This window comes from Saccoglossus kowalevskii, chromosome 9, assembly GCF_978046115.1.
Source record: "Saccoglossus kowalevskii chromosome 9, keSacKowa6.1, whole genome shotgun sequence".
Classification (NCBI taxonomy): domain Eukaryota; kingdom Metazoa; phylum Hemichordata; class Enteropneusta; family Harrimaniidae; genus Saccoglossus; species Saccoglossus kowalevskii.
Window position 1 is genome coordinate 35888784 of NC_140649.1, and position 144179 is coordinate 36032962.

The window sequence follows — 144179 nt, forward strand, 5'->3', positions numbered from 1 at the left end:
CATATTTATATGAACGTGGTCCTTCGCTTATATTTATAACGTACTCATGGTCCTTCGCTCATATTTATAATATAAACGTAGTTCCTTCGCTCATATTTATAATATAAACGTGGTCCTTCGCTCATATTTGTCACGTAATCATGGTCCTTCTCTCATATTTATAATATAAACGTGGTCCTTCGCTCATATGTATAATACAAACGTGGTCCTTCGTTCATATTTATAAGATAAACGTAGTTCTTCGCTCATATTTATCACGTACTCATGGTCCTTCGCTCATATTTATAATATAAACGTGGTCCTTCGCTCATATTTATAATATAAACCTGGTCCTTCGCTCTTATTTATAATATAAACGTGGTCCTTCGCTCATATTTATCACGTAATCGCTGTCCTTCGCTTATATGTATAATACAAACGTGGCCCGTCGCTCATATTTATAATATAAACATGGTCCTTCGTTCATATTTATAACGTACTCATGGTCCTTCGCTCATATTTATCACTACTCATGGTCCTTCGCTAATATTTATCACGTAATCATGGTCCTTCGCTCATATTTGTCACGTAATCATGGTCCTTCGCTCATATTTGTCACGTAATCATGGTCCTTCGCTCATATTTATAATATAATCGTGGTCCTTCGCTCATATTAGCCACGTAATCACGGTCATTCGCTCATATTTCCAATAAAAACGATGTTCTTCGTTCATATTTATAATATAATTGTGGTCCTTCGCTTTTGTATTTTTCATGTAATGTATTTATCATGGTATTTTTGTAAATTTAATCGCTACTGCATAATTTGTGTACAATTGCAACGTATAACAACGTAATTTGTATCAGGTTTTATAGTCATTACACCCGTTTAAGTCCTTCGGTCCTTCGGTTAGGTCCTTCGGTCCTTCGCGGTCCTTCCTTTTAGTGAGTTCCCGGATCGGTAACCGTGGTGGCACAGGCAGTGTTAGAAGCTCTATGGACTTGATGTGGATGGTAGCTGAAGTATCGTCGATGCCAAGATTTGAGGAGCGTGACAGAACACTGCAGGACTACAATAGGACACTGATACTGTAAACTTTATCACAGTTTTGCTTTGGTTTAATTCCCTGGCCTGAAGGTATTGTATAGCCCAACTCTCAGTTTACGTAACTACATATTAAGCACAGTAGATGGATAATATATTGAAGTCGTTGATTTCCTTGATTTGTTAATTAGCGTGATTTATTAGTGATAAGTTCTTGTGCACAAGTTTCATGTTAATTTCTGAGTATGAATATCTGTTAATGAGGTTTAGAGAATAAAATAGCTTAGTTAACTGTATGCACATTGTCATCACAATTCATTGTATGCTCCCGTGTGCGTGGCCACTCCTCTGATCTGTGACACTATCTAGTGGTCGTTTTTGTAGAACACATTTGTATCGCATGTTATTTCATTCCTGGGATAATTTAATTTTCACATTCTCGGTAGCTAATAATTTCGAATATTCGTAATTTGAATCTTACATGTCTTCTTTATGTTACTTTTGCTCTTGCAGCCCATATACTGAATACTCCAACATTTAATATTAAACAAAATAGTTTCTGGTCAGTGGATTACTTAAAATGTGATCCACATTTAATGCATCTGTTTGCATCTGTTTAAGGGTATTTGTTTATTTCACCATACTCCCTGGTTACGTAAATGTGGTACAAGAACTGATTCTATTATTATGTATATCGGAGTGAAAGTGTGACATTGCGTCAAGAGAGAATATTTGTTGGCATTTCGAGAGATTAAATTCGCAATTGTGTTACCAAAACACACATTTTTTGCAGTGTAAATGTGAATGCCCAAACCCAGAATTTCAAATGGTCTACCCCTAGTCGGCAAAGAACTGGAAAACGGTATCGATTATCCGGTGCCCGAGTTTGGCACAAAGTTCGGTGGTGACAACAACTCTATTAGGCGTTCTGCAGATGTCGGAAATCGGTATACTTTCAGAAGTATGTATGTCTGTTTTGTTATACAGCCATGGTTTTGAGAACAGGGATGCGCTCGTTCGAGCGATTTTTAAGCTCGACAAAACGCACAACACAAATGAGCTGAGCCAACCAGATACACTAAGAGTATTATACCTTGTATAGAAGTTAGATGCAGCATTATATCTTTCTAATAGTATTGTAGCTTGTCTATATGTATTGTCTATGGAGCTATATTTATCTAAATGTGATAAACACAGATATATTGGGATATTTAGACAATCTAAATATCATCTAGAGCTAGAATTGGCGGCTAAACATGGACGGGGGTCTTGCTTAATATATTTCGGAACGATATTGCCGCAATATATTCCGACATACCTATGTTCCGACAGTCCTATGTTCCGACACCCCTATGTTCCGACACCCCTATGTTCTGACATCCCTATATCCCGACACCCCTATATATGACACCCATATATTCCGACACCCCTATATTCCGACATCCCTATATTCAGACACTCCTATATATGTTCCGACACCCCTATTTTCCGACACCCCTATATTCCGACATCCCTATATCCCGACATCCCTATATATGACACCCATATATTCCGACACCCCTATATTCCGACATCCCTATAGTCCGACACCCCTATGTTCCGACATCCCCATGTTTCGACACCTCTATGTTCCGACATCCCTATGTTCCGACATCCCCACATTCCGACACCCCTATGTTCTGACATCCCTATATTCTGACAACCCTATGTTGAGATGCTAATAGGTTCTGACACCTACAAAATTTTAGAAACGTTTTTGATATTTCACTGCATTTTTATCTGTTTACTATATTTAATATATTTCGGAACGATATTGCCGCAATATATTCCGACATACCTATGTTCCGACAGTCCTATGTTCCGACACCCCTATGTTCCGACACCCCTATGTTCTGACATCCCTATATCCCGACACCCCTATATATGACACCCATATATTCCGACACCCCTATATTCCGACATCCCTATATTCAGACACTCCTATATATGTTCCGACACCCCTATTTTCCGACACCCCTATATTCCGACATCCCTATATCCCGACATCCCTATATATGACACCCATATATTCCGACACCCCTATATTCCGACATCCCTATAGTCCGACACCCCTATGTTCCGACATCCCCATGTTTCGACACCTCTATGTTCCGACATCCCTATGTTCCGACATCCCCACATTCCGACACCCCTATGTTCTGACATCCCTATATTCTGACAACCCTATGTTGAGATGCTAATAGGTTCTGACACCTACAAAATTTTAGAAACGTTTTTGATATTTCACTGCATTTTTATATGTTTACTATAAGAACAAATATCACCCTACGCTCACCTTTTGTAACACAATGTTACATTTCTTTACATTAAAAATAAAATAAGTATGCCTGATTATAATACTGGCTATTGCCTTTCGTGGAGGTGTTTTGTGATCATCGTCGGCAATTATACAATCAGATTTACAATGTAATTACATTGTTCAGTACTTTTATGGTCGACGATCATCCAATAAATCATGCGCCGACCAGAATGTGCCATATTGTCAATGAAAATATGGTTATTACATCGCATATTACTTATTGACATTCATTAACCTTATTATACATTTTGTATTCAACCCCAAGTAGTGAAGTACTTAACATAACAGTAAACTCTCAATTATACTAAACAAAAGACCTTTAAAGTCTATGACATCATCCGTTGTCTCGAATAATTTTGCATGTAATTATAGTCACTGCAATGGGATAGACAGGAAATCCCTACTTGACCAGATTCTATTATCCATTTCTGACAATGCAATGGTTGAAAACTTACCTATTGAAATGCATGCTGACCGAGAGAGACACATTTGAACTTCTTCACCGAATAATCGTCAACAATTATTATATTTTCTGTAAACCTCACCTTTCTCCATCAAAGGTCGTAAGCATTAGATATTACATAAATTAATATAGTAGCAACCATGTAAATCATAATATCATTTATTTTTTCAAAGAGGCAAATTTATGGGAGTCTCAATTTTAATAATTTGCATTGTTGTTTTCTGCCATTTTAATGGAACAAAAGAAAAATAATTACAAACATATTTCCAAGAGACAGTTTAATCCTTCATTGTGCTAAATCGCAGTGAAAACAATGCAGTAACTGAGCTTCGTAAATATTCATCGGGACCCAAGCTAACAGGATTCTGTTTCATAATTAATGACGTCACTGATTGCCCTTAGGGCTAGTTTCAATGATCTGTACCATTAGGTCGAAATGCAGTTTGTTCCATGTATTTACCTTGTTTGGTTATCAAGACATGGTTTTCCAAATACATAATGAGCCATGTGCTTATGCATATTAATGAGATTATATAATCATTTACAGTAATCTTTTATGTTAGTTACATCCTTTGTTTGATGTCTTCATTATGACCCTGGTTACATGTCCTGTTCTGCAAAGTGTTTCAGATATGACAGTTATGCATATTAATGAGTTCACATGACCATATATGGCCATCTGTTGTTTTAATCAAATCTCTTGTTCAACATCAGCATAATACTACAGGTGTCAACTTCCCAACTTCAACCGTGACAGTACTTGAGATATAACAGTTATGCATATTAATGAGGTTAGAAGCCCCCACCCCATGGGCGCCCGACCACGTGGTCTAGCAGTGTCCTATTTGGGCAAAATGATGTATCTAAAGACACAAATGCACGTACAAAATTTGAGAGTAATCGGACTGATACAAAACATGTAATTGCATAATTTCTATTTTCAACAAATCCAAGATGGCGGCCAAACTACTTGACTAATCAAAATTATATTATTTTTCTCATATGAAGCTATGGCCAGGCATGTTATATATAAAAACATCCAGTAGATCTTTTGAAGCACCATTAAGAAATAAACGCCTAAACGTTTGGTAAATTTTGCCTAAAATCCAAGATGGCGACCAAACCACGTGACTGATCTGATTTTTTAAAAACATTTTGAAAGAGTTCAGCATAGAGATGCAATATAGCAAATGAAAAAAAAAATCACGCAATTGTAGAATAAGTAAAAAACTACTTCCTGTTTGTAAGAAAACCAAAATGGCGGCCAAACCATGTGACCAATCAAAATCATTTTTTTCAAACTGAAATGCGTGTCATGTATTGATGATAAAACACCGTATTGGAGAGCATTTTGCCAAGTGGTTCTGAAAAAGAAGATTGTGTTTTTTTACCGTTTTTTGAGAACAATCATGGCGGAAAAAGTCACGTGACCGCTAAAGTTGTTATTACTGATATCTATTACACATGAGTTGTTCTATATACCATAAAAAATCTGAACGCCTAGACCCTCAGAAAGTGGTCAAAAAGCCACTTCCGGTTTTATTCCAATCTAATACGGTTGCCAAAAGAATTGACCAATCACATTGTGAAAGTCAGGTACACCAGTTAACATTAGGGACTGGGGTTTTCCCAAACGGCTTGACGAAAAAAGTTACGGAAGAAAGAAGAAAGAGGAAAAAACCGAACGATAATAGTAGGGGCCTAGCCCTACGGGCTTGGGCCCCTAAATATCGAAATGGAAATGGTAAAGAAAATGCCCGGATGTATCAGACTTCTTGATTTTCTGTATTGAAAATGTTATTATGTCAAACTGTTTGTTTTTTGAATTGTTTTGCAATAGACATAATTTTTGACCTTGAACATTTCCATGTGATGTTTCTATATGTCGTTGAAAATTATGCTGTTAAGAAATTATTTCATATGTTCATGAAACGGTTCTTGTCGCTTTGAAGATTGGCTACGGACGACTGACTTCGAAACGTTCCACCCAAATCGGACGTCGCTGTCGGATGTGGATGGAACGTCTAACGTCAGTCTTCCGTACGCCATCTTAAAAGCAATAACCCCTTTTAAGAATATATGGAATCATTTCAGCGACTTTTTTACAGAATAATTTGTGTATTTTGCAAAACACTCCAAGCAACAACTTGTTTGGCGCTACTAGTTTCTTGTTGGAGTGATATATTGCGTTCAAAATCATGTGATTACTCGAAATGCACACTAATTAAGTAATTTGTTGCTGTAACAGTTATTGAAAACTAAATGTGTAAGTGTGGCCAATAGTTATACTAGAGTGAAATATAAACGTGCTTCTGCATTCTCCATGAATTTCGTAACTTTCTATGATCACGTTAAAGAAAAAACCTGTTTTAGATTACATCAGTTTTTCGATTATTTTTTCAGCTCGTAACAATAGAATCATTCAATGTAGAACTATCATGCATGCTATCAGAAAGCATTTTTGGCACAATTTACTGAAAAGACGAGTTTTGCATTGCTCATGAATATTATTTTTTGCAAATTAGATGATTATTTCAACCAATCGTGCAGCTCCCTCTCGAAATACAAAACCCGCGCTTTATGTGTTTCGCGCATTGCATCACGGGACAAATACAGATATAGTATACATTTGTATAACACAAATGAAGGACTGATCGACATACTACACAGTGACTATTATCAGTTATAAACTTGTTAGTAGTTCCAAAATATGTTGAAATGTTCAAACATCATTTATTGAGTGCAAATGCTAATCTTATTATTAGACTTAGCCGCTAAAAACGTGAAAAAATAGGCTCACCATAAGACATACTAAAGTTGCATAATGAGTTAACGGACTGCAAGAAGACAGAAAAATAAATGGCCATGATCTGAACTTAGTCCCACAACTGAACTGACACAGCAAAAAATAAAAACTGAATTAAAAAAAAAAAATATTTCCTCGGGAAAATAAAAGTTTATATATTTCCTGTTTTGGATTCTAAGTCGAATGAGGGTTGTAACAATTGTATTTCTAACATTACTGTTATGTTTTGGGATTTAATACACTTGACAACCAATATTCCTTACATGAGTTGATGTGTTCCAGTGACGTGGTGTGAAAATGGACAACATTATTCTGAATAGAGATGACAAATTTAACATAAAAAGACGTTGAAAACAGCATTTGTATAATTTTATTCGGTGAACTCAAAGAGTAGCGGTAAGTGACTTGAATATATGTTGGATTTCGTCTTTTATACCAAAACACTGTGGTCTAATAGCTGTTCAATTATCTATATCAGGTTACGTCCTTGAACGTGTTAAAGCCGTAGGTAAAACCGGTACTTGGGGATCATTAATTAGCCTACGGTGTATGCATTTAATTATTTATTACTTAATGGAGCATAAATGTTATTTTAAATTAACTAATCCATCATAATGTAAAAGTTATTTATATATCATACCCAACATATAACGGATTTAAAAGCACTGCTCTTAAACCCCATACGATCGTCCGGCATCTGTGTCTTTCTTCGAAGAGTTCTTATTTTATTCAGAAGCCTTACTTTGTCAAATCACGGTTACTAGTAACCGCGGTCAAATATAAGATCATATTCTGACATTGGCACAGAGTTCGTACACAAGCAACATCCTGATTTAAACATAATAGTATTTCCACTTATTTTTTTCTTTGAAATAGAATGTGTTTATTATTGTAATGATTGTTATAACATACTGTATTGATAAAATCACTTTTTCTGTCAATTTGATTGATAATTGAGTGCTGTCTCCAATAGATATTGATTTTCTTTTTTCAATTTGTAAACATTCATAGTATACAAAGAGATTATTGTGTCATTCTAATTCTTACAAAAGTACACAGCTTTACTTTTGACTCTTGGGGGTTTATTCGAGTGATAGTGTAATTTGTATAAAAATATTGTTACATCATTTTCATTGAAACTCTTGAAGCTTGCTTTCAACTATAACTAGAAAGACATCTAATAAAAACAAATCGACTCCTCTTTCATAATCTTGGAAACTTGGGGGGGGGGTATGAAGTATTTGGAAGTCATGTCTTTACTGTACAATTCACAATTATTCAGAGAGAAAAATTAGTCATCTTTAATAATGTCAAATATAATTAGTCTTTATAATACTGCCCGTGATCAAATAATATAGCCTTTAGTAATGTAGTCATACTCAACCTGGGAATCTTTTTTAGAATATTCATTTTTTTCCTTTTAGTGGGATTATTAGCTAGATTAATGACTAATGTTGGATAAGTTTATATCTAGACAACTTAGATATTCAAATGATTCATGCAATTTAAGCCGGGGGCGTTATTCAGGTTTGAACATGAATTTTAAACTGTTCTATTTTAGTAATTCTATTCTAAATCTGGACGCTTTTTATTTTCATTTTCATCAGCCATAGACCTTACAGTAAAAGGTCACGGAAATAACAAAGATAGTGTTGAATATCTTGTTGCTGTTCAACATTACAAAAATATTCGTACCACGTCACACCCTCAATTAAGAGTGTCACACACATCTCAACCTTGTACAATATTAGAAATAATAATTAAAAAAATCTAAATTTACATAAAAGTATTCAACTATCAATAAATTCAACCAATTAACACAATATAAAAACATACGGTATTTAAAATGTTATACTTTAAAATACTTTATTTTCGTTTGGAATTATTTTTTTTCTATTTTTGTTGAAGGAATGATTCAGTTAAAATAAATTCCAGTGAATATGCCCCTTTTCCTATATTTTACATTCAACTCGTCCAAAATCAGTAAAAATAAATTCCATACAGGGAAAGTTTAATAAAATGGAGGATAAAATTCAAACTAAAAACAATAATAAATTAACTTCTGTTGGAAATATACTAACCAATCAACAGATAAAAAAAATAAAATAAAAAAAAAGTAAAAGAATGATATAAATTTACTTATGTTATTACTTCTGAAAAAATAAGCAGGATATCACCATAAAGCAGTAACAAATAGAAAGAGTTTAATGAATAATATCAGATTTATCATCATTTTAGCAAGTTGACTGCTGTGGCGTTCAATACAGTATCTGCAATCATAATTCTAGCAGTTACCATTATATATATCTCAGTTACCATTATATATATCTCAATACAACTATTATCATAAAAGTTATCAAATAGTTACGAGACAATCTGTCAATTGTTAACCTCTCATTCTCAGGTTCATTTTCTGTAAGGTTTGTGATAAGTTAACCACAAGTAAAAAGTTAAAAATAACCAAGAATGTTTATAGGGGCAATTTAATTACATCTATATGAAAATAACAAAATACACAGTGTGTCACACTACGAGTTATAGGAAGGTGGCCATCCGGGTTCTGTTCGATGTGAGACTCACAATGGCATATAGAACGTGAAATTTCACAAAAAGACACAGAGGACAGACAAGTTTAAAACATAATTAAAACTTACTTTATTACAATAAAAAAATAATACACTGAGTTTCATGTGAACTGAAAAAAAAAACAAAAAAAAATTGGCATAACTTACCTCCCAGCCTGGGATAAAAACAAACAACTAATAAAATTTAGGTTCTTGAGCAGGACTACAATAAGTTCAGGCTTCAGAAAATACAATAACTGGAGATTAATCTTGGTGAAAATATTCAGAATAATTATTAAAATCCACTAAATGCAATGTATAATATATCTGGGTAAACCAAGCAGGTGTGTAAAAAAAGAAGGTAAAACTTTCTCAGTGCAACCAAAATATACAGAAAAATGTTTGCATAGTAATTATTTATTAACTTTCAAATATAAAACAGGAGAAATTCAAATAAATAAAAGTATTTACAATTCTAAGCAGGACTTGAGAACAAAATTTAAGGCGCTAATCTTGTCAATTATTATTAATTAAAGCATATTTCATAAATATAAATGAATTCAATACTACAGTATAATAAATTATATTTAATACTCATGTATGTACTTTACTCATGTCAATTTCACTCCATGTTGATTTCTAACTGTTTAGATGTATAATCAACAATTTACAATTCAGCGGATGTTATGTTCCTTGTATTGACAATTTGACAACAAATATTTTGAATAGATCACAAACTGTATGTTCACAGATAAAATTTGAAAACAGTAACGGTAAAAATCTAGAATTTAAAAAGCATCTCAAGAAATACAGTTCCCAAATACACTGTATAGTTTCCGGACACTTCTATGTGAGAATCGAAATGCTTTTGAACATAATTGCAAAACACACATCTAGAAATAAGTACTGTTAGATACTGTTGACTGATTTGTTTTCACTTAAGTGATACAAAAGATACAAATTGCATACAAATCAAATTATTTTCTCCTTCTTGCCTGCACATAAAAAAACACTGTATAAAATTTAAAATATTTTTTTACTGACATACATGTATACTGTATAAAAATTACAAACCACTGGTTGCCATGACAATGATATAAATCACAGCAAACAAAATTATAATAAATTGACTGAAAATTTATTTCTTAATTGAATTTACCGCCACTACCAGAATATCGTGACTCAAAAAAACCTGTCTACTTTTTCCAACTCTTGATCAAAATACCTGTATACATGTATGAGAATACTGTCTATATTAGTGAAAGTAATCTGAGTACCTGAGAACAGCAATATGATTGGACGAAATTAGGAATATACCATAACCAATCAGAGGAAGTGTTATAAAAACAATATAATACAAATTCATAATGCACTGTTTAACTGCCCAGTATAAAATTCCCTGATTGGTCAAAATTCGTCCAAATCCACTATGCTGCTGATTAATATTCAATCAGGGCAGATGTTACAACTCTCATCTATAGCGGACAGTTGATGATACCAGCGCCACCAACAGCCTGACGTTGAAAATCAATCTGTGATGATATTCCAGTGGAGCTCTGAGAAGTCAGGAATTGAGAGTAACATCCTATGAATCCAGTCGTATATCGGCCTGCACTCAGCTGAGAAATGTCACCTTTGTAGCCACCTATCGATGATAACGAGAAAAAAAATCAAATTTCTAGTAACATGATGAAGTTTATTTTCATTGTTATAATATATAGGAGTATGTGTGTCAAATGATATGTATTTATTACAGAATGTCAATGCATCTGCCAATTTACGGAATCTGGCAGATAAGAAAATTTCAAATCTTCTTCGTAAGTATCAAGTTTGAACAATATCTATCTTGCATTGGACACTGAAACGAATGCATGTACACTCAGATGACATAATGTACATTTGGTGTTATGTCTACACACATTTTATATTGCAATCAGCCTAGGCATGTAACAGATTTGGTTCTGGAACAATATTTTTGAAAACAAAATGACAAACATCAGAATTCCACAAGGTTCTGCGTACAAACTATATTTGCATGGAGGAATTGCAGAAATGTCTGATTTAGATGCTTGAGGATAGACACTGATTTTGTATGTGAACGTACCAAGGTACAGATAGGTATCGTCTGTATTGAGACCAGTCTGGGTGCCAGGACTCTGTGAACTATATGTGAACATAGTTCCTGTCATATCAAGTACATTCAACGTCGCTGACAATAGAGTTCTGCAAAGAATGATATTATTCAATTAATCAATTTAATTTTCTTGACCAATTAATTTACATACTGTATAGTAAACCATTGGTAGAGCTGAATATGCAAATTAGGAGGTTGAATAACCATAGAAAAACAAAAGAATTTTACATATAAACACTTGAGGGCTTAATGTGAAGATCCATCATTCATGGATTAAATACAATCTCAATAGCAGTGTTCTCACTAGAATTGTGTTTTAAAAGAAACAAAAATTAGGAATTTATTTGATGATCCTTGTAGTATGGAGGATATACATAAAACTCTAAGTAGTGATAGGAAGTTTAGCAATTGTGCCTGATACTTTTGTAATTTTGTTTATGGTTTCAGCAGAATTACTTGTAGACTACTGTGTTGTAATTGAAAATAAAAAAAAGATTGAATTTATTATTTATAACCACAAAATCCAAAATTGCAAATTCACTTGAAATCTGTTATGAAATGATCATTGCTATAATAGAAAGTGCATCCCCATTAAATGTATTTACACTTAAATAATAGTCTAAGGAAAAACACAGTACACTGGTAGTAGTGTATGTGTAAATATCAGACGTGTTCCTATGGTTAAAATAAGTCATATTTTATTTGATTCAGCAAACATCAAATAATTGATTTTATTTTCACTTCTATTGAAGTTAAGCTTCTAATAAAGAAGGTAGTACAATACTGATAACATTTATTTTGCATCTGAAAAGTCTATAAGCTTACCTTTGTACTATAACATTATACCAAGAATTATCCACCATGGGAACTGTGTCTGCCACAACCTGACCAATGCCACTACCAAGGTTGTATCGGAACTCCAACGTTCCATTGTAGATCCCAAGAGAGATGAAATCGGTTGTTGATGATTTGCCATTCCACAGTAATAGAGCATTGGGAGATGAATCATCAACTCGAAGTACTAGGTTAAAAGAATTCACCGTTGGATCGCCGTCACTAGAGGAAATTGATGAAAATAAGAGCAATGTTGAATATATAATGATTCTGCGAAGTGTGAATGTACAGTGATTAAAATATGCCCACAGGTAGTATGGTAATCGTTTTAATCAACATCCAACAGTGGTCAATGCAATTCTGGTTCTGTATTCTTGTGATATTTTATTATTATTATTATTATCATTATTACTTGGAATTTATTTTCACTGAAAGAATGAGTCAGTGAAAACAAAATCTAGCAAATAACTTTTTTCCTATATTTTACATTCAACTTTTACAGTAATACATTATTACCTCATTGCAAATAGCAGTAAAAAACAGTTAATTTGAATCTGAACAGTTAGTGAATGTCAGAGATATAGCTTCAGAACTGCATTCACTAAAACAAAGAAAAGTGTTCAAATGCGATGTACCGGTAAATAAATGGTAACCTGTTCAAATGTTGGTCGTATAGGAGTATGAATATGAAATTGTAAATTCTATTGATAACTGATATATAATATAAATACCTGACAATGATTTCTTTAGGATATTCTAAGTAGCTCAAACCAGAGAATGAAGGTAGAGTAAATATCAACTCTGTAAGTTAAAAAAAAACAGTCAACATTATGTGCAAGTGTAACAAGTCTGTTGGTGCTACAACTAAGTTAAAATAAGACAGACATGGAATGAATTACAGTGATGCCTTGAGACAAACACTTACCATTTGAGCATGTTGGACCACTGTATAAGTAAGTACATAGGCATAGTGACTGTCCTGTTGCATCGGTGTAGCACGTTCCTCCATTGTCACATTGTATGTCTCCTAAACTTCCGCATGTTGTCAAATCACAATCCGTTCCTGAAACATCAACCGTCAGAAGTAGTTTTAAAAAATGATGATACTGAATATAGAATAGATTTTGTTTTCACTCCAGTGGTGTGTGTCATGAGAAAAAGTACTGAAATAAAGTTGGTAGACTGCATTGCATATAGCCCTGGTTCTATATCTATGATAAAAATGCTCCCTGACAAGATTAATATTGAGGTACTAAACTCACCTGTGTAGCCAATGGGACACTGACATCGATATCCATTGGGCTCAGTCTCATCTTCAACACATTGTGCTATATCAGGGCATGTAGATGGGATACTACATATAGATGGTGCACAGTCTTCAACAGCTTTCCCCTCACTGGCTGCCGATAAATTTATCAAGCTTCCTTGAATCTGAACATCACGAATGCAGCCAATGTAGCCTGTGATAAAATAATATACATGTTCATGTGTAATCTCCCAGGGAAAAAACAATACATGTTATAATTATGTATAGTGTATTCATTGTTATGCTAAGCAAGCTGTATTGTCTATCCCCTACTCTAAATTACTCTGGAGAGAACCCATTATGTATATTACACTATTGCCAACAAAATGATTTAGTTTACCTGCGTGTGGAGCAAATCTTAGGTATGTATAAATGAGTGTACCTATGACAGGTAAGTAATATAATTTTGAATGTTATTATTTAAAACATTTTTAAAAACGTTTATCATGTTACATATTTAAACAACATATTTTAATAAATAATTAAAGTTACTTGATTTCCCCTGCTTCATGCTCAGACTGAAAAGGAACAAAACAAGGAATTGAAACAGGCACTAGTTTTGACACGAGAAACTACATATTTTATAAATAGTTTTTTTACCTCTGTTAACTCTGGCAGATGCGGGTATATCTATAGAAGCAGGTACTCCACCAATGTAAGTAACCTCACCTACATCCAGCTCCTGGGCTCCCCCAACAGCTTGCGAGGATATCATGTCACCGTCATCGATCATTAATGTCCCATCCTTTCCAGTACGTGTCGCTTGTATAGTGTGCCACTCATTTAGGGAGATTACATTGTTGCTTACAGCAACTGCTGCTCCTGTTAACAGAACAAGTATTCAAGTTATATGGGAATGGTTGTCCAAAAACAGGCATGCAAATATATAGCAACATCTAAACATCATAAATCTAACATCCGCAGTGAGAGCAAACAAACTGACAGGAACACCAATATTTCACTTCCAACATTGTAATATTTTCAGAATATTGTCTTCAGTTTTTTGCTATTGCTTCAACATTTTCAATACCAACAAGCTGAGGCTCCTAGACACAATCATCTCATGTGGGATATGCATAACTAAAGTGAAGTAAAAACGCTCAGATTCAAACACTGAATAAATGAAATTATTTTCAAATGGTATTTGTGGATTTGGATAAAATATATTTAAATATGGCTTGAAAAAATTGTCTGAAATATAAAAACGTTAAATAATTGAATCTTAAGAGTATTCTACATTTGAACACACTGAATTTAATTTAGTATTTGTCTACAAATATAGAATTTCATTTCAAATTTGAGAACTCTCGTTAAACATTGACATTTGATATGCAAACAAGTGTGTTTACTTTCCAACAGTTGTAGGCAAAGACAACAAAAAACACTGATGGCAATCTTTTAAGAAATATTACAATGTTGCGAGGAAAACTGATAGAGAGATAGCAGCTTTTGTGATCATTTTATTTCGGCACTTTCTGTCAATGTAGATTGTTATCACTAGATACTATTTACCCAATCTCTTGATTTTTATAAAAATTCATAAATTTCAACGGCAGTCACCAATCAATGAGTGCAGCGTGTATTAACACTATTTGGAAATGTTATTCCATCAGCCAAGAGAAAGTCCCTCATTTCAGTTTGATTTGTGAAATTCATAAATATTGAGAGAATGATTTGTGGTGTTGATATTTTTTTCCGCTGATAAGACATTGTTAATTTTTTTTTACACTTTTCAACAAATGAATTTGAACTAATTGATCAAAAAAAAAAAAAACTTACCTGAGCCGAGGTCAAAGACAAAGTACAGCTTGCCTCCAGCCAATCCGATAGTGATAAAATCATTAAATAAACTGTTCCATAACAGGATACCATCAGCATTGACCGCTTTGAATTCAAGTTGAATGTCAATCACTGTCATTCTCATCAGAATAGATTGGAAACCCAGATAAGAGTTTCCATTAAAGGAAGGTGTGGAGATAGTGACAACTGTAACAAAACAGAAATGATTCGATTGTGATGTCCTGAGTTACAGTTTGTGATATGTAAATTCAATAATTATGTGTCTACTACTTTGAGCCATTTGTATGCAGAGTTCTCTAAATTATCATCATTTTTGTTTGCACATTTTAAATCCAAGTTCAGTGGATGAATGTCATGACAACTTTTCTAATTTCAATGGCATCTTTTTTAGACATGTTTTGTTTTGAATATGGACTTATGCAGAACTAGCACCAAAACCTATCAGGGATGCATGGCTCTAAGGCATAATCTTGACTTCATATAACATTCTGATACCCAGTATGTACTATACCCAGTGATGTTTTAATCTTATGCTAATAGCCCACCTTCTGTACATAGTGTTCCAGTCCAGCCAACTTGACACACGCACTGAAATGTGTCATCAGTAAGTGTAACACATTCACCTTCATTCTGACAAGGGCCAGAAGAGCAAGGAGTTGTAGAGCAGTATCCTACATCGGTCCCTTCTAATGAATCCTGCCATTTGACAGTATCCATGAGACTAGTACCACCAATCTAGAAATATAAATATGCAGGATAATTGGAGAGAAACAAATAAAAACACAAAAAAAGTTGAATATAAACAGTGAATCACCACTCTAAATGAAGTACCCTTGGTACATTTAACCTTGATACATTTACATCAATCACATGCAATCAATACTACATGTATTATCTAGCATTTTAAGGTGGATGCCAGAAATCACAGTATGATATATATTTGCACACATGTGCAAGATAATATGCAGTCATTTCAAAACTGAACTACCGGTAGTAAACGTTTTGCCAGCAAAAGCAAGTTCCAGAGGGCTCTCCTACAGCCCTCTGAAAAAAGTGATTCATGATACCTATTTAGAATCAATCTTACAATCAATTCTATGCACTGTTGTGTTTAGAATGCTTATAATGTCAGTCTAGATTCTGTATGATCAGCAAACATACATCTCCATGTTGTATATAACCTTTGAGCCCTCATCATGTTTTCAAAGTAGACATCTTGTCTTGTCTACTTGTTCCAAACCAAAATCATTACAACTATGAATGGTATAATTGTTCATGCCCAAATTTTGCAAATTTTAATGTAATTTTCCATGTTGAACATGATTATCATTTACTAAATTTTGTGAATGGTGACTTAAATAGATTATGTTGTTCAAAGAATTCATATCTGCTTGGTGATACTCAGAATTTAATATTTACCTGTAAATCTTGAATGCAGCCTTGAAACCCTGTGAAAAATCCCATATCATTATTTACTGCACTAAAATCAGGCACACCACCAATGTACATAGTATTCACTGAGAGTCCAACTGATATACCTTCTGCTTGACCTGAGAATGACTGTCCATCAACTTCTAATGTTACAAACTTTCCAATACGGATTACTGTAATGGTGTGCCACTCATTGAGAGTTGTTTCGTAGCTGGTTATCCTGCCTGTGTATGAACCTATAGATAAATAGTGATGATACAAATATAAATCAAACTACCATTTTGTTTAATCAGTTCCTGCTAAAATGTTTGTGCAGCATTTTCTTAACTTAAGTTTTAATAGGCAATACAGCTGTCTCAAAATCATGTTTCTACAAATCTAGTCAAATATAAATGAAAATAAATCCTTTTAGAGGCTTGATGTAATCCCAGAACAGAGTAATGGTCTAAAAAACATCCACTGTCAAAGACCACTATCATTCTGATGCCATTTTAATTTGAACAAATTTGCTAATCCTGTGACAAAAAACGTATTCTTCACTAGATCTAAAGCCATATTACTACTGTGTGGAGCAGCATAGATGACATGACATACAACATGCGTATGAATTATGTGAAAACAAATATGCATCAAGATAGCTTGACAAATGCAAACTAATTGGAATTTTTCGACATTTTTTTAAAGTTCAATTTGTTTTTGTGCTGAGTTTGACAATGCAGGCTCCCACACTTTAAAGAACAGTGGCCATTTTGATTTATTATATACATGCAGAGTCCTAATCTATTTTGTTATCCCTGTTCAACAAGAATGTGGCAACACATGATGCTGAACACTGGATATTTAGTAAATTACCTGAAGACAAAGTCAAAGAAAAAATACAAATCATGATATATCCAATTAACAATGGCCACACTTATTGCTTCTTCAGTTTTTAAAAAATTTGTGAAAAAAAAAAGAAATTGAAAATATTGAAACAAAAGTTCAACAAAGATGAGGCAATAAGCCTCAGTGTAAAATGGCAGTTAAGATCATGTTGAGAGTAAGAGATAGTTTCCCTCAAATGGTGTTTCATTTCCTTCAAATCATGGTGTCCTCTGCTTCAATTATCATGGTTACATATTTCAGTTGAACAGTGAACATGATGACGAGAGAAAATGAAGCAGTATTCAAAAAAATTCTTGTGGCTCTCTCACTCCCAACAAGATCTAAAAAGTCTTTTGCATCCAAGGTCTAAACCCAGTATTGCACAGTGGAATCATGGGAAACCATTACATTACATGCAGCTAACAATGTAACTAACATGAAGCATTTAACCATACGACTGCCAGTCTGGGGGGGAAAAAAGCTTTTTTTTTGAAAAACGTTTTTTTTTTTAATCACAAATCTTACTTTATGACATCTGGTAAATTTTTAAATTGATACAACAAAAATAACCCTTACCAAGATCTAGCCGAACTTGGAATCTGGTTTCTAAGTAACCAAGTGAGAAGAAATCTGGGATAGTTGGGTCTGTCTCTGTCAAGTACAATATCAAACCATTGGCATCAACAGGTCTGACGCGAACCATTATATACAGCTCATCATTGATATTAGGTGGTGGTGCGAACATCAAATACGAATCACCATAAAATTCCGGAATGATATCAGATAGATCTGCATATTAGAAAGTCAACATGATGAGAAGAATAGACTTTAAATACAAATAGCTGTCGATATGATTTTTAAAACAGAGCCCATGATATTTGTTTTAGTTCATCAAATATTGTTTTTTCTCCTATCATTATGTGCAGTTTTCCTAATACAATGATTACAAACAGTTGAATGGTGACGAGTTTGAATAAGTGATATCGGACCAAACCTTGACACTATCTACGGACAATTTTGAAAGAATATCATTATACGCCTGGCTGTGAAAACAATAGAATTTATCTGCCAAACATGTACCGATATGTTTGAAAGTGTTCAGGGCATATTCAACTGTGTCTTGTAAAATGGGCGTCATATTATATTTACGTCACATTCGAATACTTTCTTTTGTTTAAATCAGACTTGGCAATAGTGCAGCATGTGATGAAAATACAACTGACTGAAAGCTAACCACGGTTCACCTATACTATGTGTTGGCAGAGGGCACAATGGCTGTATTGCTTTCATGTATACTTGTATAATCTCACCTTGATCTAGTTCACAGTATTGTCCAGTCTTATCTGAAGGACAAACGCACATAAATCCATCCATCGTAGAGACACACGTTGATCCATCTGCACACTGAGTATTACCCGCACAGTTATCTGAAGTCATTGCACAATCATTTCCAATGTATCCAATGGGACACTGACATGAATACGAATAAGCCTCGGACACACACGTGCCGCCATTTAGACAGGGTTCAGCGTCACACAAACTGGTGTCGCATTGGCCTACGTTGGCACCACTAATGGCATCTAAGGTTCTAGTAGAAACAGAATAAAAAGAAAAAAGTTTAAGCTTGCTTGAATTTTGTCTACACTAATGGAGTGCTGTGTTAAAATGAACCTTATCAAAACGATTCAATTTATTTTTGTGTAGAAAGTGGTTTGGTAACAGATCCTATTATATCATTCTGTGTTTTATTTACACTGGTCAGAATTGCGGAAAACAAAATCCTGTTGACATCTTGACAAATTTGGTCAAATTTTCAGAGTAAAAATCAGTGATCAACACCATAGAAAAGATTTAAGTTACCATTATGAAAGCTGTAAAAACTATTTCAATACCTATTGTTTTAAAAGTGAAGTTTACATAAATAACTGTATCATGTCTGGATAATACGCAATGGTTTTAGAACTATGCAAATTTAGTTATTTTTCATGTGTATGTCAGTCTAGATGAATATTTATTGATTCTTCCATTGGTGTAACACTGAATACTGTCCCTAAATGGTGTTTTTATATAACCATAGGTCCAAGAAAAAAATTCTAAGATCGACAAAAAGTTTGAAGAACCAAAAAAATACAATTTTGTGATTAGTCAGAATTTTAGAAAATTTTACAAAAATCTGCCAAAATAATTACATGGTCAAACTTTTACGAGTGAAAGTTTTTACAGTTAATACTTAATGATGCATTACTCACCCATATAGATATCCCTGTATTGTCAATGTTAGTATACATCCATAAAAACCACTTGATATACCAGCTCTGACTGAGGGCGCTGTCATGTCATCACTACCACCCATGTACACCTCTGGATTAACATTGAGTGATGTCAGTAACCCGGAAGACGTACCAACTTTAGGACTGTGACAATAGATACAATAGATTAAGGAATACAATGGTTCAACTTCATTAGTGTAGTGGAATGTTATGACGCAATGTATAATATATAGAAATGATGTAATTGATCATTCCACCCAGACAAAACATTATTCCATTTTTATTTTATATAATTTTTTTTATCAGAACTGGGAATGGAAAAATTGTGTCCATTTAGGCCATTTTATTTTAGAAATTATCAAAAAATATATAGAAATGTGCAAAATCTTGTACAAAATCTTTGGTTGGACTATAAAGTTTAAAGAGTTAATACTCTCTTTTGTGGATGGACAATATAAACCACAATTTATCATCAATTACAAATTATTGTTGTATTGATTCAAAATTTATCAAACAACTGTGAATAATAACTAAAGTTATTTTCTTTAGACTGGCAGTAGAAGAAAATATAAGTATCATTAGCTGCATCCATCAGCTTTGTAAAGCAATACGAGTAATGGTTTCCTATAATTCCACTGTACAACACTGAGTTTAGACCCTGGATGCAAAAAAGGCCTCTGATTGAGATAGGTATTACTATAAAGAGCATGCAGAGACAATTTACTTCACCACTGAGATCTCATACCTACTACTGTTAAATCTCTATTAGAAGCTGCATCCCTAATAGAAGTTGCACTCATACTTTTTGAACAATTGAGACCCAAACATTCATCATTTACCCCATATGAGTAGATGCTCTAATAGAAGCTGCATCCCTTCTGTTGCATTGTACCATTTTAATAGAAGTTGCGACTTCTAATACAGATTTTACAGTAGTATCTATCCTCAATGCAACAAGATTATAATTATTTACCTTTGTCCCTGCACTGTTAAAGTAGCTGAATTTCCATTCCTATCAACTGTGACATCTATCCATACATTCAACGGTACTGGATCACTGGTAACACGACCAGTACCACCACCTATAGTATATATGTATACAGAAAAGGAAAAAATAATTGCATGATGAACACAGTTCATAACGTATGCACTAAATATTTTAGCTTCATAAAAAATAATCTGTGCATAACATGCATCATCAAAAACTTAGGTCAAAGTGAAGAAGCCGAAGCTTTTATGCAAAATATCAATCTTCACCAGCTACTCTCCCCTAATAACATTTCATACCATCTCAGACAAAAAAAAAGTTTTCATATTTGTTCTATTGGTTCCTATATTTATCTCCAAAAAAATAAAAATAAAAAGCTTGTTTTGCTTGTCATTACAGGTCTACCATTCTGAGTTAATCATCTCTCCAAGTAACCAATACTGACAAGTCATTTTAATCATAAAACACAAGCAATTATGATAAAGCAAACACAACGCCAGCATTCATGTAGGTTATGAAAGCTCACGATGATCTACATACCAAGATTGAATTCAAACTCCACTTGACTGTCCACCAACGACAAAGCAAAGAAATCTCCCGCTATGTTATCTTGTATGCTGAACAACAACAAACCATCAGGTTGCTCTGCACGGAACTTTATGGATATCGATAATGTATCTAAGACTGGGTTATCAGGTGGCAATGGATACTTAATAAAGGAGTTACCATTGAAAGAAGGAATACTGAATGATGTCACTGAAAATAAAAAATTGAAATGTTGTAAACTACTATGCAGTGAGAATTGCTGGTTAACTTTTACTGTATAAAACCTTCACACAAATTGTTTTTTTCTCTGTGAATCGTTTGCAAAACACAGATAAAATGATAATATCCATCATGATATTTATCACACCATGTCAGTGACATTCCATGCTAAACTTTGAATGATATGCACTATGTAAATGAGCTCTAATTTTCAGTTTTCACTCAAAATATTTTAACCATTTTTGTCCCAATCTCTTAAAGTAAAGGGCAGACTATAAATGGCAGTATTTTCTGAAAATGTGCTGAAAAGGGAGAAATGGTGGTGAAAAAATAAAACACGATGCTAGGTTTCCTTGAAATCTACACACACCAACCAATGCATATATTTAGCCCAATGTTTTGTTGCTACCTAATGATTGGATTGATTTAGTCACATGACCATAATATTAATCTTGCAGGAAGAGGTCGACATTGACATGAATGTGTTATAGGATTTTTGCATCTCATTATTGAGTTGGTATGTGGCTGATTTTGTTCTAAAAACATTTGGTTTCAGTTGTGATTATAAGAGATATACAAAGTCCCTCAGACATGGATAAGTTATAGTGAGATTATATATAGTGTAATACCCTACAAACTGTCGCAGTCAATATTCTGGAAAATAAAACAATTATTTGACTTAATTCACTATTTATACCTATTTCACACTGAGGTCCTGCGTATCCTAATGGACATCGACACTGCACATCTCCTGTATTCTCAGTACATGTACCGCCATGTTGACAGGGATTGCTCTGACATATTGATACTTCACACTCAGGACCAGAGAAACCATCAAAGCATTCACAATTGTATCCAGTACCATCCTGAAATATTTCATTCAGACATTAGTTCATCAGAAAGTTGTTTTTAATCTGAGAAAGTAACTACCAGTACCGTAAAATTAGAAGCCGCATCCCTAATAGAAGTCACACCCATTCTTTTTAAACAATTGGAATCAAAAATTCACCATTTCTCATATGTGTAGATGCCGCATCCCCTCTGTTGCATTGTGCCATTTAATTATAAACCACTGCTTCTAATACAAATTTTACAGAAGTAAAATCAGAAATTTTTAAAGCATTACAAATTCTTGATGATAGATTAAGTTCCAACAAATGAATGACGAAGTGCAAATAAAAATGTGGATTTCCAGGTTTCAATGGAAATAATGATATATTATTCACAATGCACCCTGCTTTGATGGCCATTTTATAAATTGGACAATGACAAAATAATAATTCAAAAATTCTTCGCAATTAAAAATAACAATTTAGCAAATCTCCAGGAACTTCCAGTCTAGAAAATGTGTTAGCCACAGCTACAATGTATCTTTTACTTTCTAATTGTCTAGGTTTTTGCTCCAGCAACAGCTCATTTGAACTGTAATACCTGGAAGAAGATGACTTACCAGTTCAATGCATTGTCCATTGTAGTTACAAGTGACTAATTCACAGACACTGACATAACAGTTATCGATATTCACACCATACAGGTATTCAGTGAGAAGATCGACTGACTGTCCTGCAATCTGCAAGTCATTTATACATCCAGTGAAGGCACTGTCAATACTAATGCCACTGACACCCTGTAAATAAAAATAAGGAAATGAATAATCCACTCCAAAGTTTTGTACTAAGTATTTGTATTTTTAAGACAGACACAATGACTTTGGCAAACATTTCGTCCTCACAATTGCGAAAAATTAATAGCGATGAAAATAAAATGTTTACAGAAAGTTACATGTATCTGAAATCATAACTTGAGTACCCAGGGGGTACTGAGGGGATGATTACACTGATATAGGTTATTGGTGTAACATTGTACAGGTATTAGGTGTATATATGCGCAATTATAAAATTGGGGTCACAAGAAACCACAAGCGATTTTCAAAAAACACCATATATGTCTCAGAATGATTTGTTTTGTTTTTGAATACATTTTATATTTAGTGGTTGTGGAGAACTAAATGCAGAGACATTATTTGGTTTACACAGTTAAACTGTAAGGGAAAGTTATGTTACATTATATAGTTAACATTTTTTAAATTTTCAGACACAAAGTAACATTTGAAGCTTTTATGAAAACTTTGCCTACTAATTGAGCCTTTGAGTGTCAAATGTTTCTCCTGTTCACAATAAACTATAGATTTCTTCTATACAAAGAACGTTTGGTCGTGTGGAACAAATATGTATTTGCATGACTGTCAAGTTCACAATGAATCAATTTATTTAACTCACATCTGGCAAACCTCCCAAGTACACAGTACTTAAACCTGCAATAACAGAACCAGTGTATGGAGCTATCGTATTATCACTACTTCCAATATTCATAAAAATATTGCCGCTTCCTTGTTCTATGTTAATTAGATGGAAAGCATTGTCGTTATAACTCTGCTGACTGATCAGCTGTACAGATTCCTGGTTGGTGACCTGCATCATGAAAGTGACACGACCATCTTGGAGATATATAGCAATGTAATCAGCTGAAAAAAAGGTGGAAAAAATGTACAGTTGAAACCAGGACATAAACTTTCACAACTTGAAAGTTAAATCAATTGAGTGCCATGAAATACTACATTGTATATTTCAACTGAAACTCATTTTTGCTCAATAAACTTTTTGGGTGTTTTGTATGGAATTTATATTCACTGATATTTGACGAGTTGAATGTAAAATAAATGAAAAAATGCATTTTCACAAGATTTTATTTTCACCTATATCGGCCGTTTAACGAAAATAGCCAAAATAAATTCCAAGCGAAAATAAAATATTTTAAAAATACATCTGCAATGTGTTACCAAAACTATAACAGAGGCTAGACAAATTTAATCTTTAAAAAAAAAAGAAGATAAAATTCCAAATCAGTTTATCATACCTGTTGGGGTCTGAGTGACGGCATAGAGAAGCATTCCATTGGTCGATGTGGATTTAAACGACAGAAGAACATTGAGCTGCCCGAAGAAAGCCTGGTTATATTGGAGATAGCTGGATGGTTGAAATGCTGGAATCTGAATATTGATAGCTGTGGAAAAAAAGACAGTCATTAAAATATGACATATTTTGACCATAGACTCATTTTAATCAAGTATATGCACTTCTACTAGAAGAAATACTGGATACAAATACATGAATAGTTATTTAATAGTATCAGTGAGTTTTTTAAAAATTATTTATTACTAAAATCAATAGATCAATGTACAGATCTGAAACCTGTTCTGTGATTGCGAACAAATATTTTTATTAAACCTTTGAATGTCATTAATTTATCAATAACACTTTTATGTATGTGACGATACAGGTATTTTAGTAGGCATAGAATCCCATTGGCTACAGTTGATGACGAGCATGGAAATGAGTATGCAAATTTAACTGAGTAGTGAAAAAAGTTGATCTCTGAGTTTACAGAATTAACAAACACTGTAAATAGGAACAGTCACTATTTCTCATACAGATTTACTAATTTATGTATTTAATAATAGTAATTTGTGCTTCTGAGTAGACAATCAGCCAGGAAGATCAAACTGGCAACCTCCCCGGTGCAAACATGATAATCACTGTACCATGCCTTAATTATTATCTGGTGCCTCTGTCAATCTTTAACTAATTTAAATTTAGGTTTAAGACAGAATGATATACAAAAATAAATTCCTCCTGAACTCAAATATTTTTCAAGGTATAGATTCCTCTATAAACTCACAAGGGTAATGATAAATACTAAACTTTTTTAGTAGTGAAATTAAAATTTATTAAAATATTACCATGGGCTAGGGTTGAATGTTTCAAGATACTAGTAGTTTACTAGCTGTTTATAAAAAAATGCTTACAGTTTACTACCAATTTCCTTAAAGGTTGTTAATTACACATGGTATAATTGTTCAGGTGTACCTTAATGCAAAGAATATAATATATATTATCACTGCAATGAATGCATGAGACCACTCACTACTGATTATATGCTTTCCAATTTGTTATCTTCCATTCATATTAATAATTTCCTTTGGAAACAATAGCCTGACATGTAGGCATGAGTAGGCCATCGCCGGCTGAACGGCATCAGACCCCACTTACGTCTGACAGTATAGTGTACTGTAGAATACTTTATTTTAGCTGGATTAAATTTTTGCTGAAAAGACTTATTGGGTGTTTTGTATGAAATTTATTTTCACTGATTATTGACAATGTAAACTATAAGAAAAAATGCATATTCACTGGATTTTATTTTTACTGAATCTTTCCTTCAGCGAAAATTAACTCCAAGCGAAAATAAAGTATTTTACAGTACGTCTTGTTGGCTAAATCATTACTGCGAATTCGTAAAGTTCACGCTTTCTTGCAATGAATATTCATCATGGTAACACCGTCAATCAAAGCCAAGTTTGCATTGTCGGCAAAAATCACAGACTGTGTTCAACAAGATGATAAACATTGGGCAGAAATGTGCCAGCACCTTATCACACAATATGTCAACAAACAAATAAACCCTGCAGTAAATGGTTACTTTTTGATGGCTGTCACTAACTGACATTCCTGCAATTTGATTGGTGCCGAAAAAAAATAGTCGGGGGAAGTGAAAAACTACATTGTTCTGTCAGACGTGTGTCGGGTTTGGAGCACCGTGGAGGGCGCAACTCACACGACCTCGTCAGGCTATTCGAACAATTTATATTTTTGTTTTTCTGTGATAAATAAGTAATTACGCAAGATGGATTGTATAATGTGTGACAGTACTTACTCTGTTTACAGTGAACTCCAGTCAGTCCAACAGGACAAAGACATTGATAATTGAACATATCAGTTGGTACACACTGTGCATTGTTACTGCATTCATTACTGCTACATGGATTGTATTGACATCGGTCACCAGAGTACGGAGATACACACTCACAAGTATAGCCATTTACCTATAGTGATACAAAATATTTACAAGATGAATCAAATCAAATCAGATCCAATCAAAAGTAAAGTGATTTGCGAGAAATACATACATTTCTTAAAATAATAAAGCATGTGAATATGTGAAAAAAAAATGTTTAGTGTTGTCCCAGTTTGTTCCGTTTTCTTGCATGTTTCTTTCCTTTTTGAATAACTTTGTTCATTTTCAAGCATCTATTGGTTCTGTGAAGTCTTTGGTCAAAACAAGTTCAACATGAATGAGAATGGAATACATATACATGGATATCAAAGTTGTATCCCTGTAATTTATAAATTCTTCAGTGAAAACAAGGTAAGTGTTCATAAAATATATGCACATGCGAGTATTTTGAAAGGGTTACGAATGTCATTTTTCCTGAGACAACCAATATATAATTTTCTTATGCTTTATTGAAATCTGAATCAGCAACAATATTGCATGCAAAATGAAATCAAAGAAAGCTTAGAAAGAACTCCCGTGAACTCCGAGTATTGAAGACACATTAAAAATTAATTCAAAATTACTTGTACTTGAGATATTGATGGAATAGCTGAAAACCAATTTTGTAAATCAGGTAACTGATATGAACTGATTTGAGTGTAAAACTAATAAGGCCTGCGTAATGTAATATCTATGTACCAAGTTTCATTGAAATGTGATGACTACTACTTGAAATATCAAAAGCTGAAAATTAATTAATTATGTAAATTAGGTAATTAATACGTGCTGATATTTCACTAAAAACTATCAAGTCTGTGCAGTGTCCTATGGCATCTATGTACCAAGTTTTATTGAAATGTGATGATTAGTACTTGAAATATCAAAAGCTGAAAATTAATTAATTATGCAAATTAGGCAGTTAATATGTACCCTAAAAACTATCAGGTCTGTGCAGTGTCCTATGATATCTATGTACCAAGTTTTATTGAAATATGATGATTAGTACTTGAGATATCAGTGGAAAAGCCAAAAATTTATTAATCATTATGCAAATTAGGTAATTAATATTGCACAGATTTTTATCCAAAACTAATCAAATCTGCGCTTTAGTTCAGAGCATCTATTTACCAAGTTTCATTAAAATCCAATGAGTGGTTCTTTAGATATCAGTGGAACAATCATAGAACAGCTAAAAATCATGCAAATTAGGTAATTATTATATGCATGGATTTTTACCAAAACCTAATCAAATCTGTGCAATGGCCCAGAGCATCTATGCACCAAGTTTCATCAAAAATCAATGTATGGTTCTTGAGATATCAGTGGAACAGACACACACACACACACACACAGACAGACACAGACACACAGACACACTAACTGCAAAGACTCATCGCACACGGGAGTCAAAAAAAATAACATGAATAGCAAACATTCTCACAAAACCTGATATGTAGTTAAAAAAAACTGACTTACTGCATCAATACAGACTCCATTATTGAAACATGGGCCAGAGAGGCATTCGTTAAAGTCAATCTCACAGTCGTCACCGATGAAACCAGCCATACAGGAGCATGTGTATCCAGATGTGGTCAAGATATCTACTTCACAAGTGCCACCATTATTACAAGGATTAACTACAAAATACAATGATAACATTTTGAATTATACCAGCAATTCTCCTTGAAATATCACTATGAAGGATACAGAACATTCCCAGGTAATGCGTAATCATTCAAATTCGCATTTCCTAATATGGTAGGATGAAAATACCCCATAAAATACCGCAAAATAACGGCAAGCTGTAACTTATGGCGTTACGGTGACAGATGTATAATAATATATTATATTTGCATAATATGTTACAATTACATAACTTCAATTTAAGACATGCAAAATATTAAAACTACTACCCGGTACTTGTTTTGCTTATTTCTGAAAATTAGACTTAAAATTGTCTTAACCTTTTGATTAATACAGTAAGTTACATGAAGACATGACTGGAAATGCTACATTCAAATTCAAAAAATATGCTTTCATTGGCTATTCATGTAGCCACTTGGTAAATGTTCATTACCCAACAGTTTTTGTGGGTTTCCTTCAATCATTGGTCGATTTACCGTTATGCATCCGTGAACATGTTTTGATTTTAAAACAATAACACATTTAGAAATATTTGATAAAAAAATATTCATGCCTTCATCAAATTCACTGTACAATTTTTTCTGATGAGATTTTGTGTAATTTGAGTATTTCTTTCATATTATTATTTTTATCAGCTATAATACTCATCATGATTCTTAAAGGTCCTAAAATGACATTTTTTCAAATTATTTGAATTGTGAAAGGTGACACAATGAAATGGCTAGACTAGTCTGTGATACGCATGGTGTTTAAATTGACATTGATGAGTGGTTAGTGTAAGTAGCACTAACACGAAATGCTATTAGATCTAGTGGTTAAATGAAACTTGGCCCAGTGCTGAAATATCAGCCATTGTAGTGGCAAAATGTACATAATCTGAGAGGGCTGGGATGTTATTGTTAGACAGTAAGCTAGTAAATACATGTACTAATTGGCAAAAAAAATTAGTCCTCATATTATTGAAAAATGTATAAATTGTGAAGTGTTGAAATATCTCATACATGTAACTCATTTCATCCCAGGGATGTCATGCAATCAAGAACAAATATTGTAACTGTTGTGAAACATATCTGTTTGGGATACGTTGGCACTTAAAAAAAGTATGATAACAAATTGTGTGGTTTTATTTTGTGTAAGGTGATGAAAATTTACTTTGGTTAATAACTCATATCAATACACTAGTTTCACATCAGATTGTCACTTCCACTAATAATAATAATGAGGGGTATCTGTATTGCACCTATTATTATAAATAAAGCTCTAGATCATGCATAACATAACAAGAGTAAACAAAAACAAATAATATTCACATACAACAATTGGTTTGAAAGTCAAAAACTGCATATTACAAACTATAACCTGCTTAATATAAATCACTAAAAAAAATGTGACAATTTAAAACTTACCAAAGCAGTAATCGCAGAAATAGGAACTGTCTAAATTTTGACAATAAACTGCGGATGGACATGGATTTGTTGAGCAGTAATTCACCTGTTCACAGTTTGCACCAATAAACATGTCTGCACAAACACATGTGTATTGGGTATTGAATTCGACATTAGGTGTGGGCACACACTGCGCACCATTCAGACAGGGATTGTCAAAGCATGTGTAGGGATTCTCACAAAGCTGACCAATAAATCCAGGAGCACAGACGCATCTGAAACAGTGACAATAATAATTATGAATGTACATTTCACATCATTCTGTATTTGCTCTATCAGTAGTGGTCACTGCTATTGAAAAAAATAATAGACTAGAAAAGGCAACTCATTTTTGTTTTTCTCTCACCATTTCGAAAAATTTGCATTGTGGTGAGAATCCTTGCATCAGCAAATAATCTAAATTCCTACAAATAAAAGTCAATTTCACAATTTTAGTCTGAAACTTATTTTTAAGAGTGTACATAAAAGACAGAGATAACTCGTATTTGAATGTTGCAGTATAATAATTCTTGGATCGTGTGCACTCTATTATAAAGCAAATACATAATATATTCAAAACTGTAATAACTCCCTGGTTTACCGGTAATATAAATCTAACACAAGTGTCAACTGCCAACAGGAAATAATAATAAACATGACATGTTGAACAAAACAAATTATGGTAGCATTAAAACTCCACAGATGTTGAATCTCAAGAAATGTTTGATATGGTTCCATGCAACATGCCTAACACTGAACATTGAAAAATAACAATAACATAACTTTATTTACATGTACACATGAAGCTAAAAAGTTATAATTAAAAATGCTGTATTGATTAAAAAACAGTTTTAATATTACAAACAACTGAACAACAATTTGTTGCATCATTGTGTATTATACAATACATTCTGCATTTAGTAGCATAGATATCTGGATATGAAAAGATCTGGCAGATTTGATTATATATGATATGTTGGTTGGTGTTGGCAATGTATCAGAATGTTGACAGTGTGTTGGTGAGTACTAAATGTGTCTACTAAACATAAAAAGATGCAGACAACATGATGGAGCATGACCAGCAGGACAGATGTTGGTCAGAATAGAAGTGATAAATAGTAAGAACATGTTGGATGATTAAAGCAGCTAATGCATTGGAAGATGTTGAATAATGTAGGCAACATATTGCTGAATGTTGATACAACCAGGTAACAATTGGTAGATGTTGATCAAAGCTGGTAATCTATTCGAAGATGTTGATCAATGCAGGCATTATGTTGGTGGATGTTGAACCATGGACAGTATAGTTTGAACAAGGCAGACAACCGGTTTGTGGATGTTTATCAAAGCAGGCAAAATGTTGGTGGATTTTGATCAAAGCAGACATGTTGGTGGATGTTGATCAAAGCAGGGAACATGTTGGTGGATGTTGATCGAAACATGTAATACATATATTGGTAAAGGAAGTGATATAAGCAGCAATTAGATAAATGATTATGACAGCCAAGTTTAGCAATGTAATAAGATTGAACTCAATTTTCTTATACTATGAAGGTTACAGCATGGATAGTGGAATTCACTGCGTACCAAATATACTTACAATCCAGGGCAGATCAGATGCCACTATACTGCACTCAGCTAAAAGGAAGGCACAACAGAGGGTGTTCAAGAATTGAGGAAGACATAACTACGAGAGGAAGAGAAATATAAATCAACTGGAAACACCAAGGAATGTTACACCAGGAAAGAAAGATAGTGTTATAACTACAAAGTTTGTAACCTGACATTTTCAGAAAAAATATACCTCTTCTTTATATACATGTAGCTGGATGTACTTGTTTATGTTTTGCTGGTATATTTAATTTTTTACATCTAAAATACAATAGTGGAATTGTTCATGGCTTACATGTCACATGGCTTACATGTCACAGCAAATTGCAAGCTAGTAATGAAAGGTACACATCGTTTTTTGTGAGACTCACAAACAAATGCCGTGACAGGCACTACCTTTAGCTGCATCCTGCTATATAATGTATACAAGTTAGTGAATACTGTAAATGACATTATTTAATTAATTAATGCAATTTTTGAGTAATTTCTAGTGCAGTAAAAATGTCATTAGAGTAAAATATGGATAGGGAGTCACAGTGGATTTTGAGAATTTAGTCTAAATAACCACAACATACATAGCGACAATAATTCATAGTGTACACATGTATAATTTGAAGTCAATAAATATTCATATTCAAACAAATATTGGATATAAGTTTTGTTTAGGTGTATATTAGTTTAAACTGGTGTGTACAAAAATATTAAGGTAGAAAGATCTTTGGGTCTTTCTGGGTTGTCGAGAATATTAGTTTCCAAGTAATATTTTCAAACTTTTCAATCACAAACTAGAAGCAATTAAAACTGAATTCAGTGAGAATTACAGAAAATGTGAATAAAATTACAAGAATTTTGAGCATAAAAGAGATTTGACACTCATGTGCAAATTGGGATGATACTGTTTTATAATGGACCACAAGGATATTGAAATGTGATGGAGTACATCTTACCTGTAACTGTTGGTCTGATCGATACAAGTTGCTCCATTTTGACAGTTATGGTTCTCACAGTCATCAACTTCCAAGTCACAATTTACACCAGTATATCCTGATTATGATGAAAAGCAATTAATAGAAAAACATTTACAAAATAAAACAGTTATAACCGCATTTCCTGTTGTTGTTTTCATGTGTATGACATGCTTTCCATTTTTTTGAATATGACAATAAAACCACTAATTTCAGTTTACATAAATAAAATTTAATAATAAATTACGGAAACATCCTCTGAGTGAAACATGAGCAATGTCAATTTCCCTTTCCCCTGGCATTGGAAATAACTCACCTGCCACACAGGTACATGCATACTGATCAGGACCAGTATCATAACATTCACCATTAACACATGGATTACCAGCGCAAGCTGGTAATGTACTATCACAAAACTCCCCTTCATATCCATCAAAACAAAGACATGTGAAGTCAGTAAGTGTTGATATGCACACACCACCATTCAGACAGGGACTACTGATACATGGGTCATTATATTGACATCGATCTCCAGTTAGACCAGGAGGACATCTAAAAACAGTAATAAGAAATAAACTATCACAATGACATGTACTCACAAAACCTACATGTATGTGTTTCAGATATTTATTACAAGATAACTGATGTGTTATCAATTTCTGTTTCTAGATTTAACCGACACTCAGAAATAGTTAAGGACAAATAAAAATAAAACCAATATTGTCATCGGTTAAATTCACAAAAAATCCAAAAATAACTGTAGTGAATGCACAAAACATTACGTCACATAAACAGACAGATGGAATCCAACAGACAAGTCCTCAATTTGAATAAGCTGAAATTATCAATGACAATGATTCTCACTGTAAAAAGTTGACATTCTCCCAGTAAAGATGTTGTCCTGCATGTCTCAACTCATCAAATATAGAAAAATGCATAAATATGACGCCATAACTTTTCAAAGACATTGAAAACTTGACTGGTTTTATACTACATTATGCTAGCAAAATTATTGACCTATAAACTACTGTGGAATACTTTATTTTCGCTGGAATTAATTTTCACTGAAAAGGCTTTTTGGGCGTTTTGTATGGAATTTATTTTCACCGATTTTTGATGAGTTTAATGTGAAATATCAGAGAAAAAAAAAGTTTATTCACTGGATTTTATTTTCATGGAATCATCCTTTCAGCGAAAATAAATTCCAAGCGAAAATAAAGTATTCTACAGTAATGCACCAAGAGTTTAGATTTTATATGAGTCTAATGTATGCTGAGATCAGCTTTAATTTGTACAAAGAAATAATGTCCATGAGTTTCACAAGTAAAGAAATATTGCTAAGAATGAGTAAACTGCATTTCCTAGTTGATAATGTAAGGCACAATTAAGTGATAATATGATGTCACATACTTGAGGATTACCGGTAAGCTTGGAGAAAAAACAACTGAAACTAGACTTTTGCCACAGAGGGAGTTTTACTTGTGATGTCACTTCCTGAAGAGGCGAAGTAATTTGGTGACATTTAGTCTTTTCAAACACCCCTGCAAATCTCCCTGCAACATTTCAGTAGTTACACATTGCTTACCTGCAGACAACAGATCCCAATGAATCTTCTAAACAGTCTCCACCATTGCAAGGGTTTGGAAAACAACCAACAGATTGGATTATTTCTGTCTCGCAAAGCAATCCAGTGTATCCACTGACACACTCACAGAACACCTGGTAGACAAAGTAAGAAATCAGATGTTACTCCAGCTGTCAAATTTCACCATTTATATTGTACAAACACTTTATAATAACAAGGTAACAAACACTGCTGTGCTAATAGAGATGGAATCTTATCTGACAACCAAATCTCAAAGCGCATACATTTCTACCTCATCTATTCTAACATACCATATACAAGTTAAACCAAGACATTTCCCTGACAACTGCAGGGAAAGGGGGGAAGTACATGTAAGTAATTTATCAATTGATGAATAGATGCCGCACTAGGTTACAAAATAACAGAGCAGTTTGTGATGTACAGTTGTATGATTAAATAAGATGGCAGACCTGTCAATTTATCCATTGATATTACTCCAGTGTAACATAAGTATATATCCAACAAGCAGATAGCATTTGGCCACAGAAACCACATACAATGAGACATGTCTGATTATTATCCTATCATAATGACTTTATGACAATTTCCTGCTATATTCCAGTATCAACCATGCATTTTCAAATGCAATGTTGCATATAATTTTTGATGTGTGCCACTTGTTCTTGTGAACTTGAAGTATGGTCTGCATCCAGGGGTGTACAGTAGTTTTTCATTTATTCTGTTCATTCAATACAATGTAGGGTATATGCTTTTATTTTAATCAGAACCAACACTCCTATAAGTAACTGTCTGTCCATATCACATGCTAAATTTTGTCCGAATGCATGGTTCGGAAAAATTGATGTATATTGCACAATTAGTCCAGTCATTCTAGTAAAAAAAGGGGGCCAACCCGTCACAAATTGCAACAGAAATAATTTCTTCACCGTGCTTTTCGAAAAGGTATCTAGATTGACATACTAAAAGTCTAGGAAAATCTAGGCTTCCGAAATATACCTAATTTGCATATATTCAAAATGGCCGTTTTGCACATTTTTACAAAAACTATTTGAACATATCTTTAATTCTAGATGAGGTATTATAAAAATTCATGATGCCATGATACTGTTTTGAGTCGGAGAAGGTACAAGAGTGCCAAATGTGTTGGTTGGGTAGATGAAAATTTGTATAAGTCCAATATGGCCGCGATAATATAATTATTTAATTAACTTCTCTTCCGGCTTCTCTTCTATGTGACATAAGTAATAAGTTTAAGATATAGAATACAATTTTAAACAGAATCGTGCAGTACAGAAAAGATGTAAATAAATGGTTTCCTGGGTAGACGGATGCTTCATCTGCATAAATCCAACATGGCCGTCACATCTAAAAATGAAACACCTGCTATACTATATACATAATAGACCATTTAAACATAAATTTTCAACTCTATAAACTATATTTTTGATTTAACAAACTGTATTATATAGTTATATTTCTGTCCAAAATTTATTGTTTGATTAATGTAATTGCTAATCGTCATCGCTATCTTCATCAGATATCTGAACTACATTTGTGCAATAGATCCTCGACATTGACCACAAACTGCAGAACATTCAAGGTTGTGCTTTCTGCACGCACATCTGACTGCAACAATCTGTGGAGCAGTTGTATCTACAGGAATTACGATTGTTGTAGATTGCGTGCTGGGATTTGCTTCCTGTTGAGAAACCCGATTTGTGTCTTTATCACTACTTGATTGTTCATAAAGGTGACACACCCGTCAGAGAAGGACAGGGCCTCTAATTCAGCCCAACGCTTACCTGAGGCGAGGGCAGGAAGACTGTCTTCCACGTCAAAAGTGGTGCTGATCGGAAAGGCTCAGTCTGCTTAGAGCAGCCAACACAACTGATAATTTCAAATTGGTTGGTTCCCTCGTTCGGGGTCTAGGCCTCTGATTAAACAGTAAACAGTCTCCTAATAATAGGACAACCGGCTAGTCTCGTCCCCAAAGAATCCCAATGGTGGGTTACAAGGCTGACCTATAGCCAACAATTGCTGAAAGGATGATGGACAAAAAGTCAGCTGTCTGGCCAACAAAGGATGACATGGATCTCTCTTCCACCACACCAATCAGTGTATGCACGTAATTTTGAGGCGTAGGCTGTGTTGGTGGGATCCCTGTTTGCCCTGGACGTTAGCAGCCCACTGAGTGAGTCAACTGAGAGCCTTGATGCGTGTAAGTGGTAAACCATTGGCCTCAAAGGCAGTGCGCCTTCCGGTTGGGACAGCAGATCTGGAAGTACCCATGGTGTTTCGACTAACATTTCCAACAGTAGTGGAAACCAGACCTTGCTTGGCCCTTTTGGCATTCCGGGGTGTAGTGAATAGGTCTAACCTTGGACCGTCCCACCGCCGAAACAGTCTGGAGGTTACCCATTGGGGTATCCACAACTCCGCATTCTGGAGACGCCGCCGCCACGAGAGGGTGTCCGCTTGACTGTTTCTCAGCTCCACATTGTATTTCAGGTACCAAAGTAGAATTTGCTCTGCTAGGACTGACAATGATGGGGGATCTGGCCCCCCTCCTTGTAGCTATAGAAGACCACTGCTATGTTGTCCGTGCGAAGCAGCTATGGGTAGAAAGTGAAGTAGTGCTAAGCACACTTCTTTCAGTTTGAGCCAGTTGATATGGCAGTCGTGAATCTAACACAGGGGCCATATTTTCCATTGGGCTTGTTCGTCCAATAGGTGCACTCCCCAACATGTGAGGGAGGCATCCGTTTCCAGAGTAATAACTGTGGCAAGTGGGTCCAAAAAAAAAAACCCTGCCTGTTGGCACATCCACATTCTATCAGATTGCTCCCGCTTTGCGGGGCTCCCCTGGCAGTGCCTCAAACAGGGATCTGTTACACGCTGCCTCCGAACTGGAATATACCGACACAATCAGTGCGACAGAGATGTGTGGGTTCGGCAGTTCCACATTGAGGTGATCTTTCCTCCGCCGAGGGGAGACCCCGCGTGGCCTGTAGAAGTTGATAGGTTTGATACCTCCCGCCGGACATATTCCCATCCCCCTTCTTCCTGGTGGCGCGTCGCCACTCTTCCCTCCCCCAGAAGAGGCAGGACGCTTGCCTCCTGGCTACTTCTGGCCAGTAGATGCCGACTTTGGTCGTTACGTTTTCTCAGCTTGGTGTCCTTACTGCTTGCCTTTGGCAGAAGCCAAACTGGCTCGCAGGTCTCACCTGTACCAACTGGTCAGTGGGATCCCAAGGCACCGAGACTGCTCCTTCCATTCTCAAAAAAGAAGAGGGTGGGGGAGGTCCAGTCTGCGTAACTGAGGCGGTGGTGTACCCAGTGAAAACAGTCAAAACTGCATTCCGCTGTACAGAGGCAGCCCCTGCCATGAGAGCCAGATGACACTGCAGGATATCCCGCTTAGCCGTGTGGTGTCCCATCAATGGCTGTGTCTGCTGGTCTAGGAAGCTGGTGTGTTCTGTCATTGAGACTTCAGAGTGCTGGCGGCGCAAAACAATGCGTTCCATTTGGCTGGCCACAACTCAAAGGTTAAGGGTCGCCACTCTGCTCTCAGTGCGTGGATTGTTTCCGAATAACCGGTCGAAATATTCCATTAACACGCCCCCCTTCCCACCGAACCAAAAAAAAATTGTGGTACCGGGGTCAGGAGGAGAACCAAAGGATCGGATCTGGGCGTGATATTTGACTACAGACTCCGGGTGGGGGTGGGTGGGGGTTGAACATCGGCTCACGGAGTCATTATGAGGAACATACTTTGAGGAGCTTCCCGAGGTTGCACATTTAAATGATACTATTTTGACGGCCATATTGGATTTATGCAAATGGATTGTTATTCAATCAAATGTCTCACAATCACATACATACACACAGACCAAACCATATTGCAGCAACTTGAATATCTAAAAAATGTCATCTAGAATTAAAGATATGTCCTAATAGTTATATTTTCCATAAAAAAATGCACCAAACAGCCATTTTGAATATATGCAAATTAGGTATATTTCGGAAGCCTAGATTTTCCTAGACTTTTAGTATGTCAATCTAGGCACCTCCCTGGAATGTATTGTGAAGAAATTATTTCTGTTGCAATTTGTGATGGGTCAAACCATAAATTGACTGGACTAAATTGTACCATGCACTATTTTATAATTAAAGATTCTTAGTATTTGATTTTGATCAGATTGGAAGCATTGGCGAAAATACATAGCTCAATCAGATTTAATACAGTATATAGTGAAATAAATAAAACAAGAATAACATGATGTTCAATTGCCAAAAGAGGCTGTCTCACTGAACAGAATTGGTTAAGCTATAATGTAATGACTGAATAAATGGAAATGGCTTGTAATATCATGCTAACTGTACCTGATCATTGATTTCCCAGCAGATTCCATCATTAGCACACGGATTGGGCAAACACACACCAAGTTGTAGTTCACAAAAATTACCAGCATACCCCTCTGCACAACTACAGAAAGGACCTACAGACAATAAAAACAAAAGATATCATACAAGGTACCCATAGAGGGAGTCACTCATGCAGTTTCATTTTCTGAAGTGTACATACAAGTGATTGCCACTGTGAGCTGACATACCTGAAGCTTTTGTCCCACTAAATTACAAAGAAGGGCCAACTTCTATGATTTATTTGGGGTGTGAAAATTAATTACTGCTGCTGCCATAATGTTTTATACACCAAAACAGCAACATTTCCAGCTAATGGCCATGTGTGAAAATCTTTATCTAATATTAGCTTGAGACATGTAAAATTTCTTTCAGCAAGTTAACTGCATGGTTACTGTAAAACTAATGAGATGATGACAGTAGTATTTGCCTATGAGACTTGACACTGCAATTTTTGGAAATTTAACATTTTTGTCACCGGGAATTCAACGTTGCTGATTATAAAATGATGATACACACTTGGGAAAAAAAAACACATATATAATTTGTCAGAGTTATGCTCACCTAATGCATCAGTGAAACACATTCCTCCATTTTGACATGGCTGTGGAGTGCATGATGATACACTAGTTTCACAGCGGTCACCGATAAACCCAGCATAACACTGACACTCATAGCCACCATCTATATCAATACATAAGCCACTATTATAGCAAGGGTTACTATCACATGGATCAGACACAATATCCTCACAGTTTTCTCCAGTGAATGGTGGGGTACAAATACACACGTAGGAAGTATATCCCTGATCCACACACTCTCCAGAATTCTGGCACGGGTTAGAGCTGCAGGGAAGAGGTGGCAGTATTTCATCACAGTTGGTTCCGGTGTATCCACTGAAGCAGGTGCAGAAATAAGCATCCCCGCTGATCTGACACTCGCCATTAACGCATGGTTCCAAATCACAAGCAGTAATTTGCCTTTCACAGTCCCGTCCAGTGTATCCAGCAGCACACGTGCATGTATAGTCATTGACTAAATTGTTACAAATCGCACCATTCTGACATGGATCGGTGTCGCAGGGTAGAATTAAAATATCGCATATAGACCCAGTATACCCTGTAAAGCAGGTGCATGTGAAAGTATCAACAGTGTATTCACACAGCCCAAACACGCATGGGTTATTGTCACATGGCGTGACTAACGTCTCGCAGTTGTTCCCAATATAGTTAACCTGACATGTACACTTGTAGCTTGAACTGTTGATGACTTCGCAAACTCCATTATTCAAACACGGCTGAGTATCGCATGGCGTGACTTCCAGATCACAATTTGTACCACGGTAACCAGCATCACAAACACAAACATATGAACTTCCAACTTGCTGGCAGATTCCATGAACGCATGGATCAGGGTTACATGGGATATCAACCTCGCACCGTTCGCCGGTATATCCGGGATTGCATTCACAGGTGTAGGAAGCGACACCGTCAATACAACGGCCATTGTTAAAGCAAGGCGCGACCTGCGAGGCCAAGCATTCATCAATATCATTCTCACAGTTGTCGCCAGTATATCCGTTCACGCAGAAACATGAATACTCTCCTTCATTAAGGTTACCAGGGCATCCAGGTACCCCTTTCTGGCAACAATATCCATAGTTTTTACATGGATTTGGATCACAGGAGTCTACTACCTCTGTACAATACTGTCCAGTAAAGCCAACACTGCAGCTACAGGTATAGCCATTGACTTCATCTATGCATGTGCCTAAAAATCAAAAACAAAATATTAGTATCTGAATTAAAATACCGGGGTAATATGTCTAATTTCTAATTAAACCTGTCACTTTTCATGAAATAAACCAGCACAATTTGTTTCATAATATTTAAAATGTTTATAAATTTCTTAAAAATATACATAATTTTGCAGTAAATTTTAGGCAAGAAGAATTATGGTAGTTGAAGTGATGAGAATAAAGGAGAGTTTTAAAATAGAAGAGGTAAAGTGTAAAATGTAAGACCACTTTTTATGTACAATACCCATGAAATAGACAATACCGGGTAGTGACAATTTTTATGACATTTTATTATTTTCTCCACATAAACTTTGATATTACAATGCTTTACAAAAAACATTAATGTATTTAATGACAAAATGTATTTTCATTGTTGCTGTGGAAACTGTTTGCATATTATAAAAAACTGTTTGACCAAACCTTTTTCAACAGAATAAATTCAATTTGATTTGTGCATATGCTACAGTTAGAAATTTTTTTGCTAATATGAGAAGTTCATTTTATAGTTCATACATGTATGCTTCTGTTAAAACTGTAATATGTTGACCCCCTAACTAAGTTTTAATTTTAAACTTATGTGAGTAGTCTGCACAATTCCTGAGTAATAAATAAGAAGACTAGATATTCTCATCTTCTGTTTCTACTTGGACCAGCATTTTAAATTTACTCACCTTGTGGTCCACACAGATTTGAAACACAGTCATCAATGTCATCTTCACAGTATCTACCAGTGTACCCAGTCAGACACAAGCATGATGGCTCAATCTGACCTATAGGGGGCGGTTGGCATATCCCACCATTGAAGCAAGGATTGGTGTTGCAAGGCGCAGGCAATTCACAGTTGACACCGGCTCTGTTATCGGGACAAAGACAGACGTAGGAATTGATGCCATCTACACATGTGCCACCAAATATGCAAGGAGCTGAAGCGCAGTCGTTAATGTTGGATTCACAATTGACACCTGGATGATAATAATAATGACAATGAAGAACACATAGACTTACATAGCAACAACATATCATTTAATTACAATATGTCAGAAAAAAAAAGGGTCATCAATTTAGTACTCATAGCATCAAGGAAGAATAATGCACATATATTTGGTAAGAAAACAAAATTCTATACCAAAAAGTTCAATGTTTCAACAAATAATTTGAACATTTTTGTTGGAGTCATGATTTGTTTTTCACATACATTCCTGTACCAATGAGATTTAAAAGAATATTATAAGCCCATAGCAATAACAGATTTTGCAGAAATAGGTTGGACGCTGTCTGAAGATCAGATGTGCTTCTAATGGAACAAATGAGTTAGTGAGATCATCATCAATATATTAAATATTTTAAATTCATTCACTATTGTTGTATACATTACCTGCAAATCCCACTAAGCAGGCACAGAAATAACGATTCACTTCATCCTGACATTGACCACCATTTTGACACGGCTGACTTGAACATTCGTTGATCTCCACTTCACAAAGTAAGCTGGTATAACCCGGTGCACATGCACAGATAAAACTACCAATGTTTACTGGGTCATTCTGACAAACTGCATTGTTTTCACAGGGATTGGAATTGCAGGCATTGATCAGTGTTTCACAGTTGGTTCCCCCATGTGTAGATAGACATTCACATGTATAAGCATTTATCAAGTTATTACATGTGCCTGAAAATGGAAATAGACTGAGGATCAAAACATAACAAGAATGAATACATATAATTTTATTATGTCAAATATTGCAAATCAATTTTTAAAGTTTACTGAAATGTGCATCAAGCTCTGTAGCCAATGTGAAACTCAGGGATCTCACCAGCCCAACGTACTGAAATGTGCATCAAGCTCTGTAGCCAATGTGAAACTCAGGGATCTCACCAGCCCAATGAGAGTGCTGGTTATTAAGCTTGGTCACACATGCACATATTAAAGTCAAAATATAATATGTTTATTTTTCAGATTTCAAACTACCGGGGGTATATCAATTTACTTCAAAATAAACATATTCATATAACATAAATCCCTGGAAACATTGCAGGAAACTTTTGGCGGGAAAATATGATGATGGTCTAAGAAGTAATGCTTTCACTCCCACACACCATATGACCATTGTGTGCCATATACACCCTGTGGCCAATACATACAAAATCTCATACTAGTATACCTATATCTATAGACATAATATTACAATATTTGAAATTATTTCTACTTTTACATGTATAAAATACATTTCACAGTGAAAATATCTACAAATTATATAACTAATGGAAAAGTTAATTCTCTAAATATTAAATACTATTTCATTTGCATATACCCGGTAGTCATGCGATCAAATATGGCCACCACTTTCACTGTGCATTATGTCTAAAAAGTTATAAATATGAAATAAAACAAAATATTATTTCCTTTCATATATGTTGTTTATTTGAAAGAGAAACTGATAACTGCCATATATGCATAAGATATGACATTTACATGTTTTGTCAAAAATGAAAAAAAAATAATATTTTGCCATTAGGTTGTTAGCAGTGCAAAAATTCACCACAAAACTCGGCATTATGGGAGCAACAGGGTTAGGGATATAGTTAAAGTTTTGGGATTCAAAAGAAGAAGATAAATATTAAATAAATCATTTTTATACATTCAACATAATTTATGCACAGGGATTAGAACTATACCCAGATAGAGTACCGCGATAATGTGTGAGCACTGAAAGCACAGCTCTGAATGATAGACCTATAGAATGTCAGAAATAATAAAATAATACACTAATACCATGAAGAGAAGACTTTTATGAAAGCATTTTTTCGGGGTCCAATAAATCTGAAATGGTTTTAATTAATATTACCAGATGACTATGGATAACCATTACGTTATTTCATTGGATGGTTAAAAAACATGTTTGTTGAAATTAAAACTTCTATAAGCTTACCTCCATTTTGACAAGGTCCACTGCTGCATTCGTCTATGTTGATCTCACAGAAAATACCTGTGTATCCCGGATTACAATCACATACATATGCATTGATCAGGTCTACACAGTTTCCATTATTCTGACATGGATTACTGGCACATTCGTGAGTTTCAGTCTCACAGTGTAACCCATAGTAACCAGCAGCGCACTCACACTGGTAACCTCCAACAAGGTCAGTGCATGTACCAGCGTGATAACATGGATTACTGGCGCATTCATTGATTTGGTTCTCACATTGGGTACCGAGGAATCCACTAGCGCACTGACATATGAACAAATCCAGCAAGTTTGTGCATGTCCCACCGTTCATACATGGGTTACTTGCACACTCATCAATTTCAACATCACAGTTGACACCCTGATACCCTACGCTACACGTACAAGTATAACCATTGACAAGGTCTACACAGGTAGATCCAGCGCTACACGGATTGCTGGCACACTCATTGACGTCAATTTGGCATTCAGTACCAACATACCCCACAACACACTGGCACAGGTATCCGTTAATTCCATCTAAACACTGGCCATTATTTTGGCAGGGATTACTACCACATTCATTGATATTAAATTCACACACTAGTCCCAGAAATCCATCGGGACAGATGCACGAAAAGTGGTTGATTTCATCCTGACAAACACCACCATTTTGACAGGGATTACTGGAACACTCGTACAGTTCAGAACCGCAGTTTTCACCAGTGTAACCAGACGGGCAGATACAACCATAACCGTTGATCTGATCCATGCATTCACCACCATTTAAGCAAGCATTGGTAGCGCAATCATCTATATCAGTTTCACAGTTCGTCCCTGCATGGAAACAAACCAATAACAACTTTAATATTTTTGTTATTAAATATACAACAAATATTGATTTTGATGAAAATATGCAGATGGACGACCATATATAACAAATGAAAGGCAAATGAGATACCATATATGAACATACTGCAACTATTACAACCTTGCTGATTGTGAATCTAGATTATTAAGATAAGAAATGAGTGAATGGATACAAACTAACAATGACAATCTTGTTATTGCACTGCTCTCGACTGATAAAGCTTCGCTGTTAGCAATGCACATTTCAATTAATTAGAAGTCTACCTGTAGTACCTATATGTATAATATCAAATCAATCAAACTTGCGGTTTTAACAAGACTTCAACAATATTACACCAAGTATTAAGGCAATCAGGCTTGTAGTTTCCAAGAAGCTATGAAAAAGTCGACAACGGAGCTGAGCATAAATGTTGACAACCCATAAGCTTTATTTATTGCGTACAATGGATGCAACTATTTTTTCTGAAACCATTTTGTTCGTCGACAAAATATCGTTATGTTCTAAAAATTGTGAACCCTTGAAATTAAGTAGCAAGCTATATAATTTATAAATAGTTGATACCGGTATACCTATATACTTAGTTAAGATGAACAAGTCTGTCAATAGTATTGTCTTTAAAAATGGGACAAATTAAGCTTTTTATCATATACATTTCCCTGAACCAAAACATAAGTGGAAAAAGTGTGTCAAGAATACAATCGACTGTCTAGTTTTCGAGACGTCATACAGAATTTTGTCAACACCGGCAGATTTTCTATTCTTTGCCTTGAAAATACCCTTAATTTCATGCTTTGTTTAAATCATACTCATATACTGTGAAATACTTTATTTCAGCTGAAATTAATTTTCGCTGAAAAGACTTTTTGTGTGGATTTTATTTTCACTGATTTTTGACAAGTTGAATGTAAATTACATGTATAGAAAAAAAAGTATATTCGCTGGATTTCATTTTCACTGAATCATTCCTTCAGTGAAAATAGCGAAAATAAATTCCAAGCGAAAATAAAGTATTGTACAGTATATTATAATACCAATGCTCACACCTGTAATAGAATGCATAGCAATGGACATCTTCTCATCCAATACAACCAAAATGTGCATCTACTCAATTTCCAATTTCCAATTAAAAGTTTTCTGACAATTGATTAACCTTTGCATTGTACTTGTTATTATATCATAATTTAACTTATGGACCTTGTTGTCAATTGTCTGTTCAATAGTTTCCTGACCCTTATATAACTCTTTCAAAATTGCCTTGACCGCCATATCTAGTTAACCCATTTCAAAGTTCTTTGAGTTAGGCCTCAAGCATTTTTCTCTTCAATAGACAGGGTATATTCACTGGTAGCAACACTGATAGAAAGTTCTTACTTAGACAGAAACTTAAAATGTACTTGTATAAATGCAGGAGATTCAAATCAACTACCATATATGGCACATTATAAATAAAATGCAAATGAGCTACTATATATGGCACATTATAAATAAAATGCAAATGAGCTACCATATATGGCACATTATGAATAAAATGCAAATGAGTTACCATATACGGCACATTATAAATAAAATGCAAATGAGCTACCATATATAGCACATTATGAATAAAATGCAAATGAGCTACCATATATAGCACATTATGAATAAAATGCAAATGAGCTACCATATATAGCACATTATGAATAAAATGCAAATGAGCTACCATATACGGCACATTATAAATAAAATGCAAATGAGCTACCATATATGGCACATTATAAATAAAACACAAATGAGCTACCATATATGGCATGTCATAAATATAACACAAATGAGTTACCATATATGGCATGTCATAAATAGAACACAAATGAGCTACCATATATGGCATGTCATAAATAAAACACAAATGAGCTACCATATATGGCATGTCATAAATATAACACAAATGAGTTACCATATATGGCATGTCATAAATAGAACACAAATGAGCTACCATATATGGCATGTCATAAATAAAACACAAATGAGCTACCATATATGGCATGTCATAAATATAACACAAATGAGTTACCATATATGGCATGTCATAAATAAAACACAAATGAGCTACCATATATGGCATGTCATAAATAAAACACAAATGAGCTACCATATATGGCATGTCATAAATAAAACACAAATGAGCTACCATATATGGCATGTCATAAATAAAACACAAATGAGCTACCATATATGGGATGTCATAAATAAAACACAAATGAGCTACCATATATGGCATGTCATAAATAAAACACAAATGAGCTACCATATATGGCATGTCATAAATAAAACACAAATGAGCTACCATATATGGCATGTCATAAATAAAACACAAATGAGCTACCATATATGGGATGTCATAAATAAAACACAAATGAGCTACCATATATGGCATGTCATAAATAAAACACAAATGAGCTACCATATATGGCATGTCATAAATAAAACACAAATGAGCTACCATATATGGCATGTCATAAATAAAACACAAATGAGCTACCATATATGGCATGTCATAAATAAAACACAAATGAGCTACCATATATGGCATGTCATAAATAAAACACAAATGAGCTACCATATATGGCATGTCATAAATATAACACAAATGAGTTACCATATATGGCATGTCATAAATAGAACACAAATGAGCTACCATATATGGCATGTTATAAATAAAATACAAATGAGCTACCATATATGGCATGTCATAAATATAACACAAACGAGTCACCATATATGGCATGTCATAAATAAAATACAAATGAGTTACCATGTGTGGTACATCATAAAATGCAAAACAGCTATCATGTATGGCACATCGTAAAACACAAATGAGTTACCATATATGGCATGTCATAAATAAAACACAAATGAGTTACCATATATGGCATGTCATAAATAAAACACAAATGAGTCACCATATATGGTATGTTATAAATAAAACACAAATGAGCTACCATATATGGCATGACATAAATAAAACACAAATGAGCTACCATATATGGCATGTTATAAATAAAACACAAATGAGTTACCATGTATGGCATGTCATAAATAAAACACAAATGAGTTACCATATATGGCATGTTATAAATAAAACACAAATGAGTCACCATATATGGTATGTTATAAATAAAACACAAATGAGCTACCATATATGGCATGTTATAAATAAAACACAAATGAGCTACCATATATGGCATGTCATAAATAGAACACAAATGAGTTACCATGTATGGCATGTCATAAATAAAACACAAATGAGCTACCATATATGGCATGTCATAAATAAAACACAAATGAGCTACCATATATGGCATGTCATAAATATAACACAAATGTGTAACCATATATGGCATGTCATAAATAAAACACAAATGAGCTACCATATATGGCATGTTATAAATATAACACAAATGTGTAACCATATATGGCATGTCATAAATAAAACACAAATGAGCTACCATATATGGCATGTTATAAATAGAACACAAATGAGCTACCATATATGGCATGTCATAAATAGAACACAAATGAGTTACCATGTATGGCATGTCATAAATATAACACAAATGAGCTACCATATATGGCATGTCATAAATAGAACACAAATGAGCTACCATATATGGCGTGTCATAAATATAACACAAATGAGCTACCATATATGGCATGTCATAAATATAACACAAATGAGTTACCATATATGGCATGTCATAAATAGAACACAAATGAGTTACCATATATGGCATGTCATAAATAGAACACAAATGAGCTACCATATATGGCATGTTATAAATAAAACACAAATGAGCTACCATATATGGCATGTCATAAATATAACACAAATGAGTTACCATATTTGGCATGTTATAAATAAAACACAAATGAGTTACCATATATGGCATGTCATAAATAGAACACAAATGAGCTACCATATATGGCATATCATAAATAAAAAACAAATGAGCTACCATCCATAATTAGTACTTACCTGTGTAACCATCTAAACAAATACACATATATGTACCAATACCATCCACACATTCAGCACCATTCAGACACGGTTCACTTTCACATTGGTCTCCATCATTCTCACAATTAACTCCAAACCAACCTGTTTGGCAATCACATCGATAGCTACCAACTAGGTTTCTACAGTATCCTATGAAGAACAAGAACACAGATTTGTTAAATCTCAATACCATATCAAAGAATGCAGACATATTGATTGATTTGGATATAACTTATAATATGGGTGAACCACTGATGTTGTCAAGATATTAAAAAAACAAAAACATCATGAAGAGTCAGTTTTCACATCATATTTGGTACAGAAACTGCTTGATAAAATTCACTTTTTACTGTAAAATTAATTTTTACTGTTTTACAAAGTTGAATGTAGGAAAATATAGGAAAAACAGTAAATTAGCTGGACTTTGTTTTCACTGAATCATCCCTTCAGCGAAAATAGCGTAAATAAAATATTTTACTGTAGTATTGTGCTTTCAAACTGATTTTCAAGACAAAGGGGTATAATAACTTAAACATTTCTGTCATAATTGGAAGTGATCAGATTTATGAGTAGTATAATCACCTGGGTTTGTATCAAAATGTAACAAATATATTGGCTGAAGGCGTTATATTTAGCTTTTTTAACCCTAGACAATGGAATAGCATAGACTCAAAGATGGTCACAGTAAACAGAAATTCCTTTTACTATACTAGTACATGTATGCCTTAACTTATAAACACAAATCAGATACATGGTTTAAAAAAAATGAATAGAGAATTCTGCGGTTCAGTAAAGCTTATACTGTGACCTGTAAAGATGGATACATATGCAGATAATTATTATTCAAGATGACATAGCTTATAAACACAAATCAGATACATGGTTTAAAAAAAATGAATAGAGAATTCTGCAGTTCAGTAAAGCTTATACTGTGACCTGTAAAGATGGATACATATGCAGCTAATTATTATTCAAGATGGCATAGCTTATAAACACAAATCAGATACATGGTTTAAAAAAAATGAATAGAGAATTCTGCAGTTCAGTAAAGCTTATACTGTGACCTGTAAAGATGGATACATATGCAGCTAATTATTATTCAAGATGACATAGCTTATAAACACAAATCAGATACATGGTTTAAAAAAAATGAATAGAGAATTCTGCGGTTCAGTAAAGCTTATACTGTGACCTGTAAAGATGGATACATATGCAGCTAATTATTATTCAAGATGACATAGCTTATAAACACAAATCAGATACATGGTTTAAAAAAAAATGAATAGAGAATTCTGTGGTTCAGTAAAGCTTATACTGTGACCTGTAAAGATGGATACATATGCAGCTAATTATTATTCAAGATGACATAGCTTATAAACACAAATCAGATACATGGTTTAAAAAAAAATGAATAGAGAATTCTGTGGTTCAGTAAAGCTTATACTGTGACCTGTAAAGATGGATACATATGCAGATAATTATTATTCAAGATGACATAGCTTATAAACACAAATCAGATACATGGTTTAAAAAAAAATGAATAGAGAATTCTGTGGTTCAGTAAAGCTTATACTGTGACCTGTAAAGATGGATACATATGCAGCTAATTATTATTCAAGATGACATAGCTTATAAACACAAATCAGATACATGGTTTAAAAAAAAATGAATAGAGAATTCTGTGGTTCAGTAAAGCTTATACTGTGACCTGTAAAGATGGATACATATGCAGCTAATTATTATTCAAGATGACATAGCTTATAAACACAAATCAGATACATGGTTTAAAAAAAAATGAATAGAGAATTCTGTGGTTCAGTAAAGCTTATACTGTGACCTGTAAAGATGGATACATATGCAGATAATTATTATTCAAGATGACATAGCTTATAAACACAAATCAGATACATGGTTTAAAAAAAAATGAATAGAGAATTCTGTGGTTCAGTAAAGCTTATACTGTGACTTGTAAAGATGGATACATATGCAGATAATTATTATTCAAGATGACATAGCTTATAAACACAAATCAGATACATGGTTTAAAAAAAAATGAATAGAGAATTCTGTGGTTCAGTAAAGCTTATACTGTGACCTGTAAAGATGGATACATATGCAGCTAATTATTATTCAAGATGGCAGCAGATGATGTCGTTATTAAACCACTGATGAAAAGTTTTACACATCATGTGTAGCAGCAAACAAGTCATAATTATAATATTACAGCCTGAATATGGATATTTGGACAGCAGACTAATGAAAATTGGCTAATTATTATGCAAATTAGGTAATTAATATACACAGTATTAACCCCATAACTATTCAGGAATGTATGTTATCTTAGTGCATCAAGGTACCAATTTTTCGATTGAAATTTGATCTGAGTGGTTCTTAAGTTGAACATACACAGACAGAGTAACCACAAAGACTTCCATTATATGCTTGGCATGCAGGAATCAACTCACCTCCATTTAAGCAAGGACTACTGCTGCATTCATTGATGTTATCAATTTGACAGTTGGGTCCAGTGAAACCGCTAGCACATCTACAAGTGTAGTACTTGATACCATCGCTGCAAGTACCGCCGTTTAAACAGGGATTGCTTGCACACTGATCACCATCCAACTCACAGTTCAACCCATCAAAACCATCAGGGCAGTCACAGCGATATGCACCAAGCAAATCAGTACATATACCTGAGTGAGAGGGACAAACAAATGCATATAGGTACCAAGCCATGAATAAAAGCTCATATAAACCAAAAATTGTGTTTTAAACTAGAACAATGAAATATGACGTATTTCCCCCATTACACACTTGTAATGTACATGTAAGTGTATACTATTCATGTATGTACTTCAAATAAAGCAAATACAGTAGATATCTAATCTGAACATCAATTGGACTGTGAAAAATTGTTCAGTTTGTAGAAGTACTCCTCCGATTGTACAAGTGTGATTTTTACAACTGATTTATAGAAATCGAATGGACTGGAACGTAAGTGGAGGTTCCAGTTTCACACAGGTTTTTTCTATACATAGGCAAACACCAAGCATGTATGAGATAACTAGCTCTTTATATGCGACGAACATTCCTATTGAAGTTATGTGAATTGCAAAACAAACCAGCACTAATGCAAATGAGTGGGGCTGTGAAAGAACTGGTTACCCAGTAGTATTCAGTCTGGTTTTGCTAATGTCCCTGCATATTTGCGAAGCATGTATGTTTTTTCAATGGGGTGATGACTGTATTCTGTGTTGTCATTGGACAGAAATAGATTAGATTGATGTATAAATAGAATTAAACTTGTGTGAAATGGGATTTTTATTGCATATTGTTAGACATAGATATTTGCACATATATATTGCACACTATTATATATAGTCGTGTACAGTGCACACTGAATGTAATTATTTAAAAGTTCCTTTCATCCCCACAACTCATTAACTTCTCAGTACCAGTAGCTGACAGTACCATTAACTTCTCAGTACCAGTAGCTGATATCAAATGATATTGCCAACCTCTCAAGAAACTTCAGCTGAGTAGACTTTCAAACATGTAGTTATTTTAAAGTGTCTTTAATTGAACAAAGGTTGCATGACAATGTTCACTGGTTCATGTATGATGACAGAACTACATGGTAACATGAAGCAGTATTCTTTAGTGTGTTACAGTGTCATTGTAACAATATTTCAATATTTGATCTTGTAGAAATGTACTTTTGAGTTTATACAAATTTATTCACTATTCATTGTTCTTAAGTTTGTCTGATTTGCATATTCAATGACAGTTTGAGCCATATTATGATATTCACTACACTTAGAAAGTATAAATAAAGCAGTCATGTGGTTTGAAGTTCAGTACTGTGGTAGATTTTGCTTTGAACAGCAGCTGGGTGGTTTGGGCCTGGTCTGACGGTTACACGTAGTCGGGCACTTCGTGGTGAGTGATTGCACCCGTTTCAAGATACTTTCACAGCTTTGCCTTCTGCCTTTCCGAAAGTCAACCGGTTTTGTTCACCAGCATCTACGAATGCACCAACAGGTTGTGAATTGGTCGCTTAAACTACATGAAAATTACAGCCACCTTGACTAGTGTACGCCACTTCTAAGTTACCAAGTCTACGCTAAGAAGTTCTACAGCCTACTTCGTTTCCAGTGTGAACAATGAACTGACTGTAGTTAAGAAATTCACGTATAGCAAATAACATTTATGCCCACCATTTTACGTTAACTACCACAGTGCTCAGCGAATTTGTATTTGTGTATTTAGCGCTTATTATGTAATTAATTTTTGGGTATATTATTATAGTTCATTGATGTTCTGTAGATGAGAACCATACGCCCTCTGGTATTGCATATATATATATTCTATCGAACTTCAATAAACGAGTACGTTCTATTCACGCATATACGCAACTCTGGTTTGTTTTGTCGATTGTTTGCGCCACTCTGATTGACTACACTTGATCGAGCTACACTTGCCTCTTCCCCACGTGACGGTAGCATGTGACAATCATATTTTGAGTAAAGTGGCCAAATATATTTATTTTTAGAAGGGTTTCATAGAACGGTACATTTCATAAAATGATACGGCAGCAAAATAGCATTGTTTATCACTTTACAAAACAATGATTTTTGATCTAATCAGATATTAATTTTCCCCCCATTTTCAACAATTTGAGATATGACATAATACCCTCATCATGGCAACCAATAGTAAATCATTCTAATACTGAAAAAAATGGTCACCATTCACTCGAAAAATAGCAAAGTTCATTGCAAAATGAATGTACATTGTGTATTTTGAGTATTTGCATTTATGAGTATGTTTACCTTAAGTACTACATCCACGTACATAAGCTCAGACAGCGCTACATGTCAATAATTTTAACTTACCTCCATTGAGACAAGGCCCACTGCTGCATTCATCAGTATCCACAGAGCAGTCAACACCACTGAAACCAGTGTAACATTCACATAAATAGCTACCATAGTTATCAATGCAGGTTCCTCCATTCTTACATGGCCTTGTCAAACATTCATTGATGTTCATTTCACAATGGGTTCCTATAAATACATCAAATGTTATCATCAGTCGTATAGCATAGCATGATTCCTAGAATTGTCTGGTAATTACTGTACTGGTAAATTATTAAATTTCCATAGCTAGAGTTCATAATTTGCTGACAAGTACAGGATAAAAATAACTTTCTAAATCTGGCTGTGTTCTACTGAGGTGACAAAAATTACATATTTATTTAGAGAAGTGTACCTCAAACTACAGGAATAAACATACCTTCAAATCCATTAGTACACACACACTGGTAACTGGCTATACCATCAATACAGGTACCACCATTTTGACATGGCTCACTGAGACATTCCACAGATTCCATCTCACAGTTGCCACCACTATATCCAGATAAGCACTCGCATTCATATCCATTATCATTATCCAAGCATGTACCGCCATTAGCACATGGAATGCTGGCACACTCATTTATATTAACTGAGCAATCAATACCTGTAGAAATATACAACAATGTTATCATGGTTGTTAATAACAGAAATGAGAACATTCATCATTTTATGCATTTATTCATTTACATATTAATGCCATGATCAAAATAATTTGTAAAATACCATGATCAAGGTAATTTGCATAATGCCATGATCAAAGTAATTTGCATAATACCATGATCAAAGTAATTTGCATAATGCCATGATCAAAGTAATTTGCATAAAACCATGATCAAAGTAATGTGCATTATGCCATGATCAAGGTAATTTGCATAATGCCAAGATCAAAGTAATTTGCATAATGCCATGATCAAAGTAATTTGCATAATACCATGATCAAAGTAATTTACATAATGCCATGATTAAAGTAATTTGCATCATGCCATGATCAAAGTAATTTGTAAAATGCCATGATCAAAGTAATTTGCATAATGCCATGATCAAAGTAATTTGCATAATGCCATGATCAAAGTAATTTGCATAATGCCACGATCAAAGTAATTTGTATTAAGCCATGATCAAAGTAATTTGCATAATGCCACGATCAAAGTAATTTGTATTAAGCCATGATCAAAGTAATTTGCATAATGCTATGATCAAAGTAATTTGCATAATGCCATAATCAAAGTTAATTTGCAAGCTATGATGTGAATATTAATCAGGTGTTAAGTACTGGTATTTTTCAGTTTTACTTCTGACACCATATTCTGCCATGAGTGTATTGTACCTATAGGTCAAAGTTATTTCTGAACAGCATAGTTCTGGATGTTGTAATGTCCCATCATTAAGCACTTGACTACTCTATTGGAGGGTGGAATTTCCTAATATAGGCTATACAATGTTTTGGACAAGTTTTGTCTACAATAGATGTGGTTGTGCAAATTTATATGAACTCAGTGATCAAACAGTCAACTGACATCGCATTTCACAAAATAAACCAACATATTTTTTTTTTACTTTTTTTCTCCAAGATATTTTGATGGAGACCTGTAGCCAAATAGAAATTACAACCATTTTGCTGAAACTAACAAAGACATTTCTAGAAAATTCATAGAAAATAACCAACAAATTTGAAAGGAAAAATGATGGCAAGCATAGCAAGTATTACCTTCAAACCCAGCAAGACAATTACAGGTATATCTATTGATGCCATCAATACAATCACCATTATTCTGACATGGGGTACTCGCACACTCGTCTATATTTGTTTCACAGGATAAACCTAAAATAAAAACATGGCAATCTGATCATTTTATGCACATGTACATGGTGGTCCTGTTATGTTTAACCTTACCTGAGGTTTATCACAATTATCATATTCTTAAAATTTGTCCATGTCCATTCAGTAAAGATGATGCTGAAGATATCCTCATTTAGAATTCAGAATTTCAGCCTCAGGTTAACAGATTGGTTTTTTGGTGAATATCCTTTTGAACAATCTTCCCATAACTCCATTGTAGTGTATGACAAGGTTCTCGCTAATTCCACACAGAAATGATTCCATGTGTGTAGATATTTAAATCTGAATCTGAAACTAACTTCAGCAACCAGTGTTTTGTAAGAAAGATTGTATTACTTGTATATCTAAAAAAATCCAAGAGAAAGACACTGTATAGAACAAAAGGTTGAGAGCACTGTTATCATAAATCTGACCTGTGTTTCGTCTTACCCATAAATCCACTGAGACAGTTACAAACATAAGCACCAATGAAATCCTGACATATTCCACCATTCTGACATGGGTTACTCAGACACTCATCTATCTCACTGCCACAGAGTACACCTACAAAAAACAGGACGAGGTTTAAAGACAAATCCAGAGTGTATTCAACATAGATAATGGAGATTACATTATTGCTAGGAAGTATTTAACACATGTAATACGCATTATCTTGTCGTCAGGGAGTAATCAACACAGCTAATGGGTTTTAACTTGTTGCCATGGTCACAGGGCACATGAAATAATGCCTTCACATTTTTTTCTTGTTTTGGTTTTGACTTCAACAACAGTATTTCTTTTGAGAATAATGAATTACAGTATTTGTTCTATTAGTAGCACATGTGCTAATGTAAATGACACGAGGTATGTCAAAGGGCAAAATAAGTCATATTTTTAATGATCCAGTATACAATACATGCAATTCTTGGTTTACATTTACTTCTATACTGTAAATATGGTAGGCATAATTATTTATACCATTTTGTACTTTAACTTGAACTTAGACTTAAAAAAATCACTGCAGTGCTCTGTCTTACCTTCAAAACCAGGTGCACAAAGGCATTCAAAACCACTAGACGGTACAAGTACACATGTTCCATCATTTTCACATACAGTAAACTGGCATAGTGACAAAGTCGTTAGCTGAGGAGCTGCCGTTGTTGGTAGAAGTGAAACCTGACATAGAGCACCTAAGAATGAAAAACAAATGTTAAGTGAAGCATTATTTAGTGGCCAAGGTAACAACATTATTATATGTTGATATAGACAAGCAGCCTGTTTGCTGAGATAGCTCCGCTGTTAGCAATGCACATTTCAATTAAAGAACAGAAGATATCATTAGAAAATGAACAATATGTATAGTATTGGTTGGACTTGCGGTTTTTAACAAAAGTCGAAAATATCACTTTTTACCAAAAATGACAAAAATACTCACCAAAATTAGAAAATTGAAAATATCATCATGAAATGAACAAATCTTATAGAGGTCTACCCAAGGTATATATACACCAATTATCAAAGCATTCAGGCTTGTAGTTTTCAAGAAGTCGAAAAAGTAAAACATTGACACGAACGATGGACGAAGACGACAATCACTCATATGATAAGCTCCGCTCGACAAAGTCGACAGTGGAGCTAAAAATGATCAGCTATCAATCGTCGCACTTTACGTTTTTACGTTTGCGTTTTGTGCATGCACATGAGCAGAGACTGGTTGGCAAAAAAATACTGTTCGCAGCCAAAGATAGAATAACACTGTTGTTGATATTGAATATACATGTATGTTTCGGTTAATAACGCAACTCACCACAGCAGATCGCGAGCTATCGCTGATCGGTAAGCAATATTTGTTATCTGACATTCACATGCTGGTTGGCAAAAATGTAAACATATGATGTCATGGTGTGAAAACCTTTAATATCTCACTTGATCAAACCTCGCTGAAATTATGCTTTTCTAAGTCATAGATCACACTGGATATAGTAAGCTGGATGGTCAAAAAATCAGTATACAAATTAAATCTATTGTTTTCAGTCCATCAATCAACCTGGTACATAAATGTTTGAAGAACATGTTTACCCAATGTTGGGTTTATGAAAACAAGCAGAAATTACTTACCAAATACATGGAGCACAGTAAATTTTGACCAACGATTTAGAAAGTATTAAATATAATGTTTAAGAATCTAAAAAATTTTGTTTTTTTGTTTTCCCCTCTCACTACCTCAAGTTTATACATTTAAACAGTAATATTGAATAACTCTTTTTAAACCTCTTTATCAATTTATGATTTAAGAAAATGCCAAAAAATTGACACCAGGATGGGAAGAGGATTTGGTAGTTGCTTGCAGAAATTTTAGGACTTCAATGCATATTAATGAATGGAAAATATTTTATCAACTTTCCAAATTTCAAATGAAATGTGGTTGTTTACAATAAAGAATCAACACACTCAGGATATACAATGTATGTGGGAATTCAATCTGCATGGCACCAGGACAAAAAGAGAGTTTATAATGATAAGTAATTAGTTATTGGCACTGTGCCTTACCTTCAAAACCTGGTGGACAGCGGCACTCAAAACCTCCAGTCGGTAAAATTACACATGTTCCATCATTTTCACATATGGTGAATGAACACAGTGACAAAGTGGTTGGCTGAGGTGCTCGTGTTGTTGGTGCAACGAATTGACACAAATCACCTGAAAAATGCGAAGCAACCATTCATAGTACAACCTTAAAATAACACTTTGAATGCATATACAACATATAATCTGTTAATATATGGTAACCAACGCGTGTCGTTTTGAAAACGGCATTTTACCCGCATCTTGCAAGATAATGGAATAATTGCAATTGTGGGCGTGCCAATACAACGGCGCCATCAAGTCTAGATTGGAAAAGACCCAAGTGTTTTGCAAAGTTTCAAGATATATTGCTAACTGACTGTCTGAATAATTCTCAGAACGGCTGTATAGTACCCGGTATCAGCTTTATGTGCAACGATGTGTTCTGTGAAGCTCCTTATTCAGATCAGGTTTTACAGTCAACCAAAACAAACAATCACTGTGTTCGCCTTGAATTCAAAACAGGCGAGCACAATTGTGTCCTCGCCTTGAGTCACACACCATAGATCATCAACATTCCTTGTTCTATAACTAACCTATATCAACAATGCTGTTTGCAGATACATTACATTACAAGTCAAGTGGATAAAGGATTAAAAATGGCCGCCGTAATAAAACACATTTTTGATTTTTTGTTTTTCCTTTTGTTTTGAGCATTTTATATAAAACTGAATATCCTTACAAAAAGAACTGTAAAGGCAAACCGGGAATAATATCAATGACTTTTGCAAAAATTATTGTGAGTAAATTTTAAACCGAATTTGTGACGCATGAAAAAACTGAAAGAGTTCTACATTACAACAGTCAGCATGGTTTAACTCTGGCCAGTATAAAGTATATAGAGTTGTTTGCACATGCCCAAATATTGCTTATCGTAATCTGTTGTAATCCGCAAACCACTAAGTTGATTCACAAACAGTACAATCAAGTCAATAGATTCTGGAACATATCACATGTTTTTTCATCATATTTCTCCAACTTCTAAAGGTAATTTCATTCTGTAACTTACACTATTATTTAAATATTTTGATATCGACTCAGAAAAAAAAAAAAAGAGAATTAGCCATGAACCTGAGTTGCTATCTTAAGTAGATATAATTAGGGTGTTCAGGCTGACACTTGAGTGATGTGTGGAGACATTGAACTCTCGTTGTCATATGTAGGGGTAGCTAAGTATGTGGTAGCTTACAATTGGTGCTGAATCCCAGAAAGAAAATTTGCATACAATTAAAATAGCAATGATTCATATTATTTTACATGTAAACCTAAACAATCTATGACAAGAGAGGTGGAAACCTCAAAAATGTTGATGGGTGGGATACCTGACTGTGTTTGCGTCTTACCTATAAATCCGGCCGGACAACTACAAAAGTAAGCACCAGTTAAATCCTGACATGTACCGCCATTCTGACATGGGTAACTCAGACACTCGTTTATTTCAATGTCACATAGTTCACCTACAGGAAATGCCAAATTCACTGTTAGTAATGACTATGATTTCAAAGTCAGGAAAAGAATTTAAAATAAAATAAAACTGTTCATCTTGAATTATAATTTGGTTTGATTACAGAAGTTTCCTTATAAAGCAATTCAAGCATAAGTCATTGTTTACTGTGAATTCATTTCATTTCAATTTGGTCATTGTTGACATATTTTTTTTCCCAGATCTTTTCTCAAAAACTATGCAATACATTAATTTTATAGGTTGTCATGGCAGCCAGGGAGGACTTCTGATTACAAAGATGATAGATGGACAAATAATCATCCATACTATATGCTCTGAGTCCATTGTGAAACAGTGCAACTAAAATGATAATTTCAGACATAGAAAAGATTGTTTTACATGCATGCAAAGATACAAGGAAGGAACCACAAAAAGGTTAAAGGTCACCTTCCCCCTTGGTGGGAAACACTGGTATTAAGAATCTGATTTTACCTTCAAATCCAGTCACGCAGGTACAAACAAAAGCACCAATCAAATTCTGACAAATACCACCATTTTGACACGGGTCACTCAGACATTCGTCTATTTCAATGCCACAGAGTACACCTACAAAAACCAAGGTTTAGGATGAGATTTAAAGACAAATCCAGGGATTACACAGATAATAGAGAATACATTATCGCCTGGGAGTATTCAACACATTTAATAGGTATTATCTTGTCGTCAGGGAGTACTCAACACAGCTGATGGGTGTTATCTTGTTGCCATGGTCACATGACACAAGAAATCAGGCATTCACATTCTTGTCTTGTTTCTGACTGCAACAACAACAGTAATTCTTTTTTTTTCACTTAGACGGAATAAAGAATTGCAGTATTTGTTCTATTAGTGGCACATGGTATACAATACATGCAATTGTTGGTTGTTGGAGATGCGCTTCTAATAGAGCAAATATAGTTTGCATTATTATTAATCTAGTTTGGTAATTAAAATTGAAAAATATTTTGCAGTGCTCTGTCTTACCTTCAAAACCAGGTGCACAAAGGCATTCAAAGTCACCAGATGGTATAAGTACGCAAGTCCCATCATTTTCACATACAGTAACTTGACATGGAGACAAAGTTGTTAGTTGAGGAGCTGGCGTTGTTGGTAGAAGTGAAACCTGACATAGAGCACCTAAGAATGTAAAACAAATGTTAAAAGCCTAGGTATACAAATGTACTACCAATATGCTATAGAAGTTCTTTGGAAATCACTGAAGTAAACAGCTCATGACAAGTTCCGGTAAAGTCATGTTTTCTTCAAATTACAGGTCGATTTTGTCATACCAAAGTGGATGTACGCACTATGAATATCACAGCAGTGATCATATGTTATACAAATGTATTTTTAACGTTAAATAGTGTATGAATTGAGATTTTGAGGAATAAAAGTAAATAAAACTGATTAAAAAACATGCTACTAAGCTTGAATAATTAATAGCTGTCAATCAATGTCAAATGACATTGAACCGCTGAAACAAAGTGCGTCATCTAATCTTCACAAACATTTACATTAGTTCCTAATGTGTTTTTCATTACCATATCACATAGTGGATTCAACAAAGAATGAAAATTGTATTTGCAAATTTGAAAAGTCGCCACAGAGAGTAAACACCCCTAGTTGTTTTTAAAGAAATACTGTTTAGTATTGTTGATTGTTATGTTCGAAGTGTGTATACATAGTGATCTAACGATGCATTGTTGTTCAAGTGATGTTTCGTTTTGATTTTTTTTTTGTGCATGTTGACTGAAACATGTAGAGGACCAAAATGAGGCTTCTATTCTTACCTTCAAAACCTGGTGGACAGCGACACTCAAAGCTACCAGTTGGAAGAATTACACATGTCCCATCATTTTCGCATATGGTGAATGTACACAGTGACAAAGTGGTTGGCTGAGGGGCTTGTGTTGTTGCCGCCATGAATTGACACAAATCACCTGAAAAATATGAAACAATCATTCATAGTAAAGCCTCTACTTTGTATATGTTTGTTAGCTATTTGTGAAAGAACTTTACAAATATATATCTTTGGTAGTGAATGTCTCATTTAATAATTAATTGGTTATCAAATCTCTGTAAATGATCACTGGCAGTTATGTAAAAATTATTGGTAGTTATACATGTAAGGTGAAAAATTAATTTCTCAAGTAGAGAGTTGAAGTGCTCAGACTGATACTTGAGTGATGTGTGGAGACACTGCACTCTCATTGTCATAGAAAAGCCAAGGTATGAGGTAGTTTACAAGGCATGAGGTAGTTTACAAGGCATGAGGTAGTTTACAAGGCATGAGGTAGTTTACAAGGCATGAGGTAGTTTACAAGGCATGAGGTAGTTTACAAGGTATGAGGTAGTTTACAAGGCATGAGGTAGTTTACAAGGTATGAGGTAGTTTACAAGGCATGAGGTAGTTTACAAGGTATGAGGTAGTTTACAAGGCATGAGGTAGTTTACAAGGCATGAGGTAGTTTACAAGGCATGAGGTAGTTTACAAGGCATGAGGTAGTTTACAAGGCATGAGGTAGTTTACAAGGCATGAGGTAGTTTACAAGGTATGAGGTAGTTTACAAGGTATGAGGTAGTTTACAAGGCATGAGGTAGTTTACAAGGCATGAGGTAGTTTACAAGGCATGAGGTAGTTTACAAGGCATGAGGTAGTTTACAAGGCATGAGGTAGTTTACAAGGCATGAGGTAGTTTACAAGGCATGAGGTAGTTTACAAGGCATGAGGTAGTTTACAAGGCATGAGGTAGTTTACAAGGCATGAGGTAGTTTACAAGGCATGAGGTAGTTTACAAGGCATGAGGTAGTTTACAAGGCATGAGGTAGTTTACAAGGCATGAGGTAGTTTACAAGGCATGAGGTAGTTTACAAGGCATGAGGTAGTTTACAAGGCATGAGGTAGTTTGGTATATGCTTTGCATCAGTTAGCAGTGCTAAACTAAATACTAATTATAGACGTAGAAAAGCTTGTGTTACGGTGACTAACACATTGTCTTGCAAGCGAGAGGCAAAGTGCATATCATCTGCACATGTGATGGAATATAATTGCTATTGTAGGTAATTTGCATACAATCTGCATAAATTTGTTATTATATCGGTACTTACAAATACATGTATGCAAAGGTATAAGGTAGACACCACAATAAGGTTAAAGGGTTCCCCTTCTAGTAGGAAACATTGGTAATATAAATTTTACCTTCAAATCCAGTCACACAGGAACAAACAAAAGCACCAATCAAATCGTGACAAGTACCGCCATTCTGACACGGGTTACTCAGACATTCATCTATCTCAATGTCACACAGTACACCTGCAAAAAACAGGATTTTAAAATTTTTAAAGTCAGGGAGTAAGTTTGACTATCATGAAATCACACCCTTGAACAGTTAAATTACAATCATTTTTGATTAAAGCACAAAGCAGTACTGTGTAATCTGTATTAGAAGCCACGGCTTCTATTAAAATGGTACAATGAAACAGAGGGGATGCGGCTTCTATTGGAGCATCTACACATATGAGAAATGATGAATTTTGGGTTCTCAGTTATTTAAAAAGAATTAGTGCGACTTCTATTAGGGATGGGGCTTCTAATGCAGATTTTACGGTACTTGATAGTATCTAAAATGAACAAGTCATTGAAAATGACACAGTCCCCATTAAATTTTTGAAAGTTCTCTTCGTGCTCGTCATATTAAAGTGGAGGGGTTGTCGTGAGTGTGTCCTTGAAACTTGAGTCCCAAGTGGCATATACAACAGATTGTTTATTTACATCAAATTCGAACATGTGTTGCGTGATGACCCCTCAAGTTAAAGACATAGCAAAGAAAAACATAGATCACAAGTGAAAGCATGTTCAAGTTATCATATTTTAAACAAACAAGATGGCTGCCAGTTGGCCATATTTGATCAAATTGCAAATTGAATTGACATGTACATGTATCCATTTATGACATGCTAAATATCAATGAAAATGATACATGGGTGACAGAGATATAGTAATATGGCCAAAAATAAAAACGCCATTATTCAGCCATTTTGATCTGATTATGAAACACACTGATATGTATGATGTATGTGCCAAATACGAATGAAAATGGTACGTAAATTGTGGAAATATAAGAGTAAGGCCAACAAGTCAGATGGCTGTCAATCGGCCATCCTTGACCAGATTTTGAAACAAATTGTCATGGACATGCATTCTAACATGTATATAAAGTACATGTATGTGCCAAATTTGAATGAAAACTGACAGAGCACATCCAAGAAACCGCATAAAAAAAAAAAAAAATGCCTGCCAGTCGACCATCTTTGATACAATTGCAAAATAAATTGTCATGGACATGTATCCTAACATGTATAATCTATGTACCAAGTTTGAATGACAACTGACAAAGCATGTCCAAAATACAACATTTTCAAAAAACAAGATGGCTGCCAGTCGACCATTTTTAATTGAATCGCCAAACCACTGCATGTGCATATGTCCCACATAAGGTACTGGGCACATGCAAAGAATGAACAGAATCTGTCTACAGGATTCTGAAATATGACTCTGAAATTCTTACTTAATTTTGTCATTTTGGCCAATACAGATAGTTTCAGATGTTGCTTTTAGTTTTTGACCAAAAGGTTTGTCAATTTTTATCAACATTTCATTTGGAGAGAAGCAGACTGTAACACAATTATTTCGTTGATGGTGCCAAAAGTTGACATTTGCATTCAAATAGGTAAAGAAATCTATTTATAAAATTTCTCTACTGACATGAGGTATGAGTGGATGCATAGTAATTTTCTTGTAAAGACAAGCTGCCAAATCCCTCCACTGACATGTGGGCATATGTATGAAGACTCAAGGGCCATATGATCATTTTAGAAGAAGCATGGCAAATGTAATTTTCACAACAATTAATATTTTGTTTTGTGATTTTCAAATTCAAAGAAGCAGTGGAATGGCACATGTACATGGGCATTGTCATATCAACTGGTGGGAACTCACCTTTTTTTTTGACATTGGAAGGGTTAAGATAACATTGATGCCAGGAAACTATAAAGTGGTGTGACTAGAATCAGTGTTGATAACAGTGTTTAATAACATTTCTGGGGTGAGCACATACCAGGTGGTGACAAAAATTACATGTGTAACATAAGCAACAACAATCATACCTTGAAATCCATCAGTGCACACACATTGGTAACTGGCTATACCATCAATACAGGTACCACCATTTTGACATGGCTCACTGAGACATTCCACAGATTCCATCTCACAGTTGTCACCACTATACCCAGATAAGCACTGGCATTCATATCCATTATCCTTATCCAAGCATGTACCACCATTGGCACATGGAATGCTGGCACACTCATTTATATTAACTGAGCAATCACTACCTGTAGAAATATACAACAATGTTATCCTGGTTGTTAATAACAGAAATGAGAACTTTCATCATTTTATGCATTCCATATTCACAGCTTGCAATACAAAGCCATGAAAGTCAAATTTACATAATGCCATGATCAAAGTAATTTACATAATGCCATGAAAGTCAAAGTAATTTACATAATGCCATGAAAGTTAAAGTAATTTACATAATGCCATGATCAAAGTAATTTGCATAATGCCATGAAAGTCAAAGTAATTTACATAATGCCATGATCAAAGTAATTTGCATAATGCCATGAAAGTCAAAGTAATTTACATAATGCCATGATCAAAGTAATTTGCATAATGCTATGATCAAAGTAATTTACATAATGCAATGAAAGTCAAAGTAATTTACATAATGCCATGATCAAAGTAATTTGCATAATGCCATGAAAGTCAAAGTAATTTGCATAATGCCATGATCAAAGTAATTTGCATAATGCCATGATCAAAGTAATTTGCATAATGCCATGATCAAAGTAATTTACAGAATGCCATGAAAGTCAAAGTAATTTGCATAATGCTATGATCAAAGTAATTTGCATAATGCATTGGTCAAAGTTATTTCTTTGCAATATAATTGTGCATACTCATCTGATTATTAATGTCAAATTCTTTTATTGGGAATCTACTTTATTGGAAAGTGGAATTTCCTAATATAATTTCTAAAGTTTTGTCTATAATGTGTGGTTGTGCAAATGTCTATGAATTTCAACTCAGTGATTAAACAGTCAACTGATGTTTGATGTAATTGTATCCAAAAAGAAATTACAACTATTTGGCAAAAACTAGCAAAGAAATTCGTAGAAAAATTCATAAAAATAATTAAAACATTCATCAAAGTATGGCAAGCATAGCAAGTATTACCTTCAAAGCCAGCAAGACAATTACAGGTATATCTATTGATGCCATCAATACAATCACCATTATTCTGACATGGGGTACTTGCACACTCATCTATATTTGTTTCACAGGATAAACCTAAAATAAAAACATGGCAATCTGATCATTTATGCACATGTACATGGTGATCCTGTTATGTTTAACCTTACCTGAGGTTTATCACAATTAACATATTCATAACAAATAAATAAATAAAACAAATAAAGGCTACAAAAATACTACATTTTTATTTTATTAATACATGTATTATATTTTTTCAGTTTCCAAGAAGGTGTTTTCTCTCAGGTCAGTATTAGAACAGTATCATGAATACAGATAAGAAAAATCTAAGATAGTTTCCATGATAAGTTTACTTCACAGAAATGAATGCAAAATGTTCACTTTACAAAAAGAAGCAAGTGAAATCAAAAATAGCAACAATGGTGGAATGATCATGGCTACCTGGTAATTTTCATAAAAATACATAATATTCAGCTTATTTGTATAAAATAAACGTTTTATTTTCCCCCAAAATATGGGTAGGTAGGGTTACTGAAAACACAAGATTTATTTTATTTGGCCCTTCAGAAAAACTTGATGCTCATATTGATTTTTGATTATTTGAAAGAATAATTCAGTGAAAATGAAATCCAGCGAATATGTACCGTTGTTCCAATATTTTACATTCAACTCTGCAAAAATCAATGAAACTAAATTCCATACAAAACACCCAAATAGTCTATTCAGCGAAAATTAATTCCAGCAAAAATAAAGTATTTTACAGGAGTCCTAGAGATGCCTCCACTCTGTATCAGCAGCAGCAAATTATAGTCAGTTGAACTAAAATGAATACATATTCAAGTTTGAATCTGAGACTAATTTCAGCCACCAATGTTCCCTATGAGATTGACACCCTATTTTGCATAAAATTACCATAACAATTGATTCCCTGATGTGTTATTTTAATACCAGAAGAATCAATAAGAAGGTCAGTGTTAGTGGATGGCACAATAGTTGGTTGAGAACAAGGATGTAGTCAAATCTGTGTTTGTGACCATCTCTATACAAAAACCACCAACCTATAAATAAACACTGTTTTGTGTCTCTTGGGTGGTCCCTATAAACATATTTGACTGTATTGTGAACTGAAATGTATATGCATCTTACCTACAAATCCACTGAGACAGTTACAAACATAAGCACCAATGAAATCCTGACATGTACCGGCATTCTGACATGGGTTACTCAGACACTCATTTATCTCAATGTCACAATATAGACCTACAAAAAAACAGAATTTTACTGTTAATTTTCAAAGAAATTAAAAACAAAAATTAACAAAAGAACATTGTCATTATTTTCCATCATCATGACGTAATATTATTTATAAACATGATCAAAGTCGACAAGAGATATCAATTTCTCTCTATCATCAGTCATCATAATTCATCTCTGTATTTTTTATTTTGAAATTATCAATAATTGTTTCATATTCCCCATCCAATTTTGCTACTGAGATAGATTTTGCAAAGAACTTGGCAATGCACTGTCTTACCTTCAAAACCAGGTGCACAAAGGCATTCAAAGTCACCAGACGGTATAAGTACGCAAGTTCCATCATTTTCACATACAGTAAACTGGCATAGTGACAAAGTGGTTGGCTGAGGAGCTGGCGTCGTTGGCCGCAGTGAAATCTGACATAGAGCACCTAAAAATGAGAAATAAATATTCACTGTGAATTCTTGATCTCCAAGGTATCTTTACGGAAGTAATAGAGTTTTCCTGGTAGTAAAATACATAATAAATATATTCCCAGAAAAGTTGTTCATTTCAACCTATATATTTTATGAAAGCTCAGACTTTAATCAGGTTATATCAGGCCTTGGTTTGTCACATAATCATAAGTAAATAAATCCATTATTGAGACCATGAATCAGTATTGTGTAGAAATTAAAAAGGATATTGAAAATGTGTGAAGCAACATTTTGTAGCTGCTTGCAGAAATTTTAGGACTTAATGAATGAAAAATATTTTATAAACTTTTCAAATTTCAAATAAAATTTGGATGTTTACAATAAACAATGAACACACTCAGGATTTACATGTATGTTTTCCACAATCTGCACGGCACCAGGTCAGAGAGTTTATAATAATAAGTAATTCGTTATTGACACTGTGTCTTACCTTCAAAGTCTGGTGGACAGCGGCATTCAAAGCTTCCAGTTGGTAAAATTACACATGTTCCATCATTTTCACATATGGTAAATGTACAAAGTGACAAAGTGGTTGGCTGTGGGACCGACGTCGTCTGTTTCTGCAGTTGAGTGGTTTTTTCAGGTGATTGTGTTGTAGGTTGAATTGTCTGTAGTGGAGGCTGTGTTGTCTGTTGTGGGGGCTGCGTTGTCTGTTGTGAGGGCTGCGTAGTTTCTTGTTGTGGTAACGTTGTCTGCTCTGATGGGAATGTTTGAGGTTGCATAGTGACTGTTGTAATTACGAGCGGAATGGTGGGCTGTGTTGTAAATCCTGGAGAATTGTTGCACGTTCTACCCACATTAGGTGGCACACAGTCACATGTAAATGAAGCCACATGATCACCATCTCTCGCATATGCAGTACATGTCCCGCCATTATTGCATGGGTTAGGAAGACACGGATTTGCTAGTGAGAAAAATTGTAACAGATTTTCAATTATTTTTCCCCCCAGATGCCACTTACATGCAAATAGGTACAAAGTCAGGTCAGCACTGTAACCTAACCTATCCTGATAAGAGACAACAATGCTCAGCTAGCCTAACATGGACAAACTGTGGACACTCAATCAATTTACTTTAATACCTGCTTCTCATCATTAATGAAAATGACTTTGGGAAAACCATGGTTAGGGGATTACCGTCCACACCCTGGTTGACAACATTGTGATAGTGAGGTACAAGTATGTTGACACAATGAAAGTAGATACACAGACTCATGAAATGACTTTGGGAAAACCATGGATAGGGGATTACCATCCACACCCTGGTTGACAACATTGTGATAGTGAGGTACAAGTATGTTGACACAATGAAAGTGGATACACAGACTCATGAAATGACTTTGGGAAAACCATGGTTAGGGGATTACCGTCCACACCCTGGTTGACAACATTGTGATAGTGAGGTACAAGTATGTTGACACAATGAAAGTAGATACACAGACTCATGGAATGACTTTGGGAAAACCATGGTTAGGGGATTACCGTCCACACCCTGGTTGACAACATTGTGATAGTGAGGTACAAGTATGTTGACACAATGAAAGTAGATACACAGACTCATGAAATGACTTTGGGAAAACCATGGTTAGGGGATTACCGTCCACACCCTGGTTGACAACATTGTGATAGTGAGGTACAAGTATGTTGACACAATGAAAGTAGATACACAGACTCATGAAATGACTTTGGGAAAACCATGGATAGGGATTACCGTCCACACCCTGGTTGACAACATTGTGATAGTGAGGTACAAGTATGTTGACACAATGAAAGTAGATACACAGACTCATGGAATGACTTTGGGAAAACCATGGTTAGGGGATTACCGTCCACACCCTGGTTGACAACATTGTGATAGTGAGGTACAAGTATGTTGACACAATGAAAGTAGATACACAGACTCATGGAATGACTTTGGGAAAACCATGGTTAGGGGATTACCGTCCACACCCTGGTTGACAACATTGTGATAGTGAGGTACAAGTATGTTGACACAATGAAAGTAGATACACAGACTCATGGAATGACTTTGGGAAAACCATGGTTAGGGGATTACCGTCCACACCCTGGTTGACAACATTGTGATAGTGAGGTACAAGTATGTTGACACAATGAAAGTAGATACACAGACTCATGGAATGACTTTGGGAAAACCATGGTTAGGGGATTACCGTCCACACCCTGGTTGACAACATTGCGATAGTGAGGTACAAGTATGTTGACACAATGAAAGTGGATACACAGACTCATGAAATGACTTTGGGAAAACCATGGATAGGGGATTACCATCCACACCCTGGTTGACAACATTGTGATAGTGAGGTACAAGTATGTTGACACAATGAAAGTGGATACACAGACTCATGAAATGACTTTGGGAAAACCATGGTTAGGGGATTACCGTCCACACCCTGGTTGACAACATTGTGATAGTGAGGTACAAGTATGTTGACACAATGAAAGTAGATACACAGACTCATGGAATGACTTTGGGAAAACCATGGTTAGGGGATTACCGTCCACACCCTGGTTGACAACATTGTGATAGTGAGGTACAAGTATGTTGACACAATGAAAGTAGATACACAGACTCATGAAATGACTTTGGGAAAACCATGGTTAGGGGATTACCGTCCACACCCTGGTTGACAACATTGTGATAGTGAGGTACAAGTATGTTGACACAATGAAAGTAGATACACAGACTCATGAAATGACTTTGGGAAAACCATGGATAGGGATTACCGTCCACACCCTGGTTGACAACATTGTGATAGTGAGGTACAAGTATGTTGACACAATGAAAGTAGATACACAGACTCATGGAATGACTTTGGGAAAACCATGGTTAGGGGATTACCGTCCACACCCTGGTTGACAACATTGTGATAGTGAGGTACAAGTATGTTGACACAATGAAAGTAGATACACAGACTCATGGAATGACTTTGGGAAAACCATGGTTAGGGGATTACCGTCCACACCCTGGTTGACAACATTAGTTGCGTTCACGCACAGCTCCTTAGCACGGGCTAAGAGGTCAAATTCCTTAACCCGTGCTAAGAAAACGTGCGTGAACGCTTAGCACGGGCTAAGGAATGCTAAGTACGGGTTAAATCTGATCCGAATTTAAGACGCGGTCTAGATCTTAGCACGGGCTAACGAAGTATGCGCGAACGCTTAGCCCAGGGCTAAGCGCCCTCTGCGGCGACCTTTGGGTGTGAAAATTGTCCCATGTTCGTATAACGACACTATTCCACCAGTCATTACTCCGCGCTCGCTTCCACACTAATCGGATCACTGTAGTAGTAGAGCGTACAGCAGCTCCAATCGTAGACAAAATAATTTTGGTTTGCTGTCTACGACATGCATTAATAAAACTCTGTATTCTGTCACGACCGTTGTATACTGTTTATGTGCATCCAAATAAGTTGGGTCCGTCTTCTCTCGCGTTCCTGTGCACGTCGTTTCAAATTTAGAACGAAACATGCCAGCAGCAGAAATAGAACCTTGCGCGTGTCATCCATTTTTCGTTCGTAAATAGCGGCTTACCAAAGGTCACCGACTAATGGCACCCCTTAGCCCGTGCTAACGACTGGCCCTCCCTGTGCGTGGACGCAATTGGGTCTAGCCAAAATGCAAATATGCTAGATAAGCCTAAATCAGCTTAAATCTTAGCCCGTACTTCGTGTAACGTGAACACAACTAATGTGATAGTGAGGTACAAGTATGTTGACACAATGAAAGTGGATACACAGACTCATGGAATGTGCTTTTGATAGAAAATCTGCATTATACATGTACTAGTCACCTTGTCACTAGCACTGCACCATAACTGGGAATGTTAATTAAATGGCCTGCACATCTTGTGTATATTACGGTACATGTATACAAATGTTACTAAATTGATTAATGGAGTAATCAAAGCATCCAAGCAAATCTAAAAAAACAATTAATCCTCAGTACATATAGGAAAACTTGTATTTAGGCTGAAAATAATCAATTGTCTATTAATTTGTATTATCACTTTATTTTTAATTTAAATCAACGAATGACTGACAGTCATTTTCACAACTCAAATGGATGTTTAAAACTGCCTCTTCATCAACTTTTAGATGAGAATTATAATTAAACTATATTAAATTAATCATATTCTACAAATATTCATGATTATTTACATATATGTATGTATCAACTGAGAAATGTTAACAGTATACCAAGTAATTATCAAATGCATGATTCCACAAGGCACTTCTATCAGATGCATCACCATAAAATGTCAATTGCATAATGAAATCTAGTCTTTCCTTTTCTTATACACCCGTAAATGCGGTTTAAAAAATATACAGGAGAGACAACTGTAACGAAGTCTTGGAAATTGATGCTTAGTACAAAACGATTTGTCAAACTAAAAAAAGAAAAAGTCACCTCCATCACAAGTTGCGGCGGATTCATCTTCTCCATTTTCACAGTCTATTCTTCCATCACAAGCCCATGTGACTAATATACATGTACATGACTCATCACCACATGTTAGGAATTTAATGTTGCCTGACCCAGGACATGGATCACAGGGAAACTGAGCTGAAACAGAAACAGAAGGTAACTGTTAAATATATGTAAAAGTAACCATATAGATATAGCAGTAACATGGCAAATATACGAAATATACCACTAATAACACTCAGGTAGTATGCAAATGACATGTATACATGTATGAGAACATGCAATGAGAACAGTGAGAATAGTAAATATGACTTGTTGTTATGGTAATAACTGAAAAAGTAGACTAGGTCAAATTTTGTTTTTCCTGTATCAAATATCATTTTCTTTGTTCTTGCTTACAATACTAATATTTAATTTTTTTTAGCGTCTTCCTACTTTGTACCAAATTCTTGATAACCAGTTAAAATTCATTCAGCTAGTATCACTGAAATCTTGTGTGATTTTTCAGGATTGTTCATGTTTGGTGAACCAATATTACATGTAGGTGAGGCTGAAGGATATCGGGACCACTGTCAGATTTTTGTATTTTGTCTAATTATCTTTTCATATATTAACCATTAGGGGTGCTAAAGTCAACTACTAGCACTATCCACAAAATAGTTCCATTCATAGTCTGCTCTTTTCTACATAAAATGAATTTTTAATTTTGTGATCAAAAACTAGAAGCAATGCTACATTTGGTCCAAAATCAAGATTGAATTAAGTGGAAAATTACAGATAAAGGGAACAAGTTTACCCAAGTAGGAAAAAAATTGTAGCTCAAAGGCTTAATAAATGGAAGCTGTCATCAATTATTGCCATATAACATTCCAAGAATAATTAATATGTTAAAGGATAATTATTTTACACAGCTGGCCTAACTTTTTATTAAAAATTATATTCATGACTGTTTTTCCCCCTGAAGTACACACATGTATTTGCCATCAATGATGCCATACATTATTATTTTTTTTATAAACTGCGCAACTTTTTGCCACCAAAATATGTCCGAAAATTGTTTTCATGCATCCATTTCAAAAAACGTTCATATTCCTGAACACAGTTCATTGACCTGGGGTTCACTTTTAATGTCACTGTGGTTGGTGCTTTGATGACATCTGAAGACTATGAGAATACGGTCGCAGAAAATGAAAACTGATAATACTGCATGATCTGATGAAGATTACTTCCAATATATGGTGCAATCTGAAATTGCATACAAAGATCAATCAAGTTGTCATCTTGTACTGTAATTTCTGAAAATAGCTTGCAATGATTTATTGGTTATCAGCAATTTGCTGGTATTTTTTTCAAATTACATTTTGTATAATACTAATTTCATTCAATCATTTCAGACAAAGGGCCTAAGTGTTTCAGTTAAATTTACTGTTTTACACCCAAAATACGACAAATAACCAAAAAGGTCACATGACGCTAGTTACCACTATGACAAAATGTCCTAAGCTATTTTTGAGACAACTGCGGTGTTGGATTTTTTGGAGTGGGATATTGAAATTAATAGTATTCACTTGGACGTACAGAATTATTCAGCTATTAAAAGAACATTGTCACATTTGTATGCTCAAAAAATATAAAAAACAAATGAATAGAACATTCATTTTTTATAAACCAAACAATATGTATCTGGAAGAGGGGTTTCCTTGTTGCTAGGAAACAGACTGGCAGTGGAAAAGTATCCCACATAAGGAATTTACCAATTAGGGCATTATCAGGAAGTTTTTTGCATTAATATTCAAAACCTCAAGGTCTACATCATATACAGTTGTATAAACTCTAACAATATTTCATCAAAGATAAAGATTAGATTACTCCAAAAACGAGGGCACACTCATTCAAAATGAGGAAATCGGGAGACCATTCATCACTACAAATGTGTAACCTCTGAGTGGTGTACACTAACAAACTATTTACTTTTCTAAGGTGTTCATTTACTTGTCACATTTCTGACAGGAAGCTGACATCAACATTATACGCATGGCTTTCAATGCCAGAATAATGGTGCGCTAAACAACCAAATCTCGTCTAGGAAATAATAGCTTTTGTATTACGGAACAAAATGATGTCACAAACAATATAGGTCAGTAAGGTCAAAAGTAGTAAGTCTTTTGTTGACTGAACACAACAATATGCAAGTACCATGTACATGTATAAACAAGTCTGCTAGAATGATAACTATGAGCGAGTTATAGTAAGTCTTACCAGTATTTAAAGTGCCTGTGAAATGGCTGCTATTTTCACGCCTAAAATTATCAATTGGTACATAAATATTATTAATTTTTATGTTTCTAAGCATGAATTATTTTTTTTAAGTGAAAAAATGTGTTTTAAACTCAGTCTATGGCAACTTTATTTTTGTGTATTTTAAAACGAAGCTCCTCATTAGCTTCTCATTTGCATACATAAATTCCCCTTGTGACGTCAGAAGGGGAAGTCGCATGGCAGCTTGCATTGCCGATACGTGTAAATAAGGCAAATTTCTTTTGCAGTTTTCTCGTCTTTGACTATATTGTCACTTATGTACTTGTTCGTCGAGGAAGAATGGACCATAATGAACACATAGTATCAATTGTTGTTGCATGAGGTTGAGTTAGATGTCCGTTCTGGTGTAGCTGGTCACCATGATCGTCACCGACACCGGCGCACGTTTGTACACTGTTGCTGGACAAAATAGGATTTGACGTCGGAATTATCTCGTTATTTAGCAGGTTACTAGGCACGTCACTACACTGTTTTATTTCATCGATCGTCTGAGTAAAACTTTCAAAATTAAAATAAAAGAGAACATATTTTGACATTCTAAACATTAGACTATAGTGATCACTATAAAATAATTAAAAAAACGACAAATCACAGTTACTAAATAAATGACAGCCGCGTAGAAATAAATTGACATTTTGTTGAAATAGGTGAACGCTTCGGGTCACGGTGAGGGCAAGTGCGTTAAAAGCAGCGTTTAATTGGATAACAAAAATAATCGAGATCGACACACATACAGATAAATTCAGAGTGGATTCGAGTTAGCGTGATCCATGGCGTGATTGTCGTAATTATAACATCGTATTAAAACTTTATTTGGTGAAATACATTGACCAAGCCCGGATTCTTATTTCATAAATTATTACGCAGATCAAGCTGCAAGCATGGAGGTATAAAAGAACAGAGGTGTGAATTTGACATTCAACACCAATCACCAAACAATTCAGAAACTTTTAGCCTCCGAAAATGTTTGTCTGACGCTTCGTTTTCGTGTCACTGTCAAAATTATTGCTACCTTTTACTTAACAGTGACTAAATGGTCTCTATAAAACGATAACCAGGATCGCAAAAAAGTCAACTGATTTGAAACACTTGCCGGACGTCTCTCTCTTTTCTGAAATCCGCCTCGGTGATCATGGGCTGGTCCGGAATCTATTTATTTCAAAAGTGTTGCGCCAGGTTTACGTTGTCGTTGTTTCTCTTTAAACCTAGTCGTTTTTTTATGGACGAGGACAGTTTTTCCCAAAAAGATGAATCTAAGGTTAAGTGATGTCGCACCTTCGGATCGATTAAAAACGTGTGAATACTTATACTACGACTATACGTTTCACTGCAACTGCCCACAACACAACATCTAAAAACTGTCTCTCAAAAAAAAAAAAAAAAAAAGAAAAAAAAAAAGAAAAAAAACGCTGACCGAAAAGTGTATCTCGTTTAAAAGTACTGTAAAATGACTAATTTTCACTGGGTTTAAATTTCACTGATTTACCATTTCAGGCATATTCAGTGGGTTTTAAATTCACGGTTTCGTCATTTAGATAATGTGTTCTATGCTAAATTGTACATATTCACTGTGTTTTAATTTAGCGCATTTTTCCAGTCAGGGAAATAAGCTAAATTAAAACCCAGTGAATAATTACCCCCTTTACAGTATACTGAACGGCCAGTGTTATTACGGCTCAGGGGTATGACTTCCTCTCACATTTTATCATTTGGTGGCGCACTTTCGGCGAGAGTCGGAAATCCGGAAACAGTCGACCGTTTAACGATAGGTGGGCGTGGCTACAACACGAGAAATATCCCAAATTTACTTGGATACGAGTAATCATTTTCAGCAAAAAAATCAATAACTACCCTTTTCAGTGGGACACAGATCTAAAATGGGATCTAAAACGCGAGGGTGGGAATTGCACAGGCACTTTAACTGTCTACTATATTTCAGCTAAAGCGACAACTGTTGTGATTTTTTGTTTAAATATAACCACATAAAGATGGTCAAACCTTAATAAAATATTGTTTTAGAAACAATTGCATGGGCAAAGTGAACCTACGCAAGTCTAATGTTGCATAAAATCTGATGTGAAAATTAGGGTAGATGATTGTGTAGTTGTCATTACCTTGATGGGGACTATAGAAAATTATAATGCACAACACTTTTTTGGGGAATGACACATAAAATCAGTGAGAGGCGGTCAGAAAAAGCCTTAGCTCCCGAGATGGCGATGTAGAACCCCCTGACTTCTTGTAACATAATTCTGAGGTTCACTTGAAAAAATGAATTTTGATAGAATGAGCCCTCTGGAGACCTGGACCAGATCCAATCTGCAATCTTTTTTTCACTTGCAAGTGATTTGATGTACATTTCGTTACCGGTATATAACATAGATGCTATGATATTAGTGTCCATAATTTGGCAATGCCTCTCTGTATTATCATGGAGGTAATATTACCTCCATAGTTTTATCAATCTGTGTTATTTGTGTACAATGGATACAAGCAATATTATAACAGTACATCACAAATATTGTTAAAAATAAAATTAAGTAATTTTGAGAATGCAGAAAAGAACATGTACCTGAATACAAACTGGCAGTACGGTGATCATATAAGGTTATTACGAAGATACCTCAAAGTAGGCACGAAGAAAGTACAGCAGGAGGTCAATGTGACGGTGTACTGTCTGAGTGCATACTTTGAGGTATCCTCGTAATAACCTTTACTCTTCTTTTTCCAAGGATACAAATGTACATTATGGGAATGCCGAAATCCAACAAGTTTAGAACAGAATCAGCGAACTTCTTTGTGTGGAGTTCGATCAAACCCTGGTGGCAGCAATGTTTGTTTTTATTATTATTAGAGGATGCTTATGCGCGTAATCATTCTACATTTGGAATTCGCATTTCCTAATATAGTAGGATGAAAATACCCCGTAAAATATGGTAACTTACAGTGTTACAGTTACAGATGTATAATATTATTGTATATTTTGCGGTATTCTCATGTAAACTTTATTATTAGGCAATAATAGTCTGGTTCAATCTTTCATAAAAAGTGATGCAATTTTTGTTTTTTAAAGATCTGTGCATGCATGAAAAATATATTGCCCCATAAAAAAAAATATTCAAGACCAGATCTACAGTAATGTTTGCTTGACCTGAGATGTTTATCCAACCTTGTAGTATACTAAAAAAATAAATAAAAAAAATATTGTTTTACATGATTCATGCAAGTTTGACCAATGTTGTCTCAAGGAAAACAGCTTTGCCTATCATCTAATTTACATAACAATAAAATATGCTAATCATTTATATTGTATTAATGTGAAAACTACAGTTTAACATAAATAAACATTTATGAAGCTTAAAGCAGAACTGTCCTGTATAATTTCTACCTTACGTTACATCAATGTTGGAAGAAGATAAAAACAATGACGAAGAAGTCAAAACTGCCACACTTAAAATTTTAAGATCATCTGACTTGTGTATTAACGTAACTCATCGGACGTGTCACACATTGACGCCTACGCCTGTTACATGTACATGACACAGGTATTCAGAGGTTCCATTCTGGTGACGTACTTTATAAACACTAATGGAATTTTCCAACACTGGAAAAAGTGTGATTATATACAAGTATTGTATTCTGACATTAGCAATACATATTTTTACAAAAACCAAAAATTACATTTTTTGTTATTAACATTTTGATACACTGTGTCATTACTGTATTAAATCTACTATTTAAATACACCCAATATGGTATACTGGTATAGAACATTTATAACTATTTAAATAATAAATAAAAGAAAAATATTTTTTGTTTCATTTACCGGTAAATTAAAATTCAACATAGAATAGAAAATCAAGTTAATACCCAGAAATATTGAATAAAATTATCCAAAATGTTTCAACAACAAAACCACACCCATATATATTCATGTTCTGAATCATACTATTAATACTATGTATACATAATGTATTACTATACATTTGTTTGCAGTGATGTTTTGATATTGACTAGTAAGTTTGTAAAATTAAATCTAGTCAATACAATTGGTCCTGATGTTATCAACTAATTAAATTAATTAATGTCAATTAGTTGAAAAGAAAAAAGGCAATGTATTTATACATGCATTGTCTGCTAAGGTAAATTATGGTATCATTCGTGAGATCCCTACAACAGTTATATTAGACATGTGTGTTGTGTTCAGGCTACACAAAGTACCGGTACTAGTACATGCTAAGATTTAAGCTAATCTCATAAGTTTGCATATCAGTCATTTTTATTATGATATCTCTGAACAGTAACTAGGAAGATATACATGTTAGTTCTACAGCTATATAACAACACCAAAGCAAATTCAGTGCAGATTGCAGAATAACAGGAAGTACCGGTAGGAGTCCCATCGTCAGTTCATTTTTTTTCTCAAGAAAGAATGTTCTTAGATGTGCTCACGTTGATTGTCATGTTGGAAATGGCATACCAAAATGAATAGTTATGACTACATGTATAACAGTAAATCTTTGGACAATTAATCCAAGCACACTTCAATAGCCCGCGCTAAGTATCTGGACTGTGTCTGAAAAACAAATCAGATTTAATCCATACTCTTTCTTAGCCTGTGCTAAGTGTTAGGCACGTTTTCTAAGCAAGGGCTAATGTTTTTGACCTCTTAGCCCATGCTAGGCAGCTGTGCATGAATGCAACTATATACTATTAACAGTGTTTAAACCCCAACCTCCCTATAACATTTTAGGTAATCCCTTTAGATGCATGTATGTTAGCTTCTAGTGAGGATTGCATACTTTCTTGAATGATTTCCTCAATTTTTGTTACATAAGGGCACAGAAGCGAGTTGAACTTTGCATAGTTGTATGCATAAACAAATGGTCAATCAATGTAACTATGCTACAATTGTAAAACATGCTTTATTAGAATAAAACTGAAAAAATAACTGGACAATATCATTGAAGGTCTACTCTGCTGTCATTCTAGATTATTCAAATTCCAGTCTTGTTTCTCCTAAGTAATTATCCTTGTTTATAATGTATAAAAAGTTGGTAGCAACTTTGCGGATTTAAAATCAATAAGCCTTACAATAGTGGCCCACAGCACAAAAAGGTGAAGATCCTTAAAGGGGAACCGCTCAATCCCATGGATTGCACCAAAGAATCATGGGACACTATTGTTTATGTTGTTTACAATGTTAATCTATCTTTTGTTATCCATTGTTATTTTAATCCAGAAAGTAAATTTGTTGTAAAATTAATCTTAACTGGAAGGTGCCCCTTTAACCATTGATTACAGTGATAGACCTGTACTGTAGTTCAATTAGCACCTTTTAATTACCATACTAATTAAACTTATGCTTAATTTTTGAACTGTATGTAAACTGAAATATGTTTAAATTTTAAATTTTTAAGTTGCTTTAATTATCTTGAACAGTTGAACTGAAAAACCCCCTGTGTTGATCTTCTAAGATTAATAATAATATCTTTATTGGATCCTTAGAAATAACATTTTCTATCAGTTAATAGCAATATGTATATATAATGAATGTAATAGTAAACAAGAGAAAGTAAGATTTCAATGTAATGGATAGCAAAAAGAAAAGTACTGTATATTAGACCACAGTCCCTCCAGATAAACTGTGATTAGATACTTGACTGTTCCAACCAATGTGACATCACATTTTCCCATAGATTTTTCATAGCAAAGTTTAAAATGTGATATCATTTTTATATTAAAATGGTATTAATTATTAAACTCCAACATTAAATTAATGAAGGCAATGTAAAAAGAATTTGAATCTATATTCTATATTAAAAAACTTTAAAGTGTTGTTTTTTTATTTGTCAAATGTGAAAATACACATACAAAAATTAAAATATTAAATAACACTTTTAAGTTTAATATGCGCCTATACCCTTGTTGTATCGTATGCATTAATTTGTAACTGTCCTACTATTTATTATCAAATAGAGGGAATTTTGCGAGCCACAATAAAAAGGTGTTGACTTGTATTATGCGGATTGAGTCATCGGACACCCACCTGAACACTGAGACAACACCCCAACAAAAGAAATTATACAAAAAAGCAAAAAAAAAAGCAAAAATGCGTTGGCTATTGTTCTGAAAAAACAACAAAAGGCGAAACTATTTGACCTCCTTGTCTTCTACCCTGTACAGAATAAGAATATCTACGAGATTTACTGTTTAAGAAATACAAATAGTTTACTTACCGGCACAAGTTTGGAGAATGATACAAATTACAAACAGTTGAATGGGTGCAAAGAAAAAGCACGGGGCGGTTGTAACGATCCACGATGTTCGTCGGCGTCCATCGTCGCCAGGTTCAACGGAAAATATCCACATGTTTGTAAAATAAATACCAGCGATCGTAACAGACTCGAGATCACATATTGTTTAACTTGTTGTGAGTTACGCATTCGATGGAAACGGTGACATGGAAAAAGCAGAAATGTGGGAACTTAAAAAGCATGCATAATAATATACATAGCGAGTGCTCTATTGGATTGTTGATGGTGTAACAGGTGAACTCCAGAGGGCACTCGACTCTCTGCCTTGTTGGACCAATCGCAACAACCCGTTTCATCAAGACAAACCCAAAATGGCCGAATCAAGTGAAACGAAAACGGGTGGGTTTTTGCAGTAAAAATGTTTGAGAAATTGGATGGGATATGGGACAGATTTAATCGTTTTGTGGTGGCATCTAATCTTTAATGTTTTTTTTTTTCTGCAGACGTTGTCGAAGAAGAAAAAGAAGATGGTAGCGCACAGGAAAGCGGTACGTTTTGTAGTGTGTATGTGCCGGTGTTTATGCTTGGTGAAATGCGCGCAAAATACATGTGCGTTCAACTCATTTGTGGCAATGTTCTTTGGATTTTCATTTGTTCCGGATTGAAGCATCACCCGGACGACTGTGCCCTTTTATAAAAGGCTCTTGCAGCGTATAAAATACACTTTCTCTTTTGCTACACTGCGCCTGATTCTCACGCAGTCCGCCAACAACCTTGTAATGTGTTCACAAAACAATAACAAATGTCGGTCACAAATGCGCATGCAGTTCCCACAGTGGAAATTCCCCGCTCGTGGAAGGCCTCAAACGAGTCATTTGTATCCTTGTTTTGTTCCTTTTAATGTCCAATTTCTCTCAGATTGTAAGTCCGAGCTAAAAAATCGCCTCGGTGTAACACATTTGTCTTGTAATATTTTTTTTGACATAATTCATTCTCATCTTAGCCTTCTTTATTTAGACGTGACCCGAGTTCAGAGTTCACCGCACAATAACTGACACACAAATATAGTTCGCGGGGGTGTAGTCGTCTAATTTGCAATTTCTTCGAACAAGTTTCGAAACGATTATTGAGTGCAAAACATAAACACTTAATTTTCGTAAATATTAGAAGAATGTTCTGTAGGTTTGTAATTGTCGCTTGCTTGTTGACATGTAGCATTCAGCGTGATATGCAAATAATTGTTCATGAACCAGTGAATTCCAGTTGACGCTGGATTGTCCTATATATTTTCAGTGAAGCAGTTTAATGCTCATTCTGTCCTTGCATCTTGGCACACATCTCCAATTTTGTAGTTAATGTATATAGTTAAAGAGATCCCTATTCTATGGGTTTCTATTTACAAAGCCATCTTGAGTCGACGTATGTATCCCCTAAAAATGCAGTAATCTTAATTCCTTTTGACATATGGCGCTGATAAAAATAAATTGAAAAATCTTATTTGCATGTTGTTATCCAAGGCAGTGCACAATTGTGGTTGTTTGCTCTAGAAGCCTCTTACAAAAAATTTAATTTGTGATCTTTCTGTCTTTTTCATTCATGCTGATTGAAACATTTTTATTCATTTTATTTATTTATTTATTTATTTGGATAACCAACTAGAGGCTCCATGCAATGCACAAACGGACATTATATCATGCATTATTAAAATACAACATATTACTACCTAATGTTTAAAATTCTTAAATACCCTTTTTTAAAATACTAAATCAATTGAAAATATCAGTAGTAGGACTTAAAAATTTATAAATTAAAAATTTGTTATATGCAGACCATGTCTGTTAGAATAAGGAGTATTTTTTCTCTCATTGTGGATTTCTTGTAAATCTAAAAAGTGATAGTGACAGATAGGTATGTTTGTTTCCTTGGAGGAGGAACTGGAAGGGGGGGGGGACAGGGCTTCTATAAGCTGTTTAAGTTGAGAGGTGGCATATAAATGTACTGTATGTGTAGTGCCATATTTGCTACTTATAACTCAGAATTTGTCAAACTAACACATTTTGTTTCACCATCAGTGTTCTCCCCAGCTTTCAATTTGTGTGCCACACTGCTTTCCCTGCCCGCCACTGTGGTCTCGAGCCGCCATGGTGCTTTTTTCATTGTTCATCCTGTGAACTGTATTATGAAATATAAAAAGAAATACGTAGCTATCAGGGATCTTGCCACGCTTCCGACCAGGACTATTGTCCGACGTACTGACCGACACACATCCTGCCAGTCGTGGATTATAATTTGTAAACAATAGATGTAGTTGCATGATGTGGTAGTGGCCTATAAACAATTCAAGTTAATTTTGTAAAATTAGCACCTCTTTGTTCGTAAGTAAATATTTTGACGATCGACGCAGTCTTTAGATTGAAAGCTAACTTTTTTTCAAAATCAATTCCACCCGATATAACATGGGCAAAGCGGAGTTCACGATCAGTTTACGCTACTCAAGAGAAAAACAATGTGTTTATTGCGTGATTGGGTAAAATACATTTGAACTTTTATCAAAAAATATGGGGTCACTGTACTCATTTCAGAGAAAATCCATTAATAAAATACAGTGAAAATGTCATGTTTGTTTTAGGGCAATTTACCATTTTTTCTATGGCAAGGATAGATCTCCATATCTCAAAACTTTATTCTGTGACATACATTGAAAAAACAGTATAGTATCTTACAAAGTACTTTTCGACGTTCGAAGTGTTAAAAAAATTACAATATTTTGAGTGGGTTTTTAATGAGAAAATGTGTTTTCATTTTGATCATAAGTAGCATTTTACCTTAATAAATTTCTTAAAATGTGAAAACTACCGTATTTATCCGGGTATAAGCTCAGGGTCCTGAACATGGAAAATTGCCAAAAAGAAGGGGTGGGCGTTTGCCAGGAGATCCCTGGCAAAAAAAACAAAAATTCGCGAAAATTGACAACACGCAGATCGAACTGCGGCAGGGTACAGAAAGACAAATGAAAACATGCAACGAAAATAAATGAACAATACGCAACACTAGAAGTAAAACAAAAATAATGTATTGCTTATAATGTGACAAATAAACCAGAAATAATAAAAATCGACAGTGAGGAATCATTTGAATTAGGATTTTCCCACCGACAAACACGCCCGATACGCGTGAACTCAAAATGAATTAAAATGTCAGGGGTTAAACTGCGTAAAATGATTTCCGGTCTCGACAAATTACGAATCAACCGTCATACAAGATCAATAATAATTTACAAATACACAGTAAAAATTATAAAAATTCATAGCTGTTTGAAAAAACTTCTCAGATCTTTATTTGTACGTCCATTGCCATCTTCGTCAAACTCAAAACCCTCAAATGTCCAAGTCGGCGTCACTGTAGCCGTCGAACAAAATCCCTACAACTTATTCCTGAAGTGCGTCGATATCGTCCCACACAATTCGGACTTAGCACTTTTAATCCACGGATTTCGCAGTCTGTCAGCTTGGCACTTTTCATTCATGTCTAATCATAATAAAGAGACAAGAAAAATGGGGTCGCTCTGCTGCGATGGCACACGAAGCTTTTGTTTACAGTCTAGCAATCATCTTTGACCTTTATGCATCTGCTTTACTGATTGGCTAAGAATGACATCACTCCTAATATTTCATCATAAAGGTCAAATCGTAACATTGCTTTCTTATCAGATTCGACGCTTATTAATCACGGTGAAAGTTATCATTCAGCAAGTTGCCGCGGTTGGAATGTCTCACTATATGGATATCGCGGTGGACTTGAAATAGGACGTTTTTTTGTTTTTTTTTATCCAACGACAGAAGAATAGTTTTCATGACAGAAATGGAATAGCGGTGATAACAGATGGTAAAAAAGTTGGCAGTCTTCGATGTCACAGTGACATTGCAAAATTGCTGGCCCCAGTTATGGATTCGCAAGCTGCTACAATATATTTATAAAGCCAAAATAACGTGATTTCAACCATTCTCTCAGGTACGGGTTGTTACAATATTGCATCATTGTTTTCATTGTCGTCGACGCTAAAGCCGAATGAGTGCAACACTTGCTTAGCGGCTCTCCTTATACGATTTGCTTGAATCGTTTCTAAGGAAGCACAAACCAAACGGCCGGCCCTTTTTAGGGCCATGACATATTTCAAAAAGAGAACTACTGTTTCTGCTTTAATATTTATTAATATAGACTTGCTGACTGTTAGGATTCTGAAAAAAATGAGCGGTGCCCTGAAGGAAGAAAGCTGTCACAGCTATATTGCATTCACCCCTTGTTTTACGCAATTAACAATTTTTATAAGTATCACGACAGACTTCAAGAAAGTCAATTGTTAATACAACCACAGTCAACGAATAGAAAATAATTTTTTTTGTTTTTTGTTTTGTGTAGAAAAAGACCCCTGGGCGTGTGCCCGGATATGACCTCAACTCCTTTATTGTGTCAAAAGTGGGGGTGGGCGTTTGTCCAGGCATGGGCTCTTACCCGGATAAGTACGGTATTTCAAAGCAAAAAAAAGTGCAAATAATTTGTTCATTTTTATAATAATTTATATGAACATAAACAATTGCGTAGAAACACATTTATTTATTTGAAAATAGTTTTAATAGTTTTTGACTCGTGTGCGAAGCAGTTAGTGTGTCTGTCTGTCTGTCTGTGTGTGTGTCTGTTCCATCGATATCTCAAGAACCAATGTTCGGATTTCAATGAAACTTGGTATATAGCTTGTCTGGGGCAATGCGCAGATTTGATTAGTTTTTGGTTGACATCCATGCATATTAATGAGCTCATCTGCATAATAATGTGTGAATTTTAAGCTATTTCAGTTATATCTCAAGAAGCATTAAAACGATTTTTATGTAACTTGGTAAGAATGTTACTAATGATTGGCTGCTGCAATTCATTGTTGTATTTTACATTTTAATTAAAATTGAGCATTTTTTATGTATTTTTTTATTATTTTTTTAAAAAATTTGTTATGCCCAATTGCATGAATACAACTAATAGGAATCGGTGAGTGGACTAATTTGCATAATGATGCGCATGCGTATTCTATTTTTTATGACCAGCAATTTATGATGGTGTCAGCCATTATGTTATTTCCAGTGTGTTGTACATTCCCAGTAAAATTATCTATTTACACAGAGCTGACAAAATTCGCCTATCGTTAAAGTTCTAATATAAACCGCATACGTAATAGTAACCGCACCCCCCAATTCCGGCTTCGGGGTTAAAGAGTTCTTAACAAAAATTGAAAACTTGAAAAGTACCTATTACTAACCGCACCCCCAATTCAACAAGACCGTGACTGACTTCATTGTTTCAACCAGCTGTTCCAAAATGGCATTGTTCCTAATCCTATTCATTTGTTTCGACAACATGCCTAAAAATATTCACACCTATTTATTGTTCAGCGGTGATAAGATGTCAGACAGGTAATGAAACTGCTTTTGTTCTGGCGGCGACCTCTGTCAATACTCTTTCTGAATACGTCTGTGTTTCGTAAGTTTTAGACAATGAGCTTTTATCACCGTAAAAGTGTTAAACTGAGCATTGAAGAATAATTTATCTTTCGAAAACAAATAATTTCTTGATTTAAAAAAAAAATCATGTCGTTTTCCCATGGAAATCAAAGGCAAAAGATCGCACTACATTATCGGTAAATCTCTAACATATTGCTTTCACCATGAGGTTGCTGAACTGTCATTAACATATTTACATGAGCTATGTAATTTAGACACGTGGGCATCATCCAGCATTTTGATTGGTTAATTAGCGACTTGACCTATTCGGTGAATAATACGTCACGTGAGCATTCAAAAACATGGCGGATATCGTATCGGCTATTTACATGTGACTGAAATTATTCGCTTACGGGGAAACTAAGTTGAATTTTACTTGCATTTTATAACAATTCAGCGAATTTATTTTTCGTGCATTATTGTAATCACTACTAAATAATAATCACCAATATCAACACTTCGAAAACAAGTAAGTTATTTACTTGTGACCCGCAGCATGGCCGGATCAAGCTACCGTTATGTGATCATTTGCTACTAAGCAGTGCATTCGTGTTTTTATTTGAAACTTCTGTTAGAATATACTGTTCGTTACCAAGAAAATTAAAAAAATAAATGCATATTACATTAAAAATACTGAGTATTTTTTGTATCATGTGGAATTTTTTTTTGATTGACTGTAATTTTTCAACATTTCGTAACGCCTATTTTAGAACCAAAATAAGGCCTTTCACTCTTCCCCGACGCCTATTCAAGAGATTGTACGGTGTATTGTTTGTTTTGTGCATGTGTTGTGGACAAAAAATGACCATGCCCATTTAGTGATTGCAATATGTACGTAAAAGAAACCGCACCACAAACTTGAGCTTTTGATCCCAATTTTTAAATTGATACATTGTAATATAAACTGCGGTTTATAATAGGACTTTAACGGTACATGTGTAAATATATGTTGGGATTTGGAGAGAAAAAACTCGTAAAACATACCGAATTTACCGTGACAGGAGTGATCAATTTTGGTGCCGATTGTTGGCGGGCTGATCAGCATGTCGGATTATTTCTGAGAACGTTCTTCATGTGGGAAATCACAAAATCATTAGCACTAAGTAAGCTGGTTTACCTTATTTTTGTGTCACAGTACTCTGTACAAATGAAATGAATCGACATGCGATGATTACCAAAACAATTTGACAATCGGTGTCTCATTTGTTCACCGCCCCCTCAACACGGTGATTTGTTATGACGGTGATTTGTTATGAGGGGTATTCTTTCCCAGCCCTTTTCATCGGAAATTACGAATTCATTGGCTCTAATATATCCTAGTTTACTTTAATTGTTTCATCCGATTATTCTGTACATTGATTTTACCTAGCAAAAAAAACAATTGGTGTCTGGCTTTGTTATATTTACACTATTGCAACACCTTATGTGGGCCCTCAGCGTGAGCCTCGTGTTTCACTATTTTTTTCATTGAATATTACATGGCACGATATTCCTCAAATCGGAAGGCACATTTATTGCTCGAGTTACTGTTCCTATTAAGTTAAGCCATGGAGCAAAAAAGAAAATATGGTTAAGCTGAATACCATGCTTCATGTGGAATGTATAGACCGTGATGTCGGCATTAACTACTGGATGCACAGTGGAAACCACTGGGGCAACGCCACGCTGACTGACGTCTCCTGCCTGGTAAAAAAAAAACATGCGGGACGGGCTGTAGGGTTTTAAGCCGTCGTAGATGTTTTCGAAACGAAAATTAGCAAATAGGTTTTGTTTTGAGCCACTTAAAATGTCCTTTGTGTATTTTTGGTTGGTACTCATCGCGTTGACGTGCCCCAGATAGTGTCAATTTATACACAGTAACAAATGAGACTCGTTGGGGATTACTTTGAATTTTATGTACCGAGAAGTACTTCTGCCGTAAATTATTAATATTTGTTATGATACTGAGCTTTACGATGGTTGTAATTTTACCATGTCGATTTTCGGGATATACGAACCAGTCGAAAAGATTGTGATGCCTTCCTTATTAATATACGTAACTGAAAATAAATAAATATAATATTTATTGACACACATATTGAAATTAAGATAGTGGTTTGGATTTTAGATATTTAGATTGTGATTGTTTGTCAGAAATTTTTATAGTTCTTGCTACTTTACGTTTTCCGTGTTAACTAAATTTCTAAAATATTTTTAAATGCCCTATAAGTTTATTTTGGGCATTTATTTGTTTACTATTTTCGTTGCATTTCATTTTCCTCAATGTTTTATGAATTATTTCAGTTTTCTTTTTAATGTTTCAATTTTGTGGAAACTTTTTATGCATATTTTTAAGTAGGCTTATTGTAGGTATACGATGTCTATGTGTGTAGATGACTACTGGTGGCTCCTTATTTAATAGATTATTCATAATTTGTTTATCATTTTCAAATATTCCCGAATATTACATCATGATACCTATTCCCTCAGCACACGGGAGTTCTTTCTAAGCTTTCTTTGATTACTGTTTGTATTTGTAATATTATTAAGTATAGAACTCTCTATGAAGATAACTTCATTTGAAATATTCAAAGTAGGTGGCAATTTTGGCAACAAATTTCTCCATCAATTTGAGATTATTCCTGTTATGTAAAATATTTGATGGTCAAAGTATGTCCAAACGTTGACAATTGATTTATTATTTGTTTGAAATTGATTTGCTAATGTGTTTGAATAGTGTTAAATATACATGTAAATAGGAATTTAGGAATTACTGCAACCCTCAGTAATTTTGAATAAGGGCACATCCAAGCAAATCATTGATTATTTGTTGCAATTCATGCATATTGATACCATCAAATGCAGTAGAACATCGATTATCCATACTGTTAGGGGGACATGCTTTTTGTTCGGTTATGCAAACAGTTCGGATATGCGATCTTGTGTGGGTGTGCTCAAATTTACAGGCTCACATACACACAAATTCTAACGCACTTGACTGCAATGAAATCAAACAATAGTACATGTAGAGTACGTCATTAAAACATTTTTATTTAATCAGTAATACTTTGTAATAAAAATGTTGCACGCTGGAATGTTAAAAAATGTTTCAAAATGCCCGTAAAATGTAGCGATAATAAAGTTCCTTTGCTTCTTTCTTGGGGAAAACCAAGTCCCGGAACCAAGTGAAGACGGATTTCTCTAAACGATCGTCATTGGCTGTTTTCATTATCTTTCGTTTCAGTCCTGCACTTGAATCTATTTTACTGGAAAAATCCAGCAGCTTTTGTTTTGCTTAATATCGGATATCAACACATTACTCGGTAGATAGATTGCTTGCGGTTTTGCCACGTTCTAGTCGATTTATAATTGACACCTTCGCGTCCAAATTAAGCAGTTTGCGTTTCACTGGGGTAGCCATGCCAACGCCAGATAAAAGACGCTGATAAAGTTAACAGGTGAAAGGTCACTTCGTATTCGCTGTGTATAGTTCGGCTCGATGTTACCAGATTGCTCGTGGATTTTCGAATGGTAAACTGCTACAAGATGTCCCGATTTTATTGGATTCAGCAAAGTTTTTAACACCTAGAACGATTGACATGATAAATTGTTGTAAAAATCCAAGTTGGCTACCGCGATCACCGGACGTAAACACTTTGACGCTGTGAACCACCAAACGGCCCGCCGACTGTGGTCATTGGTTGCCGTTGTCTGCTGATAAACCATCAAGGAGGCACACCAAGGTTTTGTTGTTTCGTCACTCTTTTTCACTGCACTATTAAACTGGCGTCACTTCTTTGGCAAGACATCCCAGAAGTTATTTTCTTTCATTTTTTATTCCGAAAAAGATGTGACTTCTGATACTGGACATTAAAATTAAAAATCGAAAAAAAACATGGGATCAGCTCATGGCTGCGTTTCTTTGACGGCAGTGGAACCCCGTACAATTTTTCCAGGAAACATATCCGAACTGCGGTGACTTACAACTTGGTAAAGTTAAGGATCTGACTGTAAACAGTGGAGAAGACATTTGATGAAGTTTGTTTGAAGTTTGAAGAACACTGGTGTTGCATAATAGGCTTGTCTGAATTATTCGATCTGTAATTCGTTTCATTGTTTGCGCAGACACTGTAAACAATGAACATACATGTGAAAGACGTCGGATTACATGTTGATAATAGCTTTATTGAAAGTGTTGCACCAGGAAATCACACAAGACGACTGTAGTATTTATTGTTCACAGTTGACTTTTGTATTATACGGAACACAACCAGACATGCATACAAACTTTGGGGGACACACAGTAGGTTCGAATAACCGAACATTTCGGATAATCAACGTTCTACTGTATGTCACATAACAGTCCCAGTCTCAAACTTAAAAGTTGTCATTGTAACTCTTCTGCTTTTAATTACTAGTAAGTACGATGAAATGTTTACTGCAGAAATTACTTCATTTCCATGACTAAAATATGGTGGACATTTGTCTCTTACAAGGTTTACTGTGGTTTACAGTATGGTTTAAAGTCTTCAAGGAATTGTTGCTAAGCGGCTAGGAATGAAAAACAAATCATTTAAAGACATTAAGTCTTGATTTTGTGATTAACTGCCAAGCAACTTTTCTTTTTTTGCGATTATTAGTACCAATCTTTGTGCCAAAAATGGGAGATAGTCAGCAGAAAACAAAAAACAAAACAAAAAAACAGGTAATTAGTAAGACAGTAAGAGAACAACTCTGAAAACCTGGTTGTTCACATGAAAATATATAAGGTTAAATAAAACATTTAACTGTTTAAAGAATACAGGGTACGTAGACTCGGATTTATTTTATTTTATTTTATTTTAGAATGAGTAACTACATATGCCTTTCTAATACAACCAAGTTTTAGTCATTCACTACATAGATGGAAATAAAGGAATTCAAAAAATTCAACATTGGTGGAATGACCACAGCTAATTTGCATCAAAATAAATAATTTTAAGCTCATTTGCATAAAATAAATATAACCCTTCCTAAAATAAGGATAGGTTGGATTACTGGAAACACACAGTTAATAACTATTGAGAAAAACCCTTTGAATGCTATTTAACGTCTGCTTTTGTCAACTTTCATGAAATGTGAATAATATTTAGCAGCTACATTGTTGACATCTGACTTCTCAAACTACTTCTTCAACAAATGCCAAAAGCTGCATACTCAGGATTTTGCCCAGCCTGATTTGAGTGCTGGTCGCTAATTAATATTCATGAGCTAATTAATATTCATTTTTCCATTCTATTAGCTACGATTTAACTACTTTAAATATTTTAACTTTTATTTTAAATACTCAATGTAAAATTAATCTGTTTTGATAAAGTGAAAACATGTATACACTTTAGTTTCGCAATCACGTCTAAAATACGTATTTTGAGACATTGACCTCTGACCTGGCAGCCATTTTTTTTTCAAAGCTTGTCGTCAGTTTGTTACAGCCAAAGTGGATACAAGAATTTAATTGTTTTCTTTTCCAATGGAATGCTGGTAAATCACATTATTAGTGAGAAATAAGTATTCCTTGTATCACTGACTGAATATAGCTTATGAATTTAATTTTATGAACGAGTCATGAAGCCAAAAACATCAATGAAGTTTACTACACTTGAGTGCAAGTGCAGATTAAACGAACAACAGCTTGACGCATCGCTGCCGGTGAAGTGAGCAAGTTATTGTTCAACTCGACAAGTCCTACACACAACTAAACATGCAATGGTAATCCTTCCTTCTGTTTATTTATTGTTGTTTTCCCTTTCATTTATCTTGATGTATGACTTATTCCAATCTGGTTCGTTTGTAAAAAAACTAATAGAATGTCAATTGGAGGTTAAAACAAAAACATATTAGGCCGATGTCACACGTGTATGTTGATTTTGAACAGCGGTGTCTTCTTTTATTAAAGTTTTGTTAATTTTTTGCATTGTGTTGTTGTGTGTTAAAACCAACAAGGACAATAGAATGATGGTCCAGTGGCCGACATCCTGTGTGTATCATAAACAAATAGAATATTGCCGGTCCCCAACTTTTTGTCCTGGTCGGAAATTCTGAGTGCCGGTCGCTAGCCATCCCTGCATACTGTAGCTAAGATGTGGGTACTATGAATATACTACATCAGATTGTAATACAATGTAGTGTGATTTGCTTGCCCTCTGACTAAATGAATTGTCCAAGATGCAACTGCCAAGTTCAACCCCTGGCCAGAATTTTTTCCATGGAAACAAACATACTGGTTTTTAGTCCCTGTTCGAACACAGTCCAAAACTGGGACTAATGGATTGACCTCAGTGTTTCTGTGCTTGTGTGCTTCTAGACCTATATCTTAAACATGCCTTGACCGTTTACATTCATATGTCACACATACATCATACATAATGCCGACTGGCAGCCATTTTGTTTTAATGAATGTGGTTCTAGTGCCATAACTAATTATGTTCAAATTTTATATATTCATTATACATCATGTCATATATATACAGATGTATTCAAAATGGGCGATGGCCATTTTGTTTCAATTATTGCTGTTCCAGAGTAATATTTCTCAATATGGACAAGTACTTGTTTTATGATTAGATACAAGATGACTGCATGTCAAGCTTTTTTATCCATATATCTGACATGTTTATGTTTGAACTATATTATTATAAACAAAGCTACATGTATATATCTTAAATTTGATAACTAACTGGGACTGTGCCATGCATGGCTTGTTTAATCTCCATTTTCACATTATTGACAATAGATCATTCTTGCATAATAAATAACACCCTAATGTTTTTGTTTTTTTTTGCAGATTCCAAGGGTTTAGTAGCAGCACCAAAGTTTCTGTTTGGTCAAAACATGGGACAGAGAGTGCAGCTAAAGGTAATATGACAAGCTTGGACCCAGGATTTAAAAAAAAAAAGCGAATCACTCCAGGAAATGATGGCTAACAATGCTCTTCTAATATTAGTGAACTAATTCGGAATACTTAAAGGCCCATATCATTATCCTGATTATACGTAGAACACGTGTGATTTAGGATTTAAATGTTTATTGAAGGACAGTGCGCACATCAAACAAAAGAGATATTACAATCGAGCCTTGTTGATCGTAATAAATTGCGTTGCTTGTAACGTTATGAAGGAATGCTTTTTTTTAACTGAACCTTTGAACCTTGCTTAGGTTGGGCACCAAAGAGATGCATTGTTTGGTTTCTAGATGTCTTTTCTACACTCAAGTCTGCAGAAGCTTTAAAAAAGGAGAGCATTTCATTGTAACTATTTTCACTTTCCTTAGCAAAATTCTTTCGGACTTTCAAAACCTTGATTACTGTAAAGACATTTAATTATTCACTGGTTTTAATTTCACCGTTTTCGCCGATACCTGAAATTAACTAAATTAAATTATTATGAACATGAAATAACAATAGAACTCAATCTTTAACTAGTCAATCCATGAATTTAAATTCCAGTGAATATGGTCAAATATCAAGTATTTTTTTTGGCATATTAATAATTGGTTCACTGGCTTTTACATTTCAAGACATCAGACTTGTTAGATATATCAATGAGGACAATCCGCTTGAATTCGTGCCTGGATAAACTTTTTAAAATGTTTGAATAGAATTTGTACTCAACATTGAGAATATAATGTTTGTGGTGGCAGATAGCATGCTGGGATTGTTTTCTGCTGTATAGATATTTTGCGTCTAAGATGTAGGATTATCTTCATAGTTTATGTGCCCATAATACATGTGTATTAGCCAAGTTTTGGTTGCTTATTTACCATGCACACAGAAAGAGCACTTCCAGTCAGTAGGAATAAGCAGGATTAGGTGAATGTTTCTTCATTTCAGCTTATGTTTTTTACCAACCATGTTGATTTTGTACTTGAAGCATCCTACCCACCTGCAATGTGACATATGACAACATCTTTTATAACAACTTGGTTTCCTTTGGGATGAACATGTAAGCCATTCATGTAGCTTCAACACACAAAAAAACTTGAGGCTCACAAATGAGCATTATAAAATTGGCCTCCTTCTGTCACAGGCTCTCACTCAGTAATGTAGCAGATACAAATCAAATCTAGCCAGTTACTGCAGAAACCACATAAAGTATTTTTTGTGTCTCGTACAGCGAAACTGCTAAGCCTGATGACTAGGTTTGCTTTCGCTAATCATTAGCTGTCATCGACCTTTTCTAACGAAAAGTTGACACAAATAAATATAGGAGCAAACCACGCCCACTGACCTGACATGACCCGCAAACCCAATCCATCAAATACTATGCATGGATTTCCAAATATCAGTAGTTTGATATTGAGTTTAGTGGTTTCTGCAGTATATGCTTGTCTTTTATGGCTTTTTCTTATTATTCCAGAGACAAGCAGATAAACAGTTGGACCCTGATAGCATAAATGAAGAAGGTACTTGAAATTTCTAATATTTGCTACTAATCTTCCATTGACCAAACTATTGTTGAATTCAAAAAATGCAAAAATTAATTAAAATGTGAATATTAAGTTTTTTATTGAGAGATTAAAAAGTATTATCGTTCACAGCCGTAGCTCATTCATTAATCTTTGGTATACGTTGTCGTAACCTGGCTATCACAATGTTATCATTACTATCACCCATCCACATATCACAAGTACAAGTACAGTAGAACGTCGATTATCCGTACTGTTAGGGGGACATGCTTTTTGTTCGGTTATGCAAACAGTTCGGATATGCGATCTTGTGTGGCCGTGCTCAAATTTACAGGCTCACGTACACACAAATTCTAACGCACATGACTGTAATGAAATCAAACAATAGTACATGTAGAGTACGTCATTAAAAACATTTTTATTTAATCACTAATACATTGTAATAAAAATGTTGCACGCTGGAATGTTAAAACATGTTTCAAAATGTCTGTAAAATGTAGCGATAATAAAGTTCCTTTGCTTCTTTCTTGGGAAAACCAAGTTCTGGAACCAAGCGAAGACGGATTTCTCTAAACGATCGTCATTGGCTGTTTTCATTACATGTATCTTTCGTTTCAATCCTGCACTTGAATCCATTTTACTGGAAAAATCCAGCAGCTTTTGTTTTGCCTTGATATCGGATATCGTCGATTTACCAACACATTACTCGGTAGATAGATTGCTTGCGGTTTCGTCACGTTCTAGTTGATTTATAATTGACACCTTCGCGTTCAAATCAAGCACACAGCGTTTGCGTTTCACTGGGGTAGCCATGCCAATGCTAGATAAAAGACGCTGATAAAGTAAACAGGTGAAAGGTCGCTTCGTATACGCTCTGTATAGATCGGCTCGATGTTACCAGACTGCTCATGGATTTTCGAATGGTAAACTGCTACAAGATGTCCCGATTTTATTGGAATCAGCAAAGTTTTTAACACCTAGAACGATTGACATAATAAATTGTTGTAAAAATCCAAGTTGGTTACTGTGATCACCGAACATAAACACTTCGACGCTGTGAACCATCAAACGGCCCGCCGACTGTGGTCATTGGTTGCCGTTGTCTGTTGATAAACCATCAAAGAGGCACACCAAGGGGTTGTCCTTTCGTCACTCTTTTTCACTGCACTATTAAACTGGCGTCGCTTCTGTGGCAAGACATCCCAGAAGTTATTTTCTTTCTTTTTTATTCCGAAAAGGATGTGACTTCTGATACTGGGCATTAAAATTAAAAATCGGAAAAAAAACATGGGATCGGCTGATTGCCGCATTTCTTTGACGGCAGTGGAACCCCGTACAATTTTCCCGGGAAACGTATTTGAACTGCGGTGACTTACAGCTTGGTAAAGTTAAGGATCTGACTGTAAACAGTGGAGAAGACATTTGATGAAGTTTGTGTTTTTAGAACATTTTTTATTTACAGTGAACACTGGTGTTGCATAATAGGCTTGTCTGAATTTAGGACATTATTGGACACTGTAATTCGTTTCATTGTTTGCGCAGACACAAAGAACGTACACGTGAAAGACGTCGGATTACATGTTGATAATAGCTTTATTGAAAGTGTTGCACCAGGAAATCACACACTACGACTGTAATATTTATTGCTCACAGTTGACTTTTGTATTATACGGAACACAGCCAGACCTGCATACAAACTTTGGGGGACACACAGTAGGTTCGGATAACTGAACATTTCGGATAATCGACGTCCGGATAATCGACGTTCTACTGTATATGTATTATTGCTATAGCAGAACAGGCAGAAATTGAGATACATCAACTTCTTCATTCTTTTTACTGATTGTTTGTTGTTATCAACTTTACATTTACGACTTCTTCATCAAGTCTACATGCTTTGATACTTGGTATACCTCTTTTACATTTGTTTTTTCGTGAATATCTTTGTCATTTGTGGTAGAAAGTGACTTCTTTTTGAAACGACTAGCCTGATTGCTTTGATATTTTATATGCAGACTCCTCAATTACACCTCAATCAAATTTGCTCATTTTGTGATAATACATTCAAATCTCTAATTTTAATGAATATTATGATCATTTTTGGTAAAAATTGCTATATTCAACTTTTTCTTGGAAATTACTCACTTGCTTTGATATTTTATATGTATGCATTTGAAGTGAGCCATAGTCAGATTATATTACAACTGAGTGGAACTTTATCAGCCGACAGGCTGTTCATGTTATTATGGGTTAATTCTAGTAGATTATCAAATTAAAGAAGAAAAATTTGCATTTTTACACTGGTTTCTATCGTTTAAATGTGTCTATCTCAAAATTTGAATGAAGAAGTCAGATATTATTGATATGAATTTCAAAAAATCATATTTAATAGTCAGTTAGCATTGTGATAAGTGTTTTTCATAAAATGAAAATTCTCTCCCAAAATGTAGAGCAAGATTTAAATTTAGCACAAACTGCCTTAATAACAATAATCGGCAGAAGGCCTTTCCATGCTTTTCATTGCATCATTGCACACAAGGTAAAAATAAAAATTTAATTTTCATGAAAATACGATATAAAAGCACAAGTTTTGAATCAAATTGACCAGAAAGCTTATTCGTGCTCACAAAAAATGTCTTATATTAGCCAGTTATGTTACCAGATTCAGTTGTTCAACTTCCATGAAACTCTGTAATTCTCTAAGGATGGACACAATGGCAACTCTTTACAATGCATTCTATTTTGCATATCAATTCACAGATGATGAATCAAGTTCAGAAGAGGGAGGAATGTTTTCTAAGGCATCACCCAATGTATTAGCAAAGAGACCAATAGCTGTACCCAGTAGTAAGTACACTTTACAATTATTTGCTCTTCAAGCTTGTCAGTCTTCAACCATTGAATGTACCAGGCTGGATTCTCAGTAAATTTAAATTTTGCACGGGTACTATTCTAATGGTTCTAGGGACACACCTTGTCACATTACACTACTAGCTAAGAAATAAATATAGCGTGATTAATTGTGTGACATTTGTATTTCTGTCAAGGAGATGTTATCAGTCCCAGAAATTGAACCATGGTGTCACACCGTTATCTCTCTACATTGTTCACACTTTTAATCTATCTTATTCCCCAATTTGACATGTTGCCACCTGACGTTTTTTTCCCATTCATTCAGTCTATTCAAGGAGGCTTTCAGCAAGCGATGTATTAAGCATTAGACTATATAGTTAGGCTAAGTAAGTTTACTATGTGATTAGGCTAATTGCCTTCTTAACAGGATCAAGTCAGGCGACCTGGTTGCAAGATAATTCTTGTTTATTGGAGGTGTGTTTCAGTGTGTGTATTCTGACCGTATCACGGATCCACACTCCACAAGTATGTAATGTATTGTCATAATTGTTGCATAAAATCAAGGCTGTAATATTCAGTCACATATTTATGTCACATAGCTAAAGGCCGGAAAAAAACAACAATTTCATCTGGACTTGATGGAGCAGTATCTAGACTTTAAAGTAATTGATCAGTATTATTGAGGTAGCAACAGAGGAAAACTGAGTTAAAAATTGATCTGTAATTCAGAAAGTTACTAAGCCTACTATTAAACGACCCATATGTCATCTGAAAATTTAGACATTGCTGAAAACTGCAGTGCATATGCTGTACCCCTTTTTTTCTAAGGGATTTTCTGATGGACAATTTTGCCATATCTCTGACATGCTTTGACTGATTATGTTCGAATTTTATATATTCATTATAGATCATGTCATAGATATACAGATATATTTGTTTAACTATCTGATTCAAAATGGCCAAGTGGCGGCCATTTTTGTGCTAAAAAATTGTCAAAAATATAGCATTTCGGCATTGTGGAACTGGATTTTGGTCGTTTATAACTTTTCAGAATGGACGACTACTGGCTATTTTGTTCAACTAATGCTGTTCCACAGCAATATCTCTCAATATGGACAATTACTCCTTTGACGATTACCGTATTTGTCTTCAATTAGGCGCCACTTTGTTACACTTTCATGTCATGGTGGCGCTTATTTGTGGTTAAATTTGAGCAACTTTGTTTCAAATGGCGCTTATTTCGAGCACTTCAAGTTCTAGTACCGGTAACTGTGTTACAAGCCATTGTTTTTGCTCCATTCTGGTGATAGATTATTGACAATATTTTACATTACAGTCTGACGCTTAGTCACTGTAGCCTTTATTTTAAATACTGAGTAAATGACCCATTTTCAGACAGTTTAGAAAGTTATACAAAATTATCATTCTTTAGAAAACATTCACAGTTTGCCGTACAATCAACAGAAAAATAAAACAAACACAAATTCAACACTTAGTAGTCAATGATCACGGTAGCAAAATCCGGTCATGCTGCATTCCACGGTTACGATTATTACTCAGTAGTAGTTATAATAACGTACAAAAAATAAAATGCAAGTAAAATTCAACTTAATTTCATCGTAAGCGAATGATTCTGGTCGCATGTAAACGCTCGGCGCGATTCGATGTCTGCCATGCTTCCTGTCTAGGACTTGACCTGGAACGTGTTTTTTGACCTGATAGGTCAAGTCGTTAATTAACCAATCAAAATGCTGGATGATGCCAACGTGATCAAATTACCATAGCTCATTTAAATGTATGAACGCAATGCGGAAGTGATTTGCCGATGTTTGCGATATTTTGGCTTTGATTTTGGTGAGAAAAACGGCATGATTTTTTTTTTCAAATCAAGAAATTAGTTATTTTTGGAAAGTAAACTGAGCATTTAAAGAATAATTTAACACTGTTTACTGTGACAACAGCGCATTTGAAACAGAACATTTTCGCATTGTTTTAATTTCGTTTTTATGGACTTACTGCGAAATTAAAAACCACGCTGATATTTTCTACAGTAGACTAAAAAGACATGTTTCAAGAGATTATAGACCGATTTCTTAAAAATTGTTAGAAACAAAACCAATTTTTTTTACATAAAAGCCATTCGTACAGTAACAGCGAGGGACTTCCGCGATCTCGTCCATCGCTACGAACCGGTAACCGGTAGTCGATCTGTCGGCGCCCAATTCACGATCATTACGTGCCAAAATTTCAACTTTGTCTGGCGCTTAATTGAGGTGTAAAATACAAAGTTTTTGTGGCACTGGCGCCTAATTGAAGGTGGCGCTTAACTGAAGACAAATACGGTAGATACAAGATGATTCAATGTCAATCATTTCAGTGTTAAAAAATCACCATAATCAAGCATGTTTATGTTTGAACTATATTTATATATATAGAGGTTTTACTCACTTTGGTAGAGGAAATTTGTGTTCCGTCTCAGAGTCTGTATCTTGTTTTCTCAGTAATGTCTATCTCTGTCATAAAGATAAGAGATTTACACCATCAAAAGCACTTTGCATGAAAAACTAAAAATACCCAGATTTGTAATTTCTTAATCAGTTGTGTTGTTTTTTATCTAATAAACCTATATATTTTCAATGTCAGACTGGTGTATATCAATTTGTAATGGGTTTAAGTTTATTTCTTTAGTTCACTTTGTTTAGAACATAGTGCATCAGGCTTATTACTAAGGAAGGTGGTGGGGGGGCTGGCTAGTACTGAGTGCAGCATTATATAGGATTGTTAAATTCTCCTACATTGCTTTGTATTGAGATGCCACTCATTATGAGCACAAATTTATCAAAACTAGTGTGTTCATATTTTTTTTTAGTTAATTGATTTTTTTTTTAAATTTAGCCAATCTCATAAAAATATTGACCCTACGTTTGTAATTTGGAATGTTTGATTATGTAACATTGTTAAATTGTGTACAAATGTGAGGCTTACTGGTTTGTAGATTGTGGTGTTCTTAGTTGACAAGTATGTCCATCAGCTAGTGACAAATACCTGTAATTTGTTTTGCAGACAAAAGTGGTAACATTGGTCAAGGTAGTAACCAAAGCTTTGTTGCTGCTACTTCTACAAGTGGCTCTGCTCCGGGGTTTCCCATGGCTTCAAAACCACTGTTTGCTACAAGCAGTCCACCAGGGACTGGGCCGCCATCCCCGACAAGTACAGCACCTAAAACAGGAACTTTTAGTGGGCAGGCGTTGTCCTTTTCAACCGCTGTCACCACCTCTACTACTTCAGTTTTTTCTTCATCGGGGAATGTGCCAAGCTTTAGTACCTCTGTGTCGACAAACGCGTTTCAATCACAAAACATTACAACATCAGCATCCTCATCTGCTAGTGTGTACCCACCTCAGAACAGCTCAGGCAATGTATTTGCAGCCCAGCGAGGTCCCCCACTTCTTACTAGGAATGTGTTTGCTACTCATCAATCACAAGCTAACAGTAACACACCAACTACTTCCACAAGTATGTTACCAAAAAGTGAAGTGGTCTCAACAACACCTAGTGGACAGACTTTAACCATCCCGACCCCTGCAACTCGACCTAGTATTAGTATTTCCTCTGGAGGAGCAGTAAATGTTGCAAGCTATAGGACTATTGGCATTTCCAGCGTAGGTTCTGGATACTCTTCTGTTGAAAACAGTGACACAGAGCAAGGTAGTCGCTGATTAATTTGTCTTCAGTATTTCACAAACAGACGTGAAATGTTTATATCAATGGAAAATAAACATCCAGAAAGATGCATGCTTGTTGAAAGCATTTAGTTTGTAGAGGGAATAGTTCCTCGTTTGATTCATCAGAAGGTGGAAACTGATCCTAAACTCATGCATATCACAGTTTGTTGTTGGAACACGCATGGTATATTATCCTGTCTTCTAATGTCGTGTGTCATGAAAATGATTTTCTGAGTGCCCCTCATCAGAGAATTTCAATCAAAGATTTCAGTATTGTAAAGCTTTCTTAGCACAATTGGTTCTATAAAGCTGCATTTGATGCTGCATTGCAATGAAATGTTGAGTTTTTTCCGTTAACTTATTTGCTTATTTGCTAACTTTAAAACTAATGTTAGCAATGATCATTGCATGTACAAGTACTCATTTCTGCATGCACCAGTACATCAATGCACCCTCCTCTGCCAGATATCATGTTGAAGCCAATTAACAATAACAGTTACATATTTCTAGTAAGCTTGCTGGCATTAACCACTAATGTCTGCAATACTGAATACAAAAATAAACTTTGAATGCACTAAAAATACAATGTTTTTTTCGTTAGCATCTTAAGGAGCGATGATCATATTAGTGCATGCCCCTTTCACTGATTTTGTTTGCTGGGCATCCTACACTATACTAGAAAGTAATGTATTTCACCCGTTCCTTGTTTTTTTTGCCTGACATAGAAACCATACTCATTCATGTTGGAATCGCTAACAATGACTAACTACAATTTTTACTTTGATAGAGAATACAAGTATTTAAGGATCTCAGCAGTTTCCTTTAGCAATGTTTGTTTCTGTTTTGCAGATGAATTTAAACCAGCTCTCAAGATAAGGCCTATGTCTATCAGACCAGTTTTTTCAACAGCAGGTGAGTGTGTGACTTTTAAATATTGATAGTTGTCTTGAGGATGCCAGCGATGGTAAAGTGTTTATAGTGTTAAACTTGCATCAATGTTTATCGCGTTCGACTTGCATCAATGTTGATCGTGTTCGACTTGCATCAATGTTTATCATGTTAGACTTACATCAATGTTAAACTCAACATTATAAATCGGAGTACCCCCTTTTGTGCCACATGTGTTTAGAAGTCCAACATGCACTTGCATTTAGCTCCAAAAACAAATAGAAAAACACTAAGGGAGAAAGCGGTGATTTCAATATCAGGAAATGTCACATGGCTTAAAAGTAATTAAAAAAAAGGTGGATATTTGTTAGGTCTTCCATTTGTGGCCATCATCCCCGTTGTCTATCTGGGTCCATTAATCTAGTTTGTCCTCGTTTGGATGCAATCCGAAAATGGAGACTTGTGGATTGACCTCTGTGTGTCTTTGCCTCGGTGTGTCTGTTTGTCCAAGTGTGCATCCGCCCGGACCTGTATCTTAGACTGGCCTGGATAAATTACATACAAACTTCATACATGCATCATACATAATATTATACATATGCACATCAATTTGATTCAAGGTGGCCGAATGGCGACCATTTTTGTACTAAAAAATCATCAAATTCAAACATTTCTTAGCTGTTTACAGATGGATTTTGTTCAAACTTAGTACATACATTGGACATTATGGGACCTTGATGTACATCATTTTGCTTTTCAGATAACATTCAAAATGGCTGACTGGTGGCCATTTTGTTTTAATGAATGGGCCGTATCTATGACATGCATTGACCGATTATGTTCAAATTTTAATTATTCATTATAAATGATCTCATAGATACTGTATTCAGATTTATTAGTTTGATGATCTGATTCAAAATGGCCGACTGGTGGTCATTTTTATGCTAAAAAATCATCAAAAATCTAGCATTTCTGGCATTCGGAACTGAATCTCAGTCATATATGGATGGAATTCGTTCAAACTTGGTACAGACATGGGTTCCTGATGCACGTCATTTTCGTTTTTCAGGTCTGATTCACATTAATGTGGTTCTAGAGCCATATCTCTGACTTGCTTTGACTGATGTTCAAATTATACATATTCACTATACTTCAAGTCATAGATCTACAGATGTATTGTTTTGACGATCCGATTCAAAATGGCCAACCAGTGGCCATTTTGTTTTTAATTAATGCTGTTCCAGAGCAATGTTTTTCAATATAAACAAGTACTTGTACTATGTTACTATAAACAAAACTATATAACTTTGATAACTGATAGGGACTGTGGCATGCATGGCTTGTTTACATTGAGCTTGCAATACAAACCTGACTATTTTTAACCTTATTTTCGTTATTAGAAGCACATCTCAAATAGAAGCACATGTACACAGTGTAGATCAAATTTGTTGTATGCTGAATCATTAATTGCTTATTTTGACCATAGAATCAGCTCGGTTATTTACATACCCAACCCCCCACCCCGTAACTATTGTGCTATTAATAGAGCAATTACGTCATAGTTTGATGTGTACAATAAAGCAATCTATAATACTTATTTAACTTACAGAAGAATCATGGGGTGAATCAGCCAGCTGTAAGGTTCTTCTCCGACCATCAAGCCTTCCTGGGCCTTTTAAGTTGAAAGCACCTAGTTTAACTGCCCCAGACACAAAAAGTAAGTATATTTTTGACTCCCATGTGCGAAGCACAAAATTGGAGTCTTTGCAGTTAGTGTGTCTGTGTGTATGTATGTGTGTGTGTATGTGTGTCCGACTGTTCCACTGCTATCTCAAGAACCATACATCGTTTTTTGATGAAACTTGGTGCATAGATGCTCTGGGCCAATGCGCAGATTTGATTAGGTTTTGGTAAAAATCCATGCTCGTTAATTACCTAATTTGCATGATAATTAGCTAATTTTTAGCTGTTCTATGACTGTTCCACTGATATCTTAAGAACCACTCATTGGATTTTGATGAAACTTGGTACATAGATGCTCTGAACATATGCGCAGATTTGATTAATTTTTGGTAAAAATCCGTGCATATTAATTACCTAATTTGCATGATAATTAGCTATTTTTTAGTGGTTCCATGACTGTTCCACTGATATCTAAACAACCACTCATTGGATTTTGATGAAACTTGGTACATAGATGCTCTGAACTAATGCTAGGTTTTGATTAGTTTTTGGTAATAATCCGTGGATACTAATTACCTAATTTGCATAATGATTAGTCAATTTTCGGTTTTTCCACTGATATCTCAAGTACTAATCATCACATTTCAATGAAACTTGGTACATAGATGTCATACGACACTGCACAGACCTGATAGTTTTTATGGTAATATCAGTACATATTAATTACCTAATTTGCATAATTAATTAATTTTCAGCATTTGATACAAGTAGTTAGCATTACATTTCAATGAAACTTGGTACTTACATACTCAAGGACTATGCAGAGATTGATTGTTTTCGATAAATATTTGTGCATATTAATCACCTAATTTGCATAATTAGTTAATTTTCAGCTTTTCCACGGGTATCTCAAGTACTAATCATCGCATTTCAATGAAACTTGGTACATAGATCCTTTAGGTCTATGCAGAGACCTGATTAGTTTTAGGGTAAATAATTGTGCATATTAATTACCTAATTTGCATAATTAATTTTCAGCTTTTCTACTGATATCTAAAGTACTAATCATCACATTTCAATGAATCTAGAATTATGCAGACCCAATTAGTTTCCGGTAAATATTTGTGCATATTAATCACCTAATTTGCGTAATTAACCAACTTTCACACTGATATCTCAGGTACTATACATCACATATCAATGAATGTACATGGATGCTGTAGGACAATAGACAGACCTGAATAATTGTGGGTTAAAATCTGTATATATTAATTACCTAATTTGCATAATTAACCAATTTTAAGCTTTCACACTGATATCTAAAGTACCGTAAAAACTCCAAAATTTCGACCGGTTTTAAATAATTGGTGTTAGAAATGTGACGTGTTTTTAGAGTCAAAATTAAGGTGCATTTTCGGACGGTCAAATTTTTCAGAATAGAAATCAGCAAATGAAAAAATGGGGATGATAGACAGTGTGCTTCATTAATTTTTAAAAAATGCAATGTCCGTCAATTGACGTAAACTTCCTCATGTTTCACGGTAAAAGCAAAGGTCGTGGCCGAGTTGCAACTCAAAATCTAAACAAAGTCATCAATCAGTGAGTATTATGACAAGCAAAACAAAACATCAAGACGCGGAGAAGAGGTCAGCACAAAACTAATAGGTCAAAAGACAAAGCTGTCTCGCACTACCTAGGAAAACTTGCGAATGTTCGAAGTACAGGTACCCATTGGACAAAAGATACATGGAAGTTTAGCAAACTATCTCCCCGACCCAGTGCAATGTATCCGGTTAGAATCAAAGCTCGCGTGTCCCTTATTTGAGGGACCAAATTCTGCCGTAAATTCGCCCTTGGATTAAAAAATAAAATGGGATTTAAGAAAATAAAATGGGACTTTTAAGGTGTATTTTGGCGTCATTTTTCGGACATTTCAATCAATCCTGCCGGCTAAAATAGAGTCTAAGTTTTACCGTAGTCATTGACGTCTGTCTATTCAAGAGTACACGTGTATGATTTTTATCGTGACTAGCGTGAGCGGGTAAGCTTCCTTTCGAGAATGAGCTGTTATCACTGTGAACAATGTTAAATTATTCTTCAGATGACCAGTTTATTTTTTAAAAACAACACATTTTTTTATTTAAAAAAAATCATGCCGTTTTCGCATCAAAATCCAAGCCAAAATATCGTACTACAACATCAATCTCTTCCGCATTGCGTTCAATAACATTAACATAAAATTATTTAAATAAGCTATGGTAATTTGAACACGTTGGCATCATCCAGCTTTTTGATTGGTTAATTCGTGATTTGACCTATTTGACCTAAGAAAACATGGCGGATATCCTACAGCATCAAACGTTTATACGAGACCGGAATCATTCGCTTACGATGAAACTAAGTTGACTTTTATTTGTATTTCATAACCATTCAACAAATTTATTTTGTGTACATTATTATAATCACTACTGAGTACAGTAATAATCAACAATTCAGAAACGCAGCATGCCGAGATTTTTGTGTTCGTTTTTATTTGAAACTTCGTTTATTTAGAATATATTTTCGTTACCAATAAAATAAAAATCTCTCAGTCAATCAGAAACCCGGATTCATGCCTTCGAGGAAGGTCCCGTTTGAACGCTCACATCGGTTTGCGACTAAAACTGGTCGCAATTTTCGAATAAGAATGAGTCGGCAATTTTTAGTGGAGTCGAAAATTTGGAGGTAAATAAAACACCGAAACCCGGCAAATAAATAGGCGGTCGAATTTTTAGAGGGGTCGAAATTTTGGAGTTTTCACGGTACTAATTATTCCATTTCAATGAAACTTAGTACAAAGATGCTCTAGGACAATGTACAAACCTAATTAGTTTGGGGTAAAAATCTGTTCATATTAATTCCCTAATAAGCATAATAATTCATAATTTGTTGGTTCTAATCACATTTCAATTAAACTTGGAGACATAGATTTTCTGTTACATTGCGCAGACCTCATTAGTTTTACACTCAAATCTGGTCATATTAATTTTCTGATTTGCATAATTAGTTTTCAGCTAAGTAATTTCGAATTATATTTAATGTGTCTCCAATACTCTCAGCACATGGGAGTTCTTTCTAAACTTTCTTTGATTTATCAGATGTACATGAGGGATGTTTTTTGTTTTCATAATTGTGATATGTGTTAAGTCTTTGGTGGTTGTAAGATCAGCCATCAGTACCGTTATAGAGTTTGTGGCTTGTACTAATCAGTGGTAAATCAATTAGCTACAATAGGCCAAACTAATTTGCACACAAAATCATTACAGTATGTCAATTACAGAAAAGTAATCACTGGGAATATGGCGTTGAGATGCCCTCATCATCAAATGTTTTTTAACACATTTAAGCATAGAAATACTTCCAAATACTTTCGTATTTGTTGAATCTCACATGCTGTTTTGAAGCCGCTACAGCGCTATGATCTTTGTTCGTCCTGTTTCTATGTAAAATTTCACACATAACAAAGGATTGTGTAAAAACATAGATGACATAGACATTTACTTAATCCAGTCATTTAATCATCTATTTTCCCTTCTCGTAACTGACCCTAGTGTACCTTTGTTTCCACTGAAAAAATAAAAATTGAGTTTGCAACTTTTTTTTTTTTTTGCGCACATACACTAAGGAAGTTGTTGAAATGTTTACGCACGGTCCCTCCCCTTTTGTGCACACCTCAGCTTGTGCCATCTGCACTTGCTCGAGCCAGACCAATCATTTCTTATTAGCTCCATGATATCAATTACATTATCAACTCTGTAATTATATAACCATACCGTACCTAGAGATTGAACAAACAACTAGGAATGTTATCTATGACTGACAGTCATTTTGAGCAGTCAAAACAACTGTCTGAATCATGCTTTCCTGTAGCTTTTACGCAGAAATCACACTGACATCGCTCCGAATTTGTAAATTAACATCAAGTTGTATCGCGGATATATTCATGATTGTGTATGACATGAAAATAAAGCACCACATGCGTTTAGATTGCCGAAAAGAGTGATTTTGTGGTGCATCTCGAAGCGATGTTTCACGCTTGAGTGTCATTTGCATACTGAAAACTGGCAGCCATCTTTTCTTTTATATATCCGGACCCGCGGTTTAAGTCACCCAAACATACTACAAATATTTTGCAATAGTTCTCAGAACTGATGCAACATTTAGAGCATTAATCTTCTCCCTTAAAAGTTCAATTTTAATATTTTGACAATTTTTATATATGTTTCTATAATTTTTTGTTAATTTTTGATCAAATGGACATACAGTGGATTACAAAAAAAAATAAGTCATTATTGGAAGTTCAACAAAGGCACAGTCAGTAGTAGGATTATATCAACAAGGATCCATCTTCAAAATGGTGGCACATGTTCATCAACACCAGGCAGTCAATTGTGTGACTCTTGCAACATCAACCATGAAATAGGCTTCGAAAACATTCTTTGACTTTCTTTGAGTGAGTCACTGTTTTGTTTCTCACTGTAATTTTTCATAGCAAACCTACCTTGATCAAAATGGGTTTAAAAGATTTGTGAAGGAGTTATGCATTTTTATTTACAGGTATGAACAACTCTTCATGCGTACATACGTGGAACATAAACTCTCTCCTTCTTGTACCTTTGTACAATTTTCAACTTATTGCCTGCATAGTATCCTGGCAATGACAGAACCAAAACATTCTGAATCATAGACTATTTTCACTGTTCAGTCCATGTGTTGTAGCAATACTTTGCTAGCTGTGCGAATCAATTCACGGAAGCAGTTTGGTTATTAGCTCATCCCCATATTTGGAAAGCAATTAAAAATAATATTCACCTGCAAAAAGCATTTTTACACCCATCAATTTTTCAGACAATTTTGTAATGTGTATATATTACTTTTTAGGTCCCAGTCAGACATCGATACAAAATGAGCCTGTTGAAAGTGTAGAAAACGGAACAGACAAAATTTCTGAAAAACAGTCTGAACAGTTGGAGGCAAAGTCCAAGACAGTCGAGAAGAAAGAAAATGGAAAAAATTCAGAGGCGTTGACAAGTAATTCATCTACATCTTCAAGTAAAGAAAACTTCTTCATGAAATTAGCCGAACCAGAAGCTTCAAACACCTGGGCAGGAACTCAGATTGTTCCGGGTAAAATTACGTCAACTGAAAAGCTATTTACAACTAACAAGGAAAGCACAAGTAAAGAAAACTATTGGACGCAGTGCAACTCCATTCAAGCCAAGTATGTATATCTTCTAATTGCTCTTCTAAGTATTATCATCAATAGTGTTTCAATTTTTCAATGTTTTTTCATTTTTTTTTAGTTCAATTTGAATGATAAAGCTACTCATAAATGGAAAAGCTTACTTATTAGTGAATAAACATTGGCTGTGGTATAGCATTGTGTTAATTATCACTGGAACTTCATGATAAGTTATCAATAGGCAGGAAATTCTTCTTTTTTTTTCTTTTTTTTCGTCGTTGGCATCCTCATCAACTTTTTACTTTTTTAGTCCCCATTCGGACGTAGTCCGAAAACGGGGACTTTTATGTTTTGCCCTGTGTGCGTGCGTGCGTGCGTCCGTGATCACCTGTATCTCGAACATGCATGGACCGATTAAGTTCAAACTTCACTCATACGTCACACATTATATGGGACATATGCACATGCATTTTTTTCATGATCCGATTAACGATAGCCGAATAGCGGCCATTTTAAGGCCAAAAATGCATCAAAATCACACATTTTCACCATTCCGGACCCGGATCTCAGTTATGCATGGATGGATTTCATTCAAATTTGGTACATACATTAAACATAATAGGACCTTGATGCACATCATTTTTTTTTTGGATCGGGTTTGAAATGGCCGACTAGCGGCCATTTTGTTTTAAAGAATTCAGTTCTGGATCCGTATCCGAGACATGCTTGGATTGATCGAGTTCAAACTTCACACATATGTATGTGCATTTGTTTCATGATCTCATTAATGATAGCCAAATGGCGGCCGCTTTAAGGCCGAAAATGCATTGAAATCGCACATTTTCACCATTCCGGACCCGGATCTCAGTTATGCATGGACGGATTGCAGTCAAATTTGGTACATACATTAAACATAATAGGACCTTGATGCACGTTATTTTTTTTTTCGGATCAATTTCGAAATGGCTGACTGGCGGCCATTTTGTTTTAAAGAATTCAGTTCTGGATCGGTATCTGAGACATGTCTGGATTGATCAAGTTCAAACTTCACACACACAAGGTACATCATGTCACAAATATGTATGTGCATTTGTTTCATGATTTCATTAACGATAGCCAAATGGCGGCCTCTTTAAGGTCGAAAATGCATTGAAATCGCACATTTTCACCATTCCGAACCCGGATCTCAGTTATGCATGGACGGATTTCATTCAAATTTGGTACATACATTAAACATAATAGGACCTTGATGCACGTCATTTTTTATTCGGATCAAGTTCGAAATGCTCAACTGGCGGCCATTTTGTTTTAATAAATTCAGTTCGGGATCCGTATCCAAGACATGTCTGGATTGATCAAGTTCAAACTTCACACACACATGGTACATCATGTCACAAATAGATATGTGCATTTGTTTCATGATCCGCTTAACAATAGTTGAATGATGGCCATTTTAAGTCCGAAAATGCATCAAAATCACGTATTTTCACAATTCCGGAACCTGATCTCAGTCATGCATGGATGGATTTTGTTCAGATTTAGAACAATGTGTTGTACATATGCAGGTGCATTTCGGTCATGATCTGCTTTGAATGTATATGTCACTCAAATATGAACGGAACGGGGACGTGTCATTGACAATGACTTGTTACTTTTTACTTTTTACTTCTTCTTTAAAACTACAAGTCTGATTGCTTGGATATTATACATATATGTACCTCAGGTTGGCCTCTCTAAGATTTGTTCATTTCGTGATATCTTTAATTCTCTAAACTTTGATGATTATTTTTGTCGTTTTAATAAAAAATGATACATTTTTGACTTCTTTTTAAAAAACACCAACAAATATATTATTATATTATATTGATATTATACATAGTATAGTTATCTCAGGTGGACCTCTCTCAGATTTGTTTATTTTCAATTCAATCTTCAATTCTCTAATTGAAGTGTGCATTGCTAACAGCTAATGTTTGAAACATTCCAATTTATTGCAGATCCTTGGATGATGTGAAGGAAGAAGCTGCTCCCAAAGTAAATAGTTCTAGTGGTTTTGTTTTTGGCAGAATGATGAATGAAAGAGTTTGTGTAAGTATAGCTTGCATTGCATACTATCTACACATTTCAAGGAATGCTCTTATAACTAAGCTGTTACAACACACTGATACACTTCACTACACTCCAGTTAACTGAAATGTAACACAAAACTAAGCAGTTTTACTGTACCATACTTCAGTGCATTGCAAAATATGCTAAGCCTTGTGCTATGATGCAATATAACTACACAGTGTGTGTGTGCGAGATGTTTTTTTTTCTGGCATAACTAAATATACAAATCCCCTGGTGCATCATTGAAACAGATAATCATGCATTGATATCTTGCTATAGTTACCGAAAATTAAATTCATATTTTATAAGCAAAATCAGTTGGAAATAGACAGATCAAGGGCCTCTACATTTTAGTTTGTGTCTTCAGCAGCTCACTACATTCACATACAGTCTTTATATTTCTTGAAGACCTCTCTTCCAAGCATATAACAAGCTGACCCAACTTGATTTTTAGGATTCCAAGTTCATTGTATTTCTCTACAAAATCAGTTCTGTTGGCTGTACTTTAATTTAAACTATACACTTCTCTGTGCCGTACTCCACTGCTCTTCAGTTCACTACTCTGCTGTATTACTCTAGACTATATACCTAACTGCACTTTATCCCACCCTGCTGTGCACTACTCCACAACACACAATACTTCACTATACTGTAAACCGCTTTAATTTTGCGGGAGACAATTTCTGGCTAGTTTTGTAGTTGTAAAATGTCTCTGTAGTCATATAACATAAATGCCATAAAATTTCAAACAGCTAAAATTGAGCAGTTTACAGTACTACACTTGCGTGCCGCCAGACTTCAAAACCCTATACTTATAATAGTACAATATGTAACATAGTAGACATGGAATTAAGTTACAGTAATATAGCATCAGTCAGGAATTAAAAAAAAAAAACTGAAGCAGTTTTTTTCCCTCCCAATGCAGACCCCTAAAAAGAGGAAAATAGATGGTGAGGAGGAGGAGAGCAACAGGAGTAAAACGTCTCCTTCATCTACGAAGATCCTTAGTAAACTGGCTAAGGTATCCTTTAATTGATGTTTTACTGATCAATTGAGGAATTGAATCCCAACACAGACTATGCATGCTACTCAAACATTGGTGTATTACCGTGTTCAAAGTGCAGTCATGTGTGTTTTATCATCCAAACCCGCTATGCTTGTACACACATGAATTTCATCTACTGCTACATTCCTATAATTTAGTAGTTCGGAAAGCAAAAAAATTTAAAATGATTATTATTTATCTCATATTGGTAGAATCTGCTGCATTTACCTAAATCTTGATTGTTTGTCTTTTCTTCTCACAGTCAGATAATGAAGAGTCACAAGATGAAAGCTCCGAAACTAAAGGTAACAAATTCTTTTGCTGTAGTTTCTCTCTATTTGTTACCATGGTAATGTCATAGAGTACATCTTTTCTGTAGACTGTTTTCAATGACAGTTTGTTTGCCATCAGTGTCTTTTCCCTTCATGAAATTGTTTTGCCAGATCGAGTTCTACCCGGGATTGAACACTTAAAAAAAAGATTGATTTCTACTCTGGGTAGAAAAACAAGATTCATTCAAGTTTAATAGGGGGAACTATTGATTATTTGTGAGAGATGGGAGCACATCAGTGTCAAGTCATGCAGCGATTCAGATGGTTACCAGACAGACAATTTGTTGGTATTTTTGTTCAAAAATATTTTAAGTTTGATCCTAAGTCGTTTCTGTTAAATTTATACTTTTTTACACCCAAAATATGCCAATAATTAGAAATGTCATGTGATGCCAGTTTCCATTTTGCACAAAATTTACTTTTGAGACATCTGAATCCCTAATCCTGTAGTCCCAAACATAGAATATTACAAAATGATTAGTACTCACACTTGTAATAGAAAATGTTATTCTCTGTGGATGGTGGCATGTGTTTAAATGATGACTCGTATCTTGAAATTTGCAGTGTTCTCACCAGACATAAGACATTTGCGTTGTGGTTTAATATTTTGTCTCAGATTTTTAGTCCCCGTTTGGACGAAGTCTGAAAACGGGGACTTACAATTTGGTCTCCGTTCGTGCGTCAGTCTGTCAATAGTAATCTTTCAGAATCCTGTGGACCGATTCCGTTCATTCTTTGCATGTGCCTAGTACCTTATGCACATATGCACATGCAGTGGTTTAGCGATTCGATTCAAAATGGCCGACTGGCAGTCATCTTTTTTTTTGAAAATGTCGTATTTTGGACATGCTTTGTCAGTTGTCATTCAAACTTGGTACATAGATTATACATGTTAGGTTACATGTCCATGACAATTTATTTCGCAATTGCATCAAAGATGGCCGACTGGCAGACATCTTGTTATTTTGTTTTTTTATGCGGTATCTTGAAAGTGCTCTGTCAGTTTTCATTCAAATTTGGCACATACATGTACTTTATACATGTTAGAATGCATGTCCATGACAATTTGTTTCAAAATCTGGTCAAGGATGGCCGATTGACAGCCATGTGTTTTTTTGGCTTAACTACTATATTTCCACAATTTATGTACCATTTTCATTCGTATTTGGTATTTTCAAATACACGCTCATGACACACACACCCCCCCCCCCCCGCGCGCTTTAATATGACACGCACAAAGAGAACTTTCAAAAATTTAACGGGGACTGTGTCATTCTCAATGACTTGTTAAATCTCCTGATACAAATTGTCTCACAAAAATACAAAAGTACACAGTCTCCACTATAAGGGGAACAAAATACTTCATATCTGTCTGCAGTTCCACATAGTTGGATAATTGTCTCATACTTTCTAAACTGATGAAACAATTCTACCCCAGGTATTTAATTCTTGGTAAGAACACTGAATTCCATCATTTAAATTGATTATCCTGTTTTGATTTGTTTGCCCACGCTAGTAAAATCCATTGATTCTGAATTTTTTTTTTTTTTCTTTAGATATTGATAGTCCGCCTGCTAAATCATTAGTAGAAAGTGCAATTGCATATGAAGAAGCCAAAGAAAGCAACCGATTAAAATTAGATGAAGTCCCTGTAGTAACTGGTGAAGAGAGTGAGGAGAATGTTATCCAAGTAAGTCTGATATTATTTATCCAAATACTCACAGTATTAATATTCTATTTCAAGCATCATTTCAATCTTGCATGATGCTTTGTCATGGCATGATTTTAATCATTTGTTTAAGTAATGCACACTTTGATGTCCCAAGTGAAAATACAGAGAGTCACAGTGACTTTTGTGGAATTTCCTCCTACAAACCTGCTAATCTGTCCATACTAATACATCTAAAATGGTGGTGATCTTAATTAATCGCTTGAATATACCAATTTTGTATCAAATTTGATTTGGGGTTTTTGAAGTCAAGCTAAATGTTAAAGTTCTGCTTAGTCGGTATTCATGTGCTTTAGTTTCCTGGCCCCATTCAAAATGGGTGAATCGCTGCTATATCAGTGGAACTATATTTTACAGCATAGATTTTGTTCAAATTTAGACCTTTCTTGAGAAGATAATGCCAGAATGTTCAATCTGTGACACCTTTTGTGATCGCACATTCACCTATGCTACATATGTATCATATTTGTGCATACAAACTAAGGGACGATGTCAAAAGATCGATGTCGGATAAAAAACTTAATTCCTTTAGTTTTTTTCCAAACCCCCCTACCCCCCACTGAAACTTAATTGATAAATATTGGTCATGGCGTCAGACTACATTTACCATTAAATACAAATTGATAATCGGACAGTAGTATTGCATAGACGTTGGTTGTCGGGTGGGTGTAAAAAGATTTTAAAAATGCACCTCATTTGACGCACAGATTTACCCTCGAACCAAACCATTTTTCTGTTGTTTTTTTTCCCTTTTCGGTTATTTCTGTCCATGATTGGATAGAATAGAAACGAACTACAAATACTCCAAGATTTGTTTGACTTCAATAAAAAATAAAATCGTTTTTTGTAGGATGGAAACTTTTTGAGGTTAAAACCCCCCACCCCCAAACTAAAGGAAATAAGTTTTTTATCCGACGTCGATCTTTTGACGTCGTCCCTAAGATATAATCATACTTTCAAAGCATACACTGCTGGGTATTTCTGTCATGACATGTTTTTCTAGAATGCCAATTAAAAATAATTTCACACTTGCTACATGTTTTGATAAACATTTTTTTTTTGGTGCGGTATGGACAAATTATGAAGTGTTTATTCTGTGAAATGTGACAAAAGTTGACTTTAAAGTTAAAACTGTGTCAAAAAAATTTGTCAATGCAGTGGACTGCAATGTGACATTTTGACAATCACATAATGAAAAATTGATGTGTATCTAGTACAGTGAGGATTGGATTTATGGCTTTATTACTGTACCATTGAGCTTATGGAGCCACCTAAGTTTGGATTGCACCACACCACTAGAATACTTCTTACTGTGTGGTACATCGTATGTGTAACTTTCAAACAAAAAGCATCAGACTGTTCAACAGAAAAGCTTAACATGTTTGGAGAAGACGCTCCAATTGAAGTATTCTTTTCTCTCTTCAGGCACAGTGTAAATTATTTCTGTTTGAACCAGATAGTTATTCATGGCTTGAGAAAGGCCGTGGTACGCTACGCATCAATGATCAAAGCCAGTCTTCAAAGGCACTCTCCTTCCAATCTAGAATAGGCGAGTATATTAGCAATCTTCTTTTTGTCTTTTACTTGACCTTACTATCTTTCTACCTAAGGTTTTGTTAAATCTGATACAAAGGCTCAAGACATGTGCATACCACTTTGCTTTTGGTCTTGGTGTAATTTTCATGAAAATGATGTTCTTTCCTATTTTTTGTCTTCAAATGTCAATACATATTGGACTTTTAAGTTTAACATGTAGCTGAAAAACATTTGTGGTTGAATAAGTAGCAATTGTTATGAGCCGATAATTGTGAGAGTCATTTAAGATAGTGTATGATAGAGAGGTCAAACAGCGTGAACTGACAAACTGGGAGATAATCTGAATATGATTTTAACCACTGTCATTTGTGTAAGGGAAGAGTAGGAAATCAAACTCGCGGTTTACCGCGGTCATTACCGCGGTGGTGGTGGGTGCTCGCCGGTCGCCCGCATTTTATGCAAATTTATGCATAGATTCCATGACCCCGGTTTACCGCGGTCGTGTGCGGTAGGCTCGCATGGCAATTTACACCCTATTGTTAAGACTATGAATGGACACAATAGACTGGGAAACTAAAGGTTACTTGCCGCCAAGTTCAAATAATAAAAATCGAGTGGTACCAGAAGATTGGAAAAATCGTCTCTGTTAGTTCGCAGAAGAACACTATTTTATTTTCACGAGTCTTGGTATAACATCGCAAAGCAACCCAGAATAATGTAGACCCCACATAATGTAAAATAATATCACATTATTTTGAATTTACATCATGTATAGTCTCAGGATTTATTTTAAAAGATTAATGTTTCGCGTATGCCAATATAATCGGGCGAAGTATAAATTCCAAGTGTAAAACACTCGATGAGAGGCCGCAGTTTACGTCACCTCGAGACCATGCACTAAGTAGGAAAAGCAAGCCAAAGTCGAAGAGGGAGTGTCATACACTTGGTGCTACAATATATACTACAACAACTGGGTGATCAGCGAAAAAAATAGCGCACTTCTTGGCGAAACTGACTAATCTAATAAACCTTGGCCCAAGTTTAACCCCCAAGTCACGCGCTGAACAAGTGGGTTGTTACCTTGGTGACCATTCGCGCTCCGCGCGTTGACCTTTTTATTATACACATCCCATTATGCAAATTTTTACTGGCTCTGCGTTGCCTACGTAAAAATTGTTACCGTTCTGGTTGTGAATATTTCACCATTGCCGACGTGATAATGCGTTGCCTTCGTAATAATTACGCAAACTTATTTTCCATTGTTTACGTACTGGCTGTGAATATTTCAACTTTGCCGACTTGATAATGCGTTGGCTTCGTAATAATTGCGCAAACTTGTTTTTCATACCACTGTCGACACCTCGAGTCAGGCTGCTATCACCATTTCTATTTCAGTAATTGACGGTCTGTAGGTGTTAAATTGTCACCTCCAACTGATTGAGCGGGCAATTAAATACACTATAATACCAGACTTAGTTTTTCTACTTTAAAACTGACGGCAAAACACAATACAATCGTCCGGAGCCATCGAACTACGCGACTTAGTCGAAACCGCGACTTGCTGCCTCAGAGACGGGGCCACTGGATAACTGTTGTTGATAATGATATTGTAAACAAACACGCACACACAAAACATTAAAGCCAGAAAGTCAAGTCAAGAAACAACATTTCAAATAATAATAATTATGGTTTGACATCTATATCATTTTGAAATAAACTACATTTCATGTAAATAAAATCCATGCGTTACAATTTACTGTAATTTCAAACTCGGGGCAGCGAACTTTGAACGCAGAGTATTCGATCGCTTACATTTCGAGTGAAAAAAAAACAAAACAACGTCAGGTGCTTTTGAACAACGTGCGGTTGGCACAGTAACGGGCAATGACCTCAGCGGTTCACACGCAATGAAATTCTAATTGAGCCAGCTAGCGTTATCGTACAGTATCATAAACTCAATAATTATTCATTCAAAATGCCTTTCACACTCACGAGTACCATGGAACACGAACATGTAACAGAAAAATAACGTCTTTTGTTTAAAAAAGATTCTGTCAACCAAGAATACATGCGCAAGGCAAGATTTATGAAACGAAACAGAAAAAAATCATGTCATTGTCAGTGCAATGCAGACAGCCTGACCTGTTTTGATTAGTTCGCTTGTTTCTCGATTGCTGGCCATTTTTTCTGGAGTGTGACACAAATGGGGAACATGATACTGCCAAATCAATCAAGAACCAGGATACGGCTTGGATACGCTGAAACTTTGTAAATCGTCCTCTATTCAATTGTAAACTTTATTCCAGTGTAATAAAGGTATACCTTCATGTACCATGAAAAATTGTATCGCATCACTTTGGAAATTTACGCTAAATACATGTACTAAATACTAAACAAGCGCACATATCGTATTCATTTACAGCATCGGATTTTAAAACAATTACTCGTGGAATCACAAAGAAACTGTTAAGTACGTATTTCACACATTACCGAGGACCGCGGTAGAGACCGGTACAGCGGTAGAGACCCCTAATTATAAGCAGTCCGCGGCTCTCCCCGGCGTTCTGCGGTACACCGCGGTAATGACCGCGGTGCACCGCCTGTTTGATTTCCTACTCTTCCCTTAAAGGTGCATTAACACTGCTTTGGCTCACCTCCAATATACTGCATTTAATGATTGAAAAAATATGTAGCCTGGTTAATATGATTTGTGTCTACCAAATACATCTCTGAATGTGCTCGTGTCAGCATTTGTTGTTGGTACTCTTAAAATCGGAGTAACCTTATTGCAACCTGTTGCAGACTACCATCAAAAGAGTCTCATGGTCCTAACATGCTATGCTATATGAATAAAATTAATCAATGTGTTTATTAATCTTTGTTGCAGTGATGCGAACGCAAGGTAGTTTGAGGGTCATTCTGAATGCCAAAATATGGCACAGAATGTCAGTGGAAAAAGCTAGTCCAAAAAGTGTGAGGATTACAACTCTTGACTCAGATGGTGTGAAAGTTTACCTTATCATGGTAAGTTTGTGGAGCCTGGTCTCTGAATGCTCTTTGTAACAGGTTTTACCATGTACTGTTTAGTGATGGAGGACATGCAGCATCTGAGGTTTTTTCTTCTTAATTAGCTTCATTCACAGTTATGTCTTTATTGCCATTCGGAATAAATTGCATCTGTACATGTTATATTTGATAAAAATTAAAATCGCTCCTTCAGTGTTGGTAATGGTATACACCTATAATGGTACGTAAAATTTGCAGAAAATTCAAGTAAATATTTGTGTTGTGCTATTTTATATGTTGTGAGAAACAGTTCGAGAGAGAAGAAATTCATTCTTCTATTGACCCGTTGCAATATTTTCAAAATGATATGCGCTCATTAGAATTTATGAACAGGTTATTGTTTAGATGAAGTACAGAGATCTCATAAACCAATCAAGTTTAAACTCCACAAATACATCACACATTAGATCATGTATACATACATGTATATCTAGTGTCTATAATACAAACGATGATGATGTTTTGATATGTTTTAGTAATTCTTGAAATACATACGAGACAAATAAACAAGAAATGAAGAATAGTTGAATACATGCATTAAGTTTGCAAATCATCCTGATCACCCTATGAAATAGTGAATAATGCCACTAGGTCTAGAACAAAGCAAAAGCAAAGGGTTTTGCAAAGTATCATGTTAACTGACTGTCTAAATAATAGACCATTTTCCGTACACTGCGAGAATCACGTGTTATGCGTGAAATCGAACGTAAAAACAGGACAAACAAAGGTCATAGCCTCGTAGTCGCGTCAAACATCGCATGGGATTCGACAAACGCAAAAGTATTTCGGGGACATTTCCATGCTTAATAATGTGCTGTCCACATTTGATGATAGGCAATTTCGATTAAGTAAGGGTATTCGGAAGCAATATTTCTCTGTCGAAGATCGGCCGGTCAATGTAAGCTGCGAAATAAAGAAATTCTAGTTCAAAATCAATTCGTTCGATTTTTGCAGCAGACGTTCGACGCGCGTCTTTCATGCATCTCTCGAGATCTCGCAATTGTTGGGAAAATCACCTATTCTCAGAGCCATTGTAAATGACTACTTTGAATTTTATTGTACAGGTTATTTCTTAACACATTAATTCATTATTAGTCCCCGTTCGGACGCAGTCCGAAAACGAGGACTTATGTTTTGCCCTGTGTGCGTCCGTGCGTCCGTGCGTCCGTGATCACCTGTATCTCGAACATGCATGGACCGATTGAGTTCAAACTTCACTCATACATCACACATTATATGGGACATATGCACATGCATTTTTTTCATGATCCGATTAACGATAGCCGAATAGCGGCCATTTTAATGGCCGAAAATGCATCAAAATTGCACATTTTCACCATTCCGGACCCGGATCTCAGTTATGCATGGACGGATTTTGTTCAAATTTGGTACATACATTAAACATAATAGGACCTTGATGCACGTCATTTTTTTTTTTGGATCGGGTTCGAAATGGCCGACTGGCGGCCATTTTGTTTTAAAGAATTCAGTTCTGGATCCGTATCTGAGACATGCTTGGATTGATCGAGTTCAAACTTCACACACACAAGGTACATCATGTCACAAATATGTATGTGCATTTGTTTCATGATCTCATTAACGATAGCCAAATGGCGGCCACTTTAAGGCCGAAAATGCATTGAAATCGCACATTTTCACCATTCCGGACCCGGATCTCAGTTATGCATGGACGGATTTCATTCAAATTTGGTACATACATTAAACATAATAGGACCTTGATGCACGTCATTTTTTTTTTCGGATCAAGTTCGAAATAGCCGACTGGCGGCCATTTTGTTTTAAAGAATTCAGTTCTGGATCCGTATCCGAGACATGTCTGGATTGATCAAGTTCAAACTTCACACACACAAGGTACATCATATCACAAATATGTATGTGCATTTGTTTCATGATCTCATTAACGATAGCCAAATGGGGGCCGTTTTAAGGCCGAAAATGCATTGAAATCGCACATTTTCACCATTCCGGACCCGTATCTCAGTTATGCATGGATGGATTTTGTTCAAATTTGGTACATACATTAAACATAATAGGACCTTGATGCACGTCTTTTTTTTTTTTCGGATCAAGTTCGAAATGGCCGACTGGCGGCCATTTTGTTAAAGAATTCAGTTCTGGATCCGTATCCAAGACATGTCTGGATTGATCAAGTTCAAACTTCACACACACATGGTACATCATGTCACAAATAGATATGTGCATTTGTTTCATGATCTGCTTAACAATAGCGAAATGATGGCCATTTTAAGGCCGAAAATGCATCAAAATCACATATTTTCACAATTCCAGAACCGGATCTCAGTCATGCATGGATGGATTTTGTTCAGATTTAGCACAATGTGTTGTACATATGCAGGTGCATTTCGGTCATGATCTGCTTTGAATGTATATGTCACTCAAATATGAACGGAACGGGGACGTGTCATTGACAATGACTTGTGATCTTTGTTTATTTCAGGCAAATCCCAAAGATTCTGAACAAATCTTTTCAGCCATTGACTATAGAGTACATGCACTTAAGAAGTATGATGCCTTGAAAAAATCACAATCAAAAAGTGAAGAGGAGAGTCCAGAGAATGGTAAGTCCATACCATACCATAGGACATAACTTTTATTTCCTAGAATCAATGCAAATCTACATACATGTGCAACTCAACTTCAATGATGCCTAGTATTAGTTATATTGCTTCGCAATCTGCTATTGAATATCTGAGATCATGTGACTACAGGGCATAAAGCCCAGCTTGCTTTCCATCATGGCTGGTGACCTTTTTCCCTACCTTATTCACAGACTGGCTGGTGATCTTTTTCCCTACCTTATTCACAGACTGGCTGGTGACCTTTTTCCCTACCTTATTCACAGACTGGCTGGTGATCTTTTTCCCTACCTTATTCACAGACTGGCTGGTGACCTTTTTCCCTACCTTATTCACAGACTGGCTGGTGATCTTTTTCCCTACCTTATTCACAGACTGGCTGGTGACCTTTTTCCCTACCTTATTCACAGACTGCTGTCTATCTGCCTTTGGGGGCACTCTAATCATAACACTATTTCAAGACAACTGAAATATTGCATTCTCGGTAGATCCTTTTGAGCAACGCGCAAGGCTGCCATGATTGTTTATGATCGTCACAACGTTCAGTTTCCTCCACTGCCATATTTTATACAGTTTACTTGTTATTACAGAGAATCCTCCATTACATATTTTGCCACTATATTTGCACAACAAATAGTGGATGAGTACTGGCCACGGCCATTCCCTAAAAGTATTTGTCCCATATTATAATTGTAAAATCCATTTCTTTGCTCCGTCTTTTTCAGACATTAAAAAAGAGAGCGAATCACAGCCTTCACCATCAGAGTCAGATAAGAAGCAATAACATGAAAACTGTTATTAACCTGGATTATTTGTTCTGTATATTTCTTTTTTTATTATAAAAAAACGAAAAAAAACTTTTCTGTTTCTGTGACCATTTATGTAAAGAGGAAAAACAAAATTTTTCGGGGGATTTTTCTATATGCATAAATAAAAAAGGCTAAAAGCTCAATAGTCTTTTATTATAGTATATCTGTTTATACATTTGCAATGCAGACAAACAAGCTTTGACACCATTAGATCATTTCCTTCTATTATCTGTGCTTGTTGTGGAATCCATAATAAGTTTTTCAATCACTGAATACATGCATTGGCTTATACTTTAAGACATGATAAATTCTGTGTATATATATATATATAAGATACTCCCAATCGCCCTGAGTTTTCATGCTTTCAACCGTTTTGAGGTATATTCACAGCAGTGATTTGGAACATTCATTCAATTTCAACATAAATTGGATTGTGACTGTTCATTCATTCACTGAAAACTATAATTCTGTTCAGGTGTCGTTGTGAATATCATATTTTATGTCAGCTGAACTGATAGTGCTTGTGAATGTACTACAAACTGCTGAAGTATCTCTTCTTTACACTGGGAATCAGACTGTCAAAATTGTTAGTTGGTTAACTCCAGTATCTGCAAGTTTAAAACTCATCCCTGTTTTGTCATTACTTTGGATGGAGGAGATTGAGGGCTTGACAGCTACTTACCTACAATACAATACAATGCAATGCAGTGCTGTACTTTATCCTATGTTTGCAGAGTTTGCTATAAAGCCATTTCATTCTTGCCAATGTAATCAAGGATGATCAATATTATTATAACATTCAATAACCAGTTTGTATTTGTAAAATATAGGAAGCTATAGAGTTGTGTAGTTTTCATCTTGTAGCTTAGGTCTTCAAACTCAGTTGTGTGTATATTTACAGTTACTATAATCACTATGTAATAACAATCAATACTCCCCAATCTTATACATGTTCTGTTTAAATACATGTACCAAGGGTTTCAAGTCAGTGCTGGAAAATGTTAAACTTGTGGGTCACTCAATTTTGTACCTGTGCCAATTGTTTATATTTCATGTAATTCTCTATGTGCATGCTTTATACACTCAATTTGTTAACCATTTATATCTCTGATTATTTTGGACTAAAGGGTATGAAATAAACACATTACAGTTTGAATAATTGACGTTTATAGGCCTTGCACAGGGAGAACTTTTGCCTCTCTGATGTGTTTGGCAAATGATCTCTTGCACTCGGGCACAAACATTTTGTTCTGTCAGTAATATACAGATATATACCCTGGAATATCACATACTTGTCATGTAAAGAACCTATGTATTGTATTGTAATATAGTTGCAACTGTATACCAATGGTGGGATATGCAAATTCCACTTGGACACAATGACTGTCATGGTACTGATTATTAAGTACATCACTGCTTTCTTGTTCATTCACCATGGGACAGGTCAGATCGGATTCTTCCTTTACAGATTTTGTTAATCCATACCCATAGTAATGTTGTATATTCTAAAAAACAAACAAAATACTTTCAGTGTGTGTATTAATCATTTCAAATTGGGTGGCGTTTTTACAAGTCTCCATTGAAATGGGAACAGAATTGAAACGTACGTACCATGCAATTCTGTAAATTGTATCACTAATGTTTTGTAATGCATTGCATGTACTTCAAATGCAGGTATTATGCATGTTGACTGATAGCTTTAATGTCACTTCTGTGATAGCTACTTCTACAATGTAGGGTTTTACAAATCTGGATGAGAAAAAAGAAATTATTGAATTGTAACAGCTCTAAAAGTGTATTTTTTTTTATTTACTGTGGTTTAGGCTATCATTAAAATTCATGCAGTCAAACTGGCATGTTGCGATCATTGATTTCACTTCTTAGGAATAGTTTGTAAAATGTGTGTCATGCAAAACATGTAGGTGCTTCAATGGTTGACAGTGAAATAGAGGGTTTTATTGTACTTTTTTCTTCCTGCAATACAAGTTTTGTTCAGCATTAAATGAAAGAATCCTGTACTTTGAACTGCTGTAACAATTTAAAAACTAACCTAATATACTAGTTGTTAATGAGTGTACTACAGTAAATACAACTTTACTTTGATGCTTGGATTTGAATGTAATTTAGGTGTGTACAGCACTGTAGTGCGAATAAAGTAGGTGTTTCCCATCCAGCTGAAAACAAAAATACAGTCAATCCCTCCAAGATTCTACCATAACAATGTAAATTTGTTAAATGTTGAACATCATGAATTGTTGCATTCACCTAAAATGTACTGAACCTTGGTTTTGATAAATTATTGTTGTGAGGACTTTCATTATGTCGAGCTACACTGGAACTCTTCTCCATACATTGAGTAGTGAATATGCCATTTGGCGTGTGTATTCCTTCAGAGATCTCAGAGTAACGGTGGTTTTATATTTCCAAGTGACTAGTGCAGCTTTCAATGTGTTCCTATCATGTACTCTGCATTGTCTTACAAGCATGTATTTTTCTTGAATTTCATAATTTATATTAATCACAACAACTACAGTTTTATGATCTTGCTGTTACACTGAAGTGTGTATTGTCATTTCATAATATTATACTACTCCAGATGAACATTTTAAGTCATTCGAAATAAATTTATGGTATTTTTTTCTTGATACTAAAGTGTAAAATTGAAAGGTAAATAGAGGCTTCCACAATTTGTAAGTGGATAGACCAAAATATTGTTGCTTGGATTAATCAGTTCAGCCAGCACATAAACTTCTTTAAAAAAAACATGCATCTTTGTACATTATCTTGCATAGATAAGTTAATCTAGGGTCAATATACTTTATAGTCTTGCTTGTATCATATGTATAACATACATTACATGAAATGTCATCTTATGGATTCAATAAATGATTTTAACATTCATACTTGTTGTATATATTGAACCTTGATGCATGTCATGTTTTTTTTTAACAAATATTGTTTCACAGTCATACATGTTGTACTTTGACAAAACACATTCAAACTTTTTACCTAAATTAAATGTACAAGCATTTGGTTCAGGATGGATGAATATCAGCCAGTTTCAACATGTCTTGAACCAACAACCGATATGCTTCCCAATTCACTGCTCAACACGCATTTATCTTGGTTTATCTCGCATCTACCTGGTATTTCAAACCATTAATGTGTGGACACTACTTGTGTGAGCTTTTTTCATCTGCAGAAGTAGTCACTGTCATGAGCATTGTCACCAAGGTGATGTTATCAATCTCTTTAAAATTGCATGTTAACCATATTTTCTGTGCCGCCAATAGATACCGTATTGTCACAAGAATTCAACCATTTGTATTACAAATACACAATTCTATCCCCTGGCATCAGCTAACAACAGCGAGGATATCTTGTAGGTTGAAAGGACAATCAGGGCTTTGTAATACCTATGTATGACCCTTGGCAATAAAACAAGTATACATTAATGTAGCCATGAGTCATGACATGGATATTACCGGTATATCATCTTCTCTGAAACTGTAGCTTTTCATTGCCAAGCTGAGTGTAATTCCTCAAAACCCCATTTTCAGTTGGCACAAACATTTAGGGTTTGTGTACTAAGCATAGGGTAATAGTAATATAATGCTGTGATATATGATATACATTTATTGTTAAAGTTTACCCAGACGTTTCCTGTTGCCTTATTGCCACGAAAGTACATACACCTACCGTACATCCCTCTTACCCGTGATTGTACACATCATTTTATATTTATTATTTTTACTCTTTCGAATTCGCTGTGAGATTTAAATAAACGTAATAACTAAAAAGATAAATAGCATGTGTGAACCCCGAACAATACTTGTTTAATTTGTGACAAAAATTCCAGCTACAAGTAATAGTAACAAGTATCGTTTCAATATGGTGCGCCCTCTAGTGGCAACGCAACGCTTATACATTGTATGTGTATAAATTACGTAATGGATGACCGCAAATGTCATTCAAATTTTCTTTTCACCTCTCATCACCTTTGGTTTGTGTTTGCTACAGCAGTGCTCCTATTGTGGTCACAGGTGGCGCAGGTATTCTATGGAGGGACGAACACAGATAATCAGTACTAAATGCATTGTTTCATCCGAATACTGGTAATTAGTCCCGGTTCGAACGAAGTCCGAAAACGGGGACTTATAATTCGGTCTCCGTCCGTGCGTCCGTCCGGAGTCACATCTCAGAATCCCTTGGACCGATTCCGTTCATTCTTTGCATGTGCCTAGTACTTTATGTGGGACATATGCACATGCATATGCAGTGGTTTAGCGATTTGATTCAAAATGGCCGACTTGCAGCCATCTTGTTTTTTGAAAATGTTGTATTTTGGACATGCTTTGTCAGTTTTCATTCAAACTTGGTACATAGATTATACATGTTAGGATACATGTCCATGACGATTTATTTCACAATTGGATCAAATATAGCGGACTGGCAGCCATTTTGTTTTTTGAAAATGTTGTATTTTGGACATGCTTTGTCAGTTTTCACTCAAATTTAGTACATAGATCATACATGTTAGGATATATGTCCTCGACCGTTCCTGAGTCTGTCCGTTCGTCCATGCGTCAGTCTGTCCAGAGTCATATTTCAGAATCCTGTGGACCGATTCCGTTCATTCTTTGCATGTGCCTAGTATTTCGATTCAAAATGGCCAACTGGCAGCCATCTTGTTTTTTGAAAATGTTGTATTTTGGACATGCTTTGTCAGTTGTCATTCAAACTTGGTACATAGATTATACATGTTAGGATACATGTCCATGACGATTTATTTCGCAATTGGATCAAAGATGGTCAACTGGCAGGCATCTTTTTTTTTTTTTTTTATGCGGTATCTTGGACGTGCTCTGTCAGTTTTCATTCAAATTTGGCACATACATGTACTTTATACATGTTAGAATGCATGTCCATGACAATTTGTTTCAAAATCTGGTCAAGGATGGCCGATTGACAGCCATCTGACTTTTGGGCCTTACTACTATATTTCCACAATTTATGTACCATTTTCATTCGTATTTGGCACATACATCATACATATCAGTGTGTTTCATAATCAGATCAATGATGGCCGAATAACAGCTGTTTTTATTTTTGGCCATATTACTACTACACGGAACACGTGTTTTGATGTAAATAAACAATCTGTTGTATACGTCACTTGAAACTCGAGTTTCAAAGACATGCTCGCGAAAACCCCTCCGCTTTAATATGACGAGCACAAAGAGAACTTTCAAAAATTTAACGGGGACTGTGTCATTTTCAATGACTTGTTCTTTATATGGAATCCTCGGGCGGACATTCGGGCATTTTCACCGCCTGGCAACCATCACGGTGAAAACAAAGGCAGAAAACGGTACTTTGAGATGGTTGTTGAAAAACCCCTGAACTGTTTAACAATATTACCCCTGTGTGTGCAACATATATAAATTTGGTTATTCAGGATTACTTCGAAGTTGAGTTTGTGCTGTTTTCTCCAATTTAACTTTTCATCGGCGTTCCCCAGCAGCCCGCGCAGAGCCCATAGAAATACTTGGTACAGTGGTACGCGTCTTAGCAACGTGGAACGTTCAGTTATAGCGCCATCAGTTGGCCCACGTGCGAAAATCCAGGGACATATATGACACTTGTTGATATAACTCACTATAATCTGACTTATTGTTTAGTTCACTTTCAAAATAGCACCCGTATAATAAAATAACCAACTGCTACGTGCTCATGTGCGTTGGTTTATAGGTACATACCATTAACCAGCAGTTTATGTACAATCTATATACCTATATCACGGTTACTAGAAGAACCGTGTACTAATAGTAACCCGTGTCTATACGAAGCAGTTATATTTTCATGATATCTATTGAGTGTCGTTCTAAGTCTTTCATAAGTAATACCTGAGGTACATTACTTGGGGTTTGCAACTACGGTGACATGATACCAAGATCCCGTTACAATCTCGCTCTCGCATAAGCGTTCCAACTCAGAGAAATGCGAATGTGCATGCCCGAGGTAACTAGGATACGAGGATGTCCAGGTGGATCAAAATAGCTGCTCACGATATGACGGATTACGATAACTATATTTTCTGTACATTTTCGATGTATTACATTTTTTCACTATGAATGTGGTTATACATGTTTTATTGTTTTATTACAAACGCCTATGTCATGTCAGAAGGTAGTAGCACCAGCTATGAGATGAGACTTGAATGGGATCTTGGCATGATGTCACCATGCAGTACTATGTGCGTTGCAAACCCCAAGTAATGTACCTCTGGTAATACCCCCTCTCCAAATGTCAATGTCACCTTTCCTATGTCAAAGTTGCATTGCCACATTTTATTATTTCATTTTGGTATATTTAGTACCCGTTATCTGATTTGTCCCTCAATAAATAACCTTAGCCACCGATGACCAAAATCGGACCACTACCGGGACAAATATATACAAACCACGAGCACAAATTCACACCGATTTATTGAATGTTTCGATAAGCAGTCGCGCCTTCTATCCTCATAGCTGACCTGGGACACCTCTCTCAGTTTCAATGTTGTTTGACCTATGTCCGTCTGCTAATGAATACTAATACTATTTTTTTCAGAGATCGAATAGACACGCAAACATAGACTATTTCAACGACACCGTGAACGCAATGTTGACGTAACACAAGGATTCTGTCTGGCTTTTTCTCGTTATTACGAGGTTTGATGAGACATGGTATTTCAAGAACTTTGACCATTGATGTTGTGTCTTGAAAATCGAATAATATATATAACATTTAGGGCAATATCAATGATGGTATTAACCTCGCAACTGGGGAAAAACAACGCGCGATTCATCACTACATCGAAATGTTTGTAGATTATTATAGGTTAGCCGGTTTGACAATGAGTTTGTGTCAGTGAATGACCTACCCAAAGAACGAGATACCGCCAGAAAGACCGGAGTAAGCTTTCGATGGATAATTACATCAAAAGGTGAGATGAATCGTGATAACTTTTGAGTATATTTGAGCATGTTCAATTTTGTTGCGAAAATAAAACCGATGTGTTCACCGCGAACATGACGTCTTTCGTTAGATGAAACACTGAAAACACGAGTTCCGTCTTAATAAATGAGTTGTAGCGCCATCAATCGGTTTCCGTGTGTTAATTGGGGCTCGCCCGATTTGTTCTCTGGTTTCCACGGTTCTCGGCTTTTGAACGTTTACGCGGCGCCCCCCTGAAATTATAATATTTTACACTCGAAAGTTGTCTATTTCCTGTATGTATACGCAAATCATGGAGAGCACATGCGCAGTTGAGTTTTCACTTTTTCATTGAACAAATATTGCGTTTTAACTGTCAAAACAAGGGTTTTATTATTACCATAATGGTTCGTAAGATATGAGTTATTTAAACATGCTAACAAATATTCCAAGTTATCCAGATTCATCACACGAACACGACACGTGGGCACTTCACAGGTCCATATTTAGTCGGTGATTGCAAGTAACTTACTACGCTGGAAATATATATTGACGACTCGCCCTAACTCTTTGGGGTCATTAACATTGCAATTTCATTATATGTTCGATTATAAGATTGTGATCTAATCTGACACAATACACATAGTATATAAATTGCTTATTTATTAGCTTGCCAATGGTTCACTGACCAACAATCTATAATAGCCGCCCGCGGGTTGTAATCTTTTATCTCTGGGCTATATCCCTGATACGAATTGTTTTTGATATGGATCAGCTGTAGAGGAACAGCTGTGAATCAAGGATACTTTACAAAAACTCCTTCCATGATTTAATCAATTCTGTTGTTTTAGTTGCAATATTTTCTACAATCATTATCCGAGTGTATTTCCAACGAAATGTTCACGCCACACGACCAAGTTTACAGCAGAAACATACGGGAAATTTGACATCACGCAAAAAACCCCGAGAAAGATTTGGTGTATCCGGATTGTACACATATTAACATGTATCTGAAACCCCACTAGAATTGAAACTTGGTACGCACGATGCAACACAAATAAGTGTATTCAGTTTGGTTTTCGAACAGATAGTCACTTCTACGCACGTACCATTTTTCCCCCTCATTTTTGTGTGTGTGAATCTCCCCGGCGAACACACCGGCGTATTTCCGGGATGAATCTGTATCCCACCTTATATAGCGTTCAAAATTCCGGGTAATTTCCTCACAGATAGGTTTACCCGTTTTTTTAAATGTGTGTACGCATTTAGAGCCATTCGGTCAAGACATGTTTGAGGGTCTGAAACACAATATTGTTCACGCCATGTGAATAGTACACACAGGATGTGATAGTATTTGTTGACATGCCATATTCCGCGGATTTCTTTTACATTTGAGTCAATGTACATAATGTTCCCCAGCTTTCAGTCGATTTTGAAAGTTGGTATATGCACAAACTAATTATTAATAATTATTCGCGCATGCTCATTGAATTAATGGTACGTACAATTAATTCAAAGTAAATGCATGCCCGGAGTCGGAGGTGTGGCACATTATGCATCTAATGGGTGACTACATAAGTTATTTAATTTTGAAATTTGTGAGCGAGTGTCACTTGTGTACAAATCAAATCGAAGGTTGAATTCACTTTATTTTAGATTCTCAAATGTAACTCATAAAGATTGCAACTATACTACAAACGAAATTAGGCTTACAAATAAAATATATTTGAAGAAACCACCAAAGGTAGAACTGTGTTTAGTGTATGTGCACTGAACAATGTTTGCAACCAGCAACGCGGCTAACTGATCACAAGAATTAACTGACTACGACGACGCCTCAGGCGACGTTGCCCGACCCATCTTGCCGACGTAATCAAACACACCGTGACGACGACATTCGTAAGGCAACTAGGTTGAGTTGCCTCCTGAAATGCCCCGTGTAACACGGCCTTCATGGTCGTTGTTTATGTGAATTACAAGTTACAGCCCACACACAATTTGGCTCGATGTGAATGAATGCAATTATATTTCCAATGTAGTTTTATGAATTTCTACGGTGTTTACAAGTTGGAGTGAAAACAAGATAAAACTACGTTTGAGAGGAAATATGAAATAGAGGGGAATAACAATCCCTATCATATAATGTAGAATCTTTCAATTTGATTATAATAAAATTAGATAAATTGTCAGGAAATAACTTATTTAATTTATTTAATTTGTTTGTTTACATAACAATAAACACAAACTTTGGCCTCAATAAAAAACACTTTTAAATACAAAATTGTAGCAATAAAACATCTCAAAGTATTTTCTAATATCGAATTATCATATTGGATTCTATGTGTTCGGAACCGTAATACTGAAAAATTCTTTCCATATTCGTCGTTGGCATTTTTTTACATTGTCACTTGGTTTAATCAAGTATATTTATTACAAACTGCTTCGAAATCTGATGTATTCTGAGTTCTACCTGATCCATGTTTTTACTTGAAGCGCGACTTGCCCACCGCCTGTAAAATACATTCTTAGTGTATATGACATTACATACTCTCCGTTGCGACCACCGCCATTGAAGGTTGTTCGCAGGAATTCAGTGAGGGCAAGAAATCACATCCTATGATTTGTTCCATGTGTCACTAAACACATTTGGATGGTGATATATGTTTAAGACGCAAATAGTTCTGTGACCATACTTTTCAAGTTTCTTACAAAATACAGACACATATCGAATTCGAGAGCATTTGGTGTCATGTTTGAATGAGAGTAAACCACCGTATTAGCATTTCGAAATGTCGCGTCTTGATCGGCGTGTCATACTACCAGAATATTCTTACGGTATATAGCCGTGTATGACGTGTCATTGTAGTGGGGCCAGGGGAACGGCCGTGCTCGAACTGTGTTTTCAACTCGGCAACTCAGTATTGCTGCATCGATGGATAAGCAATAGACGCGATTGGTATGTCATATGTCCTTTTCTGAATAGCCTGGCATCGCACATTCTGGAAGTGGATCCATGCATAGGGTTTTACTGACAAGCTTTACGTACAATAACTATTTTAGTAACATCTAGAATATTGTGTGGATTTGTTCTCATAGAAATATTGGTTAAATCTAAGAACTATGTCCAACTGATGGGACATCGACGAATCCCAAGGATTATACATAATATTGCTTAGAAGTGATGAAGTTAGTTGCATCTTATTGAGAGAAGAAAAACATAAGCCTAATCTGACAGCGGCTTTGTAAAGTGTAGATTTGTTGAGATGAAACGAAACAGGAAATGTAACCTCAGTCGTAAAGAGGAAAACTTGCACACAGAAAAAAATGAAATCGACGAGTCAGAAGATCAGTATCATCTGTTCATACCGTACTACCTACGCATGCGCACGCACATTTTTACAGGTCATTGAAAGGATGAACATTGTCATTTTTGTTATTTTAACAGTGGCCAGATTAGTGCTGTGATTACTGTTTTGGGTTGGAATGTCGATGGGCATGTATTACTTTACTTTATCCTTGCTCTTCTCAACGGTATATGATAGAACCATATAATCTCTGCTCTAGGGAATATGATAGGACCATATACTCTCTGCTCTAGGAGATATGATAGGGCCATATACTCTCTGCTCTAGGGAATATGATAGGAACATATACTCTCTGCTCTAGGGAATATGCTAGGACCATTTACTCTCTGCTCTAGGGAATATGATAGAACCATATACTCTCTGCTCTAGGGAATATGATAGGACCATATACTCTCTGCTCTAGGAGATATGATAGGGCCATATACTCTCTGCTCTAGGGGATATGATAGAACCATATACTCTCTGCTCTAGGGAATATGATAGGACCATATACTCTCTGCTCTAGGGGATATGATAGGACCATATACTCTCTGCTCTAGGGGGTATGATAGGACCATATACTCTCTGCTCTAGGGAATATGATAGGACCATATACTCTCTGCTCTAGGGGATATGATAGAACCATATACTCTCTGCTCTAGGAGATATGATAGGGCCATATACTCTCTGCTCTAGGGAATATGATAGAACCATATACTCTCTGCTCTAGGGGATATGATAGAACCATATACTCTCTGCTCTAGGGAATATGATAGGACCATATACTCTCTGCTCTAGGGGATATGATAGGACCATATACTCTCTGCTCTAGGGGATATGATAGGACCATATACTCTCTGCTCTAGGGAATATGATAGGACCATATACTCTCTGCTCTAGGGGATATGATAGGACCATATACTCTCTGCTCTAGGGGATATGATAGAACCATATACTCTCTCCTCTAGGGAATATGATAGGACCATATACTCTCTGCTCTAGGGAATATGATAGAACCATATACTCTCTCCTCTAGGGAATATGATAGGACCATATACTCTCTGCTCTAGGGAATATGATAGAACCATATACTCTCTCCTCTAGGGAATATGATAGGACCATATACTCTCTGCTCTAGGGAATATGATAGAACCATATACTCTCTCCTCTAGGGAATATGATAGGACCATATACTCTCTGCTCTAGGGAATATGATAGGACCATATACTCTCTGCTCTAGGGAATATGATAGAACCATATACTCTCTGCTCTAGGGGATATGATAGAACCGTATACTCTCTCCTCTAGGGAATATGATAGGACCATATACTCTCTGCTCTAGGGAATATGATAGAACCATATACTCTCTCCTCTAGGGAATATGATAGGACCATATACTCTCTGCTCTAGGGGATATGATAGGACCATATACTCTGTTCTCTAGCGAATATGATAGGACCATATACTCTCTGCTCTAGGGAATATGATAGAACCATATACTCTCTCCACTAGGGAATATGATAGAATCATATACTCTCTCCTCTAGGGAATATGATAGGACCATATACTCTCTGCTCTAGGGAATTGATAGAACCATATACTCTCTTCTCTAGGGAATATGATAGGACCATATACTCTCTGCTCTAGGGGATATGATAGAACCGTATACTCTCTCCTCTAGGGAATATGATAGGACCATATACTCTCTGCTCTAGGGAATATGATAGAACCATATACTCTCTCCTCTAGGGAATATGATAGGACCATATACTCTCTGCTCTAGGAGATATGATAGGGCCATATACTCTCTGCTCTAGGGAATATGATAGAACCATATACTCTCTCCTCTAGGGAATATGATAGGACCATATACTCTCTGCTCTAGGGAATATGATAGAACCATATACTCTCTCCTCTAGGGAATATGATAGAACCATATACTCTCTCCTCTAGGGAATATGATAGGACCATATACTCTCTGCTCTAGGAGATATGATAGGGCCATATACTCTCTGCTCTAGGGAATATGATAGAACCATATACTCTCTCCTCTAGGGAATATGATAGGACCATATACTCTCTCCTCTAGGGAATATGATAGGACCATATACTCTCTGCTCTAGGGAATATGATAGGACCATATACTCTCTCCTCTAGGGAATATGATAGGACCATATACTCTCTGCTCTAGGGAATATGATAGGACCATATACTCTCTGCTCTAGGGAATATGATAGAACCATATACTCTCTGCTCTAGGGAATATGATAGAACCGTATACTCTCTCCTCTAGGGAATATGATAGGACCATATACTCTCTGCTCTAGGGGATATGATAGAACTGTATACTCTCTCCTCTAGGGAATATGATAGGACCATATACTCTCTGCTCTAGGGAATATGATAGAACCATATACTCTCTCCTCTAGGGAATATGATAGGACCATATACTCTCTGCTCTAGGGGATATGATAGAACCATATAGTCTCTGCTCTAGGGAATATGATAGGACCATATACTCTCTGCTCTATGATATATGATAGGACCATATACTCTCTGCTCTAGGGAATATGATAGGACCATATACTCTCTTCTCTAGGGAATATGATAGGACCATATACTCTCTGCTCTAGGGAATATGATAGAACCATATACTCTCTTCTCTAGGGAATATGATAGGACCATATACTCTCTGCTCTAGGGAATATGATAGAACCATATACTCTCTGCTCTAGGGAATATGATAGGACCATATACTCTCTGCTCTAGGAGATATGATAGGCCCATATACTCTCTGCTCTAGGGAATATGATAGAACCATATACTCTCTGCTCTAGGGGATATGATAGAACCATATACTCTCTGCTCTAGGGAATATGATAGGACCATATACTCTCTGCTCTAGGGGATATGATAGGACCCTATACTCTCTGCTCTAGGGGGTATGATAGGACCATATACTCTCTGCTCTAGGGAATATGATAGGACCATATACTCTCTGCTCTAGGGGATATGATAGAACCATATACTCTCTGCTCTAGGAGATATGATAGGGCCATATACTCTCTGCTCTAGGGAATATGATAGAACCATATACTCTCTGCTCTAGGGGATATGATAGAACCATATACTCTCTGCTCTAGGGAATATGATAGGACCATATACTCTCTGCTCTAGGGGATATGATAGGACCATATACTCTCTGCTCTAGGGGATATGATAGGACCATATACTCTCTGCTCTAGGGAATATGATAGGACCATATACTCTCTGCTCTAGGGGATATGATAGGACCATATACTCTCTGCTCTAGGGGATATGATAGAACCATATACTCTCTCCTCTAGGGAATATGATAGGACCATATACTCTCTGCTCTAGGGAATATGATAGAACCATATACTCTCTCCTCTAGGGAATATGATAGGACCATATACTCTCTGCTCTAGGGAATATGATAGAACCATATACTCTCTCCTCTAGGGAATATGATAGGACCATATACTCTCTGCTCTAGGGAATATGATAGAACCATATACTCTCTCCTCTAGGGAATATGATAGGACCATATACTCTCTGCTCTAGGGAATATGATAGGACCATATACTCTCTGCTCTAGGGAATATGATAGAACCATATACTCTCTGCTCTAGGGGATATGATAGAACCGTATACTCTCTCCTCTAGGGAATATGATAGGACCATATACTCTCTGCTCTAGGGAATATGATAGAACCATATACTCTCTCCTCTAGGGAATATGATAGGACCATATACTCTCTGCTCTAGGGGATATGATAGGACCATATACTCTGTTCTCTAGCGAATATGATAGGACCATATACTCTCTGCTCTAGGGAATATGATAGAACCATATACTCTCTCCACTAGGGAATATGATAGAATCATATACTCTCTCCTCTAGGGAATATGATAGGACCATATACTCTCTGCTCTAGGGAATATGATAGAACCATATACTCTCTTCTCTAGGGAATATGATAGGACCATATACTCTCTGCTCTAGGGGATATGATAGAACCGTATACTCTCTCCTCTAGGGAATATGATAGGACCATATACTCTCTGCTCTAGGGAATATGATAGAACCATATACTCTCTCCTCTAGGGAATATGATAGGACCATATACTCTCTGCTCTTGGGGATATGATAGGACCATATACTCTCTGCTCTAGGGAATATGATAGGACCATATACTCTCTGCTCTAGGGAATATGATAGAACCATATACTCTCTCCTCTAGGGAATATGATAGGACCATATACTCTCTGCTCTAGGAGATATGATAGGGCCATATACTCTCTGCTCTAGGGAATATGATAGAACCATATACTCTCTCCTCTAGGGAATATGATAGGACCATATACTCTCTGCTCTAGGGAATATGATAGAACCATATACTCTCTCCTCTAGGGAATATGATAGAACCATATACTCTTTCCTCTAGGGAATATGATAGGACCATATACTCTCTGCTCTAGGAGATATGATAGGGCCATATACTCTCTGCTCTAGGGAATATGATAGAACCATATACTCTCTCCTCTAGGGAATATGATAGGACCATATACTCTCTCCTCTAGGGAATATGATAGGACCATATACTCTCTGCTCTAGGGAATATGATAGGACCATATACTCTCTCCTCTAGGGAATATGATAGGACCATATACTCTCTGCTCTAGGGAATATGATAGGACCATATACTCTCTGCTCTAGGGAATATGATAGAACCATATACTCTCTGCTCTAGGGAATATGATAGAACCGTATACTCTCTCCTCTAGGGAATATGATAGGACCATATACTCTCTGCTCTAGGGGATATGATAGAACTGTATACTCTCTCCTCTAGGGAATATGATAGGACCATATACTCTCTGCTCTAGGGAATATGATAGAACCATATACTCTCTCCTCTAGGGAATATGATAGGACCATATACTCTCTGCTCTAGGGGATATGATAGAACCATATAGTCTCTGCTCTAGGGAATATGATAGGACCATATACTCTCTGCTCTATGATATATGATAGGACCATATACTCTCTGCTCTAGGGAATATGATAGGACCATATACTCTCTTCTCTAGGGAATATGATAGGACCATATACTCTCTGCTCTAGGGAATATGATAGAACCATATACTCTCTTCTCTAGGGAATATGATAGGGCCATATACTCTCTGCTCTAGGGAATATGATAGGACCATATACTCTCTGCTCTAGGGAATATGATAGAACCATATACTCTCTGCTCTAGGGAATATGATAGGACCATATACTCTCTGCTCTAGGGAATATGATAGGACCATATACTCTCTGCTCTAGGGAATATGATAGAACCATATACTCTCTCCTCTAGGGAATATGATAGGACCATATACTCTCTGCTCTAGGGAATATGATAGAACCATATACTCTCTGCTCTAGGGAATATGATAGGACCATATACTCTCTGCTCTAGGGGATATGATAGAACCGTATACTCTCTCCTCTAGGGAATATGATAGGACCATATACTCTCTGCTCTAGGGAATATGATAGAACCATATACTCTCTCCTCTAGGGAATATGATAGGATCATATACTCTCTGCTCTAGGGAATATGATAGGACCATATACTCTCTGCTCTAGGGAATATGATAGAACCATATACTCTCTCCTCTAGGGAATATGGTAGGACCATATACTCTCTGCTCTAGGGAATATGATAGAACCATATACTCTCTCTTCTAGGGAATATGATAGGACCATATACTCTCTGCTCTAGGGAATATGATAGGACCATATACTCTCTTCTCTAGGGAATATGATAGGACCATATACTCTCTTCTCTAGGGAATATGATAGGGCCATATACACTCTGCTCTAGGGAATATCATAGGACCATATACTCTCTGCTCTAGGGAATATGATGGAACCATATACTCTCTGCTCTAGGGAATATGATAGGACCATATACTCTCTGCTCTAGGGAATATGATAGAACCATATACTCTCTTCTCTAGGGAATATGATAGGACCATATACTCTCTGCTCTAGGGGATATGATAGGACCATATACTCTCTGCTCTAGGTAATAAGATAGGACCATATACTCTCTCCTCTAGGGAATATGATAGGACCATATACTCTCTGCTCTAGGGAATATGATAGAACCATATACTCTCTTCTCTAGGGAATATGATAGGGCCATATACACTCTGCTCTAGGGAATATCATAGGACCATATACTCTCTGCTCTAGGGAATATGATAGAACCATATACTCTCTGCTCTAGGGAATATGATAGAACCATATACTCTCTGCTCTAGGGAATATGATAGGGCCATATACACTCTGCTCTAGGGAATATGATAGGGCCATATACACTCTGCTCTAGGGAATATCATAGGACCATATACTCTCTGCTCTAGGGAATATGATAGGACCATATACTCTCTGCTCAAGGGAATATGATAGGACCATATACTCTCTGCTCTAGGGAATATGATAGAACCATATACTCTCTTCTCTAGGGAATATGATAGGACCATATACTCTCTGCTCTAGGGGATATGATAGAACCGTATACTCTCTCCTCTAGGGAATATGATAGGACCATATACTCTCTGCTCTAGGGAATATGATAGAACCATATACTCTCTCCTCTAGGGAATATGATAGGACCATATACTCTCTGCTCTTGGGGATATGATAGGACCATATACTCTCTGCTCTAGGGAATATGATAGGACCATATACTCTCTGCTCTAGGGAATATGATAGAACCATATACTCTCTCCTCTAGGGAATATGATTGGACCATATACTCTCTGCTCTAGGAGATATGATAGGGCCATATACTCTCTGCTCTAGGGAATATGATAGAACCATATACTCTCTCCTCTAGGGAATATGATAGGACCATATACTCTCTGCTCTAGGGAATATGATAGAACCATATACTCTCTCCTCTAGGGAATATGATAGAACCATATACTCTTTCCTCTAGGGAATATGATAGGACCATATACTCTCTGCTCTAGGAGATATGATAGGGCCATATACTCTCTGCTCTAGGGAATATGATAGAACCATATACTCTCTCCTCTAGGGAATATGATAGGACCATATACTCTCTCCTCTAGGGAATATGATAGGACCATATACTCTCTGCTCTAGGGAATATGATAGGACCATATACTCTCTCCTCTAGGGAATATGATAGGACCATATACTCTCTGCTCTAGGGAATATGATAGGACCATATACTCTCTGCTCTAGGGAATATGATAGAACCATATACTCTCTGCTCTAGGGAATATGATAGAACCGTATACTCTCTCCTCTAGGGAATATGATAGGACCATATACTCTCTGCTCTAGGGGATATGATAGAACTGTATACTCTCTCCTCTAGGGAATATGATAGGACCATATACTCTCTGCTCTAGGGAATATGATAGAACCATATACTCTCTCCTCTAGGGAATATGATAGGACCATATACTCTCTGCTCTAGGGGATATGATAGAACCATATAGTCTCTGCTCTAGGGAATATGATAGGACCATATACTCTCTGCTCTATGATATATGATAGGACCATATACTCTCTGCTCTAGGGAATATGATAGGACCATATACTCTCTTCTCTAGGGAATATGATAGGACCATATACTCTCTGCTCTAGGGAATATGATAGAACCATATACTCTCTTCTCTAGGGAATATGATAGGGCCATATACTCTCTGCTCTAGGGAATATGATAGGACCATATACTCTCTGCTCTAGGGAATATGATAGAACCATATACTCTCTGCTCTAGGGAATATGATAGGACCATATACTCTCTGCTCTAGGGAATATGATAGGACCATATACTCTCTGCTCTAGGGAATATGATAGAACCATATACTCTCTCCTCTAGGGAATATGATAGGACCATATACTCTCTGCTCTAGGGAATATGATAGAACCATATACTCTCTGCTCTAGGGAATATGATAGGACCATATACTCTCTGCTCTAGGGGATATGATAGAACCGTATACTCTCTCCTCTAGGGAATATGATAGGACCATATACTCTCTGCTCTAGGGAATATGATAGAACCATATACTCTCTCCTCTAGGGAATATGATAGGATCATATACTCTCTGCTCTAGGGAATATGATAGGACCATATACTCTCTGCTCTAGGGAATATGATAGAACCATATACTCTCTCCTCTAGGGAATATGGTAGGACCATATACTCTCTGCTCTAGGGAATATGATAGAACCATATACTCTCTCTTCTAGGGAATATGATAGGACCATATACTCTCTGCTCTAGGGAATATGATAGGACCATATACTCTCTTCTCTAGGGAATATGATAGGACCATATACTATCTTCTCTAGGGAATATGATAGGGCCATATACACTCTGCTCTAGGGAATATCATAGGACCATATACTCTCTGCTCTAGGGAATATGATAGAACCATATACTCTCTGCTCTAGGGAATATGATAGGACCATATACTCTCTGCTCTAGGGAATATGATAGAACCATATACTCTCTTCTCTAGGGAATATGATAGGACCATATACTCTCTGCTCTAGGGGATATGATAGGACCATATACTCTCTGCTCTAGGGAATAAGATAGGACCATATACTCTCTTCTCTAGGGAATATGATAGGACCATATACTCTCTGCTCTAGGGAATATGATAGAACCATATACTCTCTTCTCTAGGGAATATGATAGGGCCATATACACTCTGCTCTAGGGAATATCATAGGACCATATACTCTCTGCTCTAGGGAATATGATAGAACCATATACTCTCTGCTCTAGGGAATATGATAGAACCATATACTCTCTGCTCTAGGGAATATGATAGGGCCATATACACTCTGCTCTAGGGAATATGATAGGGCCATATACACTCTGCTCTAGGGAATATCATAGGACCATATACTCTCTGCTCTAGGGAATATGATAGGACCATATACTCTCTGCTCAAGGGAATATGATAGGACCATATACTCTCTGCTCTAGGGAATATGATAGAACCATATACTCTCTTCTCTAGGGAATATGATAGAACCATATACTCTCATATAGGATATATGATAGAACCATATACTCTCTGCTCTAGGGAATATGATAGAACCATATACTCTCTGCTCTAGGGAATATGATAGGGCCATATACACTCTGCTCTAGGGAATATGATAGGACCATATACTCTCTTCTCTAGGGAATATCATAGGACCATATACTCTCTCCTCTAGGGAATATGATAGGACCATATACTCTCTGCTCTAGGGAATATGATAGAACCATATACTCTCTCCTCTAGGGAATATGATAGGACCATATACTCTCTGCTCTAGGGGATATGATAGAACCATATAGTCTCTGCTCTAGGGAATATGATAGGACCATATACTCTCTGCTCTATGATATATGATAGGACCATATACTCTCTGCTCTAGGGAATATGATAGGACCATATACTCTCTTCTCTAGGGAATATGATAGGACCATATACTCTCTGCTCTAGGGAATATGATAGAACCATATACTCTCTTCTCTAGGGAATATGATAGGACCATATACTCTCTGCTCTAGGGAATATGATAGAACCATATACTCTCTGCTCTAGGGAATATGATAGGACCATATACTCTCTGCTCTAGGAGATATGATAGGGCCATATACTCTCTGCTCTAGGGAATATGATAGAACCATATACTCTCTGCTCTAGGGGATATGATAGAACCATATACTCTCTGCTCTAGGGAATATGATAGGACCATATACTCTCTGCTCTAGGGGATATGATAGGACCATATACTCTCTGCTCTAGGGGGTATGATAGGACCATATACTCTCTGCTCTAGGGAATATGATAGGACCATATACTCTCTGCTCTAGGGGATATGATAGAACCATATACTCTCTGCTCTAGGAGATATGATAGGGCCATATACTCTCTGCTCTAGGGAATATGATAGAACCATATACTCTCTGCTCTAGGGGATATGATAGAACCATATACTCTCTGCTCTAGGGAATATGATAGGACCATATACTCTCTGCTCTAGGGGATATGATAGGACCATATACTCTCTGCTCTAGGGGATATGATAGGACCATATACTCTCTGCTCTAGGGAATATGATAGGACCATATACTCTCTGCTCTAGGGGATATGATAGGACCATATACTCTCTGCTCTAGGGGATATGATAGAACCATATACTCTCTCCTCTAGGGAATATGATAGGACCATATACTCTCTGCTCTAGGGAATATGATAGAACCATATACTCTCTCCTCGAGGGAATATGATAGGACCATATACTCTCTGCTCTAGGGAATATGATAGAACCATATACTCTCTCCTCTAGGGAATATGATAGGACCATATACTCTCTGCTCTAGGGAATATGATAGAACCATATACTCTCTCCTCTAGGGAATATGATAGGACCATATACTCTCTGCTCTAGAAAATATGATAGGACCATATACTCTCTGCTCTAGGGAATATGATAGAACCATATACTCTCTGCTCTAGGGGATATGATAGAACCGTATACTCTCTCCTCTAGGGAATATGATAGGACCATATACTCTCTGCTCTAGGGAATATGATAGAACCATATACTCTCTCCTCTAGGGAATATGATAGGACCATATACTCTCTGCTCTAGGGGATATGATAGGACCATATACTCTGTTCTCTAGCGAATATGATAGGACCATATACTCTCTGCTCTAGGGAATATGATAGAACCATATACTCTCTCCACTAGGGAATATGATAGAATCATATACTCTCTCCTCTAGGGAATATGATAGGACCATATACTCTCTGCTCTAGGGAATATGATAGAACCATATACTCTCTTCTCTAGGGAATATGATAGGACCATATACTCTCTGCTCTAGGGGATATGATAGAACCGTATACTCTCTCCTCTAGGGAATATGATAGGACCATATACTCTCTGCTCTAGGGAATATGATAGAACCATATACTCTCTCCTCTAGGGAATATGATAGGACCATATACTCTCTGCTCTTGGGGATATGATAGGACCATATACTCTCTGCTCTAGGGAATATGATAGGACCATATACTCTCTGCTCTAGGGAATATGATAGAACCATATACTCTCTCCTCTAGGGAATATGATAGGACCATATACTCTCTGCTCTAGGAGATATGATAGGGCCATATACTCTCTGCTCTAGGGAATATGATAGAACCATATACTCTCTCCTCTAGGGAATATGATAGGACCATATACTCTCTGCTCTAGGGAATATGATAGAATCATATACTCTCTCCTCTAGGGAATATGATAGAACCATATACTCTTTCCTCTAGGGAATATGATAGGACCATATACTCTCTGCTCTAGGGAATATGATAGGACCATATACTCTCTGCTCTAGGGAATATGATAGAACCATATACTCTCTGCTCTAGGGAATATGATAGAACCGTATACTCTCTCCTCTAGGGAATATGATAGGACCATATACTCTCTGCTCTAGGGGATATGATAGAACTGTATACTCTCTCCTCTAGGGAATATGATAGGACCATATACTCTCTGCTCTAGGGAATATGATAGAACCATATACTCTCTCCTCTAGGGAATATGATAGGACCATATACTCTCTGCTCTAGGGGATATGATAGAACCATATAGTCTCTGCTCTAGGGAATATGATAGGACCATATACTCTCTGCTCTATGATATATGATAGGACCATATACTCTCTGCTCTAGGGAATATGATAGGACCATATACTCTCTTCTCTAGGGAATATGATAGGACCATATACTCTCTGCTCTAGGGAATATGATAGGGCCATATACTCTCTGCTCTAGGGAATATGATAGGGCCATATACTCTCTGCTCTAGGGAATATGATAGGACCATATACTCTCTGCTCTAGGGAATATGATAGAACCATATACTCTCTGCTCTAGGAGATATGATAGGGCCATATACTCTCTCCTCTAGGGAATATGATAGGAACATATACTCTCTGCTCTAGGGAATATGCTAGGACCATTTACTCTCTGCTCTAGGGAATATGATAGAACCATATACTCTCTGCTCTAGGGAATATGATAGGACCATATACTCTCTGCTCTAGGAGATATGATAGGGCCATATACTCTCTGCTCTAGGGGATATGATAGAACCATATACTCTCTGCTCTAGGGAATATGATAGGACCATATACTCTCTGCTCTAGGGGATATGATAGGACCATATACTCTCTGCTCTAGGGGGTATGATAGGACCATATACTCTCTGCTCTAGGGAATATGATAGGACCATATACTCTCTGCTCTAGGGGATATGATAGAACCATATACTCTCTGCTCTAGGAGATATGATAGGGCCATATACTCTCTGCTCTAGGGAATATGATAGAACCATATACTCTCTGCTCTAGGGGATATGATAGAACCATATAC

General features: G+C 35.6%; 2 protein-coding genes across 3 annotated transcripts; one reads left to right on the top strand and one right to left on the bottom strand.

Annotated features, from left to right (window-relative positions):
- Nucleotides 1-9283: 9283 nt before the first annotated feature.
- LOC100375739 (uncharacterized) lies at nt 9284-79875 on the bottom strand. Its single transcript, XM_085504084.1, has 50 exons — nt 79743-79875; nt 71167-71322; nt 67170-67643; nt 66541-66693; nt 66153-66266; nt 64971-65084; nt 63839-64066; nt 61872-61985; nt 60463-60612; nt 59657-59809; nt 59126-59239; nt 58533-58646; nt 57115-57264; nt 55602-55754; nt 55015-55128; nt 54454-54567; nt 53122-53349; nt 52722-52892; nt 50289-50519; nt 47803-47973; nt 42902-43756; nt 41347-41640; nt 40643-40933; nt 38738-39943; nt 38135-38250; nt 33731-33864; nt 32462-32697; nt 32128-32224; nt 29552-29805; nt 27978-28138; nt 26382-26550; nt 24525-24671; nt 23888-24132; nt 23059-23235; nt 22306-22474; nt 21384-21599; nt 20829-20937; nt 19835-19999; nt 18896-19173; nt 18162-18374; nt 16710-16957; nt 15836-16025; nt 15270-15476; nt 14091-14312; nt 13447-13644; nt 13110-13247; nt 12916-12985; nt 12176-12406; nt 11321-11439; nt 9284-10861 (listed from the first exon to the last, which is right to left on the bottom strand). The coding sequence occupies exons 1-50, from the start codon at nt 79873-79875 to the stop codon at nt 10692-10694; spliced, it is 10674 nt and encodes a 3557-aa protein (XP_085360210.1). The 3' UTR covers nt 9284-10691.
- A 152-nt stretch (nt 79876-80027) lies between these two features.
- LOC100373299 (uncharacterized) lies at nt 80028-121487 on the top strand. 2 transcript variants are annotated; one of them, XM_085503460.1, is made up of 17 exons: nt 80028-80159; nt 80264-80308; nt 92112-92182; nt 93682-93727; nt 96491-96577; nt 99647-100291; nt 101158-101220; nt 102806-102913; nt 107800-108139; nt 110098-110188; nt 111135-111230; nt 111517-111559; nt 113143-113276; nt 114741-114864; nt 117739-117875; nt 120397-120517; nt 121261-121487. In XM_085503460.1, exons 1-17 carry the CDS (start codon nt 80132-80134, stop codon nt 121317-121319), a joined length of 2238 nt encoding a protein of 745 aa, XP_085359586.1. In that variant the 5' UTR covers nt 80028-80131; the 3' UTR covers nt 121320-121487. The 2 variants fall into 2 exon arrangements, with proteins under 2 accessions (XP_085359586.1, XP_085359585.1); XM_085503459.1 differs by lacking the exon at nt 111135-111230 and having other exon boundaries at nt 80046-80159.
- Nucleotides 121488-144179: the final 22692 nt, after the last annotated feature.

Bases quoted from the DNA above. Each gene is read 5' to 3' on its own strand.
- LOC100375739 (XM_085504084.1), bottom strand. From the start codon at position 79,875: ATGTGGATATTTTCCGTTGAACCTGGCGACGATGGACGCCGACGAACA. The intron at 32,698-33,730 runs GTAAGCAATGTG...TACTGTTTTTAG, and splicing joins TTGGGATCTGTTGTCTGCAG to ATGTCCTCCTGGTCTAACTG. The intron at 19,174-19,834 runs GTGAGTAATGCA...TGTTTCTACTAG, and splicing joins ATACAGGGATATCTATATGG to AACCTTAGATGCCATTAGTG.
- LOC100373299 (XM_085503460.1), top strand. From the start codon at position 80,132: ATGGCCGAATCAAGTGAAACGAAAACGG. The intron at 100,292-101,157 runs GTAGTCGCTGAT...TCTGTTTTGCAG, and splicing joins AAACAGTGACACAGAGCAAG to ATGAATTTAAACCAGCTCTC. The intron at 102,914-107,799 runs GTAAGTATATTT...ATTACTTTTTAG, and splicing joins AACTGCCCCAGACACAAAAA to GTCCCAGTCAGACATCGATA.